The 101,716-nt window shown below is 46.2% G+C and overlaps 3 protein-coding genes across 10 annotated transcripts in view; all 3 read left to right on the top strand.

The window, feature by feature from the left end:
- The window catches only part of LOC135898170 (head-specific guanylate cyclase-like), a 231,213-nt gene extending 223,243 nt beyond the window's left edge, over window positions 1–7,970 (top strand). For all 8 annotated transcript variants that reach the window (XM_065426966.1, XM_065426965.1, XM_065426964.1 and 5 more), the window contains 2 exons: window positions 456–610; window positions 5,383–7,970. In XM_065426966.1, coding sequence (XP_065283038.1) covers window positions 456–610; window positions 5,383–5,590 — 363 coding nt within the window. In that variant the 3' untranslated portion in view covers window positions 5,591–7,970. The remainder of the gene's footprint in view (window positions 1–455; window positions 611–5,382) is intronic.
- A 14,803-nt stretch (window positions 7,971–22,773) lies between these two features.
- Window positions 22,774–81,938, top strand: LOC135898169 (WD repeat-containing protein 17-like). Its single transcript, XM_065426963.2, has 26 exons — window positions 22,774–23,026; window positions 30,448–30,630; window positions 32,091–32,493; window positions 37,597–37,866; window positions 41,545–41,837; window positions 45,273–45,386; window positions 47,595–47,741; window positions 48,508–48,593; window positions 48,696–48,782; window positions 50,087–50,251; window positions 51,509–51,711; window positions 52,987–53,136; window positions 54,087–54,208; window positions 54,576–54,704; window positions 59,396–59,554; window positions 60,136–60,200; window positions 60,437–60,658; window positions 61,747–61,846; window positions 63,821–63,960; window positions 68,204–68,315; window positions 69,610–69,751; window positions 71,993–72,095; window positions 74,452–74,553; window positions 74,630–74,728; window positions 78,338–78,503; window positions 81,764–81,938. Exons 2-26 carry the CDS (start codon window positions 30,505–30,507, stop codon window positions 81,881–81,883), a joined length of 3,825 nt encoding a protein of 1,274 aa, XP_065283035.1. The 5' UTR covers window positions 22,774–23,026; window positions 30,448–30,504; the 3' UTR covers window positions 81,884–81,938.
- Window positions 81,939–89,848: 7,910 nt separating this feature from the next.
- Window positions 89,849–96,853, top strand: LOC135898082 (Na(+)/dicarboxylate cotransporter 3-like). Its single transcript, XM_065426826.1, has 4 exons — window positions 89,849–89,984; window positions 92,709–92,983; window positions 94,169–94,287; window positions 95,046–96,853. Exons 2-4 carry the CDS (start codon window positions 92,771–92,773, stop codon window positions 96,436–96,438), a joined length of 1,725 nt encoding a protein of 574 aa, XP_065282898.1. The 5' UTR covers window positions 89,849–89,984; window positions 92,709–92,770; the 3' UTR covers window positions 96,439–96,853.
- Window positions 96,854–101,716: the final 4,863 nt, after the last annotated feature.

Here is a 101,716-nt window from a genome sequence, read left to right on the forward strand (position 1 = left end):
TTCTTCATAATTTGTTATTTTTGCTTTGGACTAAATGACAAAACTGAAAGCTAATAAATTAGCAAACGCTATAAAGTCAACTAAGGCCTTTATTTGCAGGCCGGAGAAAGAGAGAGAGAGAGAAATAAGATGGGAAAAGCAGGGGGTTTCACCGGAAGAGAGATGTAAATTCATAAGTTAATGACGGGCTAAAATTTCTCGTTTTCCTGACTTCTCTGTATAGGCATATTATTGGAATTGCCCTAGGCAGCTGCGATTTATGATTATTATTGGAGAAGTTAGCCTTAGCGTTACCGAACAAAAAGATGCGTGCAGTCGCACTATTCGATGCGAGTTAAACGGCGACGTTGCATATGTGGGGAGTGTGTTAAGTTGGCGCAGAGTGTCGTTAGTGGGAGCCCGTAAGAAAGCGTTTTACTCCGAGTGAAATTTGATTCGGGTCACGTGACACGCAGATGCGCATCGGCCTGCACACGGGCCTCGTGCTGGCGGGCGTCGTGGGCGTCAAGATGCCCCGCTACTGCCTCATCGGCAACGACGTCTCCCTCGCCAACAGGTTCGAGTCCGGCAGCATCGCCATGCACATCAACGTCAGCCCTACCACGCACAGGTCGGTAAAGACTGAGCGAATAGATCAAGCATTTCAAAAGGACTTGGTGCTGCTCAAGCTGGCGCGGTTTTCTGCACATAGTTTTCGGCAGCGCGAAGCAGACAGTGCGCACCTGGTGTGCGCTGCCTTTGTTGGCGAACATGCAACCTGTCTATTTAGGACGAGTATTCTTTGCACTGAAAATAATGCATGATCAGCACATCTCTGTGTGTCGTCTGCTTCGTTCCGTTGAATAGAATGTGCAGAAAAGCACAAACATTTTGTCACAGTGCACCTTTCCTTATTTCTTTTTTGCTTTATTTCTTTCTTCGCGCTTAGGCCTGCTCACACAACAGTGACATTGAGATATCTTTGTAATACGTAAAACAGTTTACTGCATTACATTTCTAGCGTTTTTTATGGCAATCCAAGAGTAGCGGCAGGCTATCGATGAGAATGGTGGTGTATACGCAGACTGGGAAAGAAGGTGCTGCAGTGATGTTGGGTTACATCACAGTCGACATCCGAAATTCGGTTTCAGAATCACCACTGTTTTCTGCTTTTGAATTTAAATGGATCAGTTTGTAGCACGTAGCTTCACACGCAGGTCATTATGAGAGCCACACCAGATTTCTCAGCCGCTTCGTCAATAAATGGAGCTCTCTTGATATGCTTCTAAATAATTGCCCGGCGGACCCATTTCAACGCGATAATGCTTGAATGCGCAGGTAAGAATGCGTAGCGTTTTACTTTTATTGAAGTTCCTGTCGGCTTGCAATATAAAAAAAATTACTTTGTATCATCTCTTCATGAATTGCCAAATTCTGGACATTGGTTTAGTTCGAAACCGGGTTAGGTTCCAGTAAATATAGTAACTTGGCATGGGCAATACCAATGGCTGTCCTCACTCGCTGACGTGTGCGTGTGCCTTAATACGAAAACGCGACTATTTCCCCTTTCTCGAAAAACAATGAAACACAATTTTTGAGCGACTCTTGAAATATCTTTGTCCGAAGATTTCAACTAAAGGAAATTTGTGACTGGGCCTGACTTTATGTGTTTATTTGTGACCAGAACTTACGTTCACTTGCTTCTACGTGCCTTTATTTATTGTCGTTACTTTTGTGGTCTGTGTTCTGCTCAGTGGCGTCTTGTTTAATGCATTTTCATGTATGTTTTTCTTATTTTTTGTTTATTCATTTCATGCGATGACGGGTAGCCGTTCATTCATGTACGCGCTAGCATTTTCCAACAGTTATGCATTAAATAAAATGTAAATTACAGAGGTAATGCATCCCTATGCTATTTCCGCCTACACTCCGAATTTCACTAAGTAAGCACTTTTATCGTTAATTAATTTACATTCATTTTAGGTGTAGAAACATGGAAAGGTATACTAGGTCAGAGCCGGCTCTCCCAAAAGTGCATCGCGTTTAAACAACTCGCTGCAATGTCACCTGTCCTTTCCGAACGCCTTTTTAGCTATTAGTTTAAAAGGGAGGTGGTCTCAAAACGCCATCGGCAGTCAGCAACAGAAAACGCCGAGCCAGGAGCGGACACCCGAGTCGAGGGCCCACCTCTGGCCCTGCCGATCTCCCCTTTCCCCAACATCCGCCTTCCCGCTGGAATCTCGGAGCTCGTCGAGGCAAGGAAGCAGCCCTGCGGCCCTTGCCGGCAGTGGCAAGGCCAACATTAGCTCGCTCCGATGCCTGCTGAGTAGGTGGAGACCCGGAGAGAGAGAGAGAGAGAGAGAGAGATGTAAACAAAAAAAAAACCACGAACGGAAGGAGGCAGCGCGGCGATGCGCAAGAGCGGAGCAACGCAACGTTGGCTCAGCGGGTCGGGTCGACGACATCCGCTGATCCGTGCTCCGTTTCGCGGCTGCTGCGGTGCTGCCTCGGGCTGTGCCGTTCGGCGGGTAGAAACTTTACGCGGTGCTGAGCTTGTTCGCCTACCGTGCCCCCCCCCCTTCCTCCCCCTCCTCCTCCCTCTGCTCGCCTCACTCGAGCCCACCCGCTCGCCCACACGCCACCGCAACGCCGGCGTCCACGCGGGGCGCGCCTGCCCTAATTAAGGTTCCGCGAAGACCCGGCTCGCGGCCTGCCTGCTGACCCACGGTAATTAAACGCCCACTCGCGCACGCAGACGCCAACGTATATACATACATATATCATATACACGCACGCACGCACGCACGCGTGGACACACGTTTCCCAGCAGGGACCCGAATCACAGAAGATAACAAACGGTGCAAAAGCAGCTCGTCGACATGGTTAGGATGATGGCCAATATGGGTGTCGCAAGTAAGACAAAGAATTTCGCATTAGAAAGGGGAAATTAGGCTGGACGAGAAAGGGGAAGAGATCTGTACAGATGTGGTGGCGTACTAGAAACGGTAGTGATTATCCAGGAGGACCGGCACCTGCAGTTTCGTGTTTCGGGTCAGACAACAAATCAATTGGAGGGCGCGAGTGATTGTCAAGCTGATGTTGCTATCATACGGAACGCAGGTGACGCGTACGGCGAGAGCAGCAAACAGCCTGTACAAACGAAATGGAAAACATTGCTAGCCGAGAGAACGCGTTTTATTTTTGTCTTAGTGCCAGCTTTCCTCTTGACGGAAAGTTTTTTTTTCTTCAAAAGTTCCAGAATTATATCGCGTATCACAAGGACGACGTGAGGGCATACCTGCTTAATCGCTCGCTTCATGATCCTGTTCCATCATAATGTCACTACTTCTTTCTTTGTTGCTGCTTTTGTTGAAGTGCCTTACATAAGCACATGTTCGCGAAATATTCGAGAAAGAAATATGTAAGCGTGCTTTACCAGCGCTGCAACAGCGTCACGATCGAGCTAATAGGGCGCTCAAATAATAACGCGGTTAATGCTCAAAATGGCAGTCTGGTCGTGGTAATAAGTGCGGAGACCAGCTAAAGTCTCTAAGTCTTTCTTTTCTTCGTCATGAGTCGTAAATGGCTTGCCTAGAATTTAGTGAAGCGAAGCTCACAGTTCCACCACCTTACACAACCGTTGCTCAGTATATTAGTGGCTGTGCTGCCTAGCTTGAGCATATATATAGTTCTGGCAAAGCCCTCTCGCGGAGGCGTGATGTGGGCAAAGCATGTGAGCGTGTCACGTAATTTTTTTTTGTCTTGTAAGAGCGTTCAAGACCAGCTTAGCATTTCTATCGCTGTTACGCCACATCGCTCTACTTAGAAGTAGCAGAGAGAGAGAGAGAGAGGGAAGGGAAAAGAAGGGAAAAGAAGGGAAGAAGGAAAGGCAGGGAGGTTAACCAGACTGAGTCCGGTATGCTACCCTACACGTGGGGAGGGGAATGGGGAGTGAAAGAGAGAGAGAAAACTTTGGTGTAGGATGTCTATAGTCGGGCACTCAAGTCTGTTGCCTTCAGGTAGTGAAAAAGCGCTAGAACTGCTTTCTGGGCTTATGAACTGTGAGGTCAGGCTCCCAAGCTCTTCGCTTCCGTAAATGGCCTGTCATCCAGTCTACTCGAGGCACACTGGGGAGTCTCACGTTGATTATCGAAGCGAGAACAGTCCCACAGAAGATGACTGATGGTCTTTTCACACTTGCACTTAGCGCACATTGCTGAATCCACCAGTGAATCCGCGGATTCACTTAGGAGTAGGACTTCTACTTAGGGCTAGGACTTCCTGGAATGCGAACAATTTACGTTTATCTTCTTATTTATTTATTTTCCCTTCACACGCACAGAGCTTTACAGAGGGGAGTGGGGTACATAAAATGATGAAACAAAATCTTTAATATAATAACATCTACAATACTAACAACATCTACAATGCATATGAGGAGGCAATGATGGGCTAACACAACAAAAGGTTCGAATATAGGTACAATGCGAAGAGCATCATATAAAAAGAAAAGCACTACACGTGTCATCAAATAAGTAATTGTGTATGGTCGCACAAAATAGGTCATAGAAGCACGCCAATATGGCGCCTCTAGCATGGCCGCTGTGCCAATGCATCACGTAAGTCAAATTTCCACGTCAGAAGTTACACCTGGTGCCCGTATAAGGATGCCTTGCTGCTCACAAATGGAACAATAAGAACTTCGATAAAACATAAGAGATGTTAGATCAGGTGTGGTGGCGGAGTTGGGTCCGTAGTCGGGAGATTCCGTAGAGAACAAACTCGACAAAATGCAGAGAGAGAGAGACAATGAAGAGGAAAGGCAGGGAAGTTAACCAGATATGAGTCTCCGGTTTGCTACCCTACACTGGGGATGGGGGATAGGAATTAGAAAGATGACAGAGATGAAAGCGCTAAAAAAAAGGAAAAAAAAAACACGCACACATGGAGGCACACACACAAAAGGCGTTCCAGTTAAAGTCGTTCACACAGGCCGGTATATCGCAAAAAGCGCAATAGCGCTTGCACGGCCTTCTTCTGTGATGGTAGGTCCTTTCGATGTTGTAGAATTCTTTTTTCGGATAGCGCTTGGTCGTCCAGTTGGTCAAGTTCCCGTACCGTCAAGTATAACGGTACGGGATACAGGGATTTCAATACGATATCCAAAACTTCGGTACCGCCAGCTTTTATTTTATGTTCTGATCAACGCTGTCTTCTTTGCTCAACAAAGAATTTGCTGGCGTTTTACAGAGCGCACGCTCTTGTTTTATTCCAGTACGGTGAAAAGGGAGGGGGGAGGCGGGGGGTTGGAGCGCAGTCCGAGACATTTCGGCGTGCTCTATTAGCACCATGCTGTGTGGCTTTTTACGCAACTGTCCAAATCTCACGCATGGTCTCTCGCAGGTTACTGGTGCACACCGAAGGCTTTCGATTCGAAGCCCGGCCCCGCGAGTACTTGCCGGAGGGCTTCCCGGAGCACATCAAGGGGACCTGCCACTTCCTTAAGGGATTCTTCCACCCCAAACTGGACCCGGCCGAACCACTGGACGTACACATACGAAAGGCCCAGCGCGAGCTGCGAATGGACGCCTCGCAGACTTGGCTCGCCTGAACGGGCGGCACACGACGCGGTTATGGGACACGGAGGAATTGCCGATCGCCTTTCTTTTTAACGAGCACTGCCGACGATGGGCGGACCTGAAAAGTGTGCGCGTGGACTGTGCTGCATAGCCGAGGGGACGCGTCCAAGCGTCGGAATTCAAGGGCACGCTGAGCGGGAAGGTTCGGAGCGTTGACGCTCAATGAGACTTGCTCAAAGTGCGGTGATGTGGGACGCAACTGCGATGACAGTGGTCGTCGCGTTCGGATTCCAGCGCGCGTTTACGCACACGTTGGTGGTGCGGTGCGCGAGGGTGCGTATCGCCGTCGGCTAAAAGCAAAGCCAGGTTCGATCTAAACAGAAATGTGGAAAAGTAATTCACGTCCGATATGGCATGGCATGTTTGTTTCAAGTGCGTCGCTGTGTCAATTGCTGCAGACTGTGTGTGCGTTTCTTTTTTTTTTAATATTACGGATTTCTATAGAACGTCCCGAAAGCGTGTAACCGAAGCACGCCTAAGCAGTTTTGGCATTGCGTCGTGGATTCGACTCCAGCTGCATACGTGAAACTTAAGAACCCCTCAAAAAAAAAAAAAACTTGCAAATTCATCAGTATATTCCGAAGCGGAACTGTCCTTGGCATTGTTCTCGAGGAAGCCGCAAAGTTACGGACAAAGACAAAACCTTGTGACAACGTGGGGCGACAGCTGGTGATATCGGCTCAATTTCATTTGTCCAAAGTGTCGTACACCTGCAGTAGAACTTATGTCAGGAGAAGGGGAAGACAGCCCATCAAGTTTCGTGAAGGTAAACGCCGATGCAGTGTTTTATGTGTAGCGTAACCTGTTGCCGTGCACATAAGCCGTAATGTAATCGCTGAAATTTAGCATTACGCTCTTTCCTATCTGAGCAGTCTACTATGTGGGAATAAAAATTAATAACGGAACAAGTTGGCAAACAAAGAAAAATAATAAGGAGTGCGATACGTCGCTTTTATTGGGTTTTACTGTCTGCTTCTCATCAAGTCACTGAAATTATCTTCTGTACACCATTGTTCCTTATTAGATGATGATATTAACTCTGTGTCTTCATATCGGCTGGTCCTCAAAGCACTCTGTTACGTCATTTGCTGTATCTCATGTGATCACGGTGAATAACAAATTGAATGCAATTTATTATTGAACGGTAACAAAGGCAATATCTCCCAAACAGGAGGAAATTATCGTATTTCAGATGTGTTTAAAGAGAGCTGTTATCGTTGTTCCTATTTCCGAAATTTGTTTTTTTCGACTCCAGCAGCGGAATGGGGGAGGGGCTGATTCTCACGGTAAAAGTATATGAGGCGCTTAATTGTCAATATTCATGCTGTCGATAGAGCGCTGAAAGCAAAACACAGAGAACATAATAGCAGTAGGCTGAGATTTTGGTTTTAATTTTCACTAATGTAGGCTATGTTTTTATTTCTGCACGGCTTTGTTTTAGCAAGCGTCTAAAGAGCGAGATGGTTTGTACATTCCTTTTCTTTTTCGGGAATATTTCTACGTAGGATAATGTTACTGACTAGTTTGTTATCGCTGTTGGCATGAAATGTTCGCTGTTGTTGTCGTGGTGATTGCACGTGGCCAGTATTGCAATTAGCAGTTAGAAACGAACAGCACTTGTTTGGTGAACGTCGCGCACGAAGGAACACTAGTGTTTTAGCATGTTGGTAGTGACGTCTATGGTGTAATTCTTATGTTGAGCATCCGCCACGTAATTGACAGGGTTTCGAGTGTGATGCTTGAAAAGTTTTCAAAAGCTGCTTGTGTGCGTGTCCATTTCATACCGTGGCACCTGCCAGTTTTATTGTTCCAAAAAGTCGGAGTATTTTATTGCGTGCATTTTGAATGTTTAAGATTTGGTATGACCGTCAGCATGTTTTACCACTGAGGAACCCCCGTCACATCTTATCCCGCTCGCCGATATCTGTTCACGGGCTTCATCGTTTACGGTGTATGTTTCATTACAACAGACCATGGTCATTGCTCGCCGCTTGGCTCCTGCGCGTTCACTGCAGTTATAAACGCTAAACTTTTCTATGTTTCCTCCGTTTGCAATAGTTATATTCAATGAAGCATTGCCATTGCGCAGTGGCCAGTAAACGCATCGATTGTTTTTGCGCTGTTTATTCGGATTACGACTAGATTCTTGAGGATCGAGAGCTAGGTAATGGTAAAGTCAACCATTTCGCAAGTTCAATAAATTTTCGTGTGATTAATATTTGGTTATGGTATGAAATTTTTGCCAAAGAGTTACAAGGTGTGACAGATAGAGCCCATGTCGTAAGTGTTCAGGAGGCTGTTGTAGAGTGGATGCATGGAAAAAATCGGTCTAATAAAACACGAAAAATGCTCCATGTCTTCTTTCTTTTCCCTGGACAATGAAAACACCTGTCAACAAAGTAGGAGATATCCGTAATTAACGGTTCCACGCGTAGTAATAACAGCTTCCATCGGTTACACTCAGTGAGTGGGCTCGTACACCTGCCGCTATTTCTGACATGACATTTTCTGATATCGAATGGACTTTCGTGTTTGGAGGCCAGTGCACTTATTTTGTTGAATAACTCGATAGAAACCGACAACACATGGTCCGTAGTTCAAACGTAGTCACATTAAGGGGTAAAAATCTAACTTGGCGGGACGCCGGAACAAGCCTCGGGCCTTGGCTTACTACCAATGTTTTCGCCTTGCCCAACGTTCACGCCAAGCTTTCCATATTACATTACGCTGATGATGACGCGGACGTTGGAGTGTGGGCCGCTCTGAACGACATGTAATAAAACTTCGATGAGCTTATATTAAAAGAAAAATAAGTTAAAATACTTAAAGTTTTAGGATCTCAAAGTGCAGGCAAAGAACTACCCATCTGTAGTACTGAACAGACCATCATAATTTTAAATCTATATGGTCATCTTTCGTTCTTCTTTAATTTGAAGACATATGGGAGCGATGTTACAGCCTTTGAATAGACAATCTACTAAAGACAATTTTCGTGCGTTTCCTCTTTCTTTTTTCTCAGACAAGAGCCATCTGGTCGGTTCTTCTGTTCTTTCATTTTCTGTAGTACCACGACCACAAGGTTTGAAAAACTAAATCGCACCCTACATTCCTGCCCTTCACAGCACGTCCTGAAGAACACACCGCCAGTATGGCGAAGGAGAGATTACTGCACACAAGAACGCCATGAAACAATTTAATTTTGGCAGGCCGTAGAACAACTTAAACAGAGTGCCATAAACGTAAAACTGTGCATAGGGAGAAAATAAAAAAAAGAAATAGAGAGGGAAGAACTACGAAATACTTTCGAAAGCGAGTGGGAAATTCAGGAGACAGCAGAGGGGTACCCACGTTTACCCTAATAAATGCACTTGCACAAGCAATTCGTAACGATTTTTTGCGCCTTACAACGGCCACTGACTCTATCAGATTGGCAGACACTACTAGATCCCTGACATTCCCTTTCACACGTGTTACAGGATTATTACTAATTAAACGAAGACTCTTGAAGCACAACAGAAAAAAAATATATTCGCTTTCATAGTAGCGCACTACATACACGCTTACAAAGGAAGAATTTTGTCTCCCGCGAAGTAAGCGCGAAGTGGTGCGTCTCAGTACCTCACCGAACATGCATCAGGCTGCAAAAAAAAAGTCATTTAGTCATTTTAGTCTAATCGCCGTAGTTAACTGGTTAGAACACCTGGATTGCATAGGAACAGACGTGAGTTTGAAAGTCGCCGTGGACAAACATTATTAATACGATTACCATTCTTTGGGAACTTCACCCAGTTTGCGGTGTGTTTGAACGTCTGCTTGTTTGTCGAAATCTAACGCCTTTCCCGCCAACTTAGGTTATTGGGTAGTTCATTGTTTAGTGGGTTGAGCACCGGGCGGCTGTGCAGAGGAAACCGGGCTCGAAACAAAGCGTGGGACCAACTTGGGTCACTGGGTGTATGCCAATCTTTAATGTACCTCTTTCACGCCAGCTTGGGTCACTGGATATGTGCCACTAGGTATGTACAGCTCTTTAATGAACTTCTGTGACGTCGACTTGGGTCGCTGGATGTGTGCATGTTTCGCCCTTCGAAAAAACTTTAAACTGTATTTGATGCTGTGCGGAATCGAACCCCCGTAATATATGTTCAAACAATCTTGTCTGAATCTATTCAAACACGCTTCACGGATGGACTTCGCGGCGCACCGTTAGATGGCGCAGCGTGTCCAGTGGGAAGCGCGAGAGAGGAGCCCTGTTCCATACACGAACGACGCGCCTCGGTGTTAGCTCTACGTTGTGTAGCTACATCGTTTCAATGACAATCGCGTTGACGTCAACATTCATCCTGAGTTGGGTTTTGCCGGAGCCTTTTTAATGCGAAAGCATTAAGTGGTTAAAAAGAATTATGGGGTTTTACGTGCGAAAACCACTTTCTGATTATGAGGCACGCCGTAGTGAAGGACTACGGAGATTTTGACCACCTGGGGTTCTTTAACGTGCACCTAAATCTAAGTACACGGGTGTTTTCGCATTTCGCCCCCATCGAAATGCGGCCGCCGTGGCCGGGAGATTAAGTGGTTCACGAGGCGGAAAATCCCGCGTTGTCGGCGTCGGCGTGACCACAAGATGGTCCAAGAAGGCTACGAACCTTCGACCTTTGGTGGGAGTCGAATCCAGGAAATTTGGTGTTAATTAGGACACCGTTAATTAAGAAATACTTTGTTAATACACATTACCACACAACCTTTGGTGTTAAGGGAAATTTAATTAGGGCACAGTTATTTGACGCACTCGAACCCACGACCTTTGGTGGGAGTCGAATCCATGACTTTGCGTTGTGCGCACCTTGTGACGAAAACCGTTGGGCACGTGACGTCGCGACGCTTCCGCTTACATAGCCGCTTGAGTCACGTGATTCCGCCAGTGGCGCCACCGGACGTCGCTGCGGTTCTGCTGACGTGGCCGCAATGCTTTCGCATTCATCTACGTAGGGATAACTAAGTGCCCCTGTAAGCCCTTTTTGTTTCTTTTTGGAAGCTCTCTACAGCGTGATTTAGGATGTCAAACTTATGCATGAGAGCTACCGTGAGTTGCCTGTGGTAAATGCGTTTACAATTAAATGAAGCCCATAGATGCACATGAGCGAATTATGTGAATTGAGAACACGTACCCGCTTGACAATGATAAGAGAATGCAGCATTTTGTATTACCGAAGCTCTGTTAATTGTTTTAAAGAAAAACCGGCTATATAGCGCATTCACTTTAACATACAAATAATGGAGATGCAATGTACATGTTTGAATCTATGTGAAGCGAAGCTAGGGAAGCGATTAATCAAATGCTTAAAAACTATATCGCCCGGTCTAGGTCGAACTTTTCTTCAACTGTGAAGCTTTCTTTTTGAGAAACACATATCGGTTTCCTTTGTAGCTTCTTGCTGTTATCCGGTGGTTGAGAATTTTTTTTTCCTTCCGCGATCTTTCTTGCGAGCGTCCGCTGAATTGATTTTCCTTAATGACAAAATGTCATAATTTGCCCATTTCAAACTTGCTTCCACGCATGTGCTCTTGCGTACCCATGCCACTCAATGTTACACACGTGGCGATCATGTGAAAAAAACTAGTTGACGTTGGCACGGCGAAAGTGTGCGCACGATTTGGGCCCATTGGATAGAGCATCGTGTTGATGTGTTGGGGGAACTAGGTTAATTCGGTACCACCACCGGGTACGTCACTAGTTCTTTTTTCTCTCTTATGTATGACCTCTTCAGCAGGACAGCAGCCCCCGGCAGCCACGATAGGGAAACTCCCGGTGGGTTCAAAACTAAACATTCGCTTCAAAACACATAGTAGATGTGTTGGACCAGAACTGGCGTTCGTTGCAACCCACGCTGGTGCGCCCACGCTGCTCATGTCGACTGTATTCACTGCATGTGTTATAAGCGTATAGGAAGATAGAGGTGCGAGCGGCGCGAAATGTGCGACGCATAGCACTCCTCATACCTCACGGCACATATATTATTGTGTCGGAAACGTCTATAGCTATGGCGGTGCAGCACTATCCCAACCTTGTCATCGCGAAACTTTCGATAAGAAGCCGCTGCTTTTATGGGCATCTTTGTGCTTTCTGAGAAAGTCTGGTTTGCACGAGCGGCTTTTACTCAACGACTGTCTGTGCGCGTCTCTATGCACGTCTCTCTCTCCCTTCTCTCTCTTCCCCTTCTCCCAGCGTAGGGTAGCCAACCAGACTGGTTGGCTACCTCACTGGTTAACATACCTGCCTTCCTTACATCCTGATGTGCTGATGTTTTTCAGAATGGATACCAATGCCAGAACACATGACCTAGCGAGCAGTCGTAGCAAAACGGTAGGGGCGCTATGCACACTCGCGGTGACATCTCTGATCGCTTATCACAAGACGAGATTTTCCAAGACCTGAGTTTGGCGTCTTAGAGGTCCAAATAAGAAAGGCGAACATTGCCGAAATTGAGCTTGACATAGCTCGGCGCACAACATCAGGTGATGATGAAAAACTTTATTTATCCCTCTTTAAAGGGAAGGGGGCAATGGAATAGAGGGTGGGGGAGGAACTACTTGAAGTAGGCCTCCTTTATCCTCTCAGCCCACTCCAGGATGGCCTCCTGAAGATCGGGCCTGGAGCTGCGCAAGGCAGCTTCCCACTGCTCCTCACTACATATTAATTGCTTGCGGAAAGGGGGAAGAGGGTGCTTAAGACACCCCAACATGATGTGGTTTAAGTCTGCTTTGGGAGAGACAGAGACACAGAATTTACACGAGGGAGAAAGGTAAATGGAAGGATGAATGCGGTGGAGGAGGTAAAGGGAGGGAAAGGTGCGAGTCTGCAGCTGTCACCTCAGAACTTTACATCTGCGCGGGGATTTGGCCATGAGTGGCGGGAAGGTTAAACGGTCTAATAGGTAGTGTGTGCAGATGTCGTGGTAGGTAATAAGCCGATCCCGCGCTGTAAACGGTGCCTCCTCCGTGGCGAGGTCCGACACATCTGATGCCTGAGCCCGGACAGTAAATCCTCGGGCACAGGCATGAGCCGCCTCGTTTCCGGCAAGGCCCGCATGCGCGGGAGTCCAGATTAATGCCACAGTTTGCTGGAAAGGATGGGCCAAGAGGAGAGAAAGGGCTGGCTTAGAGACCCTACCCGCTCCGAAGTTATGTATGGCTGCTTTGGTGTCGCTAACGATAACTGATGAATTTGGAATTGTGAGGGCCAGGGCTATGGCCGCTTCCTCCGCCTCCTCCGAGGAAGAGCCAGGAATGGAGGCGGCCGCAGCGACCTGGCCGTGAGAGTTAATGACTGATATTGCGTAATGATTTCTGTTCCCATATTCGGCGGCATCAACATAGAGCACGTCTTTAGAGGTGGAGAATTGTTTTTGGAGAGCCTTTGCTCGCTGCCTCCTGCGCTGTTTGTGATGCACAGGGTGCATGTTTTTAGGAAGTGGGGGGATGCAGAGGTTTTCGTGTATGTGATGTGGAATGGTGTATTTAGTCTTGATGATGGGTGCCGGAGTGATAGAAAGAGTTTGTAGAATGTGTCGACCTGTTGCGGTGTTAGAAAGTCTGCTATATTGGGATGTGAGGTGGGCTTCTGTGAGTTCAGTAAGTGTGTTGAAAGTTCCAGTAAGCATTAGCCTTTCAGTGGAGGTACGTATGGGGACTCCCAGAGCGAATTTATATATTTTGCGTAAAAGAGTGTCGATCTTATCTGATTCTGATTTAAGGAAATGTAGATATGGTGTTGCGAATGTAATCTTGCTGATGACGAAGGCCTGAATCAAGCGGAGAAGTTCGGCCTCCTTTAGTCCGCCATGTTTATTGGAGACTCGCCCTAGAAGGCGCAGGGTGTGATCGACTGTGGTGTGGAGTGTATGTAGGGTATATGTGTTGAGCCGGTTGCTTTGAATGTGTAAACCGAGCACCCGGAGCCTGTCCACTCTAGTAACAGGGATGTGGTTTAGGATTACCTCTATACTAGACATGTGTTTTCCTGCCCCCCGGTGGGATGGTAGAAGCAGCAGCTCGGATTTTTGAGGGGAGCATGTGAGATTCATAGCCCCGGCATGAGCCACGACGGCGTCTGCTGCGGCCTGTAGGATGTCTTGAATCTCTCCATCAGAACCGCCAGTCGTCCAAAGAGTGATATCATCGGCGTAGAGTGAAAATTTGAGCTCGGGAATAGACCGCAATGCTTGCGCCATCGGCATCATAGAAAGATTAAAAAGAAAAGGGGACAGCACAGAGCCTTGGGGCGTGCCGTAGCTACCTAAATCGTATGAAAGGGATTGCTCTGTGCCTATGTGTATCGTTGCGGTACGGTTGGATAAAAAGGTACATATGTAGTCATATGTCTTTCCGCCAACCCCAATGAGATTAAGCTCTCGGAGGATGGCGGAATGTGAAACGTTATTGAAAGCTCCGTGGAGGTCCAGACTGAGAATTGCTTGCGTATCTAGACTGCTATTAGGTGTAATGATGTCATGCTTCATTCGAAGCATGATATCTTGGCATGAGAGAGATTTTCGAAAACCTACCATTTCTGATGGATAAAGATTGTTGTCCTCCATGTATTTACTGAGCCGGTTGAGGATGACGTGTTCGAGTGTTTTACCTAGACAAGAGGTTAGTGATATAGGCCTGAGATTAGAAATGTTGAGTGGTTTGTTTGGCTTTGGGATAAAAATTACCCTGGCATCTTTCCACGAGCTAGGGAGGGTGCCTGTGTCAAAGCAGTGATTGAAGTACGCCGTAATGGCTGTGACAGAGTTGTCGTCTAGATTGCGGAGTATTTTGTTGTTAATAAGGTCGGGGCCTGGTGCTGACATTGTGCGCAGGGTGGCGAGGGCATGGCGAACCTCTGCTTCCGTGATAGCGGCGCTAAGTAGCTCGTTGGGTTCGCCAGTATATTTTGGCATGTCATACTTCTGAGCGGGAGGCAGATGTTTATGGCGGAGGTCGTCGAAGAATCCGTTGAGATTGTTCTTGTGTGCATGTAGCAGTTTGTTTATGCTATGGTTGTGGTGTGTGCGCGATGTGGTAGGGTCTAATAAGTGTCGCAAGAGTTGCCATGTGCGCTTGTTATCGAGGTTGTCATGCATGCTTTCACATACCTGGCCCCACTGCTGGCAGGCCAGTTGCGTGGCGTACTCCTGGATCTGGAGGTCTAATTTGGCAATTCGGAGTCTTAGTTTTCGGTTGAACCGTTGCCTCTTCCACCGTTTGAGAAGAGACTCTTTGGCTTCCCACATGTGTAGAAGCTTGGAATCAACCGTAGTGAGAGCGGTTTCGGGGGGCAGAGTGGTAGTGTGCGTCTGGGCGTCTGAGTGTAGTTGCTGAACCCATTCTGAAATGTCTTGAATGTTTGTGGGAGCTGATATCTGGCGGGCCTCTCGAAAATTGTCCCAATTGGTAAGGCTGAGGCGTTTGGGTGCAAAGGGTTTGTGTTTGAATTGTAGTGTGATGGTAATGATGTAATGGTCGCTACCGAGGTTAACTTGTGAGTTGTGCCATGTGACGTGTTGGATTCTGTGTGTAAGCGTAAGATCGGGGGAGGTGTCCTTAGCTACGCTATTGCCTAGCCTGGTTGGTGCATCGATGTCGTTATGTAATGTGAGTCTGTGGTCTTGTATGTGGATCCATAGGGCTCTGCCCTTAGGAGTAGAAACGGAGTGACCCCACAAATGATTGGGTGCGTTGAAATCTCCAAGGATTAGGAGGGGGTGGTGGGTGGCAGCGGCAATAGCTTGAGCGAAAAGGGAGTCAAAGCGGTGATGTTTGTCTTGTGGACGACTATAGATATTGAGAATGTAAAGGCCAGGTGCATTATTGTTGCGAGGAATAATTTCTAGAAAATCGTGCTCTATATCAACGCTGTCGAATTGGGAGTGATTGGCAGTGAGGTGCTTTTGCATAAGAATTGCCGTATCGGGCCGGGAGACCTTATTGTTCTGATAAACATTATAACCTGGAAAGCTGATTAGTCCGTGAGTTTCCTGAAGCGCAATGACAGCTGGGAGATTAGAAGAGGAGGCTAGAAACTGCTGGAGGTGTGCTTTCTTTTTTCGAAACCCCCTACAGTTCCACTGCCACACTTCAAGCTCGGAGGTGAGTGATGAGCAATGGGTCTTGGTCGTTCTTGTCATTTGCCATCTTGTTCTGTTCTTTTTTTTTTGAAAATTGGTAGGTAGTATCACGTCACCGATTAGTTTGTTTTCACTGTTTACATAATATTTTCGCTGTTGTTGTCGTGGTAATTGCAGGTGGGTGGTATTGCAATTGGCTGACATTGAGATCTCAATGCTAACATCGCCATTATCTCGATAAAGCTTGTTTCTCTGGCTCTCATCCCATTTTCTTCGCATCCCTAACGGCCGATGTCGGCGACACTAACGAGATAAATAAAAGCGTCGTAGCGCCCACTGGCCGCTGTAAGGTGCCTATAGCGTGACGACAGCGCACAACCGCTAGCATTCTTCCGCTTGTTTTTTGCCTTCCGACCAACGACCGCTTATTAATCATATCAGACTCTAGCGTTGCTGCTTCTCTCTTCTGGAACGCTTACCCAAGACAGTTAAGCACGGTTGACGTCGCCGTCTTGATAGTTATCGAACTCGACAATACGAGAGTCGAAGACTGACGTCCAAGAGGGCTCGTTTTGCGCCCTTACCTTGGCATAGCGGCGCCTCTCAGTCGCACCCCCACGAGGCAGCAATCTAAGCCAAGCGAAGCGCGGATCCTGCTTCGATAACGACGCATGCTCTGCCGCGAGCCGAGTGATGCAGCGCGGTCCGTGGTGACTGACCACTGGAGCGTACGGAAAAAAAGAAAAAAAAGTGCACAGCGGGAAGCCGATGCTTGTTAGCGTCGGGTCGGGCGATTCTCTTTGACGGAAAGGGATCCACGTGAATAGTGGCCGTGCTCGGTGCACGAGAAGGCTTCCACTGTCAGAGTCGCACGTGTGGAAGTAGCGCAGGATTAACGTTGGTGGCCATATAGCGCTTCGTTTACCTCGGCTAATTCGTGAGTGGCCGAGCAACGCGGTGTTTAACAAGGCGAAAAAGAAAACCAAGTAAGCCTTTCATTAGCCCGGCCATCCTCATCCCGCTGGCCCAACGTAAAACTTTAACTATAAAGTTTTAACGCATCTCTCTGCCCCTCCCCAGTACAGGGTAGCCAACCGGAGATAATCTCTGTTTAACCTCCCTGTCTTTCCTTTGCCGTTCTCTCTCTCTTAACTTTAAGAAGATCACCGTGTTCAGTGGCGCAAAAGTTATGACGTGATGTCACGAGGATACGGGTTCAAGACCCGGCCGGACCACTAGCATGTAAGAACGGTTATGTGCTTTCGTTTAGTCGTACGTTGACAGAACCGCGGGTATCGAAAATCAGTAAGAAGCCCTCCAGTACGGTGTCTAGAGCAATTTTTTGCTTTCTGTCGTTAATGTTGTTCAGTTAACCAAAATCCCTAGTTAAACGTATGGTGCAATAGCCCCCCCCCCTTCCCCCCTTTTCTTTTTGAAGCTAGGGAACTTCGTCACTGTAACGTCGCATCCCTGGAAATTGCTGATTTAAAATATTATGATTCGGTGGCAGCGTATAGTGAATAGGGTGTCCCAGCTAACATTAGCCAAGCTATCAAAAAAAAAGAAACATGAAAAAATCTTGCTGGAAAGTACGATTATAAGACCTACGCTGCTCGGTTGGCAAAGGTCTCACGACCGTTCACCGTAGGTCTTATAATCGTATCTTGCACCGTATTTCAATCTTTCTTTTTTTTTGAACAGTTTGGCTAACGTTAGCTGGGACACTCTATACACTCATGATTTACAGCATTATAAGAGGGTGCGTATATTCATATAAATCAGCGTTTTGCGTAGCGCTAGGCATCAAACTACAATCCGGCCAACGTCTTTTTTGTTTTTTATTTTTTAGCTAGGAGGCGTTGTGAAAAATCATCAAAGATGCGGTGATGGTCGTCATGACAACGAGTGGGAACATCATCAGCTAGACCTAGTAAACTTACTTGCACGCCTTCTTATTTATTTTTTTTTTATTTATTCAATACTGCCGGCCGCCTTTTGGTAGCCAGGGCAGGAGTGGGTACATGACGCTTTTCATATTAATGGTCCATCAAGAAAACAACAGTAACAGATAAGACAGAACCGCATAGGCACTCCAGTCGTACTGGAGTGCCTTACTCCAGTCGTACTCTGAATGTGTTCGTGCAGAACATAATTACGTGATAGATGTGTCCTGCGTGACATACCTATTCACGTTTCCGCTTCGTCGGTTCAACAAACAAAGAAAGAAAGAAAGAAAGAAAGAAAGAAAGAAAGAAAGAAAGAAAGAAAGAAAGAAAGAAAGAAAGAAAGAAAGAAAGAAAGAAAGAAAGGAAGAGAGAGAGAGAGTGGTTTACTGATGGAACCGAGAGTGAACCCTCTGCATATATTCAAAGCGCCAATGGCGCACATGGTCATTTGAAATTCTAATGAACTGGAACATTAATTCTCGAGCATATTCTGAATTGATACCAGCTGCAGCCGAGATCGAATGAATCCAGTAAACTTTTTTCTTTGTTACGCTCTCCTCGTTTTCATGGCAAACGTTGACTTGTAGTATTGTTTGCTTACTCACTTGACGTTAGAAGAAGAAGAAAACGTCGAATATTACTTTTTAGAAAACCTGGCCTTGTATTTTTTTCCCCGAGAGGTCAAATTTTATTGTTTTAGTTTTTTTTATTCAGCAGTATACGCTTTCCTGAACGTTCATTGTACTGCGTTCAAGTCGCCATCTCTCTTCCGAACATTCCTTAGTGCACTATACCGGTCAGCAGAGTAAAATGACCGTTAGGGCGTTCATAACTCACTTCTTGTGCGCTTATTCGTGCGGCATGTCATACAGCTGGCTGAGCACAGAGGAAGGCAACCGCATTGCTTTAGGCACCTCTGTAAAATGTGCAGTTGAGCGCGTCTTACGGCGGTCGAAATACCGCTACAGGAGGTTTTCTGAATGGTCACTTATTCAAATCGACCTAGTCATTAAATGAACAGAAAGGTAAGTCGGACTACGTTCATTACGTGAAATATGAAGCAATGCGGCCTGGTTCATGCGTACTTGGTCAGTCCAAGCTGTTACACACGCTGCTGTATTATCGATTTTTTGAGTTCGTAGAATGTTGTTTGATCTTTGTGGCAAACCTCACTGCAGCTTCAATGCCGAACGACGCATATTGATCCGTTATGCGGTCACTAACTCTATACCGCACTGAAAGGCAGACAAAGCGAAAGGCCTTGTTGAACATAACGATAGACAGGTTAGGCTGTTCACAGAGGGCTTCGAACCCCATGTATTCTCTTACCGGAATACTGATTTGACGTATGTGATGGCGCTAAAGCCCTTGAGCGATGTAAGCACGCATCCTATGTTGTGTCACGACCGTGTCACGACTGGGAACCTCGTGGCAGGCAATCGTACCGGCAAATAACTTGCTGCTCACGTTGCGCTATGTTCGATCGATATGCACCGGGAGAATAATATTACCAGTGACTGATGACTGCGGGTGGTACAAAAAAAAAACAGAAAGTTACACCGACCATCGGTTTAACTTCTTTTCCTGATCGGTTCAGTCCTCATCGGTTTATTCAAGCCGAACTGATGAGGACTCGGAACTGGAAGGGCGCAGAGAGTTTGGCGGCTCTCCCCAACTGTGCGTGCCACGAGAAAGCTTTTTGCGTCAACACCGGAAAAGAGAAGAAGAGGTGGCCGAAGGGAGAAGACGCACTTAACGTCGGCTTCGTCTTCCGTCAATGATATTGCAGGGAAATCACCAAAAATCAGCAAAATTTGGCTACCATCTCACGCAGCAAGTTACCGGAATTCTGTTGATACCAATTTCAAGGTGAGAATCAAATTTTCGGACTTTCTGCGCCAAATTTTCGTCTGTGCCCCACCGGCAAACGCGGCGGCGGCTACCCCAAGCCTAGGCCTATAGGCGCACCTGGGGAAAAAAAGAGTACACCTGGCGCACGCCCACGCTCGCTTGCAGACGGAAGAAATTGAGGTTATCGTGCAAGAGGAGAACATTTCCCAAGAAGAATTCGAGGCCGGCACGGGCTGGAGTACCGTCGGCTCGAAAAAGCAAACAGTGGAGAGATCCGATACCAGCAATTTCGGCGTCCACCTCTCCACCGGCAGAAGGAAGCAGCAGCGTGAGCACAAGCGAAAACAGCAGTTAATCAAGGCCAGCCGCATGTCATATCTACCGAAGGGCGATTTCAAGATCATCATCCGCCCAAAGGGAGGCCGCAAAATTGGCTAATTAGCAGTGGCCTGAGTAGCCTTGTGCGTCTACCAGGTTGCTGGCATACCCGGGGAGAACAAGGAAGACGGCTCCGTGTGCCTCAAAGTACATCAGAACTTATCGTAGTGAGTACCTCCAGTGAAGCCAACGCAGACAGATGCCAAAGAGTCGAGCGCATCGTGGTCAACGGCCAGGTCTATGAGACCAACGCGTACGAATTGGCAGCCGACCTAACTTCCAAAGGAGATTCACCCCGGGACAACACCATCTAGGCCGTTACCCCTGAGAATCCTGCGGCAATCGCTGCGAAACGACTCAGCAATACCACCACGGTCCTCATGTTGTTTTCCGGACTGAAAGTTCCCACCTTCGTCCGCTACGGAGGCGCACTCATTAGGTGCGCGTTGTACGGAAAACAAGTCGACCTGGGCCACCAATGCGGCAGACTGGGCCACTGCATGGACGTGTGCCCCAGCCCGCAGGACCGCATCTGTAGAGGCGGCGACACGGCCAACCCAGGTCTCGACCACCAGTGCAACCCACCCTGCCAACTTTGCGGGGGTGAGCACTTAATGGCCGACAAGAATGGCAAGACTCGCTTCAAGGCGCCATATACACTCAAGCGACGACGATGGGAAAGACAACGACAACAGGAAAAAAGAATTCCTAGCTCCGTAAAAACCGAGCCGGGACGACGCACGCGCCCATCACAGACATTCAACAATTGGCCGAAAAAGTGATGACTGACGTCAATGAAGTAACACAGACCGTGACGCCAGAACTTCCCGTCGAGAAGATCGGCAGCCGCCTGGTGCACATGTCGGAGGGCAAACGATCACTACAGGCCAGGTGGCAGAAACAAATTTAAGACACAATAGGAACTTGAGGAAACGCCCAGCGTTGGGTCAGTTCGTGTAGTATACGCGGCAAAAACCCCGAGGTAGCGGAAGAGGTGGCGATAGCCCTGGCCATCGTTAACCCCGGTAGCAGATACATACTTAGTGACTCGCAGACGGCGGTCAGAAACTATGCACAAGGCAGCTTTTTGCTGAAGGCTGAGGCTATACTCAAAGCCAACGCGAACTATGTCACCTCAGAGGAGACGGAGGAACGACACATTATATGGTTCCCGGCCCACACGTCCCCCGACACCTCCGTACCCAACCTCAACGAGGAGGTCCACCGCGTAGCGCGAGGTCTCAAATTCCGCGCCCCCGTAGAAGGATCCTTTCCGGGGGTTGGAAATCCAACGAAGACGTGGACAGAGAGGGACAGAATGACCAGGTACTGTGACATTACGAAATTTTATCAAAACTCCAGTCGTGTTTATCCACCCCCTAACTCCAAACTCGACAGGGCCCAAGTGGTAGACTGGATGCAGTTACGAACCAAGGCCTTCCCTAACCCCGTTCATCTCAGGAGGACCTATCCAGATACCTATTCAGATGATAACTGCAAACTATGCGGCAGGGCTCACGCATCTCTTAGACACATTCTCTTTGAATGTGAGGTTATAGGTCAAAAGCGTGGCAGTTTGGGCGAGTTGGTATGTCATGACTGTATTAGGCTTGTAGCGCAGCTCGGAAGAGCAAAAAAGGAATAAGGTAGGGGTAATCAAAGGGAACGGGAAACAGAGTGAGCGCGCACTCTGTTTCCCGTTCCCTTTGATTACCCTTTTGATTATTCCTTTTTTGCTCTTCCGAGCTGCGCTACAAGCCTAATACAGTCGTGAGGTTATAGGCAGAGAAAATGCAGTCTCCCCAGCTGAAGTTGCGGCACGGTGGACGACCGCGCTGCACAGCTCAAAGCTCCAAGATCAACTCTGGGCCATTCAGGAATCCCGTGAGGTAGTGAGGAGACAGGATCTCCGGACCTCCTCAGGGGCGGTCTAGGCCCAGGCCACGAATTTGCCGGACTTTCAATAAAGTTGTCACCACCACCAACACCGAAAAATTGATGTCTAAGGAATTTTGGCATACATGGGCGTAAATTTAAAATAATAATCGATAAATCAATAAATAATAATAATAATAATAATAATAATAATAATAATAATAATAATAATAATAATAATAATAATAGTTCAATCAACTACATCAATGCGGGTGAATGGGTGCGTGTGGTCCCGTAGTGACCCTCTTAAACAAATAAATGTTAAGGCCTGACGTTCGAAAACAAGAACAAGGCAACATAAGTGACGAAAAGTAAATAAGTTATAAACCCGAGGCAATGAATACACTGGACGCTTTCATTTCTTTCTCTTTTTTTTTTCAGTTGCGAGGAGTCAACGGCTCTGCACTAAGAAAAATAATCCATAAGTCGTGAAAATTGACGCCCGGTATTCGGAGCACTCGGCACTGTGTAAAATTGGGGCCACGACTCGTTCTTGTCCCGCTTTCGCCATCATGCCGGACGGAACTTCTATACGTCCCCCAGTTGCCCGTCCATCTCCCAAATGGGAGAAATGCCCGCTCCGACCCCCGCTTTCGCCGTGGTCCCCGTACCGCTTTGCACTCTGCCGCTTACACAGCGTACAAAACAACCCCGGTAAGTGTCGGGGGCATCATTTCGGGAAGCAGCGGGAGGCCCATCAAGGGTCGCACCGCCCTTGTGGCCGCGGCCGAACGCCCACAGCACTCATCCGTCGACGATCGCCGACCGACTCACGAATGAGCGCACTTTTTTAGCGGCCGCAATCAATGAGTCGCCATGGCAGCCACCGTAGGTGCCGGGCACGACAAAAAACCCGCTGGCCCCCACGAACGCACACATGCACACTACGGCGCTCTCGGCAGGACACGGCGTCACCCGACAAGCCCGGCCGGAAAGAGAAGAGGCACAGCTTCGCCGCTGGACACCGCTGCAGGCGCTTAGTGCAGCGCCAGTTCCGCTGGCCGGATCGTTGGCTGGCCGGTGCTTGCTGCTGTTGCTTCATTGTTGTGCGACGGTCCCCAAGGGCCGAGGGTATACAGGCGGACCGTACAGCAGCAGCGTAGCCAGCGTGTCCACCCCCCCAGGCCTCGATTTAATTCCTGCGGACGTGAACTCGGCGAAGACCCGGAGCCACGTCGTCGGCCGACCGGTTAGTTTTTCACATCGACTTTCCTTGGTTTTTTTTTTGTTTTGTTTTTTGTGTGCTTGCATGGGTGTCTTATCTTTTTCTATTTGTTGCATTCTCTGACACGCCTGTTTTTGCTCCGCAGCGTCGTTCATTAGCTGTTGTAGCATGGCAGGCAACAGATAAAATCAAGAAAAGATTTTTTTCTTTTCTGTTTTCTTTTTCCTAAACTGGCCGAGTGCATTAAGACAACTGGAGGCTACAGCGCATATACTTCACGGAAATTTCACAAGGCAACAGCGCTTGGAAAGGGCCGTGCTAGTCGCTGCGAGAGCATGTTTCTGAAGGATAGTGCAAAAGGCTTGACTTCAACGTGGAAAGACACTACACGGACGCCCATGTTCTGTCTTTGTCTTCCAGTCCTGCCAAGCAGTTCTTCCCGGCCCAGCTTATAAAGTAGGAAATTTGACTTTGCCGCCGCTTCATTTGGATAACTTAAGACTAATGCACAATGTTCATAAAAGGAAACACGCGAGCTCGTGGAAAACAGCCTCATCGACCGCATGCAGTGTGGCACTGCGGTGGGATGCGAAAGCAGAGATGCACACAGTTCCGTATTCCGCTAGCGCCTCGGCCGACTTGCTTTTTCTTTAACCCTGATCCTTCTTGCACACGCCTGCAGACAATTATATTACTTGAAATAGAGATTGAAACTTCGAAAACAATGAGCATGGCCACTAGCATGACTGCCTTATCAGACTCTTCCGTTCTTCGTTCGCGTGCAGTATCGACACAGAAAGAAGGAAACGCGCAAGCAGGTGTGCAGGCAGTAGAAAGAACGTCACCACCTTCTCCTTTTCGCACCTCGCCGCAGGGCAGCACGACACGATTCACGACGAAGCTGTTTACCCAGGCCCTCGCGTGTTTCCTTCCATAAAGATGACTATTCACCCGCCGCGGTTCCTTAGTGGCTATGCTGTTGGGCTGCTAAGCGCGAGGTCGCGAGAGCGAATCCCGGCCACGGTGGCTGCATTTCGATGAGGACGACGTGCGATAACACCCGTGTGCTTAGATTTAGGTACTAGTCAAAGAACCCCAGGTGGTCGAAATTATTCCGCAGGCCTCCGCTACGGCGTTCCTCATAAGTAAAGCGTGATTTTGGCACGTGAAACCCGATCATTTCTGAACCTACAAACTACGAGAGCGCGTGAGCTGCTCGTCAGAGTGCTTGTTTTTACAGCGGAACTGTTATACGCTAGGTTCTGGCGGTTTTCGCGTAGGCAAAAAAGCTGGCGGCAACTCCAGAGCTAAAAGAGCTAAAACATAAAGCAAAAGCGCACAAGCAGGTATGCCGCAGCTTCGTTCAATCGCGAGAAGTGACAAAACGTGTTGTGATTAAAAAAAATATTGCAATAAGAAAAGTAAAACCGTAAGACACTTTAGTATGGATTGCCACTTGACGTCACCGGTTCTACAGGCAAACCACGTAACCTTATCTCAGTTCCCTTCCACCCGTGCACTGGGTAGGCCACGTACGGTGAGAACTGTGGAAGAACAGCACGCCTACGAAGGACACCGTCGTGAACAGAAACGGTAATGTGCGCGGCGATGGCGGGCGGCACGTAATATGGACGAAGATCATGCCGCAAACGCCAAGCGTATGCACCATTGGTTAGATAATCCCTACCGACTCCACTCCCATCGTAATTGCAGGTGATTTCAAGATAGACGTGTCTCGGCCAGACGGAAAGTAGTTCGTGGCGTATCTCTTGGAAAGGTTCGGCATTCAAAGTTACGCAAACACCAGTGTCCCCACGACGCGTAATCGGCCGTGTATAGACCTCACATTGGCCAAGAGCCTTTCCAGTGTCGCGACAGAGCCACTGGCCGTATATCATAGCGATCATAAAGCGATAGTCACCTTAGCGACAAAACAATAAATCCCAAAAAGCAAACAAAAGGTTGAAAATCAAAAAAGGATTGAATATGCAATTTATTAAAACAACAAAAAATGTAAAAAAAACGAAATGATTTGTGGTACGTGTATTTTATTTTCAATCAACATATTTATTATGAACATAGTTATCACCGTATATACAACTCGACTGGTCCCCCACTTTCACAGAGAAAAAGGGCTCTGAATTTTTCCTGTCTTATCTCCTCATGTTATTCTCCTTTGCTCATTGAACAATCTGTTTGGGGAGAAGCCGGCTTTTCAACATTTCCAGTGTCGTTTTACTCACCCACTTCTTCACTATCTTCCGTGTTTACTGTCATAAAGCCTGTGGCTCAACTTTTGCCTGTATGTGTCAAGAGAAGAGAAAGCAAGGGCAGGAAAGGCAGGGAGGTCAACCAGAAGAGCCCTCAGTTTGCTTCTAGGTCACACGAATAAGTGAGATGAAGTCAGTTACTTTCTTTTTCTTTGTGTTGTGTTTGTGATGCAGAATGTTACAACTTACAAAGGGTCTTTTTCTTTCCCTTTTCTTCTTCTTGCGATGATGTTATATTGCTACTAAGATTAGTTGCCGACAGCTGGACCGCTGCCTCTGTAATAGGGGCCGAGGGGGCTTATCAAGCTTCTTATGCCGTTTTCTTCTGTCATCTCCATGTACTCAATGTACAAGTTAAAACTGCAAATTATTCCTGAGTGAGCGCGTATGCGTACATTTGCCTATCTGTGATCATAGAAGACATCTTTTCCCGTGATTAACAATAATTACAGTCACCTCAAGCCTTAAGCACTGGTAACCAACTACTGCGCAGCTTTATTTTGGCACTGTGCCTCTCGGGAAGTTTTATGGGTTTCTAGAAGAGGTATTCATGTACATGGTGTCCCAACAAACATCCATGCCTTCATAAAGAATGTAGCGAAACCTACAAAATAGTTCTGCACCCTTGTTGTCATGTACCTTGACCAATTCAGCTTATTTGTGTTCCGTATAGTTAGTGTATTGGCAGGAATTAGAAAAAATCTTCTTTTAGTATTCAGCTCTGCGACTATGTTGAAATGAGAGCCTGAGTAGCCAACCCGACAGTTAGTCTGGTTACTATCTCTGTCATTCACCTCTTGTTTTATCTTAAAATGCTTTAGAAAACATCAAACCTGATTAAAACAGTGACAGAAGTCGTCCGTTTCACTGCTTTAAACACGTATGTCCCACTTGAAGGAGAAGAGGTTCTGTGGCACAATGTACGACATACAGATTCGGCAAAAAGTTATTGCTTACTGTTACCGCTGTCGTTCAGGCCAACTGCGAGCCTTTCTGGCTGCAGGATAATTCAGGATGCTTGTGGCCGTAGCAGCGGCAGTTGCACGCATTCACCAGGTTGGCACGTATCTGGGAGGGTAGCTTCAACTCTCAAGTTGTAGAGCTGTGCCGCTCTCAACAGTCACATACTCGTTTTACTAATTAGATCCTCTGTCCTCAACTGAACCCTGCCTCGCCGGGTTTATTCCAAGCCAATTCCGCTTCACTTCCACTTCCTCTGCCCTTCGCGAGCTGTTTTTCGCGGTGGATTCTGGCATTTTACGGCCAGAGGTTCCAGACATGGAATCACGTTTGAAGTACCTTTCTTTCTATCCGACTCTTTCAGCCGTCATAAATTTACATTAAATGAGTCCACGAGCCCGAGTACGAATCCGGAGGCCACGCGAGTGGCAAATCTGTTCCCAATTAATATGCAGAGCTGTGAGCACTTCCAAGTGCGCATTGAGACAAGATTTTCGCACGATTTTCGCACGGCGCTCTCTGCAAACGGTGCTCTTTAAAAAAACAAACACCGACTGCAGGGCGCGTCAGCCGAGCTAGAGCGCCGTTTGCGCCGGCAAGTGGAAGCTGTTTGACCGACGGCTTAAGCCCGGCGCGTCGGCGGCTTTTGGCGCGCCTGGCTCGCTCTTGATAAGCGCAGGGCGTGTCGGCCAGATGGCGCTGTCAGCCGCCCGGAAGTTAATCGCGTTCACTAACGACCCACACGTGTGCTTTCACTTGCCTCTCCGTGTACATTTAGTAATTGCGTACATGCTCAGCTTGACAGTTCGCAATAGTTGTGCGTTGGTTGTACTTGCGCTCCATCCTGCGCGGTAGCTCGGCGACTATGGTTTCCGGCCATCGAGCAAGAGGTCGCGAGCTTGAGTCCCTGGCCATTGTCGACATTCCTATAACCAAGGAGTGCTAAACAGATGTTTAACTTGGGATTATGTGCAGGAGCCTAGAGTTGTCAAAATTTATTGATGCGAAAGCATCAAATGGCCCACTGAGCGAAGAATCCGGTGTCTGTAGCAGCGAAACGGCACCTAAATTCCCATTGGCTGCAACGCCACGTCAGGAGGGCGCCTCAACGGAGTAGACACTGTGATGCGACTCCGCGGGTCGAGACGGGTTGTCGTCGGCGAGGCAGTCGCGTGACACGCCCGTGTGGCTGCCGCCGTCTCGCTCTCGGAAGCTGGCACGCGGTCCCCGTCTCTCTCACCCCCACTGGGTTTAGCTGCTGCGCGCGCCTGCCGGCCTTGGTGGCCGCTGCTGCCTCCTCGGTCTCTCGTCGCGCAAAACGTCGGTGGCCTGCGGCGTTGGCTGCTGCTGGTTTCTCGCTAGCCCAGCACGTACCTTTTTGGTAAATTACTCGCAGCGTAAAACTCCAAGGACAGCTCAGCAGCGTTCAATTGGACATTATTGCGTTCGCATTCACAACTCATCAGAAATGCTTAGGTGTCCTCGGATAGTATTTAAAGTCAGCACACGAGAAGGGAGAACTGCAGGAACTATGGCATACAATTAAGGGTGGCGACACAAGAAACACAAGGAGAGAATCTGAAAGCACCACAACAGAAACGTTAATCAAGCTATTGACCCTGCCGCCGCTTACTTTAGCATGTACTTCGTTTGTGTGCCCTGGCTACGATGTCCAACGCCTCTCTCTGCGGGCAACTTTACGCAGACTGGACTCGAGACCTTTTACCAAGTCAAAGATACTCGGACCGTGGCCACACCCATCACTGGCTCGAAAAGCGATTCGTGCACTAGTGCGGTACTTGAAGTGCACGGACTTAACAGACCATTTATAGTGTCCTTTTGTATGGTGTCCCTCCAACATGTACTCAGTGCTTACTTTCTCCCTTTCTTCCGCTTTCTATTCCCCTTTCCCCCACCCCCAGTGTAGGGTAGCAAACCGGATGCTGTTCTGGTTGACCTCCCTGCCTTTCCTACCCTTGTTTTCTCTCTCTCTCGTTTGTGTGAATAAACCGCCAGTTGATAGCGCATTTGTCATTCGTGTTAATTCCTACTTTTGCCTTGCCGTCCGTGTTGTTAGAATGTCGACCTTAGCGCAGTGTTGTTACAAGTGACCTCAGCGCAGTCGAAATCCAGAGACCTCCATAAACGGATGTCTCTTTCATTCCCTGTTTAAGGTCCTGATCGTTAAACCACAATCTCTAGTTAATTGCGCCACCAAATCAAAGCAGCGAACTTGACTTTTCGAGGGGATAGACAACTGGGCAAGTTGATGTTGGTACATGGCTGATAAAAACAGTGCACTGAAACCGTAGACGAGGAAAGGCATAGACTCAACGCAAGCGCTTTTATTATGTTTTGCCTCTATTAATCTCCGTTTCCAATGCGCTGTTTTAAAGTGAAGCTTTCATTGTGAGCCCTCCCTGATTTTCCTTACAATGGCTGCTGGGTGCTTCTGCCTTGCCGAATAGCTCACACTTGAAAATTTAAAAAATATTTTATTACTTGCCCGGTGGTGAAATGGAATCTCTATCCTTCAGAACTGCAGCCCGATGCTTATAACCATTAGGCCATAATCACATATATTTATACCTTACCAAGGCCTACCAACTTTAAAAGACTGCCGCCTGTGTCGCAATGCATAGGGCCGGTGTGTGTAAGCACGTTCACGCGCGTCAGTTTCCTTTAAGCGAAAGAAGCAGAAATAAAATTAACTGTGTCGCGAAAGATTCGCTTCATTTGCGGTTCCAAGATGTGCGTCGGATCTGCAAATATTTATTAGCCATGAAGCAGAGGTCGCTCCGTCGCCTCCTTATTTTCGTTACTAACAGCTTCTGCAATGAATTGGCAATGTCGTTGATGTTTTAAACATGTGTATAAGCATGTGAAGGCGACCTTAGTAAACACTGTCTATAATCTTCTGCCGCGAAGTATGGAAAAATGTATTCGAAGGCTGGCTGTCAGAGACAGACAGAAAACGTTCAAAGGAAAGCCTAGACTCGTATTTCTCAAGCCTCTGCAGACAGGTGTTTTCCAGACGTCTAGAAGGCGTTCGATCACGGTAGCTCACGCAGAACAGCGAATGCTCTAGTCAGTGTAGCGAAAGATCAAACAATACAAAGTAAGAAAGCGAAAGCCACCGATGTTAACCTAAATGTTCACAAACGAAAAGCTCTTCATGTGATATTATTGTTTATGTCGCAAGTAACTTCGATATTCAGCTCGCCCAGCAAGAAAATTGCATAAAACAGCAGCATTATCGCCATGGCAAAACGCGCTGCCTCTACAAAAAAAGGGGGGGGGGAGACGCCGTAACCCCCCCGTTCCGAAACTTACCAAGAACACTCCTTGGGAGCTTTTTTAGGAATCATTTCTGGTGTTGACGGAGCTCGATGTTTTGTGTAACGTTCACACATGCCCTGGCTTCTTTAAATATGAGTCGACGTCTGCTTTTCACAGGTTGTATTTGTTTACTGCTGACGTTGTTAAACTGACAGAATGTTCCCGCCGTTTTGGCATTACCTTGGGTTTCTCATGTTTATTTTACATTCATATTGAATGTTTCTTTGTTCGTAAGTGAGTGAGTGAAAACTTTACTGAGCTCTAGTAATTGTTTTTCAGCGGCTGGGGTGGATTCTTCAGTGTAGCCTTCCTTCTTGTGTCTTCACCCGCTGCTTCGTCCGTCCTCTATCGCAATGATCGGCTGCCCCTCAGTCCAGGGCTCCACTGGCCTCTGCTGTCCATCGTGCACTCCGTATTAGACCTAGCTGGTCTTCGCAGCGGTCGCTGGACAGTAGTTCCTCCCATTGGCCCGCACTTGGGTGTGATATAATTGGGACTACGTCAGTTTCTTGAATTTTTCTTATTACTGATGATGTATTTGCTTGTATAATGTTGAACTTTGTATTCTTACAAATTATTGTTTATATTACAATGTATGTATATGTACTGTTACTGTTGTTGAACTTTATCTGAATGTTCGCTTACCTAATAGTTTGCCCGATCTATGCGGCTGCAATGCCGCCAAGTTGATTTATGCTTTAACGGCTTTGTCATGCTTTTACCGGAGGCGCCTGTCTGCTATCACGCATATGTGATGGTTCAATCTTTTATTTGCAATTTAATTGACTAACACAGCTGGTGCGTCTTGCGTGTTTGTGTTAAGTGCGTAGAAGATGATCAGATAATGATGCAGCTGTCCTACGCTTTCCTTTTTAGGTCCACATGCATCCCCTCATCTAGCAGTGCTTAAGTGGGCAAGCGTGAGCCGGCAAGATGAGTTCGGTCATGCGCCAGATCGGTCTGCTTGCCGCCGGCTGCCAGACATGGCACGTCAACGTGGCAAGCTTCAGCGGCCATCGTTTCGCTTATGCTGCCACGCTCGCCGTCTACATATACGAGGTACAATATCTGGTAGAAGCTTGATCTCTTCTTTCGTAACCACCTGGACGCTGCTTGTAGAAGCGGAGAATGATTTGAATAAGTTTACAATTTTGCGTATTCCGATTATCTCGGGAGGCCATACGGAGCTTATCGTACGCCGCAGCTTATCTGTTCACTTAGTTAAGCTCTGAAAATATAAGTTATGATCATCGATGTCACCTAACTCATTATACAATAACAAAATGAACACACAGCTGTGTGTGTCTGTTCTGTTGTCCGTCTATGATGCGCGGGGAAACATCGCTAATGCAGTACGAACTGAACATAGGTAAGCAGTGATTATATATTTATTTCTTGTAGGTAAGTTATTATGTTCTAATTATACGAGCGTCGTGTTTCTGAGACGAAGGTTATTTTGCGGTAGCTCAGAAGGAGGTTAAAGGTAGGGAGGTCAACCAGACGTACGTCCGGTGAACGGGTTTAAGGGTGGTTTAACGGTAGCTAAGCGGGGGTGGTGTGCTGCTGAGCTAGAGGTGGCGGACTCGATGTCAGTGGCGGCGACAGCATACTGATGGGGACGCATTGCATCGTACGCTCATCTACTATACATTAGGTGCACGTTAAGTGCTCTACGTGGTCAAAATTAATACGGAGTTCCCCACTACGGCATGTCTCATAGTCGGATCATAACACTGGATCATAACTACCGCCTTTTATATTTATTTTTACTTATTACTTTATTGTGGGAAGCGCTTGTCCACGTGCTTCACATGTGTCGGAGTTGTTTAGACCTTTCTGACACCATATACCCATGCGCTAATTATTCAATCTTTCGCAATATCTTCTGTTCTGTGAGCGGCCCTGTACTTGCTGATGCAACGACAGGCCCGAGATGTTTTGTTATTGCGACAAAGCAGCAAATCACAGTTCAGCCGTAAGGGGATTTTTTGTTTTTTACTAGCGAGAATAAAGGGACCAGAGGGGCTTGACTGTTGTTAGTTACAAACACATGGAAGACACACACTGCAGTTAAGACACAGAAAGCATAGGAGAAATTAACTGTTACCGCGCTTTGTTGTAATGTAGAAATAATAAGGAAGCGTGAAACGAGAATGGACGGAAGCACAACTTGCCGCAGATGGCAGCCTTAATCCATATCTGTCGCATTACGCGTGCAGTGGTTTATCAATTCTTCTTGGGTCTCCCTGTACATTTGTGTATGCATACAGCGTTACCCCTGGTAGAGTTGTGACAACGTTTGTTAGTTGCGCCTTTCAAATGGGTGCTTGCTGTAAGCCCACGTAGACACTGTACGCTCACGTAGACACTGTACGCTCACGTAGACACTGTACGCTCACGTAGACACTGTACGCTCACGTAGACACTGTACGCTCACGTAGACACTGTACGCTCACGTAGACACTGTACGCTCACGTAGACACTGTACGCTCACGTAGACACTGTACCTGCGCGCGCAGATGGACGAGTCCAACGGCGAGTTCAAGCTGCGCGCCATCATGGCCGAGCACAAGCGCACCGTGACGGCCATCGACTGGCACCCGACGCGCCAGGAGTGGATCGCCAGCGGCAGCCTCGACCCCGTCGTGTGCGTCTGGGACATCGGCCAGCGGCAGCTGGTGGCGTCGCTGCGCGAGCCCCTCTGCCTGCCGCTGTTGCTGTCGTGGCGGCCCGACGCTCGCGACACGATCGCCTACCTGTCGGGTCGCGGCCCGCTCCACTCGTGGTCCGTGCCCGAGGGCCCGCGCGAGCCGTGGCGGGAGACGGCGCAGTTCTCGAGCGTCGTCACTCAGATGGCGTGGCACCCGTCGGGAAAGCTGGCCTTCGGACACCAGGACGGCTCCCTGTCCGTCCTGCAGAGCGGTGAGTTTCGTGCGCCTTATTGCCAAGGCTGTGTTACGTCTGTGGAGGTGGAGCTTGCCCTCGACTCTGATAAGCCTACAGCATTTCGTTGGCCGGTGGCTGGATGGATGGATGTTATGAGCGTCCCCTTTGGAACGGGGCGGTGGGTTGCGCCACCAAGCTCTTGCTACTATACTGCCTAATATTCTACCTAGGTTAAACAATGGAAAAAGACAAAAAAAAAACACTATGTACCACAAAGTCGTGGCGTTTGCGTCTTCGGAGCGCCACCTTTCAAATCTAACTTGTGGCCGCGGTGACTTTGTAGTGATGGCGTTTCGTGGGTTCGGGTTCGATTCCCGGCTGCGGCGTAAAAGCAAAATGCGAAAAAAGTGTACCGTGCATTGTGCTTGCGTTAGATACCTCCATGGTGGTCAAAGTTAACCCGAGTTCTCCTTCACTGTGTGACACCCTTGTGTTGCTGTCTTTCCGAGCTGACTTTCAGTTTTAGTGCGGCTTTAGTGTACTCATGTGTCTGGATTTTTAGGTTTTTATGATTTGGAGTCGACCTTTAGTTTTAATGCGTTGATTTCTTTTAATGTCCATTTGAGAAGTAGTAGCGGCCACCATCTAAAGGTGGCATCTCCTAAGTACAATATAATTCATAAATAAATAAAATAAAGGGGATTGAAATTATGATACGAGCCCCGCTTCTTTCCTTCTTTTTTTCAAATGGTTTGCTACTCGGCATATAAGAGTGGTTAACGCGTGCCGGTGTTCGCGGTTTATGATGACCCCTAGATTTTATTGACAAGTAATTCGATGCAAAGTCGCGGAAGGCAGTGCTTACACCTGTGTATATTTTTTCCAAGCTTTCTTCTCCGTCGATAGCTTGTAACAAGAACTTTTCAAGCTGTTCGAAACATCATGGGACACTGCGTTGCATAGCAGTACTCTCAACACGCCCGTAAGACATTAGACACGCATGAAGCGCAGTTCCGTGTCAAAAACAAGAAATGGCATGATATATAGATCTACGAACATACCTAGTCACGTATTGTGTAGTTACGCCGTATTATCTATCGTACTCCCTATTGAAATGTTGCACGTGCAGAGCAATAACGCCATCTTTTCAGTGCCATTCTTAATAGAAACAAGATGCATAGTCTATATAGTCTATATAGTCTACATAGTCTATAGACTATAGTCTATATAGTCTACATATATAGTCTATAGTCTTACATAGTCTATATCCGTTCCATAAAGATCGCACTTAAAACGTATGAAGAATGCGCGAAATTGTTGGACAGCATATTGGAGCGTTTCAGCGCAGACGTTTTTGCGCGTAACGGAATAAAATCGATTCTTCATGTCGGGCGAGCCGCACTGGCAAGGGGAAAGAGGCAGTCACTCTTAAAAATGACAGGGCCGTTTACCGCGATGAACGATGAGCAAACAAGCGGGCACAGGTCAACCATGCGGGTCCGGACATCGCAGGAATTCATCTGTTATTGCGTGTCCACGCACGGCTCAGTGGAGTCGGAACTTACACAAGACATGTTAAAGAAATTCAATACCCGCATTTTAGCGATGGCCGTTGTGGTTCCGGTTCTCTCGCTATTGATCCTAGAGCGGTATGCATTGCGATCCCAGTGCCTTGACGCGCTTGCTGTAGAAATGAGAAGGGGGAGGAGCTGGAACGGGCAGGGGGAGATGAAGAGGAAGCTCATTACAAGGACTTCCTTTGTGAAGCTCTCAGGTCAATAAAAAAATTCGGGCGAGAAGTGGTGCCTGCGTGTCTGCAGGTCACCTATATGCCTTTGACGTGAGGAATGTTGCTTAACCCTTGCTGTGCACACATCATTCACCCTTTCTTCTTTTTCATTTAAGATTGAAGAACACAAAGCCCTTGCAAATACCGCTGACTAATAAGATCAAAGGATTCGAGTGCGCTCTACATTCAACAGAGGAAGCTACTTCTGGCTAAGCGTTCTTATGAGTACCTTATTTCGCGCACTCTTGTGGAGATAATTTTCCGCATATCACGTGCAAAGGAGTGGCGAAACAAACACAGGCATTAGTCAAACATTCGCATCAGTGGTGCATTCTTCGTATGTTTTGTTTTCAGGTTTTATTTACGGTGGAGCCACTACTTAGTACGATCCGAAGGCCTATATGCTAAACAAAAAGAAAGCCTTGGTGACGTAAGTGGGGTGAGGTTGAGCTGGTAACTTTTAAGAAGCCGCAGGAAATCGTTTGCACGTAATCTTTTAGCTAAATGGGTTGACGAGTTTTATTTGTTTAATCACCAATCGATCGTTTGATCCATCAATCGACGAATGAATGAATGAATGAATGAATGAATGAATGAATGAATGAATGAATGAATGAATGAATGAATGAATGAATGAATGAATGAATGAATGAATGAATGAATGAATGAATGAATGAATGGCCCATCATTTAACGGGTCATTGAAAGGATAAGAATGAGTGGGTGGACGGGTAGGCGTGGCCGGGTGCTTAACTGCCAGTACAGGTGTGATTTGGCTTTCAAGAAGCGCCAGAAATTGTTCCACTCGCAAGGTCTAAATTTTTGCACCTTAAGGTTAGGCGCTGGCTTAATACACGGCTAACAAGCTTACATTTAAGGCTGACAAAAATTTTATTGAACACGACAGTTAGCTCAAGCTAGTTCGACGATGACAGAAGCCGTTGTTAAAAACTAATAATTCTGACCACTTCGTGCACCCCTGAGTACGTGATACGAAACTTTCAAAGCGATAGGTATCAAAGTTTATTTCATTCATTCTTTTTTGTGTGTGTGTATGTGTCGTCTGTCGCAGCTATAATCGATTTTACTTGCCACAATATGTCACTGAAAAAGAAAACCTAATTTGTCCCCGTCAACAATTTGATCTTACCTCCTAAGGGTATGGATGTTAGCCATGAGACAAACAAGCACTAGTACGGGTGCAAAAGTATTTACTGCGTACGCCTCCTGTATAATATCCCAGATATTAAATATCAATCTCACGTTAGGTAAGCGACGTCTACTAACCGCGACACCTCTTTCCTGAAAGAAAGGGTGTCATGACCTAATTGTAACACATTCATGACAAACCGTCACACAAATTTCCCCATTAGAGAAAAACAACTTTGCAGATGCGTAGACATTCGAGAAACTCGTACATCAGACACCGGAGTGCAATAAGGGATTCCTCGCACCTTTCGGAAGTCCTAGTGGTCAAATTTATCACTATACCTGATTAAACGCAAGACTTGGCAAACACTTCAGTATATCCGGTGTGATTCCTTCGCTATGCCCGAGCCTTTCAAGCACTTTGCCTTACCCGAATTTCAGAATTTATACCCCCCACTATATCACACGCATACAGCGTAGCGATACAGGCTAGCTCTAGCGATACAGACGAGCTCGCTGCTTGTTCCGCGTCCTTCTCCCGCACAATCACACGGCACCATGACCACCATCACCCCAAGGCACAAACACATTCCCCTCGACAGCCCACATACACCTTCTCCAAGGTCTTTTGACAGAAGATTCCTCTCCTTGGGTTAACTGCGACTACCACCCAATCAACCATCGATCTTGTCCATATGTCATCCTCCACCTTCCCCACTCTCATATCCCACCTCACTACCGCTATCTCCAAAATACGAGTGGCTGACAGCGACCACTACACTTCACGCAAGAAATTCTGGCAGCACACATCCCACCCGCTCCGAAGTAGGCTGAAAGAGGCGGTGGAGGCTTACCTACTCGTCAACTACTGAACAATAACTTTTTACCTTTCTCTCCACTGTGTACCATGCTGACTACGCCGCCACACATTGCCGCAGTTGCTGCGGCCGCAGCGCGATAACTATCGTGGAGCTCGCTAAACAACACTATCAGAACACGTCCACCCCATGTTTTGGTGGCTCGTAGCTAAACACATCCAGCACATCCAGAAAATATGCCAACCTCAAAGCAAGACACGTGTTACCGACAAAGGCAGCTCGGAGAGGTTCTTTGTAAAATAAGGCACCTATCTCTTTGGCCTATACCGTTTCACTGAAAGAAAAAAAAAGCAAAAAAACAAAACAAAACAAGAAAGCTAGCGCACTTAACACTCGCGTTGCAACCCTCGCTGCTCCGTATTGCTCACAGTCACCTCTTGGAGATGCATAGCTTGTGCACGTTGTTACATTCTCCTGGGTAGCGTATCCCACCGCCGCCGCGTTGTTGCGACGCCTGTTTATCGAAGCTCGACCGACGTTACGATTTGGTAGCGTGGCGTTGTCGGCAGGCTGCAGGCAGCCGGTAGATCATGGCGATTAGGCAAGGACTAGATTATTTCTAGTGCGAAACTTGCACGATTTATTCAATGATTAGTGAAAGATCAGAAGAGAATGAAGTGAAAAGTACATTGCGGAGCCCCTTTAAATAGGCTCACTAAAATTGTGGGCGGGGTCTTGCTCACGTCAACGTCACGTGACGCGCACTGAGTCTGGTTGTGGATGGGCGGCGTATACCTTTTCCCCTGGTGACCTTTCACGAGCTTGCCTCCGCTGGTGGCGACACTGGTTCGCGGAAAGGGTCCCTTCTAGAGTCGCACAGTTTGCGGAAAGGGTTTCCACGCCCACACAAAGGGGCCTGTGAACACTGCGGGGCACCTTCCAGACCGGTCATCCACTCGAGAACTCGAGACAACCGTGGCAAATTAGGCCTCCATCCTTCGTTCCGGTTGAGCAGGGTCCTTCAAGCGCCCCCCTTTTTTTTTTTCGGGGTGTTACATGCCAACTGTAGCAACATTCACAGGACGTAGCCAATGCCCACCCCGCACGACATGGCCTGTCACGTGTAAGTGAGCCCGACTGGCAAAATTTTATCCCGACATGCCTACGCACGTTCGACGCGCTTTTTGCGTGTTTCGCGTAACACAATGTGAAAGCGCTAAAGACGAACGCAAAGATAAAGAAATAGCAGGCGCTCTTGTGTTCTTTACAGCACTGTTTCGCAATGTTGCCGCACCAACTCGCCCAGCTGTCCCTACTTGCACAACGGTTCATGTAAACTACTAACATCGCGCTCGCATGTGGCGGGCGGGTCTCCCTCCACCAGGTGGCGCGTGCCAGAAGCACGTGCGGCTGCTCCACGACGTGCCTCCGGACAGCGAGGACGAGGACACCCGCAGCGTCGTGGCGCTGCGCTGGGACGACCAGTCCCCGGGATACCTGCTGGCCGCGCTCCCCAGCGGCCAGCTGTTCCTGCTCGACTGGTCGACGTCGACCGAGCTGCAGGTGCTGGCTACGTACGCCTGCCCCAGTCGTGCTACTACCGTCGCCTCCCTCGCCTGGGTGCCCGGTGCGGCTGGAATGTTCCTCACCGGAGGTGCGGCACATTTTGTCATCTTCAGTGGCGCTTGCTTCTGCTCGTTCCTTTAGCCGCTGCACAAAGAAGAAAAAGAAAGTTGGAAAAGTTGGAAGGCGATTCAACCTCTAGTTGACGTCGACACGGCATTCTATCGCGTCACCTCCCCTCCCCTTCACCTACCCCCCCCCCCCCACCCCCGCGCGTGAAGGGAGCCCGAGGGGCCTCGGGCTGCTGAAAATTTTCTTGCTGCCCCATCCTTGGAAGCGGCCTACATATTTAGACTATGCTACCCTCGGGATCGGCCCACATATTGACTGTACTATCTCCAGAATTGGCCCACGAAAAAGGCTATTAACGCGACGTGTCCGTTACTGAAAAGTTGAGGAAAACGCGTTAAAAAAGACGTTGTCTTGAAAATTTTGCGAATACAGAGCTTAGTGCAAGCATTCTCGTTCGGTAAGCTACACATGTGCCACATGTCAGGTTAGCGCAGGTATTCCCAAGTACTGTTCGGTTCTGTGCGATATAAATCGGCTGCTCATTGTTTTGGAGAAACCTAGCAGAAAGTGCCTCTGCTACTGCATTTTCTGCATTTATATCTGTTGAACAGTAAGAAAGTTAGTGCTAATAATAATAATTGAACAGTTACAACAACAATAATAAATATAAAAATGCCGGTGCAACACGGTGTATACTCGCGAAGCGTCTGTCCGCGCCGCTATCCAAATACTACATGCACTTTTCAATTTTTAACTATTGGTGCAAGAACCTTCTACGCGCTGAAACAGGTCCGAACACACAGTTCAGTTGAAGCTCCGTCCACACTACACAGTCTAGAACATAACTTAGAGGGACGTTATTAAGTTTAACAGTAAGTTTGACGTTTTGCTCTTTTTCATTGCCGCTAATGAATGTTCATTGTAAAACAAGGTTTGACTTATTACGAATTGGTGGGTCTATTTGTAACGAATAATTTAGTTCGTTTTGTGAAAGAGCGAATCATCTATGGTAGCGCAATAGGGAAAATTAAAACATAAATACGTCTTACAGAAAGTCTGTCTTGGTTTGTGACTAAAGAGATTAACTCGTGCAAGAACGGCAGTGAACTTGGTTCACTTGATCTGAGCTTCGTAAATCTGCAAAATTTATCTCGTACGGCCACAAAAATTCCTTTTAAAAGGGGATTTATACAAACTATATGAACGTTCAGTAGGCGTCTAAGATGCCTTGTCTACCTATAGACGTATTTAAATTTATTTTCTTTAGTCCCTGCAGACAGATTTTCGAATGGTTGTTTTAGGCAAACTGTAATTAAATTACATACGTGTAAAACCATAAGCCCTCAGGGTGTCCTAAAGTTATCTATGGACTACATAGAAAAGAGTGTATGGGCTTTTCCTATATTATCTGCAGGATCTTGGGAGCCTGGCCCCACAGTTAACCCAGAAAGCAGTTCGAACGCTTCTTCACTACCTGAACGCAACAGACTTGAGTGCCCGACTATAGACATCCTACAGCTAACTTAATGCATGTGGAAGTGCGGTATAGACTTTGTTTACTCTCTTTTTCACTCCCCATCCCCTCCCCGCGTGCAAGGTAGCAAAGTGGACTCGGTCTGGTTAACTTCCGTGCCTTTCCTTCTGTCCTTCTCTCTCTCTCTCTCTCTCTCTCTCTCTCGATCTTTTTTTTTTCTAAGAAGGGCCCAGTTCCCAACTTTTAACCGCATGTATCAGCCACCGTATGTGGTGGCTGATGCAAACAAAATGGTCAAATATCCCGTACGGTATTCATAACCTGTATATTCTTAACCCAGTCAGTCATGAGGGGAGTGAATTGTCTCTACCTTACGCTATCACCTAGTAGTTCAACAGTTTACCGGACTATAAAAGAATAAGTACGATATCTATTCTTGTTTAAGTCGTCGTAGACCCGTCTGGGTCGACACCGTCTTGCCAATTGGCGCGTATTGACGACCGGCCGCTTTCGAAGCATACAGTCCTGGAACGCTGGCCTATACAGTCGTCGCACCACAAGTCGATCGAGGCACTCTTGATTTTTTTTTATTTCGATTGGCCTATCAGAGAGACTATAATTCACATGGACGTTCCCAACCTCCTCTATTTTTCTTCTCGCGCATTTGCATGTTTGCTCCGCTCTTCTTTGTCTTTCATTTCCCCTTAACCTTCCCCCAGTGCAAGGTAGCAAACCAAAATATTTTTGGGTTAACCTCCATGCCTTTAAATTCGCGTTTCTCTTTCTCACACACAAATAGCAGGCGTACGTGTGAGCTTTGTGGAAGTGTTTAACAGAGCGCATACATTACTAACAATTTACATATTGGCACTATGCCTGTGTCCTGGAAAATTGGACAGTTAAGGATTAGCTAAGGGTTGGTCAACGAGGGACGTAAAGGAAAACGACAGGCAGGCCTCAATTCGAATTGGAGATCAAAAGCGGCCGGATGATATTCTCAGAGATTGAGAGCAGCACTTTCAGCTTCGACATCTAACGTTGGCCTGTTCCCTTCATTTTATTGATTTTTTTTTTCTGTCAACATAGAAAACCGAAGGCGCGCTCAGCTGATTAGACGATCGATTATAATAGCCCGGGTGTAATGCCTCAGACGTTAACGGAGAAAGCTGCGCGCACCTAATGACTTTCCTCAAGGCAATACATCTGAGAAGATGCTGATGACACACTGTATTTGCAGTGGGCGTGAACTCTCGTCTAATGTCTTTTTCCTCTTTCTTTCAATCCCTCACGAACTATCGCCAGTACCAGGGTAGCCAACCAGACGTCTCTCTCCCTAAACTACCGGCCTTTCCTTCTTTTTCTTTTCTCACGCATGAGACACGAAAAGCTGCAACCCCCGCACGGGACGTCTAGCCGCCTAAGCCATGACCACAGCATCGCACGCATCAACTGTCGCACCTTAGCTTTAAAGTCATCATTTTTTCCGGACGCGATAGCACTATGGAATGGCCTGCCAAATACCATCGCATCATGCACTAACCGCAAATCATTCCGGGATAAACTAAACGACCATTTTTCATGAGGGCAAAAGGTTCCTGTCATATTCAATTCTGCACTCTGAACAGCTGATTATTTATTATTTTTTATTTTACTTGTTTCCCTTGTGATGCCTTTTTCACTGTATTTTTCTAGTGTAATAATTCAGTGTTTCAAATATATATATCTATATTTTTTCTTTTTTTCTCGCGTTTCAATCCCGTGAATTTTACTTTGCATTGTATACGCGTGACAAGAACATTTTACTGTTACATACTCTTTTTTTTGTTATTGTTCTCTTTTGGCAATTTATTCTTTCTCTTTGACCCTGATTTTGCTCCCCCCTTATGTAATGCCTTCGGGCTTTTAAGGGAAAAATAAATGAAATGAAATGAAATAAACTGGGCAGGTCCTGTCCTGCTTAGAAGCGATAAATGGGTATCGACGAAAGAGAAGAGTCCGAAGGATGTACAGACGCACTCGACTGCGGCAGTCAATCGGACGGCGCAATGAAATTAAGAAATTCGAGGGACTTAATGCTTCAGTTCACGCCTGGCATAGCAGTCGGCATCTTTGCGAGTAGCTTTTGACCTACGGCGGAAATAATTGGGCGTGTGGCGAACGCGCTAGCGTACACGATTTGCGCGACCCTGACGTGCCTTTCGGCACCACGCTTTCCCGTCGCAGACAAATCGTGCGGGACAATGCGCGTTTGGAACGTATCCCGCAACACCCCGCTGGAGAACCTACCTTTGCACGGCAGCGGTTTTCGCACCTTGTGCGTCTGCACCGGCTTCCCAGACAAGGAGCGCTTCTCGCCTATGCCATCACCGGAGTGCGTGGCCTCCCAACAGCAGCAGCAGCCAGCGAGCAACACTGTGCGCCTTCCACGCAACGTGCGTGTGCTGTGCCTGTTCGCGGACGGAGCCGTCGGTCTCTACAACATTCGGCGACGCTCCTGGGACTTCATGCGGGACACGGTGCGTGATCGTCGACCGCCATGCCAGCAAAGCAGCCTTTTTTATATGCATAATGTAACGAGACGTTGCCGCTCGAATACGCATCCCGCTGCTCCTTGTCTCTAGAATAGATGACACAGTTGAAACTCGATTTAACGAAGTGATGACCGCGCTCGAAATATTTCGCTAAATCGGGAAGTTCGTAAAATCGTGAAATAACTTTTTTCAGTCCTTCGAAGTTCAAAATTGCAGCGACACGCGAAGGCTACCTTGGCATTGCATTTGCCGCTAATCCAGCCATCTACTGCATAAACCATGAAATGACGAAAGCAACCACCGCCGCCCTTACCTAGGCGGTGTTGAGTCGGCTGTTTCGTGCATGGGCACGGCGTCCAGCCTCGTCAAAATAAAGCTACGGCCATTAATAGGGCGCCCAGATGTTTTAACGCGTTAGCATTAGAGCGCACGTTTGGAGAAAAACCCGTCTGTATCAAAATTAGAAAGAAATCGCCGCTTTTTTTGTTTACTCAATTTTTCATGAAAAACTTGTTTCAATCGAGTTCGGCTAAGTTAGTTTCGTTAGGTCGGGTTGATGACAGCATTAAAACCTATGGGTACCCGCCGGGGAATGTAAATTTTTTCGTTAGAACGGGAACATCGTAAAATCGGGTTTTGTTAGATCGAGTTTTAACTGTATATACAACATACATTCTAAAACATAGTTACAATTTTCCGTTACCACATACAAGTCAAAAGAACATCACGACACTGCAAAGACACTGCTTGGGGCTCAAAGATCTCCCACAATATCCACCTACGTTTACTTGTAATTTATTGCTAAATGACATGATTAATATAATATGAAGAACTCGGGGGAAAACCGCGCCGTGTAACCCATATGGAAGCTCCAGATACTGCTATGGTTGTAACACGCGGTGGTCGTACCAAGCGGAAAATGCGAGGCGGTCTGCGAGAGTCGGCTCGGGCGCATATCTTACATTGTTTTGCTTCCAAATCTACTGGTAAGAAGCACACGCTGATGGTACTGCAACCTGCAGCTTCGTAATGCATATTAATATGGCAGAGAAAACAAAGAAAGGCCCCAGACTCCCGCGGCAGCCGCGCAACTAGGCATCTGCGACGCTCTGCGACACAAAAATTCTTGCCTTTACTAAAAGGAGGCGCCGACATTCAGCGTTAACAGGCAGTGAAAAGCGGTAGACGGGACGGTGCTAAAGGAGTGCAAGAAACGGCAGGCTGCGGACGGAGTGAGAGCGCGCTCGAATGCTAGCATTCGAATGCGCAACGACCCCGTATGCAGTCAAAAGCGCTCTTCAAAAGAACTGCAAATCGCCAGAGCCATCACTCGTGCAGGCGTACTGCGTTTTCCCGGGGCCACATATTAGCATACTGTTGAGGCTGCGTCGGCGGCAGGGTGAGTCACGTGCTACCGTTCAACTTTCTGTGACAACAAAGGAGCATCTGCACACGTGTTACTGCGCCAAGTAGTCTGACAGAGTTCGGCAGTGCTTTTGGTTTCTTGGAGTACACACCGAATCAGCCTAGCTTCCGTGCGAGATAGTTTCGCATTTGTCAAAGCAGAAAAAAGCGTAAGTGAAGGTCACATTCAGCATTGAGTGATGTATCTTGCCCTATTTTAAAATAATCCTTGTATAGTAATGAAGATATTTCTTGTTCCTCTCTAGTTTAAGCTAACAGGAATTAAACTTGGAACATTATATGGAGCACTGTTATTTGTGCGGGCTTTGCACCCGCAGCTTTGCCTTCTTTACCACAGGAAATTGTCCGTGAGTATAACAAACCGCGCACCACGCTTCATGGTGGTGGACTCGGGAAGGTCGCAACGTCAGGCGATTAACTACATGGCAGTGCTGCGAGCAGCTAGGGTCTATTAATCGCTTGAAAGAGGTGTTCTTCCCAGGCTTTAGCCCGGGCTCACCACTGAGCCTTGGATTAAACGCTCAGGCGGACAGTCACTGACATTAACCCGCTACATTTATCTTCGCCTTAATTGCTAAGAAAATTTAAAACGTTTTTCATTTTTGCTGTACTGTGACTGCCGGATTAGAAGCTTCAGAGTTGGTACTGAATCAGAATATAAGTACCTGCAAGTTTCTAGGCCTCCTCACGTGCAGAAATCACAAGTAGGGTCCCTTAGTGTTACCCTTTGATGCGTAAATGGGGCTTGGATCCACTATGGCGTCTCTTGCGTTAAAGCAGTGCATATTTTCTGGAGATTATACGTTCCTAAAACCATTTCCATTACGACCGCCTCCCCCAACAACCGGTTAATCGTGCAGCACGTAACAGCATGGTTGCTGTTCTTTGTGAAGCCTATAGTGCCTGAAAAGCACCGAGTATAAACGATTACGAAACTTTGCTAGTTAAAACAAAAGTATAGGCCTCGAATCAAGGGGTAGGTGCCTATTAGTTTTGCACACAATTGCTCCGTGCACAGAATTAATTTTGCTGCGTTCCTATAGAACAAAATGACCTAGAGGAATCCAGAACACCTTCCCTCGTTATGCGCAAGAATGCGTAATGCAGTGTTCTTTTTTTTTTCTTTCTTGCGCCACGTACTTCGAATGGTTTCTGACACGCGCTCTGAGCACTGGCGTCCGATCGATATGTCTAGTTATTTAGAAACACGCCACTAAAATGTACATATAGTAGGTGTTCGATTTCATGGCACCCATTTGAAGTTCCACGCAATGTTTAGTTTCTGTATTCGTCAAACGTGTTTGGTGGTGAAATTGTTACGACCGGAAAACACGCATCGTTTAACCGGAACGGCTTCCGACAGCCTACTCCTTTCCGTGCCCATAACGATTCAAAGTGCTGTGACCTAACTTCCGTGTTTTCTGTATTAAGTCTATGACAGCTGAATTTACGTTCTAGGGTGTCTTGTATAACATCTCTTGTGATTTGTATTTATTGTATGCGAGCAGACTTCGCATCCTAGTGTATTGTGAGTTGTCTATTCTACCTTTATCTGAGATGCCTTTATGTTCAAATTTGTTGTTGATGGTATTTCTGTGGGGAACTGTTTCAGTGCATTTATACGTCGTCCGACTGTCTGACATTTTCGTCATTGTTACATTTCCTTGTAGTGCAGGGTTGTAATGTCGCATCTATACTATATACTCTCTCATGAGAAAGAGTAGCAGGTTCCACCAGAAGGCGTCAACGTCTCTTAAAGATATCGTTCATCAAAAATTGTTAAAAATTAGAAAGATATTTATAATGGTTTTATCCCAAGTACACATACGCGTAACTCTCGACACAAGCCACTTTAATTATAGGCGGGTTTATCATTCATTTCACTGATAGATTAGTTGGTAAAATCTGTTCTGCCATCTTTTAGAAATTTCACTCGAATAAAAGCAGGGTCACTGTAGCAGAAGGAAGCGCTAACGTCGTCTGCATTAATTACAGGCGCACACCGAGACGATATTCGACTGTCAGTTCAAGCCCGACAACTGCAACCTTCTTGCCACCGCCGGCTTTGACGGCACCCTCAAGATCTGGAACATAGAGACCATGACTGCTGTGAGTGCGCTAAGTTTTAGTACTTGTTTATCTCTAGTGCGTAAGAAATAAGTCCGCAAGCAACCAGAATGTTCAAGAAATGGAGAGTGTGCTCTTTCTATATTTATTAACTGCGCGCAAAGGGCCCCTTATCGGGAACCATTTTAAATTTTGATTGTTCTAAAGTTGTTGAAGTTGAAGTTGGTATTTACGTTATTAAGCACAGTACAAAGAGCTTTCTGATGGACTAATTTTTGAAAAGGGGTGTTTAGTAATAACGGAGATAGACGCAAATAAAATGTTGTGGGTCCAGTTACGTTCCCTGCAGCAGACGCTCTGTGCCGTTAATTGAACCAGCGCCTGTGAGCACAATATTCCTCCCCTATACTATACAATCTCCCATATCAGATATCAGAGCAGTTTGTCTCTCATGTCGTGACATTTGCGGCCAAACACCCGCCGATTTTTTTCTTTAAAGCGAACAGCTTTCTTTGGATGCGTCACCCGTTCTCGTGGTCAGCGGCCGCAGTTTCACCGCCGACGCAAAGGCGCCAACGCGAAGGAAGCCTACGCTGGCAAACGACAACTGTTAAATATCTGAGTCGCACAGGCTGTCTATTTATACGATACATCTACAGGACATGCTGGTCAAAAAAAGAGACTGGGGTTTTACGTGAAAGAATCACGATCTGGCACAGGCATTCCCTGTTGGGGTACTCCGGATTAAATTTGACCACCTGAGGTGCACCCAGTGAACACCAGGTGGTCAAAATTAATCAGGTGTTAGCGGCTCCGTTCGCCATATCACTCAATAAAAAAAAACGCTGCTTAAATATTCTCACTGCAACAAATATAAGCCGTCAAGAGCCCACAGCCTTTATTTAATGTTTTAGTGAAGCAAACAGCTTTCTTGAAGCGTTCGGTTGTTCGGTTACTTTGGTTATCATCCTCGATGGTCACTGAAAATATTTTTTTAGCCTTGCTTTGCGGCACATTTTCGGTAGCGGCTATGTGCGCCCTATGCTTCACAGAAATACCTGAGTGTTGCGTTGTTGACTATTTGTGCCACCGTCATAACCGTGGTATCCCAGTGGCTATGATGGTGTGCTGCTTGTGCCCGAGGTCGTGAGTTCTATCCTGGCCGCTGCGGCCCCATTTCGATGGGGGCCAAATGCAAGGAATGTGCGGGTACAAAGATATTTAAATGCACGTTAAAGAACCACAGGGCGGTCAATATTAATCGGGAGTACCGCACTACCGCGTGCTTCACAATCAGATCGTGTTCTAGTCTCGTGAAACCCCAAAACTAATTAATTTAAATAATTAATTTGTGCGCTGCATTGGTGTAATAGTTTGAAGACTCGATCGTCACCGCGTGGTTTACGAACCACGCTTGCTTGTTTGCATTCTTCAGACCTGATGAGGCTACCTTTAGGAAAATACCGATTTCGCCATCTACTCACTGACAGAGCTCTCAAAACCAGCTTTTGTTGTTCCTTTGATAAGACGCGCTAAAATATTATCTGTGCCTTTCTTTCTTTAGTTTTATGAAGTTTGCAAGTGGCTTGTAAAATATGTCACTCAGCCAATACTGTGACAACTGAACACGCACTTCGGACGCGGTGTTCATGAGACCTTATCTATAGAAAAATCCCGCCAAAATTACTTGTTCCATAAAACAACCGATACTGTGTACGGTACAAAGGTACAGGAAGCGGAAGTATAGCTTCACCAGTCAATTCCCCCTATATTTCAACTTTTACCGTTTGGAGCCAGGCTTGCTTGTAATATTGAAGTGAATGTGCGCGTGCGACAAACTTATAACTTCAGGTGGGTGAACTTCAACCCACATTAAATATTTTGCCGTTCACCGAGTCAGAGAGATAGACAGAAAGAAAACAATAACAGGAAAGGCAGGGTGGTAAACCAGACGAGTGCCTTGCTTGCTACGCTACACTGTGTGTAAGGAAAAGGGGAACAGAAAGACGAAAAAGAGCGAGAGAGTGGGGCGCAGTATTTAGGACGCACAACAGTGTTACGATCGGACACTGAGGACGACGTTCTTCAAATACCTTCAGTAGCGCACGAATGTCTTTCTGCGCTATCGACGGATGTGGCCAGGGTCCAAGAATTTTTTGTTTCAGGAAATGTTCTAGCATCCGGTCAGCTGAGGCTGAAGTGCACGGACACATTTATGATTCCCCACAGATCTTACGTTATTTTGTGCAGGTGATGACATCTCCACCAAGAACCAGTACAATATATTGCTTGTCCTGGGCCCCATCTGGACAAGACTGCGTAGCCTTGGGAACATCAAAGGACGGACTTCTCATCTGGGACACTGTGAAGAATGCTGCGAAGAGCGTCATTCTAGGCGTAAGTTGTTACCACAGCCATTTTTTATGCAGGATTTTTACCGCTTGCCCCCGTTGCCCCCACCCTCTTTTTTTTTGGTAACTTGATTTGCTGCTTTCTAGGAGATTGCAAATATGGGAGCTGTTTACAGCTACGTAAACTTACTGCTATAATTGGTGCCTGACCATCGATCTTCATGATTAGAAGTGAAGGTGCGACAACGACGGTGGACGAAGAGGGAACAAAAGGATGATTGAGGCAGGTGATAAGTGCGTAAGTGTTGCATCAATATCACTATCACGCAAAGAACTGCTTTACCTGAACGCGAATGCGCACTGAGAAACTGATTGTGCTCCCTGTATAAAGAAGTGGCGCTTTTTCCTGATTAAACATTGTTGGAAGTGGCACCCTGTGTATGTGTGTGTTCCCTCTTCGTCCACCGTCGTTGTAGCGCCTTCACTTAAAATCATGCCTAACCAACATGCCCAACTATCCATCCTAACATTGATCTTCAGTTTCTCATATTGAGGCTGGTTGGAACTAAAGATGGCCACGTCAGAGCTCGCGAATATGTGAAAGATCACAAGGACAGATGACTGATTCTGAGTACATGTATTCTTAAACCCTTTAGTGCCCCAGTCGGTAAGCCTATCAGAGACCATGTAGTACATATTTCGTTTTACATCTGTGCGTAGAATCAGGCAGCCGGCAACGCACCGCTTCCAGCGGCCCCATCTATTATTCCGCAGCTAATCCTAACCTATACCTGCCTTTCGTTCCCGTGCAGCATGGAAAAGAGACGGCTATCTACTGCGTAGCATGGAACCAGACAGACTCTAGAATGATAGCGTCGGCTGGAGCGGATTCGACCTGGCAAGTATGGTTACACTTGAGCGGCAGCTTGTTATTCCGCATTCATTTGTTTCGTGTTTCTTGTCACGGGCAACTAAAACAGGCACCGTTATTTCTTTTTAGCATGATTCACCGGGCTGATGGAAAGCTTGTGCAGACATTCCACCACCCCGCAACTGTGTACGGATGCGACTGGAATCCGAATAACGAGTAAGTCTGTCGACATTAAACGACGCTGCGAGCGTACCTGACAATGGGGACAAAATGCGATAGTAACATTTCTGAGAAACTTGACGCGTCCGTGGTCCATCTTGCTTTTCTAGTTCTGTCTTCATTCTCTCATTCTCACATTTTTTTGTGCGTGTGAAAACTGTTATGAAGTTTGTGATGCCCTTGGCGGCTTGCATAGCTTTTCCCAGCCAATTGCCGACCGCAGAAGCTCAGTTGCTATATATATGGCTATATGGCATTCTACCGCTGAGCACGAGGTCGTGGGTTCGAATACACCGTCGTTGCCGCAGAGAAAAACAGCGAATACTGTCCTTGTAGGACAGAAGGCTAACTGTGGTTTGAAGCAGGCAGTTTCTGTTTCTTTCAATCTGTATTTCGCCATGACAACCGGCTTTACCCTCGCGATGAAGATGCAGGTAGGTGATCGTTAAATGATTCTGCAATAAGTGTGGCTCACGAGAACCCCCCCTCCCTACTCGAGAAATTACCGGCGAAATCCGCCATGACACTCTGCTCGACATTCTCATCATGGTTGCTTTGATTTTAAGTATAGCGCGAAAGTGGCTATAAGGCTATACAGACATAATTCTGCTGGCATTGTAGGTGCACACGCGCTCTTAAGATGAGATTGGTCTATTCCGACCTAGGTTGCAGCATTCGGAAGAAGTCGGCCATGTTCTTATACTTGGTGGACATTGAAGTACTCTTGGTCGTCATAATTTGTCCTATTCCTACACTAATGGCATAGCCTACAGTTCAGATATTCCTTGTTCTTCCTCTCTCTCTCTCTCTTTGGGCGTAATACCCCAACGCTGCTCTATGTTCTCTGGGCCACATTTTCATTTTTTTTTTACCATGAATGTTCACTTTGGGAAATGTATTTTAACACAGCCGCAAGGAACAGCATGACGCATCGCGTTCATCATAATAGCGATGATTCATAGCGCTCAAGAACTATCATGCTCGGGAATGCCCATCAGTAATTTTGCCCCCTCGCAAACTTCCAGCGTCCTTCATTTCAGCAACACACTAAATGTTTATCGACTTCCGAGCAGTGCGGAGGGAATGTCTTCCCATATAGTATAATGATTACATTTCATTTGTTTTGTTCCTAGCATGTACCCGTGGGAAAGATCATCGAATAGGTTACTCGAGGGCGTGTTTCCCAGATCTTAGTTTGTTCTGTACTAAAGATCTAATGGGCTTTGAAAAAGCCGCTGCTACTTTACTACGAATACATAGCGAGAAATATACAGAACTAAAAAAAAATCAAACGTGCGTAGGAGCATAATCGCCACCGCGTGCGGGGACGGTGTGATCCGTGTCTACTACCAAGGCATGGACGGGGGTGTGCCCCTGAAGACGCTGGAAGGACACAAGCAGAAGGCCTTTCGTGTCAAGTGGTCGCCCCTCAGGGACGGTGTACTGTGCAGCACTTCCGACGACTGGTAAGCGTTGCACTTTCCCAACCTTCTCGTTCCCGGCGCATGCTAACCACCGCTTTTCTCTGTAGTTTCCGTCCTACTAAAAAGGGGGAAGGAGAGGGGGTCTAGGGGAAGAGGATACACACTTCTGGGCCCCAATGGGAGCAAGGCTCGAGGTCGGTGGGGAGGGGGAAGTGGGAAGAAAGAGGATAGAAGAATTAAGGAAGGGGTTAGAGGGGAACGTGGCGTCTTATGGCGAGACTGCATACGTGAATTCTAATAAATACGTGGTAAAGAAATGGAGGGAGTTAGTGTTCTTTTATTTTTCGGAGAAAAAAAATTACTTCGTATACAACTGCTTGGAAAAATAGCCTAAAACTACGTCCTAATCTTAAGAGGCCGTAGCAATTTACATGCATGATTATAGCATATCACTACATATATCAGAAATGAACGTTTCACAGGAATACACATTGTCTACACTTTAATAACCGTTAAAACATTAAATGAGAGCAACGAGAATCGGTTATATGTCATGTTACACTTATATAACATGTTACATGTTATAACGGTTAACGTTATAACGGTTACATGTTATATAACACTTAAACGTGCGTTTAGGAAGTATATATAACCACAGTGAAATTTTGAAATAAAAATACGAAAACATGAACGAATTACCATCCATGTAATAAATTTTGCGCTTCCGCCTGAAGGGCGAAGCATTGATAGCGATAGCAATGTTGGGCGTTATACGCTTGAACTCCTCGAATTTTTAAGGCTCGGTACTCGAATGTACACGGCTATATGTTTGTACATGACTATAATAAAGTGCCCGCGAGAGCCTTGTCAGATGGGCTGTCTCTCTAAACGGATTTTTCTTTCGGGGAATTTACCGCAGGACATAGATTTAAGAGAGGCACAAAAAGGGAAATCAAAGAAAGGCGTGCATTCCTGTGTGATTGCAGGTAATGTCAAAAATGAGTTTAGGTATTTGGTATCCGTTATCCAACTGGATATAGTCTCCTGAAGAACTAGGCTCGAGATAGACCTTGCTGAGAATCTTGCGCCTTATATCCCGACTACCACGGCAGTCACAGCAGGCGATGAGTGTCCGCCGCAGACGCAGGAGACGGGTGTTGAGCATGTTCGAGGAAATGCTCGCTTTCTACTCAGCCCTCCCTAAAATAACAAAGGTTCTGCTCGCGGAGGATTGGCATGTTGTACTGTGTGGGACGGGGAAGCACCGCGAATTGTGCGACCGCACTCTTCCGAACGCAGCACCATTCACGTGTGGAACTACACGTGCGAGTCCGCCGTTCGAGTGCTGCGCGGCCATCAGGACCTGACGCGCAGTGTGCTTTGGAGCACCGAGCTGAGCCACCTGCTGCTTTCTGGCAGCTGGGACGCCACCATCAGGCTATGGGACACGCGCGATGGCGTCTGCCTCTGTCTGCTGCAAGACCATGGCGCCGACATTTACGGTACGTTAAGTGGGCGTAGCCCTACATGACTTGAGCTCCGTTTACGCGCGCTCGTCATGCCAGTTTTTACTAGAGTGCATTAGTAACTGCTCTTTAATAGATCCTTTTATATCGTGCTTACTATAGAATAGAATTTGCAACGCTTCTATATAGGCAGCCAGATTTTGCTGGGAACTGCGTGAACTGGTGGAAAGCACGAAAGGACAACCGCTGTAATGTTCAGCTTGTTCTTATCACATACTTGCCAACAGAGTTCGCTCGCCATGGCTTTATCGTTCAGCTGCCTCGTCATCAAATTGGCAGCCCATCGCTGGCTTCGTTGACGGAAGATCATTGAGGTTGAAATTAAGTACGCTTGTCCTAAACACGTGCGTGAAATTATGATTCTGGCGCATAGTCTTATCCTTACTGTCGTTACAACTAGAGTGTTCCTTATTCCCGTATTCAATCTCAATGAATCCGTGCACTGCAGCGAAAGCTATTACGTGTAAGCGTCAGCCATAACATAACATGGAACCACACGAAGCGCTCCTCCGTGGTCCGCCGCTAATCCCCCTCCGTGTGAGGCCGACTGGCTGCCCAGCGCACGAAGATGAGAGGATTGCCCTTCGGACAGCTTTAGGGCACTTGGATAACAGGCCTTTTCACAGATGAGATCTCGTGGCCGTGGCCTCGTGTGTCTGCTCTGTACAAAGCCACAAAAGCACTGGTGCGTTTCTTGAAATGCACGTGCGTATATGGACGCTTTTGACTGACTCAGCAATGAACGCTTGATCGAGTGTGCACCGTGAAAAGTATGGACTTCTCTGTTCCTTCTCTTTCAGTCCCCTTTCCCCATTGCCCAGTGCAGGGCGGCTCACCAGGCTCAGCTTGGTTAACCTTTCACTTCCTCTCATTGCTCCCCTCTCTCTCTCTCTCTCTCTCTCTCTCTCATTGGCGCACATTGGGAGCACCCTTCTTTCTCTGACACACGCTATCGTTGCTGATTGGCTGATACCGGCACTAGGCTTGACTGCACTGCACTACACGTAGTTGGGGGGACGGAATGTAGGGTGTTTACTGAAATGTTTACTAGACACCTATTTATGGGGCCTTTTAAGACAAAACACACCTCCTGCTATGGCATTTACGAGGGCTTTTGCTGTGGTCTTCACCGCGGTCAACGCCAAACGCAGCCACGAGGGCAGGACACTGATTGATGCAATACATAACAGTAATGCTTTGCGCTGAAGTAATGCGACGAGTGATTATCATCCGGCGATCGTTTTTGCACAGCGCTAGCGTGTCACCCACGGAGGCCATTCGTGGTGGCCTCTTCGTCGAGAGACTCGACGGTACGTGTTTGGTCCATGCTGCCCCTGGCCTCTGTCATGTTCCTTCGCATCCTGTGCGGCTGGGACTTGAACAGCGTCGTGGCGGCACAAGGTGTGTGTGCAATACAATAGAATAATGTGCCGTCGCTCTTTTTTGGACTCTCGTGAGCAACCCCAGTCCCGTTTCAAATCTGTAAATGCTTTCCGCGCTGATCCATCCGATGTCGTGCAAAGCACGGCAGTAACATGTAAAAGTTGACGAAGCTGTACGACTCGCGATGAGGTTGGAGGGTTACAAAAAGCTAACAAGTAAATTGCAGTTCGATAACTCTTGTTGCATATCTGAACACTTACTTGGATTTTTTGCATTTGTCACTTTATTAGTCGTGCTGCTGTCCTACATGGTGCGAAGCTCCGCACGGCTTTCAGTATTTACTTGCTCTCGCCTCCTCTGTAACTATTGATTTGACTGACATAGTTGATAGTATTGAAAATGTTGATCTTCGTGGCTGACCTTCCCACAACATCTTGTCCTCACATAAGAAGAAAGAAATTATTTGAGATATAGGACATAAACCATTCGATCAAAAGTACTCGTATAGAATGTGATGACCCTCAGTAGAGGGTTGAGAGTATTGATTGAATGAATGAATGAATGAATGAATGAATGAATGAATGAATGAATGAATGAATGAATGAATGAATGAATGAATGAATGAATGAATGAATGAATGAATGAATGAATGAATGAATGAATGAATGAATGGACGTACCCTACAAATATTGCTAGCAGCAGGTCAAACGCTGACAATGGCTTATAGGCCAACCGCAGTGTATTCATAAGTCTAGTTTGTCGCGCTCTTCGGGAAACGTAGCTACATTGCAAATACCGTGCACACGCTTCGGTTCAGGAAATTAGTTTTTCTTGAATGTTCGTATCAGCTTGGCGGTCAACAAAACCAAAGAGGGACAACAAGCGGGCGCGCTCTTAACGCAAGTCAGCGTTGTTTTCCTATACCAATCTCACCTCCTCTGTTGCTCGGCCCTTTTCCTTGCGGTCAGGAGAGCAGCCCCTCGGCAGAGGCAAGGAGATGCTGTGTGGCTCGGCAGCCAGGCAGCTGAAGCACGCCCACACGTCTTCCCGAGGTGAAGCCGCGCTCAGGGCTTGGTCCACCTTCTTCTGCGTGAGTATATTAGAGCCAGCGTGACGAAATATAAGACCGCAGCGTCTCGTGCACTCTGCCTCGCAATATGCGTGCAGCACTGTAGAAATGTTTGGCGCCGGCCAGTGTGGCACTACATTCGAGAGATGCCTACACCTTCAAATACGGGAGTGGACCGTTATTATTTGGTGCCTCAGATACATACATAGTATATATGGTCATCGAGTGTTTGCCCACAGCTAGGGTGGCGCCCAGTTGACAAACGCTCTGGTGCACGAATTGAATAGGAATTCTCGTTCCCTGGCGCCGGAGTTACTTCAGGGTGCTGCACACCTTTGTAGAGAGGCAGTTACAGGCAGGATGAGAGCATCTTTTCCTCTGCCTGCAGGATCCACCGGGAGTCGGTAACCTCTGGGATCTATTGAGCATAGTCGCGAAAGGAGAAGACGCCGAAGTGTCCCAATCCTACAAGGATTCACTGCTGCTCCACCGCAGCCATCTCGTCAAAATGAAAGCGGTGAGTACCGCCAGCTCGCCCATTATTCCTTCTCGATTACCTACCCTTGCTGCACTGCGCGCAGAGCAGCTGCTTTGTTTTTGACATACCTCGGAGCTATAGATGCTACGCGGACAGTGGTTGTTGCTTTACCCGATCTGAAGCGTATTAATCTATCTATGCGTGCCCCCGGTGGTGAATAAAAAATGCACAGTGTCAACGCAGCCACTTTTTTTTTTGGTAAAGGAGCAAAACTACTGCAATCTTATTTCCAAACACTGAACCATCTCGAGTATACTGTTCATACCAACTTCTGCGCTTCTCATATTGTAGTAAGCCTATCATTTGGCTAAAGGGCTGCCAGAGTTCAATCGAACATTACTTTAATCTGTATAGTAGGTGAACCCTGCTGTCAATCGATCGCTTTGTGCAGTGTTTCATGCACTTACCAATATAAACACTTTTCTGCGTTCAGGAAGCAGGGAGTAATGTTGAGTTTTCACTTTTGGGGCACTGCATGCACAGTTGACGACTATTAATCACCACACAGAATGCGTAAGTGTGGAACAAATCATTCACTAGTAATTCTATACCATGTCTTAATTTTGCAAATCGCTGAATTCATGTATGAGCCACCGCATCACGTTATCGCGTAGTGGCTGTATGCCCGCTACGCAAAATGGTTGCTTTGACACATTATGGTGTACGATAAATCCCCATACTTAAAGCAAGAGCTCGGCAATAAATAAAACGAAAACATTGTAACACTGACGTTTCTGTCCGTACTATACGGTCGGGCAGTAGTGCCGAAGTGGTTCAGTCACTCGGCATTTCTTAAGACGCAATGACGCATCATCCGAGCAAATGCGTTGTCCAATATACCCCGAAGTCAAAATGTAAATTTGGTTTCTAGAAATCAAAACTGGAAATCTCATTACCAACTTTTTGTTTTACAGCAGTCTTTTTGTGATTATACCTCGTTCATAATATATATATATATATATATATATATATATATATATATATATATATATATATATATATATATATATATATATATATATATATATATATATATATATATATATATATATATATATATATATATGTTCTATCAAAAGAGAAACAAAGAAGGCGCGCCGAAGTCTTAATGTCTCAGCCTTTTTCAATGCAGAATGGCGCGAACTCTGTTAATGCAAAGCTATTTTGACAGCAAAATGGGCTAAGTAAAGCAGTGTTGTGAAATGCGCTTTAAATAAAGCCGTTTCTGCCTACCAATTCTTGATTCAGGAGCATTGTGCCAGTATGTCTAATGGCGCTTTCCATCTTGCAATCAAAAATGCTCTTTACGTGCAGCAGAATCATTCCACCTGAATGTCACACAGGTCTTCGGGGTGTCGCCCATACAGATCGTAGCTGCCGTGCGAGCTCTTTACAAACAATTGTGTGCTGCTTTTCGCCCGCTGGAAAGCCGCGGGCGTGTTGCTACGTGACATGACGTTATGAAAGAAAAGTTGGTATACACGCGAAAGCATGGCTAAGGCACAGAGGAAACACGCATGAATTCTGACTTTGATGTTGTTTCTCAAAAGGGCACAGTACAACATGTGATTAGGAAGGCGAGGTAAAAGGAGCAGATTAGAGCAGCTTGACTGGCGCCCCCTTTTCATCACTTGACAGCAATCAACGCAGCAGCATGGTCAAATACGTACTTACAACAACAAAACACGTAAGCTATTCTTCTGAAGGAAAGTAACGCACTTGAAAAAAAAAAAAAGAGCGGTGAAACCTTTCACACGATGAGTTTCAATGGTAATGCAACGTTTCAATGAAAGCAAGCGCAGCATTGAATCAGTATAGTGACACAATGTATTGCCACCGTCGAAACGAGTTATGTATGAGGCGTGTTCTGCAGCGGGGCTCCTGTTTCGCGCATCCCTTAGAACACTCGGAGTAATCAGGCGCTGCTGCCGAGAAGACTGCACGTGGTCTCCAAAATGCATGGCGCTGGTGAATGCGAACGCCGAGAAAGACGTCATGCGGCAACCTAGTCTCCTCTCTAACGCTCCTTTCTGGACACGCTGCGCCATCTGGTAGCACTGCCGAGAAACTCGGACGTGGTCTTGAAGACGAGAAGCACGGCGCGCCGGTGCCTGTGAACGCCGAGCATGGTTCCCTTGCTTGCCACGTGCTAAGTGGCACCTAATCAGAGACCCAAGTTGGCGAGAGGTTCACTGAAGAGCGGCAGATATTCAGTGCATTCATGACGCAACTCGCCAAAGCGTTGGCGTGAAAGACGTTCGTTGAAAAGCGGCACATACCCAATGCATTCGTGGCGCAACCTGCTAAAACGTCGGGTTGCGGTCCTCGAGGAACCCTCAGTATCGGAGAATTTAAGATTTTTTTCTCGTCATTGTAGAGCTGCACGTTCCCAGTGGTGCACACCTAGTTACCCAGGTTGGTGTCAATTAAGACGTTCATTTAAGAGGGCACACACCCACTTGCCCGCACGCAGTGACACAAGTTGGAATCCCTAGGTTCATTGAAGACCAGCACAGACCTAGTGGCACATACCGAGTGCTGCAAGTCGGCGTCAAAGTGGTTCTTCGAAGAGTGCCCCTTCGCCCCCCAGTTATGCAAGGAGTGAGCAATGTCGGCGTGAAAGAGGTTCGTTGAAGAGCCGCTCATTTGAGCGTATGTACACATTGCCACATACCCAGGGACACAAGCAGGTCCGACGGTTAATTTCAAACACTGTTACTTCAGTGCAGCATGCTGCGCATGCTGAGCTTAACTAACCGCAGTCGGCCACGGACTCCCCAGTGACTCAGATAGGCGTGAAAAGGGTTAGAATCAAACATACAAACATAGATGGATAGGTTCGGGAAAGCACGTGAAGTATCCTAAGAAAGAACCCCATGCAATCAAAATTAATGCGAAGTCCTCGATTATGCCGTGCCTCATAATCGCATCGTAATTTTTGCCCGTAAGACCCCAGAATTTAATACTCAACTTTGTTGCTACAATAATCCTCCCTGCGAAATTTGAAGCAATATGAAGTGGCAAACGTTGTCTGGGCACAGCGATGGCTCCAGAGCATGTTGCACTCAATGTTGCGCTTGATTTCATTAATCGGGCGCCAACGCAACAATGGATAGTTTCCTGTGAATCCAAGGCAGCCATTCGATGCACACAAAGCGTAATGCGCCACGAACTCAATGAACTGGCCTAAATATTCGGCTGACCTATCCTCGCAGCCATGACAAAGGGGCATGACATAATCATTCAGTGGCGTCCGGGGCACAGTAATATCGGCGGGAATGGCCACGCCGATGAAGCCACCCAATTTGCACAATAAAACGGTCATAGTGTATTGATTTCGCTTTCGCGAACTGACACTGCGACTGGGTTTCAATCGATGTCCCATGACTCTACGCTGCCCCTGTGCGACCGGAACGTTCTCACCATAGGTCGTCTAGGTTCATTGTCTCCGGATATACAGATACATTCACCGCCTGCGTTACCACCACATGAACAGCCCATGTGTTGGCGCTTGTGGTTAGACGTGGCATTTAGAAACTCTCACGCCTACCTTATTGGCCCCACGTGCGATACAGCAGCTGTGATGAGACGCTCACAGACGTTGTCTGCCAGCGATATAGTGCCGAGGGGCAAGACATGTGCAGAGTGCTGGGCCAGTGAAGGCCCCTATCAGAAAGAAAGGTTCTAGGCCAATGTTCCCAAATAAACATAGCACAGAAGGCTTTGTTTGCGCTGCTCAGGCTCCTGCGGTCTATGGGCCTTCAAGGTAGACTTTAAGAGCGCCACCCGCTACCGCTCTATAGCGTACACCGTTACAGCGTTTGTGCTCATCTGTCACCTTCCCTCTCTCCTCTTCCGCCCTTTCTCTTTTTAATCTCCTACCCTGTTCCCCATGCAGGGTAGCTAACTGGAACTACCTCTGGGTAACCTCCCTGCCTTTCCATGCATCTTGTCTCTCTCTCTCTCTCTCCCTCCCTCCGATCTGCTTAATCAACACTGCTTATTACTACAGAACTTGTTTGCCCATTCATTGCCATAATGTCATCAATCAAGCTAATGTCATCAATGTAGGCTAATGGTGGCACCATTACCACCTATCGTCAGTTCGTATTTGAGTTAATGAAAGCGTACTGTGTAAGGAAAAACAAAACTTTAGCTGTATAAGTGATGCATCGCTTCTGTTATATCAATCGGAGAAAATCTTATTGTATCCTCATTGTCTCAAGAGTTGTGATTAATGTGCGAATGCGTCAGTTTGTCTAATTTATCTGTGAGTTCGCCCCCTGAATAAGTTGGAAGTGCCGCCAGCGCATCGCCAACGTGTCTTCCTTTTTCTGTGTCCTCTTTGCGTCAAATGTCCTTCACTGTGTATCATACCGCAGAAACACGATGAACTTCCCGAGAATCCGCTGACTTCCCGCTTTGAATCCGAGTTCTGGGCCCACGTACGTGATGTGACACCTCAAAGATCTTGGTATCTCTACCAGGCACAGAAAGCGTTCAGCGCAACAAAGCGTAATTCGCAACCAAGTTAAAAATGTATAGTGCTGCAGTGAACTACCATCACGTTCCTGGTACGCTGACGCATTATATTTTTGCAACCTGTGCCGTGATGATAGTGCTTAATCTCGGAACTTCCCAGCAATTACGTGACTTCAACATGCGCGCAGTCGAAGGCGCGCGAATTGGAGCTCGTCACCGCTACGCGGTTCGGTGGCACGGGCGTCGGTGGTCCTAGCCGGGAGCAGTCTCTTCAACAGGCGGCGCAGCTCTACCTTTCCACGGGGAACCTGCGCAAGTACTGCGAGATCCTCGCCGAACTGGGAGCGGCAAGTTGAGATCCTTTGTGTCATTTCCATTCATTGCTTGATTCACGCCGCATCGCAATTTATTTTTTAAGGGAGCAGTTTATCAAACTTTTCTTGAAATTCGTTCCTTGAGACAGTACCATCTGGATGGCTGGCCACATAAATATTTAAAACGCATTTAAGTGCACTAAATGTTACGACCCCGATGAAAGAAATGCATGCGCGCCATGATTCTTAAATCTTTGGTATGTATTCTTCATTGTAATCCAAACTAACGCTGTCCAGTATGTGGTGTTGGGCTGCTAAGCACGAGGTCGCGGGATTGAATCCCGGCCATGGCGGCCCCATTTTGTTGGGGGCGAAATGCGAAAACACCTATGTACTTAAATTTAGGTGCACGTTAAAGAACCCCAGGTGGTCTAAAATTATTCTGGAGTCACCACTACGGCGTAGCAATCTGGTCGTAGTTTTGGCACGCAAAACCCCACAACTTTTAACATTGTCCTGTATGACCTGAATGCAGTTTCTACATTGGGGACTTGTTCCATCGATTTTTTCCTTTTCGGGAAAAGAAAAGGACAATTTTGCATTTTTCGTTGCAGTGGAACGAGGCCCTTGCCTTAGCCCCGGGAGTATCTTACCAGTATTGGCGCCACCTAGCAAAGAGGTAATCATGCCAGCTCCGTGTAGCCACACTATTTACCTGCATTGTTCAAGTCATTATTTCTACCACGCTATACAAATAACCTCTCAGAAAGTACATTCAGTATTTAGACATGCAGATATCAAATATCTTGTCAGAAAGAGTGCTCCATGACTTAGTTATGCAACTGTATTCGATATGTTTTGTTGACTTCTGCTTCATTTCTGACCGTTCGTCTTTTTACTTTTTAATACCTGCAGGAGGTGCGATCTCCTTGCGAGCGAAGATCGGTCGGAAGCCGTAGGCTTGATGCTGGCGCTAGGTGACGTAGCAGATCTCACAGTATTTCTCAGGACCAGGGGACAGGCCCACAGCGCCTACGTTCTAGCTCTGGCCACGAGACAGGCGCCCTGCTCCGAGAGCAGCAACCAAGGTGATACGTCCGCAGAGGGCCAGTCGCAAGAAGCCAGCGATTCTGAAAAGTAAGTTCGTCACCAAGTTGACGTGACGCAGTCAGGAGCGCGATCGTACGAACGCCTGTGTCCGTAGGTCACGTGTCCTCCTGCGTCGAGGCATCATCCGCTAAGTTTCGAGCACGGTCCCGAACGCAGTCTCAAACACCTGACCATAGTACCTTTCTAACAAGTGCCACATTATTTTGTAGTTCGACCTTGACCTCTCATTACCTGATTTCTTTTCGCCTGTAGAAATAAATTCCAGTAATGTGGAAAGTTGGGCTAGTTGGTGATTAATCATCATACCTTGCTGGTGAAGCAGCGCACTGATACGGACACAGTGAACACACACAAGAAAGCGGCGAGTGTCGTTTTTTTTCTTGTGTGTCTTCACTGTGTCCGTGTCAGTGCACTGCTTCACCAGCAAGGTATGACGATTAAATAGATTCCAATTGCAGTAGAAATAGATTCCAATGTGAGAACACCCAAAATTACCCCCACCATTCGCTACCCCGTGTGAGATTTGTAGACTCGTGTAAATAATACATAAACTGGATCCTAGCACAAGACAGTGTCTGTATATTCCCATGGTTTTGCACAGGACAAACTTGCCAGGGGAAGCGTCTCGGATCTCATGAGTCTGTGAAACTGAGTATTGCAGAAATCGTTGCCTCAATATATGCATCTGAATTTTATGCACGAGTTTCTTGGTATATTCACCCTCGGAAGCAACATGCGCAAAGCGTCGTTTTCCGTGCCATAGATGGCGACACGCTGACACATTTTGCTGAATCATCATACATGACGTCAAAATCAGGATTTCTTTCGCTTTGATGTTCCCTTTAGATTTGTGGGCTCGGATATGGTATGTCGTGAAATCGCGACAACGGGCTACACGTGGTTAAGTACAGGTACCTCTGGTAAAGTGCCCAAATAGGCATAAGCCACGCATTCGCTTCGCAGTCGTGGACATACACTCAATTGCGACTTGCTGTGAAACTTTCGAGGACGTCATGGTCATAGCGTTTAATATTGTCACATACCATGACTGATCCCGCAACATGTAGAAATATGCGAGGTCGTGGTTTTATAATGCCTGGTACTTACCTTTCCAGGCTTGTACAAAGTTGCACTCAAGATATCTCGGAGAAGTACCTCTTGGAAGGAACACCTACCCTGGCGGCCTGTTGTCACTTGGCTGTCGATGACGTCCGGGTATGTCTTTATATTAACTCTCAATTTCGAACGTCCTTACTCGCGGCTTCGTGTCAAGCCGTTCAAACGTACGAAAGTACTTGGCCTGCTGGTAAGAGTTATGTAAGCGACATATCTAGAAGACATGCAAATCCTGAGGTGAAAGTGCGACAGGAACCGCAGCCTCCCCTTTCGCATTATGTTATCTCTAAGCTGACCTAGAAAAGTTGCTGTCGGCTGAAACAAATGTTATCTCTCTCTCTCTCTCTTGCTCAGTCTAGGACATCTTTGTCGTGGGCCTCGAAAATGTCTTATCGCTATTTTAAAACGCATTATTTAAGACCTTCCAGTTTGGTCGGAAGTGATCTCTCTCTTTCTTTTTTGGTGTCTTTCAACGTTTCAATAAGCCAAAATGCAGCCACTAGCAGGGCACAGTTGCCAGTTCGTTTCTTTTTCTTTTGGTAATCTTTTTCAGTACGTCCTGTATAGGCGTCTGGATACTGTCGCGCATGATAGTTAATGTGTAACACGGCGAATAGAGACTGACTAAAAGTCGGTCTTGTCAAACTCGACTGCTCTTTCCGTGCTGTTATACTATGACTTATGACAAAGGGGCGCACCGTCAAATCCCATGAGGAACACTGACGAAGTTGAAACTCTCGTTAGCGTATTTTGGAGGCTTGAACTATAAAGCTTGAACTCACATGAACTATAAAACTCGCTCTCCTATCATTTTTTTTTCTCTTGTTTCTTTGTTATTGTTACCGTTCTTTACGCAAAAAAAAATTCCGTTCATATCAGATAAACCGCCTTGTTGACCTAATGCTTTCATTTCGTCACTCGTCATTTTATAAATAATTTAACAACACGCCTTCATAAGGGAGGCGGGGACTTAATTAGTTGCTCTCTTTGCCTATTTCACCCAGAATGAAGTCACTCATTCGAAGCAACAGTTACGCTACAAGCCTATTGCTCCGGACATCTGTTATCACATGGGACGATACTTGAACTAGCATTGAAAGGATAGCTTTCAGTGAGGTTAAAGTATGGACATGTGCTCAAAAATACTAGGGACGATTTTGTGCAGTTCAGCTTTTTCGCGTTTCTTATTCTCTCTCTGCTATATGTGTTAGTGCTTGTGCATGCTTAAATGTAATTTTTAATATTACTTTTATTCCTTACAACTTACAGATTTCTTTCGTCAAATTTATATTTTTCATTTAAGTGAAAATGAATGGCAGGAAATGGTTTCCAACCTCTCCAGTAGGACCCCATTTAACATTACCGACCCAATTGGTCCAAACGTTACATTTACCCTCTTCTGTAACCGAGTTCGACAGAACACCATCGTTAATAGAACAGGTAACTAACCAATGTAAAAAGAAAGAAGAAACAACTTTATGGTATTTGTAAATACACCCTTGTTCACAATGAGCCGGTCATTGCAAGATTCGCTTACATACCGTATATGTTTGAACACTCGCCACATGGTTCAGAAATGCACGTTTTTCAGATTGTCCGGCGTTCCGTTTTGCGGGCTTTCAGTGGTTAGGATAACCTGCAATTCAAGACGTAGTCTTGCTTTTATGTTCCGTGATCTGTACCGCGATATGTACCGTGATAATGGCATTTGCCTCCTACCAGTTTATTACGTGACGCGTGTTTTGAACAAGCTCCGCAATGGCATTTGACGCTATCCGTGGTTCTTGGCAAAGTCGGTTTCGTGTTGTTTCAGTTTCCTCTAGAAGTTTCTCTGATTTAGACGGATTCGTTATCAGCAGAGGGAATCTTGTAAAACTATTCCCGCAGATACCTTGAGCGGAACAGAGAGTCTATCACGTTGACGAGCTGATTCATTCGCTTGGTCTCGTCGGCACATGTGCAAGCTTGCTTCTTTTTTTTTTGCGTTGGTCGGTGACATTCTTCAATCAATTAGTTCATCGTCTTCGTGTTAGAGTTCCCTCGGTCGTGATTTTTCCCGTTTCTGTCGCCCAGGGTGCCCTGCGGGCCCTGATACGCGGCAACGAACTCGAACTGGCGCTCAGCGTCATCCTGCATTCGGGCTGCGAGGAGCCGGCGCAGGCAGCGTCACTCTGCTCCTGGCTTGCCTGGAGGTGCTCGCACACCGGAAACTGGTGAGCGAGCGCGCGTGCACTACTTCTCTTGGCTGCCAAGCGCAGTGTGAATTCGAAACACGAGAAGCTTCTTTTGTCGATGTGTGCCCTGATGAAGTTTACGCTGATGTAAAGTACCTGCTTCGAAGTTAAGAAAAGAAAGCTTCTACAATGATTTTATTCGAAACCATCTGTTGGCTTGCCCGCCGCGATAGTTCAGTCGTTAGCGCCTTTTACGGCTGAACGCCAGGTCCTGGGTTCGATTCCCGCAGAGCTTTTGCGTGAGCCTAAATATACTGGTAGAAGCATTATGGCGCAAAAAAAAAGAGGACAAAAGAACACATCGACGTCATGGGAATGTTACCGCGGCGGCCGCGCTCTGATTGGGTGTGGAATGCCAAAACTCTCGTGTGCTTAGGTTTAGGTGCGGTTCGCGTTAAAGCTCTTCTACAATAGCTGATACGCGTCAGACTAATGGGAGGCATCTTTCAGTGCGCGCGTATAATTTGAACACTTGTCTTTTCTCTCTTTTACTTCCTCCTCCACTTCCCATCACGTAGGGTAGCAAAATGGTTCACCTAGTTAACCACTCTGCTTTCAGTTCCCGCTTAAACACCCCAGTTGGTAAAAATTATTACGGACTCCCTCAATACGGCGTCCTTCGTAGCTCGCGTGTTACTTTTCAATTTAGTCTTATAATTTGACTACTTTGACCGGAGTTCAGATGTAGGTGTGGTGCAGTAACGATGGCAACCTTAATTTGGGAACGCTCCGTGAAAGGATGGAAGGCGCTGATTTTATTTCGTGTTCTGGCGTGCTGCCAGATTCGCATATCTTTCAAGGATTTCTGATATACGAGAACAGAGTCCGATCGTCATATTATTGTTTGAATTTTCGTAGTATTGAAAGCAAGGACGCAGAACTGTCTGGAAGCTCAACACTTGTTCAAACGACCATGCCACATTGTAGCATTTAGCGAGCATAATTGATGGTTATGTAGTGCTTGTTTATTTGTTTTTAAGATTTAAGATATTACATTATATTATATATTACATTACGTATAAATTTTTTAAATATATTATCGCGAGAATATTTTATATAAGTATATTAAAGGCCTTAAGAGACCCCTATTTGATTGGAATCGGAATATGCTCTGACAATTTAGCACCTTCATAGAAAGGCACACTTGCCGCGGCAAATTGCAATATATTAAGGACTTTGGTATCCCAAAAATCAAGGGGCGATTCTCCTCGCTTGTTTTTCTTTAGGATTTTTAACCAATAGTCATTCAATTATCGCAACCATTCCCAAATTCCCAACTGTAGGCTGCTTGCCGTACGCATCAAGTCTGGGAGGGCTGTGCATATAACGTCGTCCGGTAGGGTGCTGTTCTGCGTCGATGCATAATCGTCCCTATAAGAGGCTGTCGGGACAACCGGCTTCTGGAAGCGAGCGATCGGCTAAAGTATTTGCGCCTTCTACGAAATTACGTAAAACCGCATGAAATCAAAAAAAAAAGTTCGATGTCGAATAGAGGAAGAATAGCCACTAAATTTCGCCACTCATACAAACACATTTCGGAATGTTTACTTGATATAACGCTTGTTTCGGGAAACTGCCATCGGGCTTAAAAGACCGTAGATCAATTCCTTTTTTATGGTTCTTTCTTTCTTTCTTTCTTTCTTTCTTTCTTTCTTTCTTTCTTTCTTTCTTTCTTTCTTTCTTTCTTTCTTTCTTTCTTTCTTTCTTTCTTTTTCATGAGGAGGAGGGCCATGCTTGACCAATTTTTGATGATGGCGTGCCTTCGATATACTTCGTCGTTTTCACACATCAGACAGATGAGTAAGCAATGGCTTTCATAAGTTCAGCGTCACTTTTTTCCTTGCGTTTGCCGTCACAAAACGCGCAACAGCGTTCTGCGAAAGCTATCATGCGTGAAATATCTGATCGAGGAAGTCCTCGCTTGCGTTCTCTGAAGTGGGCGATATTCCACACAGCACTCGACTATTCCCAGAGGAAAACGACATGACCCTCTGTCTTCTGTGTTACATTTCTTGTGGCTCTACAATTTTCTTACTCGCTGCTTTCTTGAAACAGAAAAGTGCAACAAAACGTGGTTACGTTACGTGCTACATTATTTTCGCGCAGTCAACCGAAACTAAACCCCCGCTCCTCACTACAGGAAACATTATTGGTTGATAGCACCTTCACAACTATAGAAGTTATCGTTCAGAGCTCCAGACTCACTGAAACAATCCCCAGTGAGATGTCTTATATATATTTAAATGTAAAGGTTTTCTGCTCCCAAGTATTTTTTTAATGTTTAAGAGCGATAAACCCACTTACAAGAAACTCCAAGGTGCGTGCTCGACATATGGTATCTACAAGCTCTTACCCGTATGTAACGACCGTTTGAGGTGTTTGTTACGGATTTATTATTGTACATTGACGGGGGCGTCTTGAAACACCCAAACAGGCGTCTCACCTCGGCATTCAATGTTCGTGAAACTATTTTGCTGCCTGCTCTCGAGTCTCAAAATTTGAGAAAGATGCTGTTAAATTGGAATATAACCGAGAAACGTTGCGAGAAAAGATACACAAACAATTGCTTTTAGTCCAGAATGAGAAAGTAAATAACACTTTTTTCACTTTGAGTCTGAACTGTCTAAAAACATCGTCATCCATTGAAATTTAGAACGCTTTTTTTAGTCTGCATTGATACTAGCGATGCACGCCAAGTAAGCCAGCTGTATGGGTAGCTGGATGTCGTGTTTCAGTTTCAGACCAATTCAAATACGTGTTCGTCTAGGCTAACTGGGCTTTGTTGTTCAGCTTGCCTAAGCAGCTGCAGACGCAGTTAGGTCTGATTTATTCAACTTAATGGTAATGCGAAAAAATAAGTCTGGAATGAACAAAAGAAGGCGCTATTGAATTTCAGTAGGTCGCGCTACACAATTACACGCTTAATGTGCAGTTTAATGTATGTAGAATAGTACGATGGTAAGGTCCGTGGGCTTCCTCATTCAGTACATGCTGTAACGCGGCGTAGGGCTTTGGGTTTCACTTTAAAGAGTGCATCGTGCAAGGTATACTTACTGGTTGCACTTGTTGCTTCAAGTCTGCTGCATATTACGCAGATTTCAAATTTAAATAAAGTTGTTTTACCGTCGCCAACGATCATTCCCGAAAACCCGCTCTGCTAACTCACGCTCACTTAACTACACTATAGCGCAAATGGCCTACGTAAGTCGGGCTCTGCGTATGGTCCTTGACGTATAAAGCGAGCACTCGCTGCATCCGGTGTGCGCGATATTCTCCCGTGCAACCGCTTCACCTATCAACAACCCCCACTTGCAGGAGCACTCCGTGTGTTCCTTTCGTCTACCTTCCCTGCGGAAGAGCATCCGGGGACTGCTGAGCACGAGGTCGCGGGACCGAATCCCGGCCACGGCGGCCACATTTAGATGGGGGCACAATGCGAAAACGCCCGAGTACTTAGATTTAGGAACACGTTAAAGAACCCCAGGGAGTCGAAATTTACGGAGTCCTCCGCTACAGCGTGCCTCATAATCAGAAAGTGGTTTTGGCGCGTAAAACCCCATAATTTAATTTTTAGCATTCGGGGAGTCCTCGTCAGGAGTTGGCGTGAGCGCTTCCACTTCCACAATGGAGCGCGCGAAACCGACATAACCGGGCTTCCATGAAAGAACAAATGACGCTATCCTCCAGGGGTGGCGCTTAGATAAGCGATGCACTGCGGTCACTGAAGGGTCTTGATTTATTTGAACTACAGCGGCGAGATACTCGCGTATATAGCGCGCCCCCAGCGCGGCGACTATGAGACGCTGAGCCCAACAGGGCGCGTCCCGAGGCCGAGAAAACCGCGTACAATCTCCGTAAGAGCAGCACTCGGACATCGAGGAGATTGCAGAAAGTCTGTTTTCCTTGGACACGCGCGTGCGCGTCTGTGTATATACATATACTTGCGATGAAATTTTCATCAGTTTGAGACGCTATCTCCCTGCCCCCGTCATAAAGACGCGCGGGCTTCTTTCGCGCATTGATTTGCCATCGCAGGCTTTCCTGTTTCTTCGCGCCACTCTTTGTTTCTTTTTTCTTAGCAAAAAAAGAAAAAAAACGCATGAGTGAGTTTCCGTGGCTCGCATACATGGGTGTATACAAGCGACGAAAAAGTTCTGCGGTCTCTCACCGCCCGTTTGATGGTGAGGTGGCTCCGGGGCGTCGACGTTGGGGATCGTTCCAGGGAATTGGCCATGGACCTGCTGGGCCTGTGCGACGAGGCGCAGGTGGAACGGCTCGAAATCCTCGCCGGCTGCGGATGCTCCATGGCCGAGAGGAACGCCCTTCATGAGAAGGTAATCCTAGCTGCTTCACTCTTCTTGTGAACGCCGCAAGGCCGTTTTGAATATTTCGCAAGTTAGAGATAAGGCGGGCTTTGTAGTGTCTCATTTTCTTTTCTTTGCGCATTTTACATAGCTTCGCACCAATTACTGTGTTGTTCTTTCCTTCTCTAAAAAAATATAAATACATACTCGTACTAGTACAAGCTCGTACTAGTCCGCTCTTTGTTTAGCTCGTCCCCAGGTTTAAGTTCCTTCGTCCCTCCTTCTCGTACTCATTTTTTTTTAATCGAACACGGCCCAGCTGGTATGTGTCGCATTAAAGAGCCATCAACGCAAGATGTACGACATGCTAATATTTGACATTTGGGGATGTTGCGGGCTTTCGTAAATCTTCAAAAAATTTAGGACAATAACATTTGAAACTTTCAAGCACACGTACAGTGACGACCGCTACACTTGTGCGCTCACTTGGTCAAAATCGTTTCAAAAGGAGCAGAATAAGTGATGCAGAATTGAACGCCCTTAGATGGATGTTTTTATTTCCAGTTCTTTTTTTCTTCACATTAAATTTTAAATTGTAACTAAGTAAGCATGGGAAGTTAAAAAACGCTGGGCTGTTCGTTGCGTACAATGTAATTGAGCGAGCATTTTGAAGGCAGCACAGTTACAGTAAAAACGAAAAACAAAGTAATGTATCCCAAGCTTGGTGCATCTATTTTCAGTGCGATACAAGAATTGAATGCTCAACTTCCGTCATTCTTTTTAGAATTGTCGTACTTCTTTACTGCAATACTTACTTATTATTCACTTCAAATCAATATTAGCTAACATTTATTTCACTATGTTCAGTTACTAATTTGCTTTCAACTTTGTAACACGAGATTTCTCAATCTTATTGAGGATTCGTACTGCGGATTCATGGCCAATCGCCCAGAGGGGGTTGGGCCGTTCAACCACGTTCAATCAACCAATCGTATATAGTGCTGTAATAGAATATAAATTGGGCGAGTTAGAACCTGTGCATTTTGAGCACCGCACAAACTGACAGCGACCACAGAAAGAAGGCGGGACAAGCACAGGCCCACGCTCGTCCCGACATAGTGCTTTTGTTATCACTGGGGCGCGGCGTAACGATTTCATTGATCCGAGTTTCAACAGTCTTGAAACGAACCAACTACAAATGTGTGTCAAGAATCATTGCATATTAAAGTTTAAAGACCTAAACTGAACGAGTGCAGAGTCATATTGTGACGTCCTTAGCCAAAAAGCAGCTGTCCAAAGTGAAAAGGTAAATTTTCCCGTCCAGGTCTCCCTGCCTTCCGTCGAGGAGTGCACAGCTCTTGCCCACCAACATGAGAAAGACGGCGACAGCGTGGCAGCCGTTCAGTATTACGTTATCTCCGAAACTCAATCCGAGGCGCTCAGGGTAGGAATGAGCTACGTTAAAGGTAAGTAAAAGCGTTAAGATTTCCTGTTTTCTTTGTGGAAGAAGCTAAATTGTAGCGCATCCATCCTATAGAGGGGATCGGCGACGTAATGCGATTAGCAATCTAGCCTACGGTGGGTGTGTAATCGGCAATTATGTGTTTTCTATGTTATAATGATTATTGTGAAGAGCGACATATCCAGTAAGCCAAGCTGACTTAAGAGAGGTTTACTGAAGTGCGGCACATACCTAGCGGCACATACCCAGCTGTACCTACCCAGTGACCTATGTTGGCGTCAAAGTTCATTGAAAAGTGGCAAATAATTAGTGGAACATAGTTAGTGACCGAATTTGGCGTGAAGAGGTTCATTGACGGGCGGCACATGCACAGTGACCCAAGTTGGTTCGAGGGTTGACTTCAAACACTTGTCTTTCAGTACAGTAGCCTATTCGACCTGGACTATACCATTGGCCCAAGTTTGTGGGTTGGGGGAAATGGTTGGATCCACGGATAAGACAGACAGATAGACAGCGGAAAATTCGTGTGGTATCCTACGAATGCTAATAATATTAATATGCGCTGCAATAAAGCTTATACAAAGAAAAGGTAAGCACAGTTCAGGGCAGCAGAAACATAAGCGAACTGAGAAGATAGAACAAAGGTTGAAATTCCACAGTTGTAGTTGGAGATCTCAGGGAGACCTTGATGCTGCAGGGATTATTATGGTGATGATGATTATGATCCTTAGCTACCCTACCATGGTCAAAGAACATGTCCCACTGGTAAAAGCGGTGGAGTTTTGAGCGCTCGCAGTGGATTTGCGCGACGCCGTTCTATTACGTTCCTTTTCCGAGGGCTCCGTGTCCCTCTCCTCCCTGCCTGGACGGAATGGCAGTGGGTCATAAAGCACTGTCCCTTGGCTGTCGCCCCGCCCACTGGAAGGCCAACGGGCTTCATTCGTTGGCCAAGTTTTTGGTGGGATTCGGGTCCTGCTTGCGTGAGCTGCGAGTACGCGCGCGCAAGAAGGGGCCCGTTAGACGAGCCGGTTAGCGGCCACAGGTGACCGTTTGGCCACGTTTTGTGTTGCAATTAGATGCAGAGTCGGACGTGTTGCCCAAGCTAGTGTTTGTATCGAACCCCAGCATAATTCTTTGTTCTTTCCGGAGGGTCTTCCTTGCTGCTTGCGCGGGCTCCCCTACAACTGGGGCCGGCTGGGGGACGTGCGAGCACACACACATCGGTGCGGTGGCGATGCCCGAAATGCATGGCGTCTCGGCGGCTCGGAGGCGCCCGCGATCAGAGCGTGCGCGCCGTGAGCGTAGCGTGAGACCACAAAATACGAAGAAGGAAGGGACAAAATAGTATTCGCTAAAATTCTCATGTTTGGGGAATATTTTTAATAAAGGGGACAGAGACAGAGGAAAGGGGTAAGGCAGGGAGGTTAACCAGAGGGAAAGATCCGGTTTGCTAGCCTACGCTGGAAAAAGAGGGGAGGGGGACGTAAAGTGATAACAAAGTCGGATAAAGAAAGAACGGAGCACAGACATACAATCACAGTTTCATAAATTTTCATAAACCGTAGTGTTGCACCAAGGATCTTCACCTTGCGCGTTTCTTCGCAACAGCTTTGGCATATTCAGTGTCGTTGTCTTTCGAGTTCTCGCATAATTCGGGCTCCATCTGCAATCTGCTAGCCTCTTTGTTAGCTCAGATTGTAGAGCGGCGGCCACAAAGGACGTTGGTGCCGGGTTGAATCGCCTAGACAGGGACGAGTTTTTCTTCAACTACTTTGGTTTCCTTCTTGGGAACTCGTATGGGCTTGCTTTGTTGCTTCATGCTGCTGCTACATGGGTGACGATATTCTTTTTCATAAAGGGAAAAGCAAGTGCCTGCTGCGGAAAAAAAAGCATGCTTTGACACATGTATGGTCAAAAATAAACTCGAGGACATGTTTCCCGTACGCTTCGTATAATTACTAAGTGTAAGTTTGGGTTGAGCAAGTTTCTGCAAGTCACCGAGCAAGTTTCTGCAACAATACAAATGTAAATTACTGAGCTCGCGGGTGTAACCCATCAGCATTAAACTCGAAGGGTTTAACAAGTAAGAAAATCAAAATAAGGGCGCTCCAACGTGTTTCTGTCAGAAAAAAGCCCGCATGTATTATCCGACTGGCTTGCTTTAGTTGCCTTTATAATCAGATTTTTACGTTCTCAAAGACATGCAGAACGACTCGCCTTACCTTCTTTCTCTCTCGTTTCTCAGAGAGAATATTGTCTAAAGACTGGACGCTTGACTCTCTCTGGAGGCCGGTGCGCTGGATGCAAAGTTTACATCCGAGGATCTTGTCCCAAGAGAAGAACGACGAGTGAGTGAATAACGCGCAACTGATTCACCGTAAACCACGCTTTGAAGTCGGTCGGAGCCATAAATTTGTCATGTAAAAGGTCGACACAGCAAGTTCATCTCAGATAGGAGAAAAAAAAACTGTTCGGCGAGTTCTCTTGTCATGAACAGGGACGCACTACACAAAACAGAGCACAAGGAGGCCACGTAATGAAAGTAGTAGCGTGGTTCGAGCATTAATGCAGTCCTCTAGACCTACGTTACATACAGTATCGTTGCTCTAGAGCAACGTTTTTCAGTTTTCGAGTGCGTGGTCCTTTTTAGTAGAACCAAACCTACCATGACCTCCTCACCTTTATCAGCCTTCTGAAATTTTCCTTTCTTCAATGACGTAGATACATTCACATATTTAAATAAAGATACATTAACCAAAGCAGGGAAAGAAAGCTATCAATGTTTTTTTTTCACGGTTTTAAACAAGGATTGATTTAATCATGTATATTAGTGAGGATGTGTTTGCTATCTTGATACAAGCAAATGAATACGTTTGAAAGGGATCAATTCGCCGTTATAGCCAGCACTTCAGTAAGCAGCTGACAATGGAGGTACATTTTTCGCAGTTAAAAAAAAAGTCCGTGCAGGAGCGCCGTCGTTCATTTCCAACCACATCTGCTGAACTCCATTTCTACCGTTGCAGTGAGGCTAAAGTTACTGCGATTGAGTGGCCGTGTTCTGTTTTTGTGGGCACCGATGGCATAGATAGCCGTTTGCCTTACCATTTCGCCGCGGTTGTTGAGGCCATAACTATTACAATCTGCATAAAATATATCATTCCAGGGGTGATGCTTATATTAGTCTTGAATAAAACAGCGTTGAAAGAGTATGGACACCGAGACTGAAAATGCATCGATTCCGGCGAGCAGAATGTTGGACCCTCCGTAACCCCCAGAAAGATGTGACCCCCGTGACCCCCTGAGTTTGAAACACTGCTCTAGACGTTCGTGGTAAAAGCAGTGCAAAAGACAACGACAGCATAAGACAGAGAAATACACAAGATGAGCTCATTGTGCAGCCGTTATTTTTACGCCGCTTTCACCATGAAGATTAACCGTCTCGCCCAATTTTACTCTAGACGTTATTAAGCTTGAGTCTCTGGCAGTGCTCGTCTCTGATCAAGCAGTGACAGTCACGCGAGCTGGCGCAGAAATCCTGGCCTCCACTGACTTTTCTGTGCTCTACGTGCGTGTGAAATTCCATTGCAAATCTGACCCCACTTATTGCAAACTTCATTTTTACTAGTTTCTTGGAGCAATGAGTTAGCGGGAACCGGGGAGGCGAATATCAGTGTTCGTTGGGAGTGCAGTGAGAGAGCATATCTTACTGTTTCCTAGCACTTATTGACATTTGAGCCGTCAATTTTCGTCCCGCGAAAGTAGAGGAGTGATGTAAAACTGCATGCGCCTTATGTCACGAACGCATTCATGCGAACAAATATGCTTCGGGCACACTACCGGTGGAAAAATTGGACGTGCCATGGACTGTGTGAATTGATAAAGTGGTGGCGGTATTATCAACCGTCACACGGTTACGCTCATATTTTGAATATCATAACACGGAAAACGCGAACGAGAACGGGAAAATTCCTATGGTGGCGGTCGTCGCAAGGCATATCACATGGCCGGCCGCGCATACCTCCTGTGCGACTGCTCAACGTACAAAGATGAAAGGCTTGCCCATTCGGACAGCTTTACAGCACTTAGCTGACAGGCCTTTTACTGACGAGTATTTGGGGCTACGGCATCATGTGTATGCTCAAAGTTGCAAAAGCGCTGCATGCCGCGCTTCTTGTATCGGATTCTCTTTACCTGCCAAAACCGCGATTTGATTGAGGCCCACCGTTGTAGGTAACTCCGGGTTAATCTTGAGCACCAGGAGACCTTTAATGTGCTCCCATTGCACAGGATACGGTAGGTTTTGCATTTCGCCCCCATCGAAATGCTACCGCCGCGGCCGGGATTTGATACCGCGACCTCGTGCTTAGCAGCGCAACACTATATAGCCGCTATACGCCCCCACATAGGGTTGCGCTTCTTGAGATGCACCAGGCTGTACGACCGCTTGTGATGAACTGAACGATGGAAGGCTTCTTTGCTTGTGTGTCCGTGCGTCAATTGTGAACTTCTCTCCTCCATCTCATCTTTCAGCCCCCTTTTATTTACCCTTTCCCAGAGTGGGGTAGCCAAACGGTCTGAGCCCGTTTGGCTACCCCACTTACTTCTTTACTTCTTACTTCGTTACTTCTTTCCCTCTCTGTCTCAAACATTTCGCCCGTTACCACATGGTGATAAACGCATCCCATGTTTTCTCCACCTACCTAGGTTGTACAAGGAGCTCCGGTTTTTCTCTGCGTACGTCGGGGCACTGAAAGCTCTTCGTGACGGTTACTGGGCCGTCGCGACACCTCTTTTGACCCACGCGAGGTTGGTTGAGGAGTGGCTCGTGACCGCTGGTCAGTATTGCGTGAATGACGAGGTTTCTTTTTTTCTTCTGTTTCAGAGAATTGCTCAAGACGAATAAGTTGTTGGAGTCGTTACTAGAAAATGAAGTACTAATGGACGACAGTGAAACAATAACTCATACCAGCGACGACGAGAGGTGAGTATGAACAGAGCTCCGCCTAGACAATTTTGCGCATCTACAGGGCGGGAAATGTACTACAAAGACAACGCCGGAGAACACACAACCCATCATGAGGTGTCACGTTATTATACGAAGAAAGCGCGCAAATGTCACATTGCTTCGAGTTCGTCGAATTAAACACTTCAGGCGAGCTTTTCTTACCTGCAATTTCGTAGTATCGCAGATGATAACAGAGTTTCGTCTACTTATGACAGAAGGATTTTCTTTGAGAGTTGGAAAAATTAAGCACCTGTTTGTGGCACGAATCTATGCGCTGCGTTCGAGAGCGACCTACTAAAATTTTTCAGTGCACTTCCTCCATTTCCACTTCCTCCCGCTCACTGGTGTTCTAGCTACTTTCTTAACAAAACGTCGTTTTATGCATTCAAGCACAAATGTGACTGGTACGTCGATGCATTTTTCCGCAAATTTTGGGAAGTAATATCTCGAAACTGGTGTCATCCTGAGAATACGTTCCAAGTGGATCCGTCTTGCGAACTCCACGGCTAGAATTTCTAAATTGCAATATGGGCCATAGAGCAAATAGGTAAAAACTTAATTAGTGGTTTTTTTTAATTAGTCGATTATACATTTCAGTTTTTCTGCAAGTAATGTCTGCCTCTTCGAATAGACCGGCTGATGAATTAGAATTGGGCTGTCTGCTACAGGCAACCGCTAAAAATTAAGTGTTCGCTGAAACACCCTGCCTGCATATACCTTCATTAAAAACTGATATGAAGCTCCTAGTAATTTTACGACGTTAGCTGTATGTAAGCGAATTTCTTGGACTGATATTTCCTAATGTTTACTCAGTGACGGACGAGCATGTGTGCCGCCCAAACAATATTCCTCAAATTTCGCCGACAGCGGGGTACGAACTAATTAATACAGGCGAGATTATTAGTCTAGCAGCGCCTTTCATTTCCTTTAGGGAGCTTCTCTCTTTGTCTAGCATCTTAAGTCTGGGCCCAGTTATCATGCACGTGAATACTTGTTTTTCTGGAATCTAGCTAGCCGTAGAACACGTGGGTCATCTGTCTGAAAGATAAAAATGTCAGCATTATTTTACGGCGACAGCGTAAGGGACCCCGTTACGCAGAAAATACGGTGGCGTCGGCGTTGTTCTTGAGTTGGGCATGAGCGAAAACCAGATGGAAGCAAAGAATTATTCAAATTCCTTAACAGGTCAAGTAATGTTCGCATGGACGCCAAATTTCTCAGGGAGGTTCCTGTAACCAAAGGAAGGTAATTGAGCTGAGAAGAAAATTGGGTTTTTGGTGTAAATCAAACCCATGAGCTTTGGAATGCGAAACGGCCATGAAGCCTCGTTGCTTCAAGCGTGTTAAAGGGCGTAGTAGTGAATTATTTGTGGTCTTTGACTTTGTAAGGTGTCTTAGAGAAATGTGCTGTTTGTGAGTATACGGTAATTAGGAATGGCCTACCAAGATCGAAGTGAACGCGAGTGTTCGGGTGCTTAATTATACTTAAACAAAGGAATTTTGTGTGTCAGGAACCCTTTAATGCTATCGCGTTCTAATTTGGAAGGCAAAGCTTAAGCGTCCCCCAATTATTTTTATTAACGTTCCAATAACAAGTGTTGCGCCGGTTATTATTAATATTCATTCCGAACGCACAACGCTAGGAATGTTCCTCCCTCACTATTTATTTTCTTTCGCCTTTCGCAGTTCTTCGCGGCAATACGAGATAAGCCTGAGGCGCTAAATGAGGGTACTACTGACGTTGTTCAATGGAAAGTTTTTCTTTATCGAACGCCAAAGCTCAATGCGCCGTTGCGACTATACGTCCTCTCACGTCGCGCATTCTTAGAGCAGGCTTGCAAGCTTGAACCCTGTCCTAAGCGTGCTTCTACTAACGAGGACGGCTCTTGTTGCGAGCCACCGCTGCCGAGAACAGCGGTGAAAAAGGTCGAATCTTTGTTTCAGCTTTTCGTTCACTGCTGAGCGCAGCGGCTGGCGCCAATTAGCGACGGCGTGTATAGTCGCAGCCTTAAGCGCCCGCGTTGGCTCAAGCCGTCTCAAAAAGCGAACGGGTTTGTATAGCGCTCTCCGAACACGTAGGAAGTTGAAACTTGTTTTCTTTGCTGTGACAGCAGTTGAGAGATCGAAGCTGGGATCGCTGCGTCTGTACGTCTGTCCTTACCCGACGTCACCATGCCGCCGCCACCGTAGTCATGTGGTCAAGCTATTTCATCTCATTCTCAGCTTCCCCCTTATCATATGACAAAAAAAAGAAAACTGCCCATGACCGTCTTTTGGAATCACTCTATAACCCTCGGGAATCTGTAGTTGGGAGCCGGACGCACTAACCCTTGAGCTATCACGCAATTAACACTCGCGATTGACCATTTGCTCCAGGGTTTTGTGCGTTACGCAGACTCTGAGAGCGGCGGAGTCTGCGAATATATGGCCGTAGCCGGCTATATGTTGTGGGGTGTCACACGTGCTCTAGTGACAAAGAAACGGCGACACAGTAGTTCAAACAATCACAAGGGTGTTTATTGCATCTTTCATACACTAATACCTACTAGCCGAATTTCTATACAGAGAGCATGCCGATGGGCGCACGACAAATTTAGGAAGTCCGACCCATCGCGATTGCATATCGATCGAATATGCTCGCGCCATGCTGGACATCAACGCCTGGTCGTTCGCGTGTACAGTCATGCGAACGGGGGCACGTACGAACGATCGTGTTCGTCCATTCCGGTGTCCTGCTCCTAAGCCTCGCGGTACGGTCTCGTAGAAGCATGAATCGGCGCACGCGCAGAACGTTCGCGCCGCTTGCCAACCCGAGCCAAAGTGGAAGAGCCTATTCCCTGTTGTGCAAGGCTAGCCTCGCCGTTAGGTGGCGTTAGCAGCGCAACACTCGCGCCACCTCTCGTAATATGCTGCAACCGCGCCGACTGCTGCGGCGCTTAGCTACGGGGAGAAGCCGGATTGCAGAAGGCACAAGAGCCATGCAGGGAAAGCATCAAGGGACGCGCTCGAGTCGAGCATCACCGCAAAGTCTATCCGTCTGACCGACACACAGCTGCACTAACTTACTGCGACAACAGCATGGCTCTCACTATATGTACGCCTTCATAAACAAAATGTTTTCTTTTTTTTTTCCTTTGCAAACAATCTCGTGTTCGTCTCAACAGTATGCTCTTCGGACGAACTCGACATTGTGCGCAAAGCAAAGAATTTGCAACAATACCTTCGTTTGGGCGAGTTGGTTCATCTCGACAGTTTTCATAAAAGACGCGGTAAGACAAAGACGAAAAGAACACGTACGACAGGACTCGCGCTACTTCTAATGAAAACTGTCTAAAGAATTTGTTAACGGTGGTGTACGTGATGAGATGCACACTGCTCTTGCAGTAAGTTAGTGCAGCTGTGTATTGGTCACATTGGTAAACGTTCTTTAAAAAAGGAATGTTTTAGTGCTCGGACACAAGGACAAGAAGACAATGCTGTGTCGACGTCTTCTCGTCCTGACCCACTTGAGCTAAAACGACTTCCCAGTAGTAAACTTCTTCAGAACTGGAGGAACCGGTAAAGTCAGATTTTTTTTATATTGCAGGAATAGCGTACTGCAGTGTCAAGTCTTTCACAGTGAGCGTTTGGCTGAGAAACTAGGATGCAAGCTATCAGAGCAAGGAAACTTTGGGGAGGTCCTTGTCGCTGGTTCACATCTGCCCAGGCATTCGGACCAACGGCGCTCAATCTTCACCGGAAAGCCAATCCAGGTAACTCACGCAGCTCTGCTACATGCGAATTTGCCCGTTACAGACTCAAGAGATGCAGTGCACATATTCGCCGTGCTTGAACGGTAATGAAGGCGCAAGTAATTGGAATACATTTTTTTTTTCAAATGCATTTAAAGAACCAAAGATACAAAGCATCTAAATGGAGACAAGAGAAAAATAACTTGGACTGTATTAGTAAATAACCATTCTACATTTTAAAAAAATCTTGCCGTGAGAGGCCTGGTAACCCAGAAAAGACGCGAAAATGAAAATTGAAAGTCCCCGCTTCAGCTATCCCGAATGTTACGGATTTTGGCGGCGGCTGATGGAGCCTCATTAATTCTTCTTTTTTTACGAGTAGACTACATTTCATTCTAAAATAACTTTTACTTAGCTGCAGTGGCGTAAATATGAAAAATATAATTGAAAATCTATGACGTCACGGTGACGCACCAGCGCTGAAGTTTCATTGCGAAATTGAAATAAAAAAGCTTAGACCTTCATTTTTACTTCTAATAATAAGCGTATTACCGCGAAATTAACAAAAACGGAATTTTGAAAGAATACTTTATCTGTATACGCTAAGCTTTTACTTTCTATTTTGTCCTTTCAAAGTATCGAATGCCTTCTTCAATGCGTTGACCGCTCGAATGTAACTTTTAAAACAAATTTTTTTTCGCAAATGTGCAGTGCAATATTCAGTGCAGCAGCAAAAGCATGTTCGAAATCACCGTAACAATTCGACGACCACTCAGGCAAAAGAAAAAAAATTACCTTCTAAAAATTGCGTTTCGCGCTGTAAGAGGAAACAAAGAAATTAAGACAGAACCCGTCTCATAATGCGCGTTAATCTGATTAACCGGCCATAGTTTTTCAACGCACCAAAAACTATCTAAGCTAGCTTATTGCGCCACAGTATCGTTGAGTAGCCGGAATGGCTGTCTTTTGCTTCCTTAGACTTTCAACGTTTCTTTTTTAAAGGAATTCGCTACGTAAAACGGCTTTTTAGCGCGACAAATTCTGCTGCTATCGGGTTCAAATCAGAAATTCAGTTTTCTGTACAGAACAACGGGGTGCTGATTGTCGGAACATTTAGTGAAAGAAATCTGTGCTAATGAACACTTGTTTACAATTTTGTAATCCCAGTCAACTATATTGATACACAGCAAGCTCATTCGACGAGTTAGCTTGACTTGTTTTGCTTAAGCACATCTTCGGAACTGGTATGCATTCGTGTAACGTCAAGATACATGCCTTGTAAAACAGCCACCCTTGCAGGCAGTCTGCTCGAAAACCTGGTCGCCATTTTGTTTCTCTTTAATGTAAACGTTCGATTTTTTTTTTCACGAAGCTAAAGTTGAAAATCGACCCTCTTAAAGTTCAAATCTTGGATGTGGTTTCCACACGATCGATGTTTCCGACAGAAGTGCTCTTCCAAGTAAAGTCGAAGTCGTTTTTCGCTTGTAACTAATTATTACTGCAATTAGGAAGTCGTTTTTCAGTCGTTACTAATTATCACTGCAATTAGGGAAAGCCAGCTACGAAGATATACCTTGAAAGCTGTCAATTCAAGCGGAAATTTGAAAAACAGCACGTACAACCGCTTTTGGGGCCATGAATTATGTGCGACAGATCGCACAGATGTTATAGCGTACTTGCACATTTTTTAAACTTGAAACGCAGTTTATTCCTCGCTTATGCAGACGAGATCTTGACATAAATTCAGGATGATAGTCTTACTTATTACTTTGGATCTGTAAGACCACAGTGCCCGGCTCATTAACTAAGAAGCAGTATGTATTTGTCATTACTTGAGTGATATATTTACTGGCCGACGTTCCGGAAAGGCGAGGCATGCAATATTATCGCGGGCAAGTTAAACGGGACAAAACCGACCAGAATGCAAAAAACAAGTTTGATGAAATTTTATTGAAAATAGTTACGGTGGGTTACAAGTCTAATAAAGCACTCATACTGTTATGTCCCACCTCGCTTAACATTCCGATTTCGATTTTCTGATTTCTATTTCCCCGCACACGTTCGTTTGCTCAAGTTTCATACGTATGTCTGGAAATGATTTTGAAACTTTGTTGTCTGTAGTTTCATGGCGTCGAGTGGCGGACGTTTCATAGTAAAGAACTTTGGTTTCCTAATGATAGCGCACGTTCCCATTCCAGTTATGTGCAAAGCCTGTCTAAATTTGGTATGTCACAAAATACTAGCTGAAACTGAAACACCAAAAGTGTAAATAAACTGAAAACGCCCGCGTTTTCGCATTTGCACGCACTACCTCAGTTCATGCTAGTGGGACGATCTTGCTTGTTACTTGGTGCATATTTGAAGGAAGGTTAAGACTGCTCCAAAAAACGAGGGCAAGTTGAAGGAACACACTGCGCTCATGGTGTTTTGTGTGTTCTTTCCGCTTGTCCTCGTTTTTTCGCGCAGTAACTTCCTTCATGTATGTGTGCGTGTGTTTGTGTGCGCCTTGGCTTTAAGTCGACAACTTCTATAGATACATGAAAAGATTTTAAATCTGCATTCACTGAACCAATCTTAATTTCACTTTCTCACATTTAGAAGAAAACGTTACTCTGTCTCCAGCAGATAATTCATTTTTAAGTGCAATTTTTTTCAGACATTTTGACAAGTAGAATATTTTTATATGTATCAAGTTTTCAACTACAACTCAGAAATAAAAACGATGTCCCAATATGTGAAGTGCATTAATTAGGTCAACTAAAGCACAAAAGAATCATAAGCCGCTCTGAATTATACCACTAATTGTGAATAGAACTTAAGCAAAGCTCTCGTAAACAACGAACGACTTCAGTTGGGCTGTAAACTAATGTATTTGTCGATTATGGACAATCTAAGGAGTACAGTTCGCAGTATCTTAATATCTATTTCCGGCAAGTAGTTGGGTTACAGAATTATGGCGTTGCGAACTTCACGCTACTTTTCTCATTCAGGAACACTTGAGACTATAAATTAGAACTGGTGCATCCAATATTTGGTACAATTTTGTTTCCTCTGCTAAGTGCAACCAATTTTATCGGATCAGTTCGGCGGCTGCTTTCTGAGCATTTCTGCGTTTCATCTGTATTTCAACATTAAAAATTTTAATTTGTCTCGAGCGGGAGTTTAGTATGCTTCAGTTTATGCTTATAAAGCGTTAAGGAGCGCTTGTAATGTAAACAGCAACTCTGTCTTGAATCATCTCTTGTTCAGGATTTTATTATCTTCATTTTATCTCCCTGCAGGGCCCTGTCTACTACCTGGACGACGGTGGATCGAGTATATCGCTAAGCGAAGCCATCATGTGGGCCAGGGTCAACCTCCTGTCACCATTAAGGGCGTACAATCGAATCGTCCCCTTTTGACTCTCTGCACTGCTATTGTTGTTTGAAAAAATTAAACTAATATTGTTACTTAGTATGCTACTCTCATGCTTAGTTTCGTAACGACGAACCATCTGTCTATAAGCATATGTGGCATGGTTTTCTAACTCCGAGGGGCAGAGGCCTATAGGCGAAAGTTCATGATTCTGCTGTTTGCTCGGCTTGCGACGAAGTTTTATTTCGCTTAACGAGGTGTTGCTACAACGATAAGGTTCCAGTTTGTTTTGACAACACTGCATGTAGACCCTGACAAAGACCATTGCAGAAGTTGAAAAGAGAACTCGGTTTTGATCACAGACACGGTTCTCATTTGAACTGTTCTGAATGCAGACGTCGATCTTAAGGAGATGTACATTGAAGCGTCTCTTCACTCCGAAACATTTGATTCATTTGCGCACTCTGTTCGTATAAGCAGGCGCATAATAGAAATTGCCATCCTCTACTTTTGAGTAGAGAACCTGTGGCTTCGGTAAAGTGTGTAAACATGGTACATCAGTGAAGATCGGCAAAGTGTGTCTGTGATGTTGAAATTCATGTGCGGTGAGAAATCGACTCCTACGTCATCGACCAGACAGCTTAAAATTTTTATCGCGATCACCTTTAAAGTGCGGATTGTCACATTTAGGTGCTGCTGCCTGAAACAATGGTTACTAGCACTGGTCTTGCGTTTTTCTTTTTTTTGCGCCAGGTCTAAATATAAGATAAATCGGAGAATATTTTGCAACTCTATTACACTGCACGGTAACTGAGGAGGCAATGTCGTTACACCTCCTCTAACAAGAGATCTGCGCCGCGATTCTCTCTAAGTTGCTTCACTAAGTTTTTTTCTTCAGCGTAACCTAGTGTGTTGAAAAATAACAGCGATAACATCAAAGTTTTCACTACTGGTAGCATTGCTGCTACCTTTAAATGCGAACATGCGCTTATTTTTTAAGGGTACCTTTGTGCTGGGTTTAATGTTAAACTTTCTGTGGCTTCCGTCCACAGCAGCGGCGGGGATAATAGAGCACGTAGTTTCGATCACCACTGAATGATAGAGAGTCGGCGTGCTACAAGTACGTCGCGGTATGACGCAAGAGCACGCCGTCGCGCACTGTCGCCCGCACCCCTGCAGCGTCGTTTCTGCCATCGCCCCAGTTGCATCACCTTGCCCATTGTCTTGTTCACGTAACAGTGCTAGTTCCCTCTTGCGTTTTCTTTCAAACAGCAGCTCCCGTAGATCTACGGGAGCTGCGTACCTTCAGTGAACGAAGCGGTGCAAAACCGTGCACTGCGGATCTCGCTGCTGGCAACACGCTTTTCCCTCACTTCTATAAAGCAGGCTTTTTGTGTGTGTGTGGCTCAGTGACGGTCGCTTTTGATTAAAACGTTTAATAATCCATGCCCACCCACGCAGAATTATAGAAACCGTGAACCTCGCGCTTCGCAAATTGAACAAAAATTATTGAGGTATATTTTCAGATTTTACACGTGTGGTATTCTAACCAGTGGACCCTTTGGCCGCAAAAAAGGGCCACTTTACTGCGTCAAAAGCAACAAAACAATGCAGCTTGACCACGTCCAGCTGCACTATAGCGACGTAGTGCGTATAAGCACTATACCGATGTTTTGTATTTGGTGTTCTTAGGCTGGCCCTGCAATTCGGCTTGGTATAAGTGAACTGTAAACAAGAAATACAATGAGTACCATTACCATTATCATTATCCAGTACTGAGTACAATGAGTACCAGTACCATTATCCATTACTCGGACCCTGAGTGGCATGCGGAAAGAGCCTAGTTAAAATACTTGGCTTCAAGGTGAAGCGCCACTAGCCTTGTCGAGAAATATGTAGCCCCGCAACTTTGCTTATTTACACGCAATTCGAAGCGCACCTGAGCCGAAACTTCAGCTCGAGAGCTGCTATGCAAATGCATGAGAACGCAGAAATCATTTTTCTTGGCAACCAGTGCACCACTTTTGACGCTTGTCAAACTTAAAGACAAAATTTAAGATCTTCTGCTTGTACCATTCAATTTTCATTTATGCATTGAATTTCTCTTTATTCTTAAAGAGTGCACAATTTCATAAAACTCGAGTATCGGTCTTACAACTAACTGAGCAACGAAAAACTAAACTGCATTTCTGTAAACTGCAACTATTAATGCCCTCTAAAGCGGATAAGGTTGTACTATACACTGCTCTGAATTATACCCCTAATTTGTGAGAACTTTTGAAAAAACCTCCTAAGCATTTTACCAGTTTCACGTAAACTGGAAAGTCGTATATCAAGTTGCCAGCTTGAGAGGATATATCATGCTGTTTCAGGGCTTACCTACTTTCGGCAGTCCTTGCCAAAAATTGCAGGTCCTAAATACAAATTATGATTTTTCGTTGCTAAAATGTACCTTTCTCCTCCAAATGCACTAAGTCTAATTCAAATCTGTCTGGTGATTGCCTCAATTACGCAGCGACGCCACTTGTAAAGTGGACAAAAATTTTCATCACGCCAGAACAGGCGTATTTGCGACTATACCTTTCGTCTACATTTGCACTTATTCGTTATTTCGTATTTCTGTTTGCGTTCTCGGGATCTCGATGGTGGATAAATCAAGGGATCTCTTAGGCATGTAAGGCCCTCTAGGCTGGACATTTCCGCGATAATGTAGCCTAGCCGCCTACAGGATTACCAGACTGAGTTATGTCGGATGCTCGGGGGCCAAAGTCGGAACTTCGAATCCTCGTATTAACTCTTTTTTTTTATTTGACGATGGTGAGCTCGAATTTCACCTCCTCTAGTGCACTACATCTCCAAGCGTCGAGTGGAGCGCGACACCAGCAATAGCTGCCGAGAGCGAGTGGGGCTGTACTAATCCAGCTACAACCAAATTAGGAAGACCCACTTACCTTCAACAAAAGGCACTCCCTCACCCCTCACCAGAGCAGGGATTGGTCTCCCTGGTGCAGTATTCGGCCTCTCCGTCCCAAATGACTCATTCCATCAACCAATGGCCCTCAGTCCCCAGCAGCTGCGGAGCACTGATTAACGAGGCGATAACACCTGAACTCTCTTCAGTGAAGCAAGCTTAGCAGAACTCTTTGAAGAACTATCCGACATTGTTTGGGATATCACTGGCCTTAGTGAGATTAAAAGAACCGGTGAGGCTTATACGGTGCTGACTAATGGCCATGTCCTCTGCTATATAAGTCTGCCAGATAAGAAGCAACACGGGGTAGGATTCTAATCAATAAGAACATAGCGGGCAACATTGACAAATTCTACAGCATTAATGAGAGGGTAGCAGTAGTAGTAATCAAACTTAACAAGAGGTATAGATTAAAGGTAGTACAAGCCTACGCTCCAACATCCAGTGTCGATGATGATGAAGTAGATCAGTTTTATGAAGATGTTGAATTAGCGATGGGAAAAGTGCAAACTCAGTATACTGTAGTAATGGGTGGCTTCAATGCAAAAAGGGGGAAAAATCATGCTGATGAACAAGCAATTGGCAACTACGGCGTCGATTCTAGGAACGCTAGAGGAGAGATGTTGGTTGAATTCGCAGAAATGAATAAGCTTCGAATAATGACCACCTTTTTCAGGAAGCGTAGCGACAGAAAGTAGACCTGGAAAAGTCCTAATGGTGAAACAAGAAATGAAATTTTTTCATACTTTCTGCCGATCCCAGCATAGTGCAGGATGTAGAAGTGTCAGGTAAGGTAAAGTGCAGTGATCATAGGTTGGTGAGGGCTAGGATTCAACTAAATTTGAAGAGAAAAACAGTAAAATTGGTCAAGACGAAAGAGATCAACCTATTATAGAGGCAGTAAGGGTAAAAGCAGACAAATTCATGCTGGTACTTGCAAACGAATATGCAGCCTTAGATGAGGATGACACAGAGGTAATGAATGGAACCGTAACTAGGCTGGCTTCAGGAGCAGCGCTTGAAGTGGGAGGCAACGTACCAAGGCAACCAATAGGCAAGCTCTCCCAAGCAACGAAGGACCTAATAAAGAAACGACAAAGAATGAAACAGTCCAACTGAATGGAATTAGCGGAATTGTCAAAACTGATCAACAAGGCGAAAATAAGCGATATTCGAAACTATAACGTGGAAAAGACTGGAGAAGCCGTGAAAAAGGGACGCAGCCTGAAATCGGTGAGAAAGAAACTTGGCATAGGACAAACCAAGATGCATGCACTGAAAGCTAAGCAGGGTAATATCATCAGCAATCTCGAAGATACAGTAAAAGTAGCGGAAGAATTCTATACCGACTTGTACAGTACCCAGAGGAGCTACGATACCTCCATTCGAAGCAGTAATGAACAGGTTGCAGAGACTGCTCCTATAACTAGCGATGAGGTCAGAAGGGCCTTGCAAGACATGAAACGGGGAAAAGCAGCAGGAGAAAAGGGAATAACAGCCGATTTAATCAAAGATGGAGGAGGCATAATGCTTGAAAAACTAGCGGCTCTCTATACGAAGTGTTTATCGACTTCAAGGGTCCCAGAAAACTGGAAGAATGCAAACATTATGCTAATGCACAATAATGTAGACGTTAAAGAATTGAAAAAATAGGCTCATTAGTTTACTCCCAGTATTTTATAAAATATTCACCAAGATAAGTTGCAATAGAATAAGGGAAACACTTGCCTTTAGTCACCCAAGGAAACAGGCATGTTTCAGGAACGAATACTCTACAATGGATCACATCCATGTCACCAATCAGGTAATCGAGAAATCCGCAGAGTACAATCAGCCTCTCTATATGGTTTTTATAGATTACTAAAAGGCATTTGATTCAGTGGAGATGCCAGCAGTCATAGAGGCATTACGTAATCAATTGCGTAACAGACTGCTTACGCAAATAAATTGGAAAATATCTATTGAGATTACACAGCTACCTTAATTTTACACAAGAACAGTAGGAAGACACCTTTAAAGAAAGGGGTCAAGCAAGGAGACACAATCCCTCCAATGCTATTCACTGCGTGCTTGGAAGGAGTATTCAAGCTATTAAACTGACAAGGCTTAGGAGTAAGGATCGACGGCGAACATCTCAGCAACATTTGGTTTGCAGATGACATTGTTCTATTCAGCAACACTGCAGACGAGTTACAGCAAATGATTGAGGCCCTAAACAGATGTAAGAGTGAGGTTGAAGATTAATATGTAGAAGTCAAAGATAATGATCAATAGCCGAACAAGGGAACATTGCAAGAGTTCGGGATCGCCAGTCAGCCTCTAGAGTCTGAGAAGGAGTATGTTTACCTAGGTCAATTAATCGCAGGGAACCCTGATCAAGAGAAGGAAATTCACAGCAGAATAAAAATGGGTTGGAGCGCATATGGCAGAAATTGTCAGCTCCTGACTGGAAGCTTATCATTATCATTGAAAAGGAAGGTGTACAATCAGTGAATTTTACCGGTGCTGACATATGGGGCAGAAACTTGGAGAGTGACAAAGAAGCTTGAGAACAAGTTAAGGACCGCGCAAAGAGCGATGGAACGAAGAATCTAGGCGTAACGTTAAGAGACAAAGAGAGCGGTTTGGATCAGAGAGCAAACGGGTATAGCCGATATTCTAAATGACAATAAGAGAAAGAAATGGAGCTGGGCAGGCCATGTAATGCGCAGGTTCGATAACCGTTGGACCATTTGGGTTACAGAATGCGTACCAAGAGAAGGGAAGCGCAGTCGAGGACGGCTGGAAACTAGGTGGGGCGATGAAATCAGGTAATTCGCGGGCGCTAGTTCGAATCGGTTGGCGCAGAACAGGGGTAATTGGAGATCGCAGGGAGACGCCTTCGTCCTGCAGTGGACATAAAATGGGCTGATGATGATGAGGAGGAGGAGGATGATGATGATTGTCTCATGAAATCATTTTTGCGGGTCGAATAGAGAGATCGCAGCTGCCCCCGAGCTACAGCTTCTTGTTAACCTATCCTGTTAGTTGCATTACCATCCAAAACTCGCCCCTATTGTCGCCGTGTTAGCGTTCACAAATGCCTCTTCATTTAGGACAGACAGTGCCGCAGGCTGGTCTTGTCGTAGCGAAGCGGCTATACGAAATACCCCACCTGTCACTTCACTTTCATTGAAGGCCAAAGAGCTTCTCTCTGTTCTATAGCCTCGGCTGCAGTGGTACGACCGACTACTCGCGGTACAAAATAATTGAGGACCTTGGCCTCGATCGTCATCTACGCGGACAGCTATTGGGGGTACTGCTGCCGAATATACAAGACAAATGGATTGTGCGACCCCTTCTCACGAGGGGGGGCGGGGGGGGGTGTGCAACCGAGTACACTCGTGCATTCATTTACGTTTTTGTCTCCGCTTTTTGTCTTCATATCTGTTATATTTTCTCTGCTCAGCAGTCAAACGAGAGTGAACCTGGCTTACGTCGTTGCCTTTAATAATTTCCCCTCTTTCTATATTTATAAGGCCTGTATTATTTATATTATCTTCAGACGAGTGTCTATAGGCGTCGTACAGAACGACGAAATTAATATTCGTAAGTACGATTGGTGAGGCGCCTTAGTGTTCCTACTAACAACTAAAAACCATCCCACCCCTCCACCCTCATCCTCTCAAGAAATATACAGGCTACCAAATTGTATTCACTTTTGTTATGCATTGTCCATTTCATACCAAAACAGCCTTGCAAATGTTTCATGAACGCTATTTATTTCCTTTTGAAACGTTGCGATGCTGTTATTCATGAAGTACGTCGGGCGGCATTTTCTAAAAAGAAAGCGAATCAGAAAGAAGTCCTTAAAGGTACATAATTTCTTCTAGCGTTTGAAACAAACATGTTTAACGTGAAGGGCCAAACCTCGCTAGGCTATATGCGTAGGCCCCACTTATTTTAGAAGCGCATATCTTAAGCGCCCGTTCCTGCGGCGAGTCTCGGCGTCGGCGTCCTACCTCGTAACCAAGCGAACTAACACAGTGAAAAATGAGAGGGAAGGCGGAGCGACAGCGGGAGATGAAAGACGGGGATAGCGAAGAGAGCGCGAGGAGGGAAGTGCAAGAGGAGGGTGCAGCGGAACCATGAGGCGGAAGGCGGAGGAGGAGGGTATGGCGAAAGCGTGTGAAGAAAAGCGTAGCGCAGCGCACGACGAGCTTTGCGGGTACGATGGCTACGAGATGGAGCCAGAGTAGCGTGCGTCGTCTGTATGGAACAAAGCGCTGCATGAGCGGAGTCTGTCTGTGGCGGCTGCTGTGAATCGCGCCTACGTGTCGTGATGGGCAAGGCAATCGCACCACACTTCGCTCCGTTTGCAACGTGCTGCACGAGACAGATTATCAGCGCCAGCCAATATATCGTGAAATGAAAACGCCTGTACAGCTGCGCTCAAATTTCGCATCAGGGAGTATCGTATTTCATCGGCGATTTTTTTTTTACTGGTGGCAAATTGGCATCTAAGTGGCAGTTACTCTTTATTACAGATTGTTTCCCCCTCGAGCATGAATGCTATATACGACTGAGGTGTGTAATCGGAATCGAAGATCAATTATGTAAGTAGGTGGAATTCAAACAACATTACCGTGGTCCAGGTGGTCCAGGTGGTCCATTACATAGGTCCAAGTAGGTGGGATTTGCACATTTTTAAATATTGGTGCATGATAGTTCGGGCACCCTGTATACATCAACAAACAAGAATAAAAAGTGTACATACTATAAAATTTCGGTTTGCATTAAAAACGTAAAATAAGTAACCTAAATAATAATAATAATAATAATAATAATAATAATAATAATAATAATAACAATAATAATAATAATAATAATATACTCTGGATTTAACAGTCAACATTCATAATACGCCCCTACTCATTTCTCGTGGTTCTCAGCCGATGTCTCTGTGTGGTCTGTGGGTATGAGCCAATGTCTCGAATCATCATTGTCATCACTAGCGTAAAGCATTTCAGACAGTAGCAAACGAGTAAAAGAAGAAGAAGAAGAACGCGCAGCTCGAGGTGCGAGTCACGGCACGCTGCTGCACTCGAGGACGTTCCTAATTGACGGCTAATGTCCGAGTTCTACGTTTGGCTTCTACGACTATCACGGCAGCACACACGTGGCGTTATCACTGTGAGGTAAGCTATCGAACACTTCTGTTTCATATGTAGCGGATTCTCGCAGGTCGGCAAGAAAGAATTCGCGCGAATCTTCGTCAACGTCAACGTCTTTTGACCTCAGTGGCACTCGACAGCGCTATAGAATGCAGACTCTCCGGTGTGTCTTGAATAAAAACTGTACGATAGGGCATTTACAAAAGCAACGGTCTAGGAGCCTGGCCTCAAAGCTCATCAACTCGGAAAGCCATTGTAGCTCTTCTACATTACCTAAGGGCGACAGACTTGAGTGCCCGACTTTAGATATGCTGCACCTGGCTCAGGGCATGCGAAAGTGTGATCAAGATTCGTCTCCTTTCTTTCTCTTTCTTCTACTCCGCCAATACCCTCCCCACGTGGAGGGTAGCAAACTGGACAAGGTTTAGTTAACTTCCCTGCCTTTCCTTGCTCCCTTCTCTCTATATATACATGATGCAGAACAAGCCGAAAGATGGCTTGCACAGACAACCAAAACAGCCCTCCCAGAGTATGCGGAAAGGAAAAGTTTGACAAGTTTATCTGAAAGGATCATGTTTACCGTGCGAGCGTCCTTCGTTATAACGACTTTTAATTGCCCATCTTGCTAAGAAACAAACCCAGCCGCCTAAATTGCTACACAGGCCCCAAGGTCAACCACATCTTTTCACCGTGATTTGCTTCAGCAAGGAAACCTTCTCGGTTGCTGTTTTTTTTCTTGAGTACATCCGTACTCGCGCTGTTTACCTTATCGATCATTTCATATCATTAAATTTTTATCATAGCCGAGGCATTACAGAGAGGAATGGTGGTATGAAAACAAAACGAAAGATAGCAGTACAGGAGGGTTACAATAAATCGAATAAAATGCGCCCCCGAAAATCTCTATAGGGCTTTCTTACGAGACGTGAACTCCCGCGAGTAGTCGAGCATCAGGCCGGGAAACATTTCTAACTATGAGAAAAATTGGTGGGTTTCCGGTGGCATCGGGATTTCAATCCAGTACCTCCCACATACGAGGTGAATGCTCTACCACTTAGCGACCACTGCGGTTATTAAAAGGCCAGTGGCGTAGCATGAAAAACCAGTGGTTCAACCTGGTCTGTAAGTGGCACAAGTTATTCAGCTTCGCTGCCAGCGGTCCTAAGCATTGTTGCGCCTTGTCAAGTTATGAGAGTACGAGGGTTAGCGTTACCTTAGGGTCAGCGTTGAACTAGCTGTTTGTCCTGCGTATAAAGTTGAGATTCGCAGCACTTGTGTTATTGAGTCTATAGAATGCCGGGCACTTAAACTGTTTCGGTCGTCTGAGCTGGAATGCTTGGTTTCATACTTGACCTCTGAGCATTCTGTTTCTCTGCCAATGGAACCTCGCCTTCTCCTTCCTTCGGCATCCAGTCCCTTTCTCTATCCATATACAGAAATCTAAATTTGCGCGAAGCAGAAACCACTGAAGACCCCTACGTCACTTATAACAGCACTGATGTTTTAAGAACTGCGATATATTATTTTTTTTTGTTTGGCGGAGTTATTATGGTACTAGGTTAGGTTAGGTTAAATTAGGTAGTGTTATGTAGTGTAAGGTTACGCAATTTTCTGGACATTCAGAAGTTTTGTCAATTTTGTGGAATATTTGCATGGATTCTGCGATTATACTATAGTTTAAATTGGACCCCCCTTTTTTTTAGAAAGTAAGATATTGCGTGCAAGTTTGTTCAGTTGTCATGTAATGAGAGTATTTCTGAAGTTTTACACCCTTTTTAAATAGAGAACATGGCATCTATCCCAAGCTAAAGCATCTACAAACGCAGCTGCATCAGCGTAAGCATTCCTCGACAAAAAAGAAAATGACTACTTGGGTTGATATGCAGTTTCACAAGGATCTTACACCGCTATAGAAGCTTGCCAAGATTGCCAAGCGCCAGATGCTTGCTCGGATGACAGTTTGATCGTCGTTTCTTGCGCGTTTATTTACTGGTTTGCTAGCTTCTTTGGTAAAACCACACACACGAATAACCTTTATATCTTCGAAAATTTGCAGATGTACGCCAATACGAGCAACTCGCACATCAAAGGCAGTGAAGCTGCATGAGAAAGTTCTCAAACTTTTCGGAAGTCCTAGCGGTGTTTTTACACTCTCCGATATCTACCCAAGACTTCGCTAACGCTTCACTTTATTTTCAAGCCTTTTCAATTTCCTCACAATATCCCAGCCTTCAACATTATGTACGTACAATGCATCGTAGAAGCACAGCAAGCTGGGTCGAATAAGTATACGGCGAGCTAGGCGAGGCACAGTGCATGCTACGACGGCCTGAGAGTGCTGCATTCGTTCCCGACCTTCCTTACACCGACGTCACACGGGCACTTTCGATTGCGATCGAGCCCGATCCGGATCGAAATCCTTGACCGCGATTGGCTCCCTCCCACAGCTTGCGGGAATGGGCCAGTCGTGACCGAAAAATTCAATGCCGATCGAGCTCGATCGCGATTGAAAATGCGCCGTGTGACACCCGTGCAATAGGTGCGCGTTCTCACGCTCTGATCCCATACGGCTGCTTCGAGGCGGGCTATACGTTGCTGGCAGTTTGACGGACATTCGATACCGACCACGCCTCCGCACGACACTTTCGGCCTTTCATCACGGAGGTCACGCCGCATGAAAAGCGTTACAACGCGCTCTTGACTGCTTCGCTGTAATAGCTGACGCGCATGTGTCCCCCGCTCACGCAGGTGCAACACCCTTGCCAGATTCACGAGACCGGGAACTTCAGTGACGGCCGAGAAGCAGAACCATGATAGAGCACATCGCGAGTCCGGAGGACCTCTCGTTGACGGACCTGGTGCGGCACAGGCTGCCCGACCGCTTCATGACCATCGGCTTCTACGTGCGCGCCTTCGCCATGTACTTCATCCCGGTCTGCCTGACGCCGCTGCTGTGGCAACGCTCGGCCGACAGCCACTGCGCTTTCATCGTCCTCTACGTAGTCTTGCTCTGGCTATTCCAGGTGCACACGCCTACACATCGCATCTGCCAAATCGAAGGTTACGGCACACGCACTGTTTTCACAGTAACTCATATGCTGTAAATGCGAAAAACGACTCGCTGTACTGCAGTGTAAATGGCCATCAGGGGACCATATATTAACAAACATTTCGCCCATCATCGCGATAGTTAGACAGAAATGCAAGTGACGTGGCGTTGCCTCACTAGAGGCATGAAAGATACCCTGCAAACTACAAACTTTAATGGGTTAAACACTTGTGCTTGTTGGTGCATCTTTGAGGCACGAAAAACAGTGCTGTCGTGTCGTGTATGCCTGACTCCCTGTTTACGTGTGCGCGCTAATTTTTATGCATCTATGGAATTTCGTGCCGATGGCTTGACCGGCAGGTCACGAGTGTGTACTTTTATTTATTTCGTTCATGATCCTCATCTCTGATCATGACTCCTGCTTAGACCCACTAAGCTACCCTTGTAATTAAAGTTCATTTTCTTTCTCTCTTGCGTAAGAGCGTTGTCACTATAGCCAGCGTTTGAGTATCAGTCAGTCATGATAGCGATCGCCATGTTAACGATGCATCCGACTCTGCAATGACTAAGTGTGGAAAGCAGTTACGTGCCTGAAATTTTGTGACTACGAGTCCAAAGCCATAGGGATCACGTGGTTGTCACACAGGAAGGTATCCTTCGCGGTCGTAAATGTACACCCACGAGCAAAAGTCCGGAGACCAATGGCGGCACCAAATTTTGTTCCGCATAAAATTGTGAATTACGCGTGCGATGGAAAAATATTTTATTTGCTTTCCTGTGCGAACTGCTGGGATTTCATTCGTTCGCGTACAACGGCGCTGGCTCAACGACATGTAACAAAAGTAGCCGTAGCCAATCTTCATTACCCGCCATTTTCCTTAATATGTTCGCTATAGCACGTTCACCATGACGATTGGTCAGCGCCTGGTGCGAGAAGTCTGCAATCTAGCTGCAGTAGCAAGTCAGATAGTCGGGTTGTGCCAGCATAAGAAGTACTACTGAGGGCGCTGCAAATCGATGTGAGCGTAGCTTATTCACGGACAGTTAGGCAAGAAAAACTTCTATACAAGCCGAACTTCGGAAAGTTGTCCGGCCCAAGAGCATCGTAAACTTGCTTCTTCTAATTATTATTATTATTTTCTTGCTTCTTTTGCCGCAGTCCATCCCACCAGCCATCGTATCGTTCCTCCCGATAATTCTGGCCCCAGCGTTTCTCAATTACTCAACTTCCGAGCTTCTGGAGTATTACACCTCCGAAACGATGCTGCTGTATGTCGGGTACGTACCGCTTGCCTTCTGTGAATTGAATCAAATTTACTTCGTTCAGCACCCTCAGCCGCGTTCCTATCAGATACGCTGCTTCAGTCTATATGAGTGCACTCTTGTAGCCTCTTCTCCGAGGAAGTTTTGTAATGCTGATATTGAAAGGACTGGCGTCTACAGGAGCTCAACACGCAGGTTATGTTCGCTGCCGCTTTGTGTTTTGCCCCACAAGATCACACATGTGCAATTGAAAAAGTTGGCAGACGTGATTAGGGTAATTGCTGTCCAAAAGCATGTTGCAGTATATGATTTACGCAACTTACTAAAACCAACTCCTTAATTTTGTTTTCTTAGTAAATAAGAATATTCAGCTTTAAATAATTCAGCAAGAAATACGTGGCGTTGATATCCATGCGTTATGTTCAAGTTGGTCCCCTTTTACAGTAAGTTGAGTTGTATCAACAAGAAAATAATTGTTTGAGCGCCTTTCACAAGACCTGTAATAACAAAGTTAAAAATAACCAGAGTATGATAAAAGTTTCATCTGCAAGTTTCCCTGTATCACGTGCGCAATGTTTATGGGCTCGTATGTTCTTCCTGCTTTTTTTTCTTCTCCTAACTGAAATTATTGCAAAGATAAGAGGTCTCAGTCTACAGGGGGAAAGGCGATGAACTATTTCCAGCTCCGCTATTTATTCAAAGGGCGTTTTGTGAGCAAGTTTACACACACACACACACACACAGGCAATTAACACCGGCCCCTCACCTTTCAGGTACGCCCTCATCGTGCACGGAGTCGAAGCGACGAACCTGCACAAACGAGTCATCCTGACGTCGCTGCTGGTGTTCGGCGGCAAGTCGGGCTTCATCATCGGCGGCTTCGTCATCACCACCATACTGGTTTCCATGTGGACCAACGCCGTGCGCACCGCGGCCATCGTGCTGCCCATCGCCATGGAGGCGCTGCAGCACATCCAGGACAACCGGCTGTTCCACCTGCTCGAGCTGCGCACGCGCTACGTGCGCCGCACCGCGGGCATCGGCACGCCCATCATGGAGGCCCGCTACCTCATCGAAGGCGGCGTCGTCATGCCGGACGTGATACGCATCCTGAGCGAGTTCTTCACCGTCAAGAAGGGCCTGCTCATCGGCATATCGTACTCTGCCGTGCTGGGAAGCATGGGCTCCGTGGTCGGCTGCGGCGGCAACCTGTTCGTCAAGGCCTTCCTGGAGCAGATGTACAACTACCGCCGCATCACCATCTACCAGTGGGTTCAGTGCCACCTGCCCCTGACGGTGCTCTGCTCGTTCCTGCTGTGGTTCGTGCTGTCCGTGTGCTACGCGAGCGACGTGGTGTCCAGTGACCACATCTCCAAGCGGGCCTTCGAGGACATCATCTACCGGCACTTTGCCGAGCTGGGAGCAGTCAGCTTCACCGAGATGGCGACCATCATCACCTTCCTTTGCATGGCCGCGGCCATCGTCGGCTCGCACCACTACGCCGAAGCGCTGAACATCGAGGCCGCGGAGTCCACCTTTAATGAGACGGCGTGCATCTTCTTCTTGGCTTTTGTCCTGCACGCGGTGCCCAGTCTCTACCACTATGGGCGAGGCCGGTCGCGACGTCGCTTCCACGGCGAGACGGCGCAACACGCCGTCATGAAGATCTCGTGGGCCTTCGTCATCACCATGGGCGCCGGCGTGTGCGTGGCCAAGCTCACCGCGCACTACAACCTGCAGCAGTCCTTCGACTGGCTGCTGCCGCACCACGCGATCGCGTCGGCCTTCCACCTGCAGCTGCTGGTCGCGTTCGTCGCCCTGCTGCTGGCCGAGATCAACAACTCGCTGAACAACATCGTGATCTTCGCGCCACTCATCTGCCACATTTCGGACGCGCTCAAGGTGCACCCGCTGTACCTGCTCATGCCGTTCACCTTCAGCTGCTACTTCGGCTTCATGGCGTCCACTGCGACGCCCGTGAGCGAGTACGTCACCGACTACGGAGACCTGCTCGAGAACGAGTTCGTCCTGCCAGGCATCGCCATGAAGATCGGCTGCGCGATGATCGTGCTGCTGGCGTACAACACGTGGTGCTGGGACTACCTCTATCTCAAGGAGGCCATCGGGCCGCTTACCAAGCGGAACCAGACGGCGCCGGAGGTCTAGGTCCGACGCGCGTGTGCTCTCAACACATGGGATCGTCTTTGTTTCCAGCTTAACCTCCGTGTTTTCGCGATAACGGTAGTGTTTTTCATATTATTTATATGTTTGGGACTGATTATCTACTGTAAATAGCATACGCTGCGTTTATTCTCTTTCTTTCTCGGCGTTCATGTGAGTTGCCACGTGTGTCTGCTGCTGCGCGTTTCACGCGCCGGCTCCTTGTGTGTTTCTTTCGCGCGCGAAGCTCCTGCATCCAGAGGCGTACTGCCTGCAGCATTTTTTTATATATATATTTAGGACCTGCGTGACGTTCAGCTCACCCTTCGTCGCTCAGTGGCGCGACTTCGGCACAGCGCTCCTGTACATACGAGGAATGTGCTATCAGTGCACTGACAAGAAGAAAGTCGTAAAGACTCGCCCTGTCTGTGGTCTTTTCCCTTTCGTATTCGTCTTTAATGACCTTACAACACTGCACTGATGGTGTATGCACGGCGAGAAGTGGTCACCGATTGTACCTGCAGCACCTGAGCAAGTTGCTACACCAGACACACCTGGCAGCGGTGCAGGCTATACCGTTACGCGTTCTCAAAGACCTCGCCGTTGGGGATATACGGACGGTCAACTTGTACATTTTACAATTAGAGCGCTATAGATGGAACAACACGGCACCGAATGAACAGGACACGTACAAGTCGCGCAACTCTAGGGACCAATATGCAGTTATATGCGTTTTGAAAAGAACCGACTGTGCCCGCTGGCGGTTTGTGTACATTAAATTCAGACGGAGCATATATTGATGACCTGTGAGCATACGACGGGGGCATGCATAGCTAGCGTGTTGCCGGAGCAGCCTCCGTGACGAGATTCGTGTGTAGTTAAAAACAAAATTCCGAACTGTATTGCGGCGCGATACATCTGTTTTTCGGGCGAGAAAATACGGATGTGTGTTTGAGCAGAAGCATGTGTTCTTTGAAAAGTATAGCTCCACGTTTTAATTGCTAGCCGAAGGTGAACAGTGTGCACTCTATAATATTACTATATCGCGATATATTACTAATAATATCGCGATAGTAATAGTAATAGTAATACTACTATCGCACAGATATCACCGAACAGGTCCGGTGATATCTGTGCTGCCGGCAACTGCGCACATCACTGCAGCCAGATATGGGCAATCTTCTTTCACCGAAGACAACAAAGCCCTGTCATTAGCAAAACCTACATATTTTATGTACCTAAGTTATCTTTGGAACCAACAATGGTGTCCTAACCGGCAATTAGAAGTATCATTTGCAAGGTTGCATTGCCGTAATCCAACACTTAATTTTTACTTGCACAGATGTGGTCTGGCGGTATCCCGTTTATGCTGCCTCTGCAATGAGCCAAAATCCAACGATCATTTTTGTATTATCGTGTCGGCGGCTTTCTCCTCATTGAAAACGATGTCTAGAAGTTCCGCTTCGAAATCTAGGACTGGCTTTAAGCAGTACTGTTATACTCTCCCTTGGAGCAGCGGTATTAGAATACAGCCACAGGAACGTTTGCCTAGCCATTTGTGATTTTCTGTGACACAAAAAGACTGCCTTATAATATTTCGCAGTTTCCATAATTGATTTACTTCTACTTCAATGTAGAAAATTCAAAAAGTAAAAACTGAATTCATAATTAAAATCTTATTAATATTATCATTCAAAATTTAACTTATTCATGTTTAAGTATATCCTTTACTTTATGCATTTCAGTAATAAGTTCTTGTTGCTACTCCTGTCAGGGCAAGGCTGACTATCATATTAATCACTACTTTGTCTCATTCAATAACAGTTTATTTCTCATCTTGGATTATTGATTTATTTTGCTTTTTCTGTGTGGCTTATTTATTTATTAACTAGTTTATTTTATTTTTCAGTCATATTACCACCCGATTCGTGGAATGTCCCCCATAGTGAGTTTGTGCCATTAATTGAGAGGCATCATCATCATCATCATCATCATCATCATCATCATCATCATCACCCCCTGGCGCAGATATTCCTTTCGATGACGTGTTGCTAATAATGAAAAATAACTACCCCATTTTATTCTAGACGATCTATTACAATATCATCTGCAGAGCCTTGAAACAAGCATCGTAATGGCGACAGATGCTTCGCAATGTGAATAAAGTCAGGTGTAGGTTTATTTTGCCCAATTCATGACAGGACGTTTTCTCTTCGGCTGCCAGATATCATACCCATCTTTCTAGCCGAATTCACGGCAGTGGTGCTGTCTGTATGCAAATTAGGTTCATCAACGACACAGCCGTGGTAGTCACCGATTCCTTATCTTTGTGATCATCCCTTGCCACTTCTCTTGACTCTTGTGTATAATTAGGACGCGTTTCACTAATTGGTGCCCGGATACTTGAGAAGTTTACGTTTAAATTAGGTACCTGGCCATAAAGGACTACTTATAAATGAAATTGCTGATTGTCTCCAAGGTACCTATAAGCAGCCCGATTCTTCCCTATTGTCCTTTGTCTGCTTATGTCACTGCTGCTAGATTTAATAGGAGTGTCATTATGCAGGCACTGTCAGGCGCCGCAATCACTAACTCTACATGTGGATTACTGACATCCTTTATACTCCTGGAACAAATTTTTGCCAAACACGATAAGTCAAGGTGTCCACCACGAGGCTGCGCTGCCGTATACCTACGTTAAAATGCTTTTCAACACAGGTCTGGTCTGGTCCTCACATGTTCGTGCTCCTTCTGTTCCGAAGCGGAGACAATAGATAATTTATTATTCTCTTGTAGGCATTTTTCTGCAATAAGAAAAGGATTACTGCAAATTCGGCTTAGCAATTAATATTTGCTCAGATTAATGCGTGCCTGTAATTCTGTCTTTCGGAGCCTCTATTTTTGGTTTCAGCCATGGAAATGTTTGCTGACAGATATCTTGCCAAAATCTGCCGTTGGACCATTAACTGAATATGTTATATTGGGACCTTCGCCTGATCCTCGTCACCAGCCTGATGGTCTGAAGGCTCTCAACAAATTTTTGTATGAGAGCGGAGTGGACAAGAGACTGAAGAGTCTTGGAGCATGCATGATTTTCACCACCATCTTCGACCTCATAATCAACGTCTTCTCTCTTCTTTCGTTCTACACCCTTTCCCCTTCCCCCAACGCCGAGTAGCAGGTCAGAACATTGATTCAGGCCGACCTCTAAGCTTTTCTGTCATAATAAATACCGCTCTCTGGCAGTCCAAAATTACCTCATTGAATCTAATCGATTACCATGTTAGACTGATTGTTCCCCACTCCCAACCATAGCTTTTATTTATTTATTTTCTTTTTTTTCTTTTTAATTTACGGTTTTGTTCTCATTGTGTTTTTATATGAAAGAAGCTCGCAAGTACCTGCAAAGTGCCTCGAGCGGCCAGTCGAGCGGCAATATTGCGTGTATTCGCACACTTCTTTCACGCTCGGAAAACCACTTTTACGTGGCACGCATTGAGCAACAGAAAGCTTTATCGGGAGTTTTTCATGATGCTCTACAATTTTCTCATTGACACTTTTCGTCTACTTATAATATTTGAGAAGCTGATTATTTAATTAAAACTAATTATGTAATTAGGCAGAATGAAAAGAAAGCATAGTCTGAGCATCTTCAAGAGACGGCAACATTTCCCTTTGTTCTGTCCAGCTACGTGGCATTCGCATATTTTAAAGGTTAGGCTAAAATCACGTGGGACACCCTGTGTATGCCAACGAGTTGTAGACCAGCTGTATGATTTGTGCGATTCGGCTTCCAAAAGCGACGCTGATGGCTAGATAGATTTTTGTGTACAGGAATGCTGATTAATGTCCGCCAGGCAGGCTTTTTAGGATGAAGCCATACTTAAATATATGATTTTTTTTTCATTTCATCAATGTCAGTTTTTGTACTCAGAAACAGAACACCAAGTTCACTGACCCACACAGCCGTGCGATGATGTTCATGTCATCTCAATTTATCCATTATTGTTTTTTTCGGGATCGCTCACGTAGCATATGCCCCTTCAATAATAATCTACTGCAATATATGTTGTGTGGTCGTGATGACTGGTGGCCTTCAACATCACTTTGCAAATTTTCACAGGTAAATGATTTGTCAGTGCAAATGTGCTCAATGCGACTTTAAGCTCCCTCCCACCACCCACCACCCTTTTTTTTCGCCCTCCTTTTTCTTCCGGTTTTGTTGTCTTTTTAGAATAAACTAGCCCACACAGCGTCACAGGACCAAATGTTCTAGGAATCTTTCCTGCGATGCTCAATGCACTAGGGTGTGCGTTCACACCCGTACAGCACGTTCTGAATCAACCCTGCGTAATTAGATAAAACACGGCAGATGATTGTTGAATCCTATATGCACAGTTTGCACACGTCTCGTCCCTATTTACATGGGGCGCCGATGCACGTTGTTCTAACGATTGCGACAGTTCTAGCAGTTGCTCAAAGCTAGCGTGTACACTGATAGTACGTGACCTCTATATACTTAGAAGCGGCTGCAGCAATAGCTATGCAATAAAGCAACTGATACTGCGAGCGCGTTTCATCCGAGAGGGGGTAATAACAATACAGAAAAAGCTTAAGAAAAAGTAATTAGTGGAAAACAGAAACGTATAGGTGAGAATCTGGGGAAAAATGTAATATCTGTAAACATGTGGAGATTAAGAGAGGACGAACAAAGAGTACGTAGTAGCCCACTTTCTCATACAATGGCGTAAAAAAACTCAGTGCCCTTCCACTCTGTGAAGAAGGATGACCAGCGAAGCTGCGTATGTGGGCCTCTTAAAAGGAAGCTTTAGCTCGGGCCCAACTCCGACGCGGCCTATTCAAATACATGTAAAAACGCAAAAACGTTTTTCTGAGATAACCCCTGGACCGATTTTAATGAAATTTGTTGCATTTGAGAGACAAAGTTAAATTCTAGTGACTGTTGGAAGTGGAATTTTGATTTAGGGCTTGAATTTTGTTAAAAGGATTTTCAAAAACTCAGACGTTTGAAAAAAAATAGAAGCACGAAGTTTACAAACTAATGGCTCTGCATCAAGAACAGATATCGCGATTCTGTAAACGGCTTCCATTAGACCATTCAAAGCGGACAAATTTGTTATGTCAGCTTACATCTTACGTGAATTTGTTACGTTGTTTACGAGGGTTCTGCAAAAGTTGTAATTACACATTTCCCCATTTTTTGAGGTTCATGTGTAACATATCAATTTTATCCGCTTTAGATGTGCTATCAGGTACAATTCAC

This window comes from Dermacentor albipictus, chromosome 3 (genome assembly GCF_038994185.2).
Source record: "Dermacentor albipictus isolate Rhodes 1998 colony chromosome 3, USDA_Dalb.pri_finalv2, whole genome shotgun sequence".
Taxonomy (NCBI): domain Eukaryota; kingdom Metazoa; phylum Arthropoda; class Arachnida; order Ixodida; family Ixodidae; genus Dermacentor; species Dermacentor albipictus.

What these genes read in the sequence shown, in the direction of transcription:
- LOC135898169 (XM_065426963.2), top strand. Translation starts at nt 30,505, where the DNA reads ATGAGTTCGGTCATGCGCCAGATCGGTCTGCTTGCCGCCGGCTGCCAG. An exon ending in ACATAGAGACCATGACTGCT is followed by an intron (nt 45,387 to 47,594) that starts GTGAGTGCGCTA and finishes TATTTTGTGCAG; the next exon opens with GTGATGACATCTCCACCAAG. An exon ending in CCTCTTTTGACCCACGCGAG is followed by an intron (nt 74,554 to 74,629) that starts GTTGGTTGAGGA and finishes CTTCTGTTTCAG; the next exon opens with AGAATTGCTCAAGACGAATA.
- LOC135898082 (XM_065426826.1), top strand. Translation starts at nt 92,771, where the DNA reads ATGATAGAGCACATCGCGAGTCCGGAGGACCTCTCGTTGACGGACCTG. An exon ending in TCTTGCTCTGGCTATTCCAG is followed by an intron (nt 92,984 to 94,168) that starts GTGCACACGCCT and finishes CTTTTGCCGCAG; the next exon opens with TCCATCCCACCAGCCATCGT. An exon ending in ACGATGCTGCTGTATGTCGG is followed by an intron (nt 94,288 to 95,045) that starts GTACGTACCGCT and finishes CTCACCTTTCAG; the next exon opens with GTACGCCCTCATCGTGCACG.